We start from the raw sequence: 144,179 nt of genomic DNA on the forward strand, positions 1-144,179 counted from the left end.
GGTAAGTAGCTGAATTGGGATTTTGTCTTGGCTAAAGTTAAGATTAACAATCAGCTGGTTTTAATTTATCCTTACCATTAGAGCGCTTGGTAATCATATATTAGATTGGTGCAAAAGTAATTGCGGTTTTGCATTACTTTTAATGGCAAAAAGCACAATTATTTTTGCACTAACCTAAAAATTGTGGGATTGTTTGCTTTGCTTAGCTGTTTTTTCTTGTTCTTTATTTGTTTGTTTCTGTTTGGGTTGTTGTTTTGGCCTTTTTTTCATTGGGTTTGACCAAGTCTATCCAACTTGATCAAATCTGAAGGAAAGTTCCAAATTATGGGGAACAAGACCTCTGAATTGGCTAAATTCCACAACTGAAAAAAAAAAAAAGCAGGGAGAAAGAAAAACAGTCCAGCAGAAGGGGAAATAAGAGAAAGGTTCTTGATTTCGACTACCCTGAGGGCTTTATTTACATAATAAGACCAGTTTTTGTTAGCCAAGGCAAACTGAAAGAGCAATGGCTGTCCCCCCATGTAGCAGTTCCATAGCTGAGATTCTGCCCCCACTTTTTTTTTCAGCAAGACAGTCTGGGTTTGGTTTCTAAAGCCCTTTCTGGTTTGATATTTGTGTTGCTTTTGAAATATCAGCAATTTATCCTAGTTAAAATATGGTAATGAGATTTAAAAGGTTTTTGTTTTTTTATTAATGGAGTTCAGTGGTTAAAAGTCAGCTTAATTAAAAGCTAATATCCAAGATGATGATGATGATGATGATGATGTGTGTGTGTGTGTGTGTGTGTGTGTGTGTGTGTGTGTGTGTGTATTTAAAAAGGTTGTTATGGGTTTTTTTTTCTCTCCTAGGACCTTGTGTTTTTTGAGAAAAAGTTTTTTTCTCTTCTCAGTAGACTGAATTCTGTTTTCGCTATTTACTTCTGCTGTCTCTACTTTCTTTTGCCACCCTCTGATGCACGAGGGAACTAATATAGTTTCTAATAGCATGGGATTCCTTAAAGAAAACAGACAGCGCCAGACTCCGTTTTGGAGAGAAATCTCTGTTTATCCTTATGGAACACCAAGAGCGTAAAGAAACAAGTTCATCTCAGATCTTAAACTGCTTGTTTTTTTATTGTATTACCTGATTTCTCTCTCTCTTTCTTTTTTTTTTGCTAAAATAGTTATTATAACAGAGGTTTCTCTTGGGTGTTTAAAGTAAGGAAGAGTATAGTTTAGACACTTAGAGAAATGTCTTTGTTTTTTTTTTTTAAAAAAAGTGTGCTGTAAAAGCATCATGTGGTCTAGCCCAATAATAATTCTCTCATTTTGGAGACCCAGGATTCAATGTACGCTCTGCCCAGAGCTCAGAGATCCAGTTAAAAGATAGATACTAAATTTATTTAATAGAACTACCTATCTAAATAAAATTTGTTTCCTTATACAATCCTGATAGATTTCTATAAATTTATGTTTGATTTGGCATTTGTTTTTAATCTCCTAGCACCACCAGACCCTCTCTCTGTACCTTGAGATATAAATTTCAATATCTGATTTTTCACCTAAGAGCTGTTCCTTTGATATGCAAATTTAGGGCTATCTAGCTGACAACTACCTAGGATAATAAAATGGGTCATCAAGAAATTGGAAGTCTAAAATAGGAGGAAAAGGAAGAGGTCTTATGAATCTATAAGGTCTATCTGCGTGTCTAATATATCTGTGTATTTATGTGTCGTATATATAATGTTTCACTACTAAAAATACATAAACAAGCTCTAATTAATTGGCTTAAAGGGAAAAAAAAGCACTTAAATCAAATATTTTTTTTTTTCTTTGAGACAGAGTCTTGCTCTGTTGCCCAGCCTGGAGTGCAATGGCATAATCTCAGCTCACTGCAACCTCTACCTCCTAGGTTCAAGTGATTCTCATGCCTCAGCCTCCCAAGTAGCTGGGATTACAGGCGTGTGCCACCATGGCTAATTTTTGTATTCTTAGTAGAGATGGGGTTTCACCATGTTGGCCAGGCTGGTCTCGAACTCCTGACCTCAAGTGATCTGCCCACCTTGGCCTCCCAAAGTGCTGGGATTACAGATGTGAGCCACTGCACCCAGCCAAAATCAAATTATCAGAAAAAAATACTTTAAGCCAAATGCTTTTTCAAGTGCATGTGACTTAAGTAAATTTTTAATAAATAAGCTGGTTTTGAAAGTATTCATGAAATAGAATTAGAAATGGCTTCAGAATTGTCAACATACATTATTGTTTAGATTTATTGGTAAAGTGGTTTTATATTTTATCTCTGCTACATGTCAAAATTTGGTCTGAGGGTTATAAAGCTATGAATGCAGCCCAAAGGAAAATTATATTTATGTAAAATTTGATAAATAAAGCACTTAATATTGTTCAATTAATGAAAACAGCTAAATCCTGAGTTATTGGCAACAAAACAAAACAAAACAAAACACCAAAAAAACTATTTATCTAACCTTAAGGTTCTTACTTAGGAAAACCTGAAATTCACAGGTAACAAAATGGTTAACAGGGAAATAACTTTAAATAATAACTATTACAGTTTTTATAAGTAATCTGGGTAAACTATTTTAAAAATTAATTAGGTAAATGTAATGAGATAAATGCTTATAAATAAACTTATAAAATTTAAAATCTAAAGTTAAATTAAATAATAGATATTCATTGAATGTCTGGGTCATTTCCAATTTTTTTAAATGATAAGAAAACATTTTTTCTAAAAAAAGAAATGTGTTCTTATTTAAAGGAAAATAATTTTTGTCTAATTTGAAGTTTATTTAAAAGTTGTTTATAAAACAAAGTAATGGTAACCAGTAAATAAAAGCAATGTAACAAAAGTTATAAATATAAAGAGGTATTTTTGGCAAGAAAGGTTAAAAACAAAATAATTTTATATGAGAAAAAATATCATATGGTAAATTTTTGTCCTAGAATAAAATGACTGGTTGTTTAAGAAAGAGATATTCAGGACGATCCAAAAAGTCCAAGCATGTCATGAATATCATGAATGGCCTGTGTAAGTTGTAATAAGGTTTGCAAAAAGAGAATTTATGGAAAAAAAGGGTCTTTATGATCAAGTTGCTGAAAATTAAAGGGAAATTATTTATGATGGACTTTCTAGAGATTGGGCTTTAATATTTAAAGAGCACTTATACACTAAAGAATTGAGTAGAACAATGGAATTTTCTTTTTTTGTTGTTTTTGTTTGTTTGTTTGTTTTTGTTTTTGTTTTTTTGAAATGGAGTTTCGCTCTTGTTGCCTAGGCTGGAGTGCAGTGGCACTATCTTGGCTCACTGCAACCTCCGCCTCCCAGGTTCAAGTGATTCTCCTGCCTCAGCCTCCCAAGTAGCTGGGATTACAGGCATGTGCCACCATGCCTGGTTAATTTTGCATTTTTAGTAGAGACAGGGTTTCACCATATTGGCCAGGCTAGTCTCGAAATCCTGACCTCAGGTGATCCACCCACCTGGGCTTCCCAAAGTGCTAGGATTACAGGCGTGAACCACCACGCCCGGCCTGGGATTTTCTTAAGGTATTAGTTTAGTCTTTTTTTTTTTTTGAAACGGAGTCTCGCTCTGTCGCCCAGGCTGAAGTGCAGTGGCCGGATCTCAGCTCACTGCAAGCTCCGCCTCCTGGGTTTATGCCATTCTCCTGCCTCAGCCTCCCGAGTAGCTGGGACTACAGGCGCCCGCCACCTCGCCCGGCTAGTTTTTTGTATTTTTTAGTAGAGACAGGGTTTCACCGTGTTAGCCAGGATGGTCTCGATCTCCTGACCTCGTGATCCACCCGTCTCGGCCTCCCAAAGTGCTGGGATTACAGGCTTGAGCCACTGCGCCCGGCCTAGTTTAGTCTTAATAAAATTACCAGATATTTTAATTTTTTTGAACCCAAAGTTCAACTTTTTTGTGTCTTGCTATTTTCAGCTTTCTCTCCCTTTTCAAAAGGTCTGAAATAATAACTCTATCCTTCAACTCATTTTCAGCTCCTGTAAGATTTTTTTCCCTTAGGTTCTAACTGTTGAAGTCTGATGCTAAAATTTTTTATCTTAAAGGTCTAAAGGAAATATTTTATTCCAACATAACATTCTGTGCTCTTGGCTTTAAATTGTTCTATGAATACAAAAATTTTCACTTATTACCCAAGAAACACTCCTCCTATGTCTAATTAATCGACGTACCCTTTTCATTAGTTTGACTTGCAGGTTATCTAAATGGACACCCATAGGGAACAACAATTGCACTGCAGAAGGCCTTTTCTTTTGCCTTTTGGTGATTGGTCTAACAAACAAATTTTACATTTTATCGAAATAATTCCTATGTCATTGTTACTAACTTTTGATTTGCTTAGAAAAAACTGAGATTTTTAAAATGGTTTTAAATTAAGGTTATCACATCCATGTAACTTTCTGTATTTTGCTCTTAAAGTCCTTGTGCCATTAAGGTACAAGGCTTTGACTCCTGGGTCTTAAAAGGACACCAAGTCCTGCTAAATCTTAAACACTGACACCAGTTAAAGCCTCATCTTCAGACCTGGTAGAAGATGCCAATCAAAATAAGCTGTGTTTGTGAGGCACTGGGCCAGAAATTAAAACTATTCAACTCCTCAAGGCCCAGGGATTACCATGGAAGAGGATGGTGTAAGAGATTGTAAGGGCCAATTTTGAGAGATAAAATTAGTTCAGTTTCTCTATAAATTAACCATTAATATCAAAGGTACACTGATGCAAGACCAGCACATTGCCCCCTGTGTCAGATTAACAAGTTTTCTTGGAATGTTAACCCACTCCTTAATAAAAGGTTATAAAAGGGTTTATGGAAATTATATTTTACAGTCAAAATGATTGCTACATATATATATATATATTTTTCGAGATAGAGTCTTGCTGTGTTGCCCAGGCTAGAGTGTAGTGGCACGATCCCAGCTCACTGCAACCTCTGCCTCCCAGGTTCAAGCAATTCTACTGCCTCAGCCTCCCGAGTAGCTGGTATTACAGGCACCCACCACTACACCCTAATTTTTGTATTTCAGTGGAGATGGAGTTTTGCTGTGTTCGCCAGGCTGATCTCGAACTCCTCTCCTGTGTGAATTGTATATTCAGTTAAAGGCTGATCAGAGACCCAAAATAATGCAACCTTTTGTGTCTTACCTACCTATGACCTGGAAGCCCCCTCCCCTGCTTCAAGTTGTCCAGCCTTTCTGGACTGAACCAACGTACATCTTACACACATTGATTGATGTCTCACGTCTCCCTAAAATGTATAGAACCAAGCTGTACCCAAACCACCTTGGGCACATGTTGTCAGGCCCTCTTGAGGCTGTGTCATAGGTGTATCCTTAACCTCGGCAAAATAAACTTTCTAAATTGACTGAGACCTGTCTCAGATATTTTGGGTTCACAGAATAATGCAGATAGGGAGCCACTCCCATCTGGTGTGGCTCCCTATGTGCATTTGGGTTCACAGAGTAATGCGAATAAGGAGCCACACCTTATCTTTGGACTGTGTACATGTGAAAATTAAATGAGCCTTCCTTTTGTAATGTTTCGTGTTTTGTGATCAGAACATGATGATCGTGTGTTCAGATTAGTGGCTAACTTGAAACTTCTGGCTGTTGGAGGCTCGGGAGGTATGCAAAGCTCTCCTGATAAGTCAGAGGAGCAGGAAAGCCAGAAAAAAACAGCCTTTGTGGCTTAAGAACCAGTCAACACGTCTTTGCCAAAACTATATCCCCTCAACAGATCTGGTGCATTGCTTAAATGGACATTATTAGAAATTCATTTGTTTGGTTTTAAGATATTGCCATTAGTGAACAAACCATGTAAATCTCTGGAAAGTTAATGTATGCATCAGTTACATAATACACATATTTATTAGATCACTTTCTAGAATTTTATTCCACAAACATTGATTAAACAACTGCTAACAAATACGTACTGTACTTTGTGCTCTGAAGGATACAGGCATGAGTAAACTGTGGTCTCTGCCTTCCAGGAATTTACAGTCTTCAGTCCCCTACGTCCCCTACGTCCCCTACAGAATTTACAGAGGAGGGAGATCAAGCTACTAACTATGACCAAGATAAAACAAAGAAGTGCCATGATACAGGAGCAAAGTGCTGTCTAAGGTGGAGGTGGAAATTGTTGATTTTGAGCGGCGCACTTGGGGGATGCTTAGACCAGTGGTTCTCAAAGTGTGTTCCCCAGTCAGCAGCATCAGCACCACCTGGTAACTCACTTGAGATGCACACTTGTCAGGTATGCCCCAGACTGTGTTTTAATAAGCCCTTGAGGTGATATAGGCCGAATTTGAAAATCACTGCCTCAAAGAAAAGCTGATGTGAGATAGACACCTCAAAAGATAAATCCCTTCCCTTGACTGACTCCTACCTGCATCTTTCCCCACTCACAAGGCCTTGTTTCTTCTCTCTCCTTCCCAATTCTTTCTTCTCTTCTCTTTCCCACCACCAGACATTGAACCACAGCTCACAGATCTGCTCACTCTTGGCCTCTTTTAAGCCTATGTGCTGAGCCAGGAAAAGAAATGCCTCTCAGGGAATGATGCAGGTTTTGTCTTTCTTGTTTTCAAGGGGAATGCTTCCAGATTTTGCCCATTCGATATGGTGTTGGCTATGGGTTTGTCATATATGGCTCATTATTTCGAGGTATGTTCCTTCAATACCTAGTTTATTGAGAGTTTTTAACATGAAGGAATGTTGAATTTTATCAAAGGCTTTTTCTGTACCTATTGAGACAATCATGTAGTTTTTGTCTTTAGATCTATTTGTGTGATGAATTACATCTATTGATTTGAGTATGTTGAACCAACCTTGCAACCCAGGGATGAGGCCTACTTGATTGTGGTGGATTAGCTTTTTTTTTTTTTTTTTTTTTTTGAGACGGAGTCTCGCTCTGTCTCCCAGGCTGGAGTGTAGTGGCCAGATCTCAGCTCACTGCAAGCTCGGCCTCCCGGGTTTACGCCATTCTCCTGCCTCAGCCTCCTGAGTAGCTGGGACTACAGGCGCCCGCCACCTCGCCCGGCTAGTTTTTTGTATTTTTAGTAGAGACGGAGTTTCACTGGATTAGCCAGGATGGTCTCGATCTCCTGACCTCGTGATCCGCCCATCTCGGCCTCCCAAAGTGCTGGGATTACAGGCTTGAGCCACCGCGCCCGGCCGTGGATTAGCTTTTTGATGTGCTGCTGGATTCAGTTTGCCAGTATTTTGTTGAGGCCTTTTTTTTTTTTTTTTTTTTTTGAGACAAAGTCTTGCTCTGTCGCCCAGGCTGGAGTGCAATGGTGCAATCATGGCTCACTGCAGGCTCCATCTCCTGGGTTTAAGTGATTCTCATGCCTCAGTCATCCAAGTAGCTGAGATTACAAGGCATGCGCCACCACACCCGACTGATTTCTGTATTTTTAGTAGAGGGGGGGTTTTGCCATGTTGGCCATGCTGGTCCCAAACTGCTGCTCTCAAGTGATCCGCCCACCTCGGCCTCCCAAAGTGCTGGGATTACAGGCATGAGCCACCACACCCAGCCTGTTGAGGATTTTTGCATCAATGTTCATCAAGGATATTGGCCTGAAGTTTTCTTTTTTTGTTGTATCTCTGCCAGGTTTTGGTATCAGGATGATGCTGGCCTCATATAATGAGTTAGGGAGGAGTCCCTCCTTTTCAATTTTTTGTAATAGTTTCAGTAGAAGGAGTCCCAGCTCTTTTCTTCTTTGCACCTCTGATAGAATTCAGCTGTGAATCCGTCTGGTCCTAGGCTTTTTTTTGCTGGTAGGTTATATCTTTTGTGTGTGTGTGTGTGTGTGTGTGTGTGTGTTTTGATGAGGTGATGTTTTTAGTGACTCCACAACAAACTGGATGTTAGGAAAAAACATTTAAATAGAAATAGAAAAATTACTACATCATGCTCTCATTTTCCTTATTTCCTTATTTTAAATTTTATTCTCTTAGCTTCTTTATATCTACTAAGCAGTCAATAATGAACATCTCTGTCTATATATGAATACTCGTCTACATGTGTCTATATGCATACATTATACATACATGCACACATTTCATATTGGTTTCCAGTATAAACAATATCATCTCTAGAGTACTCAACCTCGGTTGGATAGGGTTTGCTGATTCAAAGGTGGAAATTCTCTCAAGATCAGAGACTAATTGCTTCAGTCATTTCCACTGGATTTAACATCTTTGAAAGTACTATATTCCCTAATAAGTCCCTAGAGAGCCCATTCAGCCACAGCCAAGGTTAACCCACTCAATGGGAGGATTATGTGTGTTTTCAGTTTATGTCAAGTGCTAAAATTATCCTTTATATGGCTAATGATGCTTTAGAAATGAGTATTAACCTCTCCACCCTATACCAAAGAAGAATCTATCATTTTTACAGTTTTATTATTCACTGCTTCTGAATCATATTCTGCCTTGTTGTCACATCTCTGTTCAGAAGCAATAATATCCTCTCTGGAGACCTAATAGGACCAGTTCAAGAAGCTAATCATCTTGATATAAAGGCCTCAAGGGACATGGCCTAGATTATTGTGTTATTTTGTTTGTTTGTTTGTTTTTCTGTTTTTAAAACAGAACAATTCATGTCAATATGGTGACTATCATCATATACCTGGGAACATTTTCAGGGGCTCGTTAGGCTGGGTAAATCTCTCTCAGGCCTTCAAATCTGCATTTCCAGAGAGAGAGAGAGTGAGAGAAAGAGAGAGACAGAGAGAGAACATTAGCTCTAGGAGATGCCCTGCCAAAATAAAAAAAAGGAATTGTGGTCAAATAAGTTTGGGACACAGTGTAGTATAGGTCTCTTTTGGAGATCACAAGGCATATGAGAAATACTGTAGTAACTAAGATGTTTCCAAACCTGTTTGAACTCAGGAGCATTTTTAATGGAGTACTTACATGTGGAATTGACTTGGGGAAATTCTGCTTTGAATGGTGCCGTAGAACTAGTGAACTACACATGCTGACAGAGCCACACCAGCCTTCCATGAGCCTGAATTCAGATTCGTTGTTATGCCCATATTTGTTTATGGACCATCACATGATTTCTACATAGTTGCACTCAATTTACACACTTCTTCCATTTCATGATAATGTCCTTTGCCTTCTTCTTGGTCTATGCTGTGCTTGCTCTGAAAAATAGCCCAACACTCAATAAGAATGTAAATGATTCTTGCCCAGGCTCAGAGCCTCATGGAATCAGCATCATGGCATCCGAGATTGCTGATGCTGTGTAGTACTCAAGAGACAATCAGCATGCTTGCCACCATGAGTGGGCAAAGGAAATATGGAAGGTGCAGAAGGCCTGCCCTTATGCATGACTGCTACAGTGGGACATTTGACAATGTGACCTGCCCTTACTGTATCTGTCCTAGGGTATAGCTGGAGAAGCCAATCTGAACCTTTGTTCATTCATTCACTTGAAAAGTATTTGTTGAAAGGCTTTGTTGTATATCAGGCATGCTGATGAATACTGGGGACAGAGTGATGGACTAAAATTCACCTTCCCTGATCTTTGGAGCCTACAGTCTAATGGAAGACACATATTGCAGCCACACTATTCATTTCTCTATCATTTACCCAACAAAACTTGTGGTAAATGCTAAGAAGATAGTATAAGGGGGGTGTTTGAGTGGGATTTGGAGGTTAGAAGAAAGTTGCTCTCAGTGACATTTAACTCTCCCTATAGAGTGAGCAGGAATTAGCTAAGTGAAGTCTGGAGTCAGAGGTGACTTGGGGCAGTCGTATGTGTGTAGGTGCTGAGACGGGAGTTTGGTGTGTTCTTAGCACGAACCAAAGACAAGTGGTGGGGGTGCTTAGAGTGGAGACTGGAGGCGTGCACAAATGGAAGGTCACAAAGGGATTGTGGGTCTTGTCCAGGAGTTGAGATTGTCAACCTAATTCAGAAGAAGCCACACTTTTGACAAGAATCACTCTAGCTTCTGGAACTGAATTGGAGGGAACAGAGTGGATACCAGGAAGCTAGTGAGCAATGCAGGTATCTTGGACAAGGGATGTTGATGATGGACACTGAGATGGAGGATGGATGGGAGAAGAATTTAGGAGGTCAAATGGAGAGTCCTTGATGAGTGGTTGGATGTCGGGGTGAGAGGGAAGAGTCAACAGCGAGGCTCTGGTTTCTGGCTTGAACAACTGCATTTGGGCTTTTCTCACGAACCCAGACATGGCTCTTAATTTTCTCTGAACTTCTGGGGTCATCATTACTGAGATAGCCAGGGAGCTATCCCTAAAATAGTTTAGGGGTAATCTCAAAGGAGGGAAAGACTGAGTACATAAAACAGGGGAGCCTTTTCTCTCTACTCCTGGAAATATGTTTCTCACACACAAAAAAAAGAAATTTTAAAAAGGCTCAAATAATAAACAACTTCCCAATGGCAATGTTCTATGATCATAAGTAGATTTTTTGTTTGCATTGGTTTTTCTTATTAATATCTGATGAATTTTAAATTCTAGTCTCTACCCTTTGCACACTGGAGGGACATTTATAAAGACCATTTTCCATTTTGAGTCATTGGCACAGGAAGCCCTGAATTATGTCCTTCAGGTTCAAAACACTGCTACATCTTGCCCCGATTGCTGAGTAAGGCCTGGGACTTTATCTATTCCCCCTTTCCCTGAAAGTATTTAAGGGCAGAAATGAAGAGAACACAGTTATGTGACCTTCCCTTGTACTCATTGGAAATAATGGATACTATTATGACTTTAAGTTCAAGGATAATGACAGTAGAAACCTGGCCATATTGCTATAATAGCTTTATTAATAGCCAACAGGAAAATTGCCTTTTTCTTCCAATAGTCGTAAATGACTCTCCCATTCACAAGGGCATTTTCAACTTTCATGGAGTTCTCAGTAATTTCTAAGGAAGAAAAGCCATGGTTGTTGTTATGAGTTGAACTGCATCCCCACAAAATTACATGTTGAAGTCTTAACCCCCAGGACCTCGGAAGCTGACCTCATTTGGAAATTAGGTTGTTGCAGACGTGATTAGTCAAGATGAGGTCATAGTAGGAGTAGGGTGGGTCCTTAATCGAGTATGACTTCTGTTCTTAAGAAGAGGAGAGAGACATAGAGGGAAGATGGCCATGTGACAACAGAGGCAGAGACTGGAGTCCTGCATCTTCAAGGTAAGGAATACTGTGGATTGCTGGCAAACACCAGACGCCAAAAGAGACAAGAAGGATCTTTCTCTGTAGGTTTCAGAGGAAGCGTGGCCCTGCAGACACCTTTATTTCAGACTTTTAACTTCCAGAACTATGAGACAATAAACGTTTGTTTTTTAAGCCATGCAGTTTGTGGCAGCCCAAGGAAACTAGAGTAGTTGTCATATTTGAAAGTAACTTGGAGATCATTTAATCCACTCCATAGATGAAGAATCGTGCTCAGCGAGGTGGAGTGATTTGTCCAGAATCAACCGGATCCTCTCCTTTGACCAGACCAGGCATTCCAGTTCCTGTAGTTTGGGGTTCTTTACAGAAACCAACAATCAGAGGTCAGTGCCAAACAAGATCTGGCAAATCTTGATCAATTCCAAGAAAAAAGCAGAGGGTCTGGGAAAGCTGGTAGAGAAGACTTCAATAGTGTAAGTGCCAGGAGCTTCAGACATGGTGGAGCAAATGCTAGAAAAACCACCCACAAAAAGGGCCAGGAATAGAAATATTGCTGTCAGTATATTCACAGAGTTGTGCAATCATCACTCTAATCAAGTTTAGAACATTTACATGACTTCAATAAGAAACCCCAAACTCCTGAATAGCCATGCCCATCTTCTCCCAATCCCTCAACCCTCTACTACCTCAGGCAACTACTTACCTATTCTCTGTCTCTATGCATTTGCCTATTCTGAACATTTCATATCAGTGGAATCGTACAACATATGGTCTTTTTTGTCTGGCTTCTTTCACTTAGCATGACATTTTCAAGGTTCATCCATGTTGCATCATAGTATCAGTGATTCATTACATTTTATGGCTGAATAATATTCCATTGTATGGATAGATCACATTTTATTTATCCATTGATTAGTTGATGGATCCTGGCCATTTCTGAACCCACCTTAAGACTTAGCACATATTAGTTGTTCAAAAAGTCTTTGTCCACTAAGTATACATTTTGGATCAAAGAAGATAGTTGAGGTAACCCAGGCCTGATGGTTTTATATTCTTACCTAAATCAGTAATAGGAGAGGCTAGAACCTTGAGAAAGGTAAAAGAGATTTGCAACGTTTGCGACCTATTCTTTCTCAACAGAAGGGGTCTGAGGATCTAATTTTAACCAAATCACAGGTTCAGTTGTTCACCCCTTGCAGAGTCCAATTAACAAGGGTGAGATGTGGTATAAAGAAAGTGACTTTTTAAACAAAATTTTATTTTTAGTTTTTGTGGGCACATAGTAGGTTTATATATTTAGGGGATACACGCGATGTTTTCATACATGCAAGGGGTAATCACATCATGGAGAATGGGATATCCATCCCCTCAAACATTTATCCTTTGAGTTACAAACAGTTCAATTACACTATTTTAGTTATTTTTTAAAAGTACAATTACTATTGACTATAGTCACTCTGTTGTGCTATCAAATAGTAGATCTAATTCATTCTTTCTATTTTTTTGTATCCATTAACCATCCCCACCTCCCCTAGCTTCCACTTCCCCTCCCAGCCTCTGGTAACCATCCTTCTACTCTCTATGTCCATGAGTTGAATTGTTTTGATTTTTAGATCCAGCAAATAAATGAGAACATTTGATACTTGTCTTTCTGTGCCTGCCTTATTTCACTTAACATAATGACCTCCAGTTCCATCTATGTTGTTGCAAATGACAGGATATCATTCTTTTTATGGCTGACTAGTACTCCATTTTGTATGTGTACCACATTTTCTCTATCCATTCATCTGTTGATGGACACTTAGGTTGCTCCAAATCTCAGCTATTGTAAACAGTGCTGCAACAAACATGGAAGTGCAGATATCTCTTCAATATAATTACTTCCTTTCTTTTGGATATATACCCAGCAGTGGGATTGCTAGGTCACATGGTAATTTGATTTTTAGTTTTTTGAGGAACCTCCAAACTGTTCTCCATCATGGTTTACTAATTTACATTCCCACCAACAATGTATGGAGATTCTCAATAAAATGACTTTTATTCCAAAAGTTAGCTTAGGGGGAAGTATAGGCTCTTGACTTTAAGGGTACTACTTTGCTTTTGGGGCAGAAAGCAGGGGCTTTTAAAGGGGGAGTTGGCATGAATGGCATGCAGGGAAGGGAGTGAGCAGGTGAGGTCTATGCAACTTGCTTTTGTGTCTTATGTACCAGGTGGTTGAGCTGGTGCCATCTCGGGCAGAACTAAGTTGTAAAGTGACCATTGTCTCAAGATATCCTCCAGGTGGGAGAGAGTTTTGTTGTGGGCATGCTTTAGGTTGTAAATTGACTCCTCTCTTTTGAGGCAGTCCCCTAGTGGGAGAGATTTCTGGCTCTGGAGCTTTTAAGTAAGCACATAGATAAGCTTGCCCTGTAGGGAGTGTATGGTGAAGGGAAGATAAAGGTTATAATTGCATTTTTAAAGAGCTAACTAGGGAGTGGGGAAAAGGGGAAAAGGAGGAAAGAGAAAAGAAGAAAATAATAATTTAAAAAAATAACTCATTCTCTTTCTCTTAGAAAAATAGGGATACTCAGCTATATAATGATAACTAAAGTGTTGATGACTTAATTATCAGCTCCATTAGCACATAGAAATGAAGAATGTATGGATGGTTTCAAGAACTGTGGCAATCCCAGGAGGAGCATGGAGGCTTGGGGGACCTCTGGAAAGTCCTTCGCATACACAGAGGCTGACTGCTATGACAGAGCTGCCACTTTCCAAAGCCCACTCTTCCTTCCCTTCTTTCACTCCATGAAAACATGTTACCCTGAGGCCTGGTCTTGAGAAAAATGCAGAGGAGAAGACCTGTCACCAATGATCCAAGGACTCCCCACAAGTACATTTTGACACAGTGCCAACTGGTGCACATAATAGGTGCTCATTCAATTTTTATTGCTTGAACAGTGCAGAATATCTGAGTATGAATGACCTGCATCAAAAGAATGGAGATATCCTCTGAGTGAGCATCTCCACTTGGCAGGAAAAGGTCCAGGGAGTGTGGAGGAGAATCTATCGGGGTCTGACTCCCAGGTAGCTGATAAAACTCAATCCTCACAGATTCCTCCTCCAAAGAAAGACTCTATCTTTCCTCTAACTAAGGTGCCCTTTGCTGAGGACAGTGGGAAGCATGTGGTTCAACTGGTAGTCCTACAATTGAGGTAGATTTTAATGCAAGGATTATAGGTGTGAGATACCACACCATTCTGATCTTGCTTTTAGATATTTGTCCCTATACCTCAACAACCACAAGCATAAACATCTTTGTATAAACTCATCATGGTCACAAAACAGGATGCAATGTGACAAAATTAAATTGTCCTTGGCAAATTTGCACTGTTTTCCATTTTGTCCATATTAAATAACACTATGACACATTATTTTGGTCAGTTTATTAGAAGCATGTATTAAAAGGTAACTCATGCTGTAAGATTTAACTAAAAAGGTAAGATGGTACCTTGGAGGTTTCTCTTCTTTTCATTCTGAAGGGACTTCCTTTTCTTTCTTTTCTTTTCTTTTTTTTGAGACGGAGTCTCGCTCTGTCGCCCAGGCTGGAGTGTAGTGGTGCAATCTCAGCTCGCTGCAAGCTCTGCCTCCCGGTTCACCCCATTCTCCTGCCTCAGCCTCCCGAGTAGCTGGGACTACAGGCACCCACCACCATGCCCGGCTAAGTTTTTGTATTTTTGGTAGAGATGGGGTTTCACCGTGTTAGCCAGAATTGTCTCGATCTCCTGACCTCATGATCCACCCGCCTCAGCCTCCCAAAGTGCTGGGATTACAGGCGCGAGCCACCACACCCAGCCAAGGGACTTCCTTTTCTTATGCTCGGATAATTCTAGTTATTCTTGGGTAAATTTCATTAGATATCTCAAGATTCATACTGGATAGAGGATGCTATGGACTGATGCAGAGGAACCAAGGGATCAGTAGAAGTGGAAAGGGTTGCCAAAGTTGTTTCATTTGGGGGAATTGCACAAAGGCTACCAACAGCCAGGCATTCTGACTTTATGTCTTCTGAGTAGGGAATCAAGATAGAATTTATGTCTTCTGAGTAGGGAATCAAGATAGAATTTCTCTATTAATAAGTATCTTAATGTAAAAGCTTCATGAAAACTTCTTCCCCTTTGATTTCTACCAAATAGTTTTTTAAAAAGAGTTCTCAAAAAATTCAGTGTATATGGCAATTTCTTTTAATATTAAAGACCAATTTCTCTATCATATATTTATTATACACTCCTCTTATAAAATGAAACATTTTTATTCATTCATTTTAAGATTTACAGCAATGGCAATTAACAATATAGACCAAAAGCTTCGAATTTAGCTGCATACTTTTAAAAAATGGTTAAGAAGTAAAAGATGCTTTAAAAGCTATCCATCTCAGTTCTTAAATGGCATCTAAACCTTAGAAGTCAAATGTTATAGCAAATATTTTTAAAAGCAACTGTAAATAAAACCGAATGCAACCGCAGCATAATATAACCATGTAGCCATAGATATACGATAAATCTAAACAGCAGCTTAATATTAGGACCATTAGTCACAGTGGCAAAAGTTCTTAGATATTGAAAAGAAGGTGTATTAGGTCAACTGCTAAGATGGTTCACAGTGATCCCTGCCTCCTGATATTCACAATCTATGATCAAGATAGCAGGCCATCCCAGGACAGCAGTCAAGGGAAAATAGTTGATGACCAACTGAGGCAATCAGAGCTCACCGTCTTGGTCTTCAGTTGTTTTCCCTGGACTGAGGTGGTCACTCCCATGGAGCTGGCAGGACCTGTGGTTTACTTCTAACAAATAGAATATGGCCGAAGTGATGGGATATCGCTTTTTTGATTCAATTACAAGATTGTTACTTCATCTTGCTAGCAACCTCTCTTTTTTGCTAGCTCTGATGAAGTAAGCTGCCTTGTGGGAGAGGTTCACATGGCTCACATGAGTATAGCCTTTGGCCAATAGCCCAGGAGGAATTGAATCCAGAAAGCAACCACATGAGATGCCTATGTCTCTGGTGAACACCTACATCGCAACCTCTGAGACACCCTGAGCAGAGGACCCAGTTACACTGTGCCTGGACTCCTGACCCTCAAAAACTGTGGGCTAGCAAATGTGTTGTTTTAAACCACTAAGTTTTGGGGTAATTTGGTACATAGCCATATAGACAGAAATGTCATTCCTTTGCATCTTTATTATGGCGCAAAACCATGACTTAATGTCAGTATTGCTTAATGGAATCAACATACATATTGTTATACCGTGAATCATTTTCAGTTAAGACCACATTTCTCAGAGTTTGCCAAAACAAGCCTTCTGCCTTCGGATTGTCAGGCCACTGGAGGATGGAGCTCTTACAGATCCGCTGTCGTAGCCTCAAATACTGAGAATGCTGTAACACAGGCTCCAGCAGGATAAATATAATCACATCCATGTTCTCATCCATTAGCCTCTGCAAAGCCAAGTAAAAAGCTGTTTTAAAGTTCCAGCTTTTTGCATATTTTTTGGTTAAAACAAATACTGTTTTCTTGCTTTGGTTGATGCTCTGCATGAGGTTGTCGATGATGGCCAATCCCGGGTCCCAATCCCTCTCCTCTAGACAAAGGAGAACGTTTTTGTCTTGGCTCTCTTCAAGGTGGTAGCGCAGCTCATTTATCACCCAGTCAGTAACAGAGGCATCTTTGGTGTCATAAGAAATGTAAGCATCATAGAAAGTTTGGGATGTGGAAAGAGACCTGTAGCCTTTTACCTTAGCTAAACACACATTATATATAAACCAAACATCCCAGTAGAACAAATGGTGAGCCAGGGCAGTCAACATAACCATGGTGGTGATAAAGAAGGTGAAGAAAAATAATATCACTGCAGTGACATCTGAAACACAAGTTGTTAGCTCCAGACTCACAATACTCTTCCCTCTTTGATCCCCAGGACTGGCACAAATGACATCTACCAGTCTGGGAATTGTGACGTTCAGATGTTCATCCATCCATCTTCGGAAATCTCCAATGTCACAGGTGCATTCGAAGGGGTTTCCGTGTAGTTCCAAAACATGTAAATTGGTGGTGGTCTTAGTTTCAAGTGCGTATTTGTTGATCGTTTTTAGCAGGTTGGAACTTAAATCGAGGCACGTCAGACTACTGACTTCAGAAAAAAAGCCAGAGGGTAGGTGGGAAATCCTGTTATGACTCAGCAGCAGTGTCTGAAGGGAAGATGTAAAGTCAGATAGGCTATCAGTTAAAAAGAATAGTTTGTTTCCACGTAAGTCAAGCAACTGGAGATGAGGAAACTGCTGGAGTAATGTCCAGTTAAAAAAATTTAACATATTATCATTTATATGTAGTTCAGTGAGACTCGCTGGCAAATTAAGGAATGCTTCATTTGGGATATGCTTGAGCTTATTAAGGGATAAATCCAGCTTTGTCAGATTCGTGAGACCTTTGAAAATGGAGATATATCTGTTATCATCATCATTCCACAAAATGTCAAGGCGATTGCCACTGAAAACTAATTCTACCAGGGACTTGCTTTCCAGATTATACTTATCTGTTAAAGTATAAATGTTGTTGTGGCTCAAGTTTAAAACTTTTAGATTTGTAAAATTTTGAATAAATTCTAGATGATGTGTTACCCCTGCTATTCTGAAATAGTGTGAATTATAGCTGAGATCTAGAACTTCCAAGTCGGACAATTCAGTAAGAGCACTAGCATTATCGAAATCTAGTCTATTGTTTGTCAAATCCAAATATTTGACATGAGGAATGGCTGAAAATTCAGTTCCACTTAACACTTGAGCATTGCTATTTGCAGACAGATTTAAACAGGCAATGTCAGGAAGATTTTCAAATTGGTTTGGCCCAATGAAGAAAATATTGTTGAGGCTTAAATCTAAGGCTTTTCCATAAGCAGCACATTGTGGCTTTATTAAAGGACGGGTGAAATGATAAAAGTTCGAATGTGGGTCAAACTCAAAATCTGTTGAGCGACGTTTCAGGATATGACGTTGAAAAGAGGAACTATTTGCATAACTCTGCCTGGTATCTTTTACCAACGGTGATATTCTGTTTTCTGACAAGTAAATGATTTCCAGGTTGGGGAAATTTTGGAAAAGGTTGAAATCGATTTGCTTAATAAAATTAATACCCAAGTTGATAGTTGATAAGTTTGGAAGCTGCATCAGGGGCTGGAAATCGTCTTTTCTGAGTTCCTGGAACACATAACCTCTTAAATGCAATGCCCGTAGAGACAAAAGTTTAGAGAAGTTTTTGGAAATATTAATATGCTGTGGATAACTCCCCTTTATATAGTTAAAAGACAAGTCAAGTATTTCTAAGCGGGGCAGCATCGTTAAAAATTCCCCAGAGGCGATTTCTCCCACTAAATAGTTGAATTCAAGATCCAGCACCTTCAGATGAGGCATATTTTTAAACCAGGCAGCATTAATCTTCCTGAGGGAAGTGCTAGAGAGGTTTAGGTATTGAAGTTGGGTCAAGTTTTGAAAAGCAAAACGATCTATATTAATTGAAGCACCCCCATCACAAGGCACGCATGGAAATGGGGCATTGAAGCACCTCGGACAATTCCCGCTTAAATCTAGTAATGTTAAATTTATCAAACCCTTGAAATCTTCTTCACCAATGTATTTGATCTGGGTGTTGCTCAGAAAAAGTTTGCGTAGGGAACTTGGCAGTTTGGGTGGCACATGTGAAAGAGAATTGAAAGATAGTGATAGCAACTCCAAATTTGTCAGTGTTTCAAATACCCCATCTTCTATGTTAGTTTTCTCACAAACTTTGTTAAAATAGCAGTTCCAGGCCAAATAGAGATATTTCAAGTTTATAAGTCTTGAAATGCCCTCTTTAGTTATGTTGTATATATTGTTTTGAATTAGACTCAGTTCTGTCAAAGACTCTGGCAAACCAGAGGGTATTTGGGGTAACTGGTTGTCTTCAAGCAGTAACTCCCTTAGGTTTTTTAGGTTGAGGAATGCCCCGTCTGTGATATTCAAGCCATTTGATTGCATGCCAGGATTTCTGTTCTGGCGCTGTACATTGGGGTTGTGGTTTAGATTTATTTTAGTGAGATTTTGCAGCCCTTGAAATGATTCATTCGTTATGTGTGTGATGAAATTATCAGACAAGTCTAGTTCTGTCACATATTTGCCCACCGTTTGGGGAACTTCCCGTAGTCGACGATTGCTGCACTCTGCAATAACACAGTCATTTCGCTTTTTCTCTTCACAAGGATAGCTTCTAGAATAATTTTCTTCAGGGCATAACTCACAGGAAGCAGGTATTAGCAGGAAAAGGCAGGTCAGCATTGACGACTGAAGGAACATGTTTTCCTAAGGAAAATCAAAAGCAGAAGCACAGTATTAGAGTAACGGTATTTGCCAGGTGTTTTGTAAGTAAATTAGCAGTGCTACACCATACTTGTATGAGTTTTGATGTGTGCATTCACTTAACAATTAAATAAATTGCATCAGATTAGGTCGAGAATGATTTTACTTTTTACTATGTTCAGCTTCATGGTGCTAAAAGAAGTTGAAGATGGGCTGGGTGTGGTGGCTCACACCTGTAATCCCAACATTTTGGGAGGCCGAGGTGGAAAGATGATTTGAGCCCAGGAGTTTGAGACCAGACTGGGCAACATAGGGAGACCCTGTCTCTACAAAAATTTTAAAAATTAGCCGGGCATAGTGGTGCATGCCTGTAGTCCCAACTACTCAGGAGGCTGAAGTGGGAGGATGGCTTGAGCCCCTGAGGTTGAGGCTGCAGTGAGTCATGATTGTGCCACTGCACTCCATCCTGGATGACAGAGTGAGACCCTGTCTCAAAAACAACAAAAAAAGGAAGTTGAAGATGAAGCTCTCTGAGATTATGATGATGAGAAGACCTGGGAAGCTTCTGCAGAGGCCATTAATCAAGATACTCCACCACCATAATGTGTCTAAGCTGGACCACAGCTATGGTTTATAGTAAGTCTATAGCTTAGCAAGCTATATATTGATAGCATCAACCTACTGACATGACACTTGATGAAACTTTGGCCAGCCCCCATGGAGAGTTCAGATGCACTTCTAATACGGTATCATCCTAGATTTTCAAGGCAGTCATCTTTACCTTATTTATACAACTGTATCTCTCTTACTGGTATTTCCCACAATTATTCTATACTTCTATGGTGACATATATTATGTTTTCTTCTTGCATGACTGGAAAGTGGGCACCTTATGTTGATAATAATAACAAGCAAAATGTCAGGTATTGTGCTAAGTGCTTCATAAACATTTGATCACCCGCATTAATGCTCACGGGAACACAGTGCAGTAGGTCCTATTATCATTTATATTTTGCAGATGGAAAAACAAACAGACTTAAGTACCTTTCTGAAGGATGGTATGTTGTAGCACGGGGACTTGAGCCAATCTGATTCCAAAATCATAGTTTTAACAACTAAGCCATCATGCTACACAATCTCCTTTTGAAATCCTTGTGCCTGAACAGTGCCTCAAATGTAAACAGCCCTCAAAAAATTGTTTGTGGAATAACTACTACTCATATGTTCCTTATCACACAAACATTAGCATTAATAGCTATTTGCTTGCTAATTTGGAAACTTCTCTAGGGAAGACACATGGTGCTTTATATTTTTATGCACCCTCAGTAACACAGGAGAGTGCCTCACTTTCTGTTACTGTTTCTTAATAAACAGAGGGCTGAATATGTCACTTTTGGTAACCATACAATGCAATAAACAGATTAATGTGATTGGTTTGATTAAGGGTAGTAATTAACAGAACTCTCAAAAATCTTATTTCACTGAACACAGAAACCAGCCTAGATTTTTTGCTAAAGCCCAACTCATGTCTTTATTACGGGTTAAACCAGATAAGTGCCTTTTTTTTTTTTTTTTTTTTTTTTTTTGCGACGGAGTCTCGCTCTGTCACCCAGGCTGGAGTACAGTGGCACGATCTCGGCTCACTGCAACCTCTGTCCCTCCACGTTTAAGCAATTCTCTGCCTCAGCCTCCGGAGTAGCTGGAATTACAGGTGCATGCCACCACACCTGGCTAATTTTTTGTTTTTTGTTTTTTTTTTAGTAGAGATGGGGTTTCACCATCTTGGCCAGGCTGGTCTTGAACTCCTGACCTCGTGATCCACCCACCTCAGCTTCCCAAAGTACTGGGATTACAGGCTTGAGCCACTGCACCCAGCCATAAGTGCCTTTTTAAAAATACTCCTAAAATTTAGGGCCGGTGAGCTAACACCTTTATATGTCACACCTTCATTATGTTATAAAAGATTTTTATGTGGACACTGATTATTCTGAGGGTCAATAATTATTTCCCTTTGTAACAGCCAAGGAAAAGCCAGCTCCTTTTGAGATGGAAATTAAAGTGGAGCAGAACTCCCAGACATGTTCAGTTGCTAGTAGTTATTTTCAAATGCAACACTATTGTGTTGTTGCTGCTTAATGTTTAACTTGCTCTAAAACAAGGCTCTACTATACCTGGTGTGGTAGGCAGAATTTTAAGATGGCCCCCATGAATTTTGTCCTGGGTGTTACTGCTGTGATGACATTATATTATATGGCACATGGGAATTTATCTGGATGGGCTTAATCTAATCATACGAGCGTTTGAAGATGGAACGTTTTTTCTGGTTAGCGGCAGAAGGAAAAGTCAGAGGGGTAAGACGCATGAGAAGAATTGGATGCAGTATTTCTGGCTTGAGGATGCAGGAGCCCCACAACAAGGAATGCTGGCAGCCTGCGGAAGCTGAGAGTGGCTCTCTGCAGGCAGCTAGCAAGGAAATGAGGTTTTCGGGGTGGTGGTGGGGTGGTGAGTCGAACAACAACTGCAAGGAACTGAAATCACCTGACAATCTGGATGAACCTGGAAACAATTTTTTACTCAGAGCCTCCAGATGAGAGCCCAGCTTGGCTTTGTGAGGCTTGGAGTGGAGAACTCAGGCAAACCTGCCCAGATTCTAACTCACAGAAATTTAGGCCAATGAATGGGTATTCTTTGAAGCCTCTACATTTGGGAGCGATTTGTTCTGCAATAATAGAAAACTAATATATCTAGATGCTATGGATTCTAAGATGATTTATGGCTTGAAAACATGGAGCTCCTGCAGAGGCAGCCATGGGTCTCCAGGCTTCACATCTGTACTGGAAGACACAGGCACACCAAAAGGAGGGGCAACGGGGCTCAGACATGCGAGGCACTTTGTGGGAGACACCGCATGCAATGCTGTATTTGCTCAGGCACCTGAGCAGATCTCAGCCTGTGTGATTTCCAAGTCCCAACATTGCTAGATTTCAAAGTCACTTCCGGACTCATCCCTGCCTTGATTAGCTAGTGGGTGACCTGGGGAGTCTATTTGATTACACTCACAATATATGAATTGGCTCCTAGTCTCATGGGTACAACAGATATGACTTAAACACATTACAAGGTTTCCACTGTGATAAAAAAGAAGTGCATGACACTGTAAGAGCCTAACAAGAGGGGACTTTGGCCTAGTCATGGCAACTGGGGAAGATTTCCATAAAGAAGTGAAACCTAGGCCGAGGTGGGCCGATCACCTGAGGTCGGGAGTTCGAGACCAGCCTGGCCAACATGGAGAAACACTGTCTCTACTAAAAATACAAAATTAGCTGGGCGTGGTGGCGCATGCCTGTAATCCCAGCTACTCAGGAGGCTGAGGCAGGAGAATCGCTTGAACCCAGGAGGCAGAGGTTGTGGTGAGCCAAGATCGCACCATTGCACTCCAGCCTGGGCAACAAGAGTGAAACTCCGTCTCAAAAAAAAAAAAAAAAGAAAAAGAAAAAGAAAAAAGGAAAAAAAAGAAGTGAAACCTGAACTGCAATCCTAAGGTTGAGTAGGCATGTGTAAGGCACAACGAAGGTGTCAATGGAATTTTTCAGGAAAAGGGAGCAGCATGTGCAAAGGCCCTGTGTCTATTCCCGTGAGTTTCCCAGGCTGTACCTCCAGAGAAGCCCTGGGACAGGAATCCAGAGAGACGTGGTGTGGGTCTGAGACAAGGCACATCAGCTTTCATGTTTGCCATGGTACGACTGCTTGCCACAGTAGGGCCCAGAGGACTGGAATGGCACAGAGGAAGTGGCTAATGGAGATGTCGTTGAGATTCTCAGTATCTCCATGTCACCAAGTTCAGTGGACATTTTTCAGTCCTCATCTTACTGAGAACATAAGTTTAAGAGACTGAGAGAAAGCCAGGGACTTGTGTAAAAACCAGGGTGGGCCAGGCACAGTGGCTCACGCCTGTAATCCCAGCAGTTTGGAAAGCTGAGGCGGGTGGATCACTGGAGCTCAGGAGTTAAAGACCAGACTGGGTCATGTGGCAAGGTCCCATCTCTACAAAAAATACAAAAACAAATAGTGGGGCATGGTGGTGCATGCTTGTGGTCCCAGCTACTTGGGAGGCTGAGGCTGGAGGATCGCCTGAGCCTGGGAGGTGGAGGCTGCAGTGAGCCATGATCGTGCACTGCACTCTAGCATGGGGGACAGAGACCACCCATCTCCAAAAAAGGAAAAAAAAGACCAGAGTGGGTTTTAAAAATATTAATTAAATTGACAACTAAAAAGTGTATGCATTTATGATGTACAACATGATGTTTTGAAATATGTATACATGTGGAATGGCTCAGTCAAGCTAATTCACATATGCATTATCTCATATATTTATCATTTTTTGGTGGTGAAAACACTTAAAATGGACTCTCTTAGTGATTTTCAAGTGTATAATATGTTGTTATTAACTATAGTCACCATATTGCACAATAGAGCTCTTCAATAGAACTTTTTCCTCCTGCCTAACTGAAATTTTGTGTCCTATGACCAACATCTCTCCAATTCCCCTATCCCCAAGAATGGATTTTGATCTTCATCTGAGAAGTGATGCGAGCCTTTGAAGGTTTTTAAGCAGGATGGCACCATGCTTATATTGATTCTGTAGTGGTCACTGGCAAGAGGGCACAGAACTTCAGTCATGAGATGATGGGAGTTTGAACTAGGGTAGTGGCAATAGAGATAGAAAAAAATGCATTCAAGAGATATTTAGGAGGTACATTTGAGAGACATAGCAATGGATGAATTAAGGGAGGTAGAGGTTGTGAGGGAGAGGGTGACTTCAGAGTGACTTCTAGGTTCCTGGTCTGTGCACCTGGATGGATGAGTGTCATTCACTGAGAAGGAAGATTGTTTGGGGGAGGGCTACTATTAATTAAGTTTAACAGGTTGCTTTTGAGTTGAGTTTGTAATATTCAAGTAGAGATGTCCAGTAGGCAGCTGAGCATGTGGGTCTGAAGCTCAGAGGAGAGTTCTGACAGAGGAATGAATTTGGAAGTCATGACAATTGAAGCCATGGGTGTGAATGAGATCACTCAGGGCAGTGTAAGGCATAAAGGATCTTCCACACTTCAGCTTTAGGAACAATTTTCTCATCTTTTTCCTAGTAATTTTTTATGATTTCATTTTCTTATCCCACTGGAATTGTTTAGGTATGAAATGTGAGGTGTAGACCCACATTATTTTTTTCTAAATGGAGACCCATTTACCCTAACGTTATTAATTGGATGATCTTTTGCTCACTGATTTGATAAGCTTCCTGTATCACATACTAACTCTTCTGCTATTTGGATCTATTTCTAGGCTTTCTGCTCTGTTTCATCAATGTGTTAGTATTTAATACATACTTGGTATAAATATGTAATAGGTATATGCATTAATGAAAAGACAAATAACCCAATAGAAAAATTGAAAAAATATATTAACAGACAGTTCACATAAAAAGGAAACATAAGTTGCTCTTAAAGCATACGAAAAGACACTCAACCTCACTCAAAAATTACACCGTCATACCATTTTTCACTTATTCTGTTATGCAGTTGAGGATATGGGGAAACAAATACTCTTAAATTTTGCTGGTAGGAGTCTAAATTAACACTACTTCTAAGATGTAGGGTAATGTGTAATATCTATCACAATTGGAAACATATACTTGGAGTCAGCAATTTCAATTCTAAAAGTAGATCCTAAAGACACACCCTCATATATGCAAATGTTTATATACAACGATGTTCACTGCAAGGGCTGTTAGCAATAGCAAAAGACTGGAAATAATCTAAATGCCTATGAGTAGTAGTCTGGGTAAATAAATGATGTTATGTTCACACAATGGAATACCATGTGGCAATTAAATGGATAAGGCAGTTCTATATTCATTCATTCATTAAATATTTATTAGGCAGGTATTTTATTTCAAGAACTGTATTTGAGTTGCAGATAAAACAATGAACAAACCAGATTAAAATACTTGCCCATTTTGAAAGATAGAGTATTAGACAGTGGAAAGTACCGTGGAGAAAAATATAACTGGGAAGGGAAATGGTTACGTAGAATGTTTCTCAACGGGGACTTGTCTGATGCTTTTGTCATGATGATACTGAGCCGATGGGTCTAGGGGAGGAAGATCACGGAAGTCCAGGGCCATTCTAGCCATATCATATGAAGGGTGCATGCTATCAACATGACTTTCACTGTTTATGTGTACCTTGATCATCTGACTGAGGTAGTGTTTGTCAGGTCCTTATTACAATTTTTAACTACAGATTAACACAAATTATTTTTTTAAAAAGGTCCAAGGAGAATACGTCAGGGCAAGGCCAGATTCCAGACCATTCCCTTTACGTGCTAAACAAAACATTGTTGTTAGGTAACTCATGTTTAGGTGGACACTTGGGCGGGTCCAGAGGGCAGGATCCATCTTGTGTGGCCTCACTAGCCTGGAGGTAAGGCCTCAACATCCTGTTTCAAATCCAACTCTATTTCATACGGGGCAGAGAGCAATTGAGGGGAAAATCCTCTAGAGGCTGCTAGAGACCAAAAACTGGAGTCTTTTGAGCTCTGCTCTGTTCTTTCTGGATGAAAATAGCCTCCGGGAGTCTAAAGCAGCTTAAAAGCAAATTATGGGCCATGGAAATGGCCAGAAGATTCCAAAAGACATTTTTTAGTTAAGAGCTTGAAGTTTCTAATGCTGTCCTCCCAAAAAAGTACTAAAGTAAGAAACATGAGTTGACAAATTCCAAATAATCTGATTTTGAAAAGTACATCAATGGGAAGGGCAAGAAATGGTGAACAGGTTGCTTGCAGAGAAGTTGGGGAGAACTTCATTGCTCCACCTATATTCTGTGTGGGACTGCACAGAGTTTGAATGGAATACTAATGCTCACCTTACAGGGTGCTCTGCTCAAGTCCATAGGAGTGCTGTGTAACCATACCTGGCATGGGGGAACCCCAGGTCCTAGCAGCCACTGATCTCAGAAGACAGAGCAGAGACCAAAGGCCCAGCAAGAGCTGTACCTTCTGAGCCAAGTTCTTCCTTTCAGCCACACCCATGGCTGTGACTACCAAAAGTTGTGGCTCCAGAAAGATATCAAAGGGCATCTGGTCCCAGATGAAGTGAGAAAGGTACTAAGGAGAAGTCACCCTCATTACAGCAGAACCAATCAATAGAAACAATCCAGCTTGGTAGAAGAGAAATATGCAAATAGAATAGAGAAACAGCAACTCTACAATAACTTAGAGAAATGGCAACTCTGCAAATAAAATAGAGGAAAAAAAAATACCACTATACAAATAGAGAGAAAGAGAGAGACAGAAAGAAAGAAAGAGCGAGAGAGCACAACCAACTTCTGTTGGTTGAACCTAACAGTTGGGTGCTCCCATGAAAGCAATAGTAAAATAATAGAATCCTATAAGATCAAAGAAAGTGTAGGAGAAGACAACAGTTGACAAGAATTGTCTACAAAGTTTAGGAAAATGGAAAGCAGGTGGATGAACAGTAGATGGGGCAGAGAAAAGCAGAGAAGGCTGAAGCCTACAGCCCTGTGCCTTCTGTGCTGAAAGAGAAGTCCACCCTTGATGTCAACAGCTGATGGTATAATGAGGCTCAGGCCAGGCCCCAGGGACCAGTTAAGATAAGGAAGAGGGTGCTTACTAGAAATAAGATAAGTATTAGATTGGGAGCTGATAAAGTGAAGAACCTGGATTGAGCAGAAGTGGAAGAATAGAGAATCAAAAAAGGGGAGTGTTTAGGTTGAATTGTGCCTGTAATAGATAATTTGAAGTTCTAACCCCTGGTACCTGTGAATACAACCTTATTTGAACTTTGCCGATGTCATCAAGGTAAAATGGAATCCTACTGAATTAAGGTGGGCCCTGATCCAATAACTGGTCTCTTTATAAGAAAAGGGGAATTTGGAAATAGACACACGGGAAAGAAGGCCACCCGCATGAGGAGAGAGGTGAAGGCTAGAGAGATGCAGCAGCAAGCCAGAGAACATCATGGGTTGCTGGCTACCACCAGAAGTTGGGAGAGGGGCATGAAACAGATTTTCCCTCTAACCCCTTAAGAAGGAACCAACTCTGCCAACAACACATTGGTTTCTGACTTGTGGTTTCCAGAACTGTGAGAGAATATATTTCTGCTGTTTTGATCCACCAAGTTTGTGGTACTTTGTTTCAGCAGTCCTGGGAAACGAATCAAGTAAGAGCAGAGAACAGGTAAATGACAGTCGTTCTGTGAAACCCTCTGCTGAGACAAGTTCATGCTGCCAGAAAAAAGCCCTTTGCCTGGCATGCCCTTGAGCTTGCTGCAATGAACACCCTGATGATGAGGATGACTGGGTCTTTGTGGTCCAGATCTTTCACTGGGGTTGTCTTGGAGCACCCAGAGAAAAGCAAAACCCACTTCTTTAAAGAAAACATATGAATCATGAAAAAGAAAAAAAGAAAAAAAAGTCTGCCCAACTTCTCCTCTCCCTGCCAAATACAGCTATTGCTACTGAGGAAGCAATTTCACAACAGTTTTTCTGCTTTCTGTACATCATCTGTTCTTTGGTTAGGTCCAAGGAAACAGACAGCACAACAACAACTCTCTCAGTCCTCACCCAAATCTTTCTTCTGAAATTGGATGCTGATGGCCACCAAACACATTTTTAAAAGACCAGCGCAGTTTGAAGAACAGCTCAGAAAGTCTGCCTTCACGGAAAACTCATTCCCTGGGAATTGCAATGAGCAGACAGGCCACACCCAGAATTTGCCTGAAGGGGAGGGCTGCAGCCAGGGCGGAGACCAGATGTATGGGCACAAAGGTAGGGACGCTGCCATGTGAGGCTAGAATAAATCCCACGTAGTGTGCAGTGCAGGTGGTCTGGGAGGGGCCTAAAGCTGCCTTCCTGGAATTAACAGCTTTTTACCTTTTTAGACTCCTTTCCCAGGCTGCAGGAGCTATTTTGCAAAGATGACTCCTTCATTCTCCCTTTCAAAGGCTTCCTTCAAGGTCTCCTGGGATGGGTCCTGCTGATGTTCTCTAACACTGAAGTGTCAAGAGAACCTATTGATTATAACGTGTAATTAATCTCCTCAACTGAATTACTTAGCTGCTTCAGCACAGTGTTTGGATTCAACCAGAGTTGAATTTTTGCCAGATTGGAAATAATTCTAATTTTTAATGGATTCTGATTCATTTGCAGTTAACAATGTTGACCACTGATACATGATGAAAGGAAATTAAGAAATGGTTATGCAGGTAGGATTTGTCACTTTAGATGAAATTTACAATTAATAATAGATACTTTATTTTACCCATGCCAAATTCAATGGATTCACTAACAACTTTGGAAGACAAAAGAAAACATGACCACATTAAGTACACTTATCAGTAATGAGATGGGTCCTGACTTAACATACACAAAAATATGAAAAATCGTGTTATTGGATGCTGGGAAATAGCATAGGGAACATTTGTTTAATCCTCAAAAATAAATAAATAAATAAATGAAGTCCATGAGGCCCCTGCTTTACAGACATGGGACCTGAGGCTCAGAGAGATGAATGTCTTCAAGGTCACTCAGATGGTAGGTGGTAGAGTTGAAAGTGACCCTAGATTTACCTGAGTAGTTAATGAATTAGGAGGGCTGAAGCCAAGGGGCTAGTTGGCCTTGATCTGGTTTCAATGATCAGCAGAGACCTGACAGCCCTATGTGGAACCTCCAAGACTCAAATGCTAGTGGCAGATTTTCCATGTTCCCTTTCTGCACTGAGCAGGCTACCACAGAGAACTTCCAGATTCTCTGTCATTCCTTAGAACCACAGGAAATCTACTGATTTTAGACATACACACCAACTAGCAGCTCTTTGTAACTGTCTGCAAAATCAACACAGCCTGTATCTGCTAATGCCAATCCAGAACCACAGGTTATGCATTTAAATTACTATGTCTTATAGCAGGGTGTCCAATCTTTCGGCTTCTCTGGGCCACACTGGAAGAAGAAGAATTGTCTTGGGCCACACATAAAACACACTAACACTAACAATAGCTGATGGGCTAAAAAACAATCGCATAATATTTTAAGAAAGTTTATGAATTTGTCTTGGGCTGCATTCAAAGCTGTCCTTGGCCATATGCAGCCTGTGGGCTGAGGGTTGGGCAGGCTTGTCCTATGGTCTTGAATAGTCATAAATTGGGGCTACTAATTTAAAAATAACAAATCCTTCAACTCCATTTAATAACCCAGTTGAACTCAGAGATGTTCCATTGGAATGACGTTCCCCTCAATGGATCCTGGAGGTGACACTAAGATGCACTTACAAATGATGTCCAACATTAATGTTCAACAATGTCCATGGTTAGTTTCAAAGACTAAGCTTGGGAAATGACATCCTTCCCTGTGAAACACGCCCTAATATTCTGTAAGTCTGGGGTCTTCCATAAGACTGCTCTCTCTTTCATAAACTCTGAGGTTCTTAGGTTATTATAATGAAAAGATGAGAAGCAGTGACTGAAAGAGGAGAATGAACTCCATCAACTGCCTTCACCCTTATCTAAAGTCTCAGTTTCTCAGAGAAAGCATACTTAGAACTTCTATTTTGCTTTCTAAAATCAAACCAAGGTGGCTAGTAAATACATTTCAGCTTTTACTGGAGCATTTCTAGCCACCTAAAAAAAGGGACTGTGCTTTTTAAGAAAGACCAAACAACTGTTGATGCTCTAAGGCACTGATTCTTAACTTTGGCTGCACAGTAGAGATACTTAGGAATTCTAAAAGCTACAAATGCCAAGCCCCATATCCAGAGATTTTGGTTTCATTGATCTGGGGTTCAGTCTGGGCAGCAGGAGTTTTGAAAGCTCCCCCTCTGATTTGAGTCCATTGCCAAGGCTAACAACCTCTGCCTTTAGGCAGGTCAGCCAGGTCCTTGACCTCCATTGGCCAACAGTGGGAGCAAAGTGGCCATTTTTGCAAGTTTAATTTGATTTTATTATTACTCTATTTACCAGGTTTGTGTTTTTGTTTTTTTGGTTTTGTTGTTGTTTTGAAACAGAGTCTCACTCTGTTGCCCAGGCTGGAGTGCAGTGGCACAATCTTTGCTCACTGCAACCTCCACCTCCTGGGTTCAAGCAATTCTCCTGCCTCAGCCTCCTGAGTCCCTGAGACTACAGGTGCGCACCACCACACATGGCTAATTTTTGTATTTTTTAGTAGAGACAAGGTTTTGCCATGTTGACCGGGCTGGTCTCTACCTAAGTGATCCGCCCACCTCGGTCTCCCAAAGTGCTGGGATTATAGCAGTGAGCCACCGGGCCCTGACTATTTACCACTTTCTTATAATACAATTATACTGGCTATCGCAGTAGCTTACAAATATCAAGTAGAAATTGGATAATTTCAACTGCAATCCCATATGTGTCATTGGCCCAGTTGACCCAATTGCATATGGGCCACCTACAGTCATTTTGTAAAGCATCATAAAATTTTAGTGCAGAATTAATTTACCTTCAAGATCCATAATGAACATTAGGTGGGTATAAAAATTAACTTCAGGCTGGGCACGGTGGCTCATGCCTGTAATCCCAACACTTTGGGAGGCCGAGGCAGGCGGATCACCTGAGGTCAAGAGTTCGAGACCATCCTGGCCTACATGGCGAAACCCGGTCTCTACTAAAAATACAAAAATTAGCTGGACTTGGTGACACACACCTGTAATCCCAGCTACTTGGGAGACTGAGGCATGAGAATCACCTGAACCTGGGAGGTGGAGATTGCAGTGAGCGGAGATCGCGCCACTGCACTCCAGTCTGGGTGACAGAGCGAGACTCCATCTCAGAACAAAACAAAACAAAACATTAACGTCAAAAGACTTAAGTGTACATTAAATTGTCAAAATTAACTCCAAGGACTTTGGGGGAAAATATATGGTAATTTTGGATGAGACTCTTGAAATCAGACTTTTCAATTACTCTTAAACCTCATTGAATTTTCTAGAAAACGTATCATTTAAAAACAAGTATAAAGTTTGTTTTTAGTCTGACAGTTCTTGACAATAACAAAAACGGACCACCTGCTATATCTAGACAGTGTAAAATAATAACTACAGAAATTGTAGCATGTTATTAAGTTGGTGCAAAAGTAATCACGGTTTTTTGCACCAACCTAATTCTTTAAAACTCTGACCAAGAAAAGTAGCAATTAATGTTGAATTGTAAGCCTTCAACAGTAGATTAAGCTCAGGCTTCACTAGGCTTTAGCAATTGACCTATGTATGTGAAGGAAGAGAGTCTGTCCTTTCCTACAGAAATAGCAAAGGAAAAATATTTCCCTCACCTTCTCCTCCAACCTGTTGTTCTGGAAGAGGATATTGTCTCTGGTGGGGCGGGTAGGTAATATTTCCAGTTCAATTTCTAACTTGGAATTTTCTTATTTTCCTGTTCACATTAGTAAGATCATCACTGCATTTGATTTTCAAAATTTACTCTCTAGTTCTTTTATACTAACATATGCACAAATTAAAGATCACAGCAAAAGCCGCTTTACCTGCATTTACAGTTGTTTTGATCTTTAATTTTTATCCTTATTTGCCCATTTATTACTTTCTTGGCTCACACTATTTGCCACCAACCCAGACTTCTGGGTCAGAAATCCCATGTTCTATTGGAAAGCTTTGCTAAAGAAATAGAAGTGGCTTACCGTGTTTCTGTTGTTCTAATTTTTCATTCCGTAACTTGCAGCAGTGCAGGATGGTACCCTCTATGCAGGAGGTGGCCGAGAAGAGAAAATGGCTAACTTCCTGATGTGGGTCTATTTACCATCAGCAGAACCTAGCGCATGTGTTTTACAGAAGTTTACATGAAAAGAAGGGAACTTGTGATTGCTTAGCTGTTGCCAAATCATTAATTGACTGTGCTTTAAAACTTTGAAGCTGAAGTTGCAGGAAAAAGTTGTTTATAAAATGATGTAAATACAACCCAAATCAGACACATACAGTGTATTTTTTTAGTTTTTGTGTATTTGTGTGTACAGGGGAGAAAAAGGGAACATTATTCCATTCACTAAGAAAACTTCAGTGTATTCTTTTTTTAAAAAAGTTACCATAAATTTGTACTGAACTTAGGATTTCTCAAGCTCATCTTCCTTGTATAATTCACAGATGTAGGCGAATAACGTGAACACTGCTTCATCTTTGTTCCACATGTTTCTGAGATAGCACCAGTAGGTGTGGGTCTCCCTCCCACCAGGCTGTGGCCGCAAAGCGAGCATCTTTCTCCTGGGTGCCCCGTGCCTCCCCCAGCACCCGGCGTATAGTATAAGCTAAATGAGTGTTCATTGTATGAACGAGTGAGTCAATGGCTGAGCATTCATGAGGCTGGAAAATTTAATCTTCCCGATTTAGTCTGATAAATGGATTCAATTTTATGCTCGCAGAGCAAGGGCCTCAAAAGGTTTAACCTAGAGCAGAGGTCAGCAAACTGCAGCCTTTGAACCAAATCCGGCCCAGAAGTGAAAATATTTTTAGATGAACATTGGCAATGGATTTGATGATAAAGAACACTAACTTTAAATTCCAACTAAGCAGAATGTTATCACCTCCAAAAATGATTCCATTCTTCTCATTATTAAACCTATGCTACAAAAAAACCTGCCTTCGATTATTATTATTACATTTTGAGTTTCATCAATTAAATAATTGTGGAAATTTTTATTTTACTCTATAAGTACCTACATAATATTCCAAATTTGCTTCTTGGCCTGTAAAGCCTAAGATATTTGTGATATGGCCCTTTACTGAAAAAGTTTGCTGACCCCTGGCCACAAGAATAAAGTTTAGAATGGGATGTGATATGTTTCATCTTGCCTTACACCCCAGGAGTGGGAGAAAACCAAATTGGCAGCAGAGTGGGCAGAGATGACATCCATATATAAATGGACTGTGGAACACCTTGTTATGAAGGAAGGCCTGTCAGCAGTCAAAGAATGGCTTGGGTGGGTATGCCTAGATGGAACTCTAAAGATCACACCCTAAGGGAATTCAAGACCTGGTGCACGGTTTGAGAAGTGATTCCTATGACATCAGAGTGTGCAGCCTGGGCCTTTGTGGGCAAACCAAAAACGTTTGTGATTGTGAACCCAAAGACCTCGGCTGGCCGCATCCCAGTCTTTTGGTTTCCCTCCAAACATTTGCTCGGAAATAAAGTAAAGAAAGTAAGTAAGAATGGACCGAGTGCAGTGGCTCACACCTGTAATTCCAGCACTTTGTGGAGGCCGAGGCAGGAGGATGACTTGTGCTCAGGGGTTTGAGACCAACCTGGGCAACATGGCAAAACCTTGTCTCTAAAAAAATACAAAAATTAGCCAAGCATGGTGGTGTGCACCTGTAGTCCCAGTTACTCAGGTGGCTGAGGGAGGAGGATCGCCTGAGCCTGGGAGGCAGAGATTGCAGTGGGCCATGATAGTGCCACTGCACTCTAGCCTGGGTGACAGAATGAGACTTTGTCTCAAAAAAAAAAAAAAAAAAAAAATTAAAAATGACTTCCAGCGGTTGACTGAGCAAGGATCCTCAGAACTGGAGAGTTTGTCAGCTTTCTAGAAAAGGGGGACTCACATACTCTGGCTTCTAGGCCACCAGTGTCAGCCAATTGTAGACCAGTCAATTGACCTTATAAAGCATGCATATATATATGTGTGTGTGTGTGTGTGTGTATATAAAATGTATATATGACATATTTTTTATGTACATATGCATGTTTATATGTATATATACACACATACAGTCTAGTATCTACGTCAAGCAAACTCATAAAAATGAGTAACTTACTTATACCAAATAAGCCTTCAGTTTTCTCCATACAGCCAGTACCTTAAAAGATGAAAATGAAAATGGAATTGACACCAGGGCAGGAAGGTTACTGAGAAGCAGAAGTTCCATCTGCTTGTAAAGTAGCCAGATGATTGGCTTCTGCCCAAGCCCAGAAACTGGTCCTTGGTGGCCAGGTCTGCTCTCCCCACCTTACACTGTGCGGCTGAAAGCTCCTGGGCATCTCCTAGACCAGTCTTTCCTTGCTCTTCCCCTTGCCATCCATGCTGACACAGATCTTGATTCCAAAATGGAGAAGACCTGTCATGAACCGCTTCTGCCAGGCAAGCCTGCCAGACAACGTGCACTTCCCAGACACACAAATCACCAGCAGATAAGCCTCTCTGAGCCTTAGTTTTCTCGTCTGTCAAATTGGGATAAGAATACTAGTATCTTTTTCAGATGCTGGCTTCGAGGATTAAATTGCTCATATTGTGGAACTCTTAGAAAAGTAGCTGGCACAAAGTCAGTGTTCAACTAGTAGAGCTAGAATTATTATTACTACGCTTGTTGTTACAGACTTCACACATTCCTGGACTGTTGGCAACAGCAGGCCTGAAGAACCACTCTTGGGGCCTTCCCCAGCCCTGGACACAGCCCTTTCCTCTCAAGTCAGTGATGACCAGACAATTCATAAGGCGGCAAATGGCTTTCCCACACTGGGGCCGCTTCGAAGTACCACATATGAAAATAACGTGCAACCCTGGAAAAAGCTCAAGGTCTGGGAAAACACCAAGTGCCTGGAATCAGTTGTTTGTTGTGAAATCGATGCTAAATATATAAAAAGCTAAAGTGAAAGGACTTATGTGGAAGAAACTTTTAAGTCAACGATTTGGATGAAGAAATGCACAAGAGGCTTCCTTTACACAAATCTCATGTGATCCTGGTTTTAAATGGGGGTGCAGAGTTCCTGAGAGGACAGCTACTGTGCGTCCGCGTTTGGGAGCCACACTGTGGCTTCCTTTGGCCCCTTTAAGCGGCTGCCATTCCCTGGCCAGGGAAGACACAGGTGAGATAGGCCACAGGTGCTTCCTGAAACTGTCTGCTCCTGCTTCCGCTTGACCTTAGCTTTGCAAATCCTGAGCGCTTTGTGGGCACCTCTGGGATGCAACTTGTTGGTGTCATGCCCACTTTGCCAGGTCCTGCTGGCGGATATGGGCTGCTTGTCTTCTTTGTCCTCAGGTCCCCATGTCCCTCCTGATGGTGTGTGGCCCAGATGGGATGGAGTCCTCTGCACCAGCACTTACTTAAGGCTCTACCCACCCACCACTCCCATTCTCTCTGCTTGTTACTATAATCCCCATTTTCAGAGGAGGAAACAGGCTCATGAAGGCTCAGTCATTTACCCAAATTCAGCAGCAAAGCTTGGATCTGAACGGAAAGCTCTGTCGTACTTGCCACTTCCTCTGCTGGATGACATTTTGGTGGCTCCGTGTTACATTCTCTACCAGGCTGTACACCTTTTGAGCCCATGGGCTGTTCTATCCATCCAGCCTGGTCTCACACATGGATGTTGGTGAAAATGGATGGGGATGGATGGATGGATGGATGTTGGGAAAATTAAAGGGAAACACAGAGGACGAATGGATAGAATTAAGGGAAGTTTCTTTTGTATATAAATTTTTTCTGATTATAATATTATTACATGGTCCTAAACATCCAAATAAAGGAACGTAGAACACATCAGATGAACGCTCTCCAAATTCCACTCCTCAGAGTTAACCATTATTAATGGTTTGGTATATGTTCTTCAAAATTTTTCCTACGTATATACTGATATATAATGGCATACAGAATTCTTTTTGAAAACTTAGTTCACACGATACATGCTATTCTGCATCTTTTTTTTCCAGCTAGCATTCTGGTTTGGATATGCAGATCTGTCTTGTTCTTTTTTTTTTAAATGGCTATGCTCTATAGATGGTTATGCATGTAGCATTTTAACGAATCCCCTATTGATTGGCATTTATGCTTGTCCTAATGTTTTGAAATAACAAACAATGCTGCAACAAACATCTTTGGAGGGAAGATAATTTTAAAAGGAGTGTGTTCAGGTGAGGAGGAAAAACCAGCAGGATGGAGAAGAGTGGTCACGTGTGCAACGGACAGAGTCAACCTCCTGGAGCCACTTTCCCAAGTAGGGAAAGTGAATGAACCAGGGACAGTAGTGAGTGGGCTTGCAATTTAGGAAGGGAAGGGTCACCTCTCCTTGGAATGAGAACGAATGCAGATAGGCTCTGTGAGGAAAGAATCTGGGTTTTGTGAGATGATGATGAGGTCGGTGACATAAAACATGTTTGATGTAGAGAGGACAGAATTTGAGGACACATCCATTGGTGGACAGATATAGGAGGCAAGGCTGTTTGCTGGGGACAGAGCATCTGGTAGAGGGATCAATACCAAATGCTGAAAATATGTGGGAAGGTTTTGGGGACACTTGATTCAAATATATGAGGGCTGTTTGAAAAGCACAAGAACAACCTGCTAGATTTGAGGCCCAAGGCTTGGCGTGGAGAAGATTTGAGAAGGGCCATTCCTGTTATATAGGCTACTTCTCCACGGGATCGTCATTTGATTCCTCACAGTCTCAGGACCCCTCTGCCCTTCCCCCCCAATATGTTTTATTTCCTCTTTTTTTCTAGTTCTCTTTTGCAAGTCTTCGTATCACCAGAATCAGTGCTTTTAGCATTCGAGAAAGGCATTTTCGTTTCTTCCTTTCTGCACCTGCACCTTTTTTCAGGGACTTCAGAAACGCCTTCACGAGTCAGCAATGACTTGAAGATCCGGCCAATGGCTAAGATGTTAATAACCATGCTGCCACAAGATGGCGCCCACCACCCAATATCTCGGACTTCCTGATCAAACAGGTAGGTACTAATTTTTGTGTGGCAACGTACAGTATAAAATTGTATTATTTTATTTTATTTTGTCATTTTATTTTATTTTATTTTATATTTTAAACAGGGTGTTGCTCTTTCACCCGGGCTGGAGTGCAGTGGTGCAGTCACGACTCACTGCAGCCTCAAACTTCTTAGCTCAAGTGACCTTCCTGCCTCAGCTTCCCAAATAGCTGAGACTACTGGCACACGCCACCATGCCCAGCTAAGTTTTTATTTTTTGTAGAGACGGGGTCTTGCTATGTTGCCCAGGCTGATCTCAAACTCCTGGGCTCAAGCGATTCTCCTGCCTCAGCCTCCCAAAGTGCTGGGATTAAGTTTATGAAATGTGCATATGTCTAAAAGGTTTGCTTCAGGTTTTTTGTTTGTTTTTTGGTTTTTTTTTTTTTGAGACAGAGTGTGCAGTGGCGCAATCTCGGCTCACCGCAAGCTCCGCCTCCCGGGTTTACGCCATTCTTCTGCCCCAGCCTCCCGAGTAGCTGGGGACTACAGGCGCCTGCCACCGTGGCCGGCTAATTTTCTTTTTTTTTTTTTTTTTGTATTTTTAGTAGAGACGGGTTTCACCGTGCTCTAGATTTCCTGACCTCGTGATCCGCCCGCCTTGGCCCCCTCAAAGTGCTGGGATTACAGGCGTGTGCCACGGCGCCCGGCAGGCTTTTGAGCATCTTCAGTTAAGGAAATCCAAGTTTCTAAATAAAAACAACTTTGATGCATAGTTTGCCCTATAGGCACCAAAGTGCTTAAGATGTAAGAAAAGGAAACACCATGAAACGATCTTTTGCTCGTCCCATTTTGGGACAGAGGATTTTAACTATGTTCTATGCTAGGGAGGGATCAATTTTATAATTGATGAATCGTATAAAATCAAGCTCAGGATTCCCAATGTATCTTCTAAATCTACTTACTGAGTTAAATTTTGAAAACAAAACAAATACAATTATGCAAGAAATATACCCAGGTGAAAAATGTTCAAATAGTTAAACATATGTCTGATGTATCTGCTGTGACTTAGTCCACCCACTGAAATGTGCAGAGATGTTTGTTTTTTATGACTCCATGCTGTGTCTGTCTCTGAGCTTTCATCCTGCCTGACTCTCCAGAAGATCAACTCAGACCCTCAGAGGAGTGGGGAGTGTGAACCCCGAAAATTTGAGACAGGTCTCAGTTAACTTAGAAAGTTTAATTTGACAAAGTTAAGGATGCGTGCTTGTGACACAGCTCAAGAAGTTCTGACAACTTGTGCCCAGGGTGATTGGGGCACAGCGTGGTTTTACACATTTTTGGGAGACATGAGACATCAGTCAATATATGTAAGAAGTACATTGGTTCTTCCAGAAAGGGGGGGGACGACTCGAAGCAGGGAGGGGGCTTCCAGGTCACAGGTAGGTGAAAAACAAACGGTTGCATTCTTTGAGTTTCTGATTAGCCTTTCCAAAGGAGGCAATCAGAATATGCATCTATCTCAGTGAGCAGAGGGATGACTTTGAATAGAATGAGAGCTAGGTTTGGCCTGAGCAGTTTCCAGCTTGACTTTTTAGCTTAGTGATGTTGGGGGCCCAAGATATTTTCCTTTCACAGGAATCCTTGACTCCCAGCATTGGGTACAGCTTCTGAGTCTGATGTAGTGGCAAACCAGAGTGGGGTGTGTGGAAGCGGAGTACACAATTGATTTTTTAAATTCAATTCCTTCATCCCAACTCTGTGGAAGATTGATCATTTCTCACATAGAGTTGGCAGGGTCCCACTTTTCTCAGGTCTGACAGACCTCCCCTGATCTATTAATATTACCTTCCTCCCCTTCCCTTTTCACGTCTTCAGAAGGGGCAGAGAAGCAGCCCTGTTCCTTCCCTTCCTGGACACCTGGTTGATGCCTTAGAGTTGCTTTGTTCCATGGGCTCTTCTGTGATCCCCTAAGGCCTTTAGGCCTTCCTGTAGAAGACAAAAGCCAACTAGCTTGCTTCCCCTGCACATGCCCCCCTGAGGCAATGCGTACAGAGTTTAGGATCAGCTTGAATGGGGATGAAGGAAAAGAGAAGAGATGGCATTCCCAGTGTCATCTCAGTGCTTAAGGTTATAAATATAAATTGTGTCTAGAGCAGGGTTTTGCAAAAGTTCATCTTTAGGTCATCTACATCAGGATCATCTGGGTGGGTTTTTATTTAATACATAGATCTCAGGACTTTGCCTTCAGATCTGTTAATCCAGGGGCTCTAGCATAAGGCCCAGGCACCCATATGTGACTCTATTAGTCAGTCAAGTTTGACAACCGCTCAGTAGAGCAAGACCAGCATCACTTGGGCCCAGCTTGTAAGAGATGCAAAATCTCGGGTTCCAGCTCCATACCTACTGAATCAGAAGCTCAGAAGTAGGGCCCAGCAATCTGGTTTAACAAGCCCCTCAGGTGATTTTGATGCCTGCTAATGCTTGAGGATCTGTTGCAATCAAGCAATGATTCTGAAGCAATGGTTCTTAACTTTGCCAGTATGTTGGAATCGCCCTCCAGCTTTAAAATCCCAAAGCTCAGTCTGTAGCCCAAACCAATTAAATCACAATCTTTATGGTAGAACCCAGACATAGTCTTTTTTTAAAGCCGCCCAGGTAATTGGAAGGTGCAGGCAAAGTTAAGGGCCACTGTAACAGGTGGAGGAGTTGATACCTAAATGACTAGGACTGGCCAGGTGTAGAGGCTCACACCTGTAATCCTAACACTTTGGGAAGCCAAGATGAAAAAGGATTGCTTGAGCCCAGGAGTTTGAGGCCAGCCTGGACCTTGTCTCTACGAAAAAAGTAAAACAACTAGCCAAGTGTAGGGGCACACGGCTGTAGTTCCAGCTACTCAAGAGGCTGAGGTGGAGGATTGCTTGTCCTCAGGAGGCAAAGGCTGCAGTGAGCCGAGACCTCACAACTGCAGTCCAACCTAGGCGACAGAGTGAGACACCGTCTTCAAAAAATAAATAAATAAATCACTGAGACTGTCTCAGAATAAATATATACTCACTGCTGGGATAACGTGGTGTTATCCTCACCCTGAAAATCTCTGTGGTTGTAAACCTTGTCATTGATGGGACAGGGTCATCTTCTGCCTGAGTGCCTGATTTAGCAGGTCTGAGGTGGAGCCTGAGAGTCTGCATGTCTAATGAACTCCCAGGGGATGTCCATGTTGCTGGTCCAGGGACCATGGTTTGAGTAGCAAGACCCTGCCCAAGGTGTCCATTTGTCCCATTGCCACAAGAGCGTTCAACTGCATCTTTCCAGCTCAGCTCTATTATTTGAGCTCCGTAGACTATGGACACCTACTGACTCAGCATCTCTATCCACTTGGTGATTCGAAGGCTCCCAAATGCCATATGACTAAGACACACTCTTTGTCTCCTGCCCCCAAATATGGTCATCTTTCAGTGTTGCCTGGTTCAATTAACTCATTTTTCACATCTCACCTTGGGTGGCCTTCCTCAGGGCAGCCTGCCCCTCCTGCTCCCTGGTTTCACTCCCTTTTCCAAGTCATCACATGAGAATTATACACTCTTATAGAAACCTCTTCCTTTCCTTCATCACACTTGAATCTCCTTCAGCGCAATAATCTGATTAATGGATTTCTGAATAAGCTCCAGGAGAACAGGGACTATTTCTATTTTGGCTCACCAGTATCTTCTCACCCTAAGCATCATGCCAGGCCCATGGTGGGCACACCATAAATATTTATTGACTGACTGAATGAATGGATGGATGGATGGATGGACGGATGGATGAATGCAATCAACAGTTTCTGAATATTACATCTATGTGATGCAGAATACAAATTTCATAGCTATATTCTATACCATTTCAGAAATGCCTAGGGGAAATTGTAGAACCCAATCAATAATAATGAGTCTTGGAAATTCTTTTTTTTTTTTTTTTTTTGAGATGAAGTCTTGCTCTGTCGCCCAGGCTGGAGTGCAGTGGCACAATCTCGGCTCACTGCAACCTCCATCTCCCGGGTTCAAGTGATTCTCGTGCCTCAGCCTCCCGAGTAGCTGGGACTACAGGCATGAGCCACCATGTCTGGCTAATGTTTTGTATTTTTGGGGGGGGGGTTTCACCATATTGGCCAGGCTGGCCTCGAACTCATGACCTTAGGTGATCCACCTGCCTCAGCCTCCCAAAGTGCTGGGATTACAGGCGTGAGCCACCGCACCCAGCCAAGTCTTGGAAATTTTATCTTTAGCCCCATGAAGGTAGGGACTTTGTCTATCTTCTGTACAGTAGATTCATAATGAGGGGAAACCTGTAAGCTTTGGTCTCTGTCCTGCAGGAAAGAGTCTTTTTCATGTCATGAGTCCAAGCACAGCACCATGTTTTACAGACTTGGCATCTCAGTGTAGACAACCTGGTTGAGAATTTATTCATTTATTGTTGCTTCAGGATGGTACTTTAGAGGAACTTTTCTCTTCTCCCTACATTTCGAAATCAACCCCTGAAATACGGAAGGGTGGGGACTTGTCCCTCTTCCTCTTTACTCCTTGCTATGCTTCTCACGAGAGACAGAGTGACTTGTGGGATTGGTGACAGTGGGGAAACTGTCCCTGCTGCTGCTGCCTCAAGTCTCCTGGCTCTTGTTCTGTCAGGACAGCCTGCCTATAGGCGGAGTGCACCCTCTCTTTGTTTCTGCTGCCCTAAGGTGAGCTCTCTGTGACAGGAATCCTTTGTTCTGGATTGATGGCTTGCGTTTCTCCTTTGCTACCTGTGATTGAGTGGAGGCACTGGAGAGTTGCAAGATTGCAAGTCCAAGCTATGGCCTATGGAATTCATGCACCTGCTCACTCTCAGCCACACTGTCTGCAAGTGTGAATTGCTCAGCTGGAGAGGGTGTGAGTAACTAGCTACCTCAAGCCTCAACAATTCTGAACACTTAGGTTTATAACTAATCTATACAAAACATGGCTATGAGCTTATCAGTAATTCTAACACACACACACACAAATATATACACGCTTGCATGTATATGCATGCATATACACACAAACATATATGGACAGGTATATATGTGGGTATACAGAATATATATGTGGATGTGTACGTGCGTATATATATCTCAGCAAGTAAGCACCCCAATGTCTTTGACTTAACTAACAGGCGTGAAACACCCAAGCATCAAGCATTCCAAGTGGAATTCTAAATTCCCAGGTGAATTTCACAAAGGTTAGACTTGGCACAACTTTGGAGACCAGTGCCGCTTATAGGCAGGTAAGCCCTGCCGGGCCCATTCTCAGAAGAAACCACTTCATACCTTTGTGTACAAACTCTGCTATTGTCTCCTTCAACATGGCTTTTAAAATGAAGTTTTATGAAAACATCTGGAAGAATTTAAACTCACATGTGACCATGGAGAACACCAGTTATACCCAGAGTCGGGGGAAATCAGGAGTAGGGGGTGGGTAGGAAGAGGAAGAACTCAATGCTGATGCTTGCAAGTACATTCGCAGGGTTTTATGTAAGTTAACATTTGGCGCTACTTCATACTTGTGGAGCTTCTTGTGGGATCACAGGAAAAAGCAGAATTGGGGAAATCTGGGAACTTGGATCAACTAAAAGGGACTTTCCTCGGATAAGCTACAAGCAGGAAGTGGTCAGCGTTCTTATGGTAGAGAGAAGGTTATGGAAAATGAAAACTTGTATTTAAAAAAGCCTACAGAGATGACCTCTGGGAATCTGGGACATTTCTGGAAACTTTGATGAATTTAAATCTAGAGAAAACAGGAGTTTTGATTGAGAATATGTAACAAATGGAAGAGCAATAACTTGAGTGTCACCCTTTAAATTAAAAAATTGTTAAATAATGTATGAATGTAGTACATGAAATGTTGAACATAAACTTTATGTACAGGATAAGTGATAAGTAGCAACAAATTTCACAGATACTGTATACTAAAAGAAAAATGTTAAAGATTTTCACTGTATTAGCCTCTTGAGATTATGTAATTGATTAGCCGGGCGCGGTGGCTCACGCCTGTAATCCCAGCACTTTGGGAGGCTGAGGCAGGCGGATCACCTGAGGTCGGGAGTTCGAGAACAGCCTGGCCAATGTGGCAAAACCCCATCTCTACTAAAAATACAAAAATTAGCCAGGTGTGGTGGTGCATGCCTGTAGTCCCAGCTACTGGGGAGGCTGAGGCAGGAGAATCTCTTGGACTCGGAGGTGGAGGTTGTAGTGAGCTGAGATTGTGCCATTGCACTCAAAAAAAAAAAAAAAAAAAAAAAAGAGAGAGAGAGAGAGAGATTATATGATTGATTAGATATCCAAAGTAATAAAAAGAATTTAAAAAGTTATTGTTTATGGAGTGTTTGATAGATGTCAGACCCTGTGCTGAGTACTTTCTATGGCTTATCTTAGGTTTACAATTAATCTATGCAAAACATGGCCATCAGTAATTCAGTAATTCTAATGATCAGTAATTCTAATACACACAAATGTATACATGCTTGCATATATATATGGACAGCTATATATGTGTGTATACAGAATATATAGGTAGGTATGTACGTGTATATATATCTTAGCAAGTAAGCACTCCATCATCTTTGACTTAATTAATGGGCATGAAACACCCAACCATCATGCCCGTTCAGCAACTGTCTTCATGAACTGACAGTCAAGTAGGCAAATAGGATGAAAATGACCTAAACCCTCAAACTGTCAAGTTACTGCAGGCTTCAAAATGCCGTTTATAGGGTGGGGGGTGGTGACAGAAGGGAATGGTTAGCGTTTGGATTGCTTGGAAATATGAGAGAGAGAGAATGTTCAGCTAGAATGTGCAAGAAAGATACTGATACTCAAATACAGTTTTAAAATGGGGGCCACAGTCTATAAAAAATGGAAATGTAGCAAAAAGAGGATCGGTCACCCAGTTAACTCAAGGCTATACATCTACATGTGCACCGGCAAAAGGAAATTCATGACTGGCCCCATTTTGAGACTTAAAGCAAAAGCAATGGAAATAAATGACAGAAACAAATATTCACTAGTCTGTGGCCTTCAACTTATTTTTCATTTTCATTTTTATTTTTTATTTTTGGCCTTCAACTTATTTTTAAACTGCCCTCACATCAGTAAACATTTAACACACAGTCCTACATATTTCTATATTAATACACTGGGTATATGATAAAAATAGCCACAGACATACTTTTAAAAACATGACTATATCTGTTGTTACATTTTCTTCCTACATCCCCCTTTGGAAGCCCATGTAAGGGTCTCAGAAGCAGAATATCAGCATCCAGGAGGGATTTCCTACCCCACTAGGTGGCGCTTGGCACCATATAAGTAAAACCACAGCGTCTATCTGTAAGATGTTAGGGAAATTACGGTAAAGACATCCTTTTACCCACAAATGTAATCAGCAACTCTATCAGGACTTACGGGACTTCAATTCCTTTAACCACTTGCTCCTGTCTATCTAATTCTGCCCTAGTGTTCTTGTTCAAATTGTCTTCACCTTTGGGCCCTAAACAGAACTGCCAGTCCTATATAGTTAAATTACATCTGTCCAAAAACAGTGCCCAGTGGGAAGCAATTTGAGTTTAAGTGCAGCTCCACTCCCGGGAAGTAGGCTGAGAGCACCAAAGTTTATACACAAAAGGAGGGAAACTGAGCACAGCTGGGGGCTCTGGGCTTTCCTTGCTAAAGTGATCCCTGTAATAACAGTCCCTGGTGTCCCAAAGGAAGATGTGGTGCTTCCCAAACTGCTCTGCAAGCCAGTTGCTTCAAAAGTATTGCAGGGATGCGGACTTCTGGGTCCCAGAGATTGAGCAGTTGACTTTACCTCTCTGATCTTACCTTTATCTCTGAGTTAACCCATCATCTTTAAGACGGAGCTGCTAATACTAGCCTCACAGAGGTGATGTGAACATTCAAGGGAATAAATGAAGCATTTAATTTGCATTTTCTGCTTAATAGATGTGACCTCCCTTCCTCCTTCCCTTCCACCCCTTACTCAATGACATTGTCGGGATACCAGTGACTTCATCTTGAACCCTTCTTCCTAAGATCCTCCTCACTCCCTCCTTGCCTGTCATTCCCTTTGTGGGCCTGCCCTCATGAGTAGGAGCCAAAGTTGTGATTACTTTAAAATGCATCTTCTCCATTCAGAACATGCTTCTTGTGTTCTGTTTTCTTCGGTGGCCTGTTCTGGAGAGTTGATCATCTCACAGATTAATCCATCACGATGTGTTAATGGACAGGAGTGATGTGTTAAAGGGCAGGAATAATGTGTTAAAACAACCCTTGAAAGTTTGTAAATTAACTGGGAATTTTAGTTATGATGCCTCAATCCAAAGGCAAAGAAATCAATCATGAGAAATGTAGGCCCAGAAGAGAGATGGGAGTTATAAACTGTTTTATTTAATGCATGTCACCTGTTACTAAGTTCTGTTTGGTGGGCCTCCATCTGGACCTGGTGCAGGGATGTTACCACCATCCCGGGGTGATAGCAGGACAACAACCTAGTTCTGGCTCCCAAAACAGCCCAAACAATCTTCTCAGCAGTGTGGTCCACCTGGACAATGGGCCTCAGATATGGGTTCATGGATATGTTACTACAAACTTCTTTTGCTCAAGTCAACTCATGCAATTCACTGTTATGAAATCCCCTGGAATCTATGCCTCACGGTGTTGTCTTGGCCAGTGAGAAGTAAAACAGCCATGTGTCATACAAGAGCAATATGGCTTCCTAGTTAGCCGTCTCTGTCTAGTCTTAGCCTCAGTAGTTGCCACTGGCCAGAAGAATATTGAGAGCCATTTTCTGTCTGTGGGAGCCGCTGTCTGGCTCATCTTTGCTCTAGGGATGTCTGAAAACTGTCATGAGGTCCCCAGGACTTCCCATTTCCTTCTGGATTTTACCAGACTATTTTTAGTGAGTGTTCAGTGTGAGACACTGTAACGAGAACCCTCTCAGTCATTTTAAGTCTGAGCTTTTCCAAAACGTTTAATTAATATAAATCCCCAAGAGGGGGCAGTGATAAACATATGAAGACATGCAACCACTGACGTCATGACAAACATGTTAGAAATGAATTACAACCTGAGATTAGGGGAATCTTAAAGACTGAATTAGTGCTTGAAAGTTGAGATAAGTAGAAAGAGTGAATTTGAATGTGGCAGAGAGTCCAGCCAGTGTCACCTAGGGAAGATTCCACGGAGCCAATTTTAGAAGATCATGCTCACTGAAGCAGGTGGGGGACATGTGTGTGAGAGAGACATAGGTTTCCAACCAAAAGTGCACACAAAACCACACCTTCCAAACAGAAGCATCCACCTGCAACAACGGCTGTCTTCTTTTCATTCTTGTACATTGCTTGACACTTGCCGTGGGTGTCTAGAGCCAAAAAGGAAACTGAGAGGGAGGGGGAGGCAAAAGAAGAAAGGAGGGAAAGAAGAAGAAGAAAAAGAAAAACCTGAAACAGTGTGAAACTGCCCTATTGTGATTTCATTCTCACTGGCGTGGGTGGCCCCTATGTTACCAGGGCCCTTTCCACACCATCTTATGAGTCTGGGACTTATTTTCTTTTTAACCCTCCTTCTTCATAGCGTTGGTTGGCAGGTGGGTTGTTCTCTTGTTTGCCTTCAGTATATTGTTAACTTGGTGAAATGGATTAATCTTTGTCTTGGTGTTGTCTGAAGCACATCTCTGTTTGAGTCCCCTCAATCACGTTCTTTGATCGTTTCCCTCCCACATAGCTATTGGACTTTGGAGGGTACAAATCATTCCCAGTGTTTCTTAGGGTCAAGGGCTTCACCTTCCAGTAGATGCCAGGAGCAGCATGTGCTATAACTAACTGCTTCTAGAGCACAGCGACCCGAAGCTCCAAGGAGGGATGTGCTCCCACTATCTGTGACTAAGCCTTTCCCATGAATAGTGTTCCTGCTTACTGAGCATGTGCAGCAGAGGTGGAGGAACAATTCCAACCTCAACTCCACCCCCATGTTAAAATTGGGCCATAAATAACTAGCAGGATGTACAACCTGGTCCTCTTGTTCACCCGAGTTAGGATGAGAAGCAGGAAGTAAATAAAAAGCATATCTTATGGGAGGTGGAAAGGCATTATAAATAAGAAGAGTGTGTGTCCTTGCTATCCCCATCACAGCTTCCTTGGAGATGGGCACAAGTTACCCACACTCTCAGGTCGCCACATCCCCTTGCATACTCTATATTCCTTGGTCACATGTAAGAGATGATCTGGACCTAAAAGAGTGTCCAGACAGATGGAGCTGGAAGTAGACCTGCAAATGGGGCCGAGAGATCCTGACTCAGGGTCGGGGCTACAATCAGACTCATCCTCTCTCTCCTCTACAAACTGCAGATACATGTTTTGCCTTTTTCTCATCCATAACATTTGCCCTGCCAAGTGCCTCTCTTGGCTTGGATTCTAAAAATACCAAGTCTTGCTAAGGTGTAGTATCTATCTGAAGAGAAAGGACACTCCCTGGCCAAGTCAAGGTTGAAAGGGGCTTGAACCAACACTTGATGGTGGAAGCAGAATTCATGGAAAATCTGAGAGTCCCTTCTGGGGTGGAGCCAACCAGAGGCCAGTCAGCAGAGAAGCCCCACATTCAGAGCTTTGTGGGGACCATCTATGAACAGCTCCAGTCCTACAAAGCTGCACTGAGGGCCTCAGAAAGTTAAAAGTATGACATGTCAAGATTACCAAAGAATTCCGATAAAAACCATCTGTTAGTGTGCTGTTATTTTCCTATAACAAACCACCGTACTTAACCTCATGTCAAAATACTCTGTGGTTTCTGAGTTGCATTATTTTCATTTTCCCTTCCTCTTGATCCATTTCAGAAAGTGTTTAAGTTGTCTTCAAGTGATTTTATGTATTTATGTGTTTCAATAGAAGACAATTTATAATGGCGAAAAGCTGATTTTTTAATGCCATTATCCTTGTTCTCACGGAAGAACAGAAACTATGAAACACAATAAAGCTTACAGAAGTTGTGAAACAGTTGACTCCAGCAATTCAATTACCTCTCTATTTATTCCAGAGATTAATTTGGGAATTTGTGACCCTTACTGATTAAATGTCCTTAGGAAATAATTCATTTAGTGTGTACTCACAGGTAAAGTAAAGCCTTTGGCACTACCACATATGAGGAAAATATGTCTTCAATCAAAGGCATGAACACATGCACGCTGTTTTCCAAATGGCACAAACACCATTGTAGATCACTTCTTCCATGAAATAAAGCAAATTGGTCAGGTTTCAATCTTTGAACTCATGAATTTATACCCAGTTGAAAGTACATGTGTCTTAAGAATGTCTTGGTTCTTTCTGTTGTTTTCTGTTGTTTTTGAATCTGATAGTTGAAGTTCAAAACTGAAGCTTTCTCAATGTGAAGGTCTATAAACTTTGGTTTCTTCTCCCATCCCCCAGCAAAAACTGAAAGGAATCCATATAATTGGCATTCAAATAATTGTCATCTCTGATAAAAGTATAGATAAATACACACTCTCGGAGTCCTCCTTTAGGGCTTACCGTCAAAACCATCTAACATTGCTGTATCAAGCGTGCAGGTATTTACAAATATATGGCATTAGTTAACAAAACAGTTTGAAAGATATTGGATGAGGAAATTTTACTTTGGATACAGTACTTTGCAGTGCAGATAAAAACATTTAAGCAGGTAAATTATCAAAGGTAGAGAATATCACTTTGTATAAAGGCAGATCATTTAAATATTTTTCCATTTGTAGGTGGACCATATCCGTTTATGGTAAGGATGTGTCTTTCTTTCTCACTGTTTCCCTATGGAAGCCAGGAGCAGGCCCAAGGGAAAAGAACAGGAAGCACTGAAGCAGCAACCACCTGTGTGGTGCCCACACTCGATCTGCACAGAACGGGGCCCTGGATGACACAGAAGCAATTTGTTAAGAAGTTGACTGGGTTTTGTTTGTTTGTTTGTTTTTTGAGACAGAGTCTAGCTCTGTCGCCCAGGCTGGAGTGCAGTGGCACAATGTTGGCTCACTGCCACCTCCGCCTCCCAGGTTCAAGCAATTCTCCTGCCTCAGCCTCCCAAGTAGCTGGGATTATAGGCACCTGCCACCACGCGCAGCTAATTTTTGTATTTTTAGCAGAGACAGGGTTTCACCGTGTTGGCCAGACTGGTCTTGAACTCCTGATCTCGTGATCCACCCGCCTCGGCCTCCCAAAGTGCTGGGATTACAAGCATGAGCCACCGTGCCCAGCCAGTTGACTGGGTTTTTATTTCACTAAACTAACTCTAGTACATTTTGGTCTCATATAGACAGAGCTTGAGCTTTTTTTAAACCCTATTTCTGTATATACCAGTACTTTTTAAGGGTAGAAATGCAGTTCTTCTCAATGTCATGATTGTGTGTATATTTAATCATCACAATTACAGGAGCATCAGAGCCCTGTGTTTTTTACTTGGCACTCCTTTCCCAACAGTATTTTATACAAGAGCTGAGGGGAGAGACTCAAGTGCAAATAGAGACACAGAGACATAGGAAAGAAGACTCAATGCATTATATAAATTCCATCTTTCCAACTCCTGTGACAGATGTTGGTGACTCCCCCGAAATATGGGCAATCTCATTTCTTGAAGAATTTCAAAACACGCTTTTGGTGTGACATACATGAAAACAATTTAAACCACCAGGCATCTCCTTGGTAAGCTAGGCAGTCGTGTTTTGCAAAGAAGGGCTAGACCGTTTCCTTGAACACCTGACTATAGGCCACGTGATTGTCTGTGGCTAGGGCGTTCTTTAGACACTGCCAGAAGTATGGGTGAGCCTGCGGGTTTGTTGGCCACTCAAGGACAGAACTCCCACAGAGTCTTTTCCGGAGCTGGAGGAACTTGGACTTCTGAAAGGGCTTCTCAAGAAATATCAAGATAATCACATCAACTTTTTCATCCATGAGCCTCTGATGGGACAAGTAAAATGCTATCTTAAAATTTTCAGTCTTTGCATACTTGTCTGTCATCACAAACACTGTCTTTTTGCTAAGCTGTATGCTCTGGGAAAGGTTTTCCAGAACTGGCTGCCCTGGTAACCAGTCCCTTTCCTCGAGACATAAATTAAAATGTTTCTCTCTTGGGTCTTCCAGTTTGGCCACCAGCTCAGCCAAAACCCACTCTGTCACAGCTGGGTCTTTAGTGTCATACACAATGAAAGCATCATAGCAACAGTCTGGTGATATTAGACGCTGATACCCCTTTATCTTGGCCTTACAGAAATGGTAAATATACCACACATCCCAGAAATAGAGGTGACTTGCTGTCATCATCACCATGAGAAAGAGAGATACAGATATGGAAAGTGAGAACAGAATCAGGTTAGTCAGATCTAACTCACAGGTATACAGATCCAGGGAGATCACACTCTGGCCCTTGTGCGCTCCTGGCCCCACGCAAGTCACGTCTGTGGCCAGGTAAGGAATAGTCACCTCCGTATGGTTAACCCACCAGACAAACCACACAGCATCACAGGTGCACAAAAACCGATTATGATGCAAAAGCAACATCTTCAGATTGTTGAGGACATTTTCTGGGAAGCTGGTCTTTTGGATCATCTGGATTTTATTTGAGCTGAGATCCAGATATCGCAACTGGAAGGCATCTTGTAGAAAATACTTCGTCAGACTCCTGATTTGATTATTCTTAAGAATCAGATTCTTGAGGCTTCTGGAACAGTTGGATAATCTCTCAGGGACAGTCGTCAGTTGGTTGTGGCTGAGGTCCAAAGTTTCCAGGTTCTTTAGATAACGGAGTTTTTCCCAAATGAAAGATTTGAGCCCATTTTTGGCCAAAGAGAGATTCTTTAGATTTGGAGGCATACCATCAAAAACTCCAGAAGGCAAGAAACTTAGGGAATTTTTAGAGATGTCTAATTCCTCTAATTTTAGCAGATTCTTGAATAATTGTAAGTATCTGTTATCACCATCTCTCCATAAAACATCTAAGTGATTTCCTCTGAATTCCAGAGTTCTAAGAGACTCACTCTCCATGGTCCTGCTGGTGGAGGAAGAGATGTCATTGTCGTTCATCATCAGTTTCTGCAGAACCTTTAGGTTCTTGGTAAAGTTTAGCATATGAGTAATTCCTTCTGATTGAAAATAATGGCTATTACTGCTTATATCCAGAACTTCCAATTTGCGAAGCTCTTCAAATGCTGTTGAATGGAGTAAATCAAGCCGGTTGTTGGAGAAGTCCAAATATCTCAGCTCTGCTAAAGGTTGGAATTCACTGCCATTAAGAGTTTGGCTAATGAGATTTCCTGACAAATTCAGGCATTTGAGGAAAGAAAGATGCTGAAAATCAGAGGACTTGATAAAAAATATACTATTTTTACTTAGATCCAAGGTCTGCCCATACTTGTAGCAGCTTTCATTAACAGACGTGAAAGAAGCCTCTTTGTTTTTGAACCTGCAACTCCTTGCATACTTATCATATCTGAAATAATATAATTGTTCCAGGACCTGGGGTTCATAACTTTCTACAGAAGTTCTGGCATTTGAGCAGAAGCCAACTTCACTTGAATCTCCTGAAGGTGATATTTTATTCACTGAAAGATCTATGACTTTCAATCTTTTAAATTGTTTAAACATGCTGAGGTTAGCAATTTTTATAAAGTTAGTACCAAGATCAAGAACTTCAAGATTTTGAAGATTATGTAATGGAGAGAGGTTAAAGCTTTTCAGCTCTTTGAAGACATATCCTCTGATCCGCAGAATTTTCAGGCTTTTCAGTGAAGAAAATGCTTGTGATAGATTCATAGATGCACGATAGACCTGAAGTTCAAAATTGAAAGACAGATCCAATTGGATGAGGTTGGGGAGAAAATGCAGAAATTTGGCATCCCCAATTTCTTTGGCCAAGAAGTTTTGGGACAGATCTAGTTCCTGGAGATTGTTGATGTTCTTAAACCATCTTGGGGGCACATGCTGAAGAGAGTTACTGTGTAGACGTAAAACTTTTAATTCTGTCAGCGCATCAAAAGCATTTACAGGGATCTGTAGGGGAGAATTATTTTTACATGGCGTACAAGGAAATGGGGCATTATAACAACGAGGGCAATTTCCACTTAGGTCAAGAATTTGTAATTGGTTGAGGTTATTAAAATCATCTTCTTGGATTTCTGCAATCATGTTGTTGTAGAGATATAGTTCTGTTAAAGTAGATGGCAAAACAGTAGGGACGGTTGTGACATTGTTATCTTTCAGGGAGAGCACTTTTAACTTTGTCAAGTTTAGGAAGGCATCTTTTTCTATTGAATATGAAACATAACAAGGATTTCGATAATAACAGTTTTGGCCCAGGTAGAGTATTTCTATGTTGGCCAGTTCTGTTAGATTCTCTTTTCTGATGGAAAAGATGTTGTTGGCCTCAAGGCTGAGAAGCTGTAAGCTGGGTGGAAGGCCCTGCGGTATCTCTAGAAGCTGGTTTCCATCCAGGTAAAGGGATTTTAAATAAGTGAGTCCACTAAAGCTTCTGGGTTTAATCTGCAGCCTCCTGGGGCACATGTTGCTTTTTGACCCCAATCGAATAGGTACACAGTTGCATCTGAAATCGATCTCTACCAGATGGACCAGTCTGTGAAAGGACGCTGGGGAGATGTCTGGTATGTGGTTAATGGTGAGGGTGAGGTTCGTAGTGTTGGTGGGAATACCTCCAGGAATTTCTGTCAAATGCTTGTCTGTGCAGTCCACGATCACATGGTTCTTTGAAACATCCAGAGTGACATCACAGGGCAGAGTTTTAGGAAACCATCTAGCCCCAAGGAGTTTGGAAATTAGGATTATGTTAAAAAGGATAAGAATTTGTCTCTTCAGTGTCCACACTGGAAACATCTGAAAGTGTAAGAAAGAACAAATCATTGCTCTAAAACATACGAAGAATCAGAATTAAAATTTCCCATTTGCTGCCTCTCTTTTGCAACATTTTAAAAACAAATAATTCAGGCCTTGTTTCCAACTGTCTAAACAGTAGCCCCAACCCCATGACTGTATTTGTCAATTACTGAGATTTGCAATTATTTAGTTACATAGTTAGCTTTTAGCATCTTAGCTTTTTAGCAAAATAGCTTTCAAGATGGTAGAAGCAGCATTTTCCTATTCGTTGTTACATGGAACACTAAAATGACAGAGCCATCGATTCACTGCCCAAGTCTGAAATTTGGAAGGTGAAGAAATGTTAGAATATGGATACACCCAGGAAAAATAACACATGAAGACTTCAGTGCAATTGATGTTGACCCGCTAAACCTGCCCGGGTACACATTACTTGAGTCTTTCAAAATATTTGAGTCTCAGAATATTCTAAGATTCCCATTTTACAAATGAAGACATCACTCAGCAATATTAACTGATTGGCCCAAGGTTACCCAACTAGTAAGTGGCATTTGATTATAAAACATAGATTCATGCCATTCTGGCACTGACATTCTATAATCTGGCTCTCATCTTGGATTGTTTTTGGAAATAATCTTGCAAATTATCCCCTCCAAGGGGATTTTAGGATGAGCATTTTCCCTACACATTGAGTTTACATTACATAAATTTGGAGAGGAGACAGTAATAGAGTCAGGGCACTGACTGGGTGATGCATAATCAGAGGAACCATATAATTGATCCATTAGTATACTTACAAGAGTGAAGTGGAGCTGTTAATAATTACACCAAGACTATAGGCATAAACCAAGTCTGTCAGGCAAACTGCGACATATGGGAACCTACCCATAAAGGTGGTTCTTGTGCATCCAGGTTTAGCATGACAGACACTGGGACCCTAGGGAGAAAGGCCCTAAAAGGGAATATGGGAAGTGCAGAAGAACTTTAATAATCACCTTATTACCTTCAACTGACTCTGCCTTACAGAATACTTTAACCGTGGACTTGCTCTCAAGTTTCAGGATTTCTAGCAACGTCTACTCCAGAACACTGGTTTTAGTTTAGTACTTACACATGGAGTGGTCCAGCCTGTGTCTCTACCATAGGGATCTAGCTCAGTTAATGCTTTTATCTTCCCAAGTGACTGAATCAACCAATCATGTTGATATCTAAGAAACCAAATGCCTACTTCCACCAGATGTGGTGGCTCATGCCTCTAATACCAACGCTTTGGGAGGACAAAGCAGGTGGATCGCTTGAAGCCAGAGTTCAAGACTAGCCTGGGCAACAAAGCGTGAGACCCTCTCTCTACAGAAAAAAAAAAAAAAAAATTAGCTGGGCATGGTGGCACACACCTGTAGTTCAGCTACTCAGGAGGCTGAGTTGGGAGGACCTCTTAAGCCCAAGAGTTTGAGGTTGCAGTGAGCCGTGATCACACCACTGTACCCCAGCCAGGGTGACAGAGCAAGACTCTGTCTCAAAAGAAAAACAAAAAAAGCCTACTTCCCTTAATTCCTCTAATTGGAGGTAAATAAGCAACTTTTTTCCTCCAATGCAAGATGGCTCAGAAGGGCTTTTTCATGTCTAAAGTTTGTTGGAGTTAGATGTACAAAATTGTCTCTTCTTCTTCTCACCACCCTATCTTTTCCTCCCCATCATTAAAACCATTGAGAGTCCAGTTGACCTTCTTCATTGTTCTTAACATCCTCCTTGGTGTGTGGTTTTAGCTGACATAATATCAACTGAGATCCCTCTACCCTTGGTCTACTCCAAAGCCTCCTCTCTCACTTTCCCAGTCCACCCTATCTATCAAGCTTCCCAAACCTTAATCAATCAGTTTCTTGCTCTGAACTCCTTGAAATTGTTTCCCAGGCTCAAGTGATCCTCCCACCTCAGCCTCCCAAAGTGCTGAAATTACAGTCATGAGGCACTGCACCCGAACTTCTTATTTTATTTTATTTTTTACAGTATGAGCTGAAGCTTTTTATCATGGCATCCAAAGTCTTCCATAATTTGTCCCCTGTCTACTTGTCTGGCTTACCTGATTGAACTCCTCTACTAGCCTCACTAGTCGATACACCCAAGTTCCCTGACTTGCAAGTCCCTCTGTTTGAAGTCCTCTTCCTTACCATTTTCACCCACCAGAATTCTAATTATCCTTTAAGGCTATGTTTCTCAAAAGGAGCACTCAGATACCTCAGAATATATGGCAATATGCCAGTGGGTACAGGAAGCCCTTAAATAAATATGGTACATCTTTCTAGAGCACCAGTCTTTCTCAGAGATTTAGGAAAAATGTTCACTACTCAGGGAGGAGGGGTTGAGTCAAGATAGGGGGATGGCTATCGTCCCTCATAATAGGATTTTATAGTCCCTGATAATAATATTTGTATAGTTATAGGATCCCAGGCCCTGGACCCAACCCCTGCTATGCTTTTGTCCAAAGACATAATGGGTTCATAGATCCCACTATTAGGAGGCAATTGGTAATGCTGCCCAGAGTGATACTGTAAAGCAGAGAGGGGAGTTGTACTTCAGAGGGGGCCAACATGGATAAGTGACAATCATAAACCAGGTCCCTCTTCCCATCCCATTCTCATGTACCTAAATGAGACCCTGGGAAGAAGTGGGAGGATCGCTGAGTTGAGTTGAAAACATGAAGTGATTGAGACAACAGTCCTCATACCACATTTCCCAGGATGTGCCTAGTTTGAGTGTTTTCGTGATCAGGGAAAATGGAGGCTGTAAAATGAAGGAAGTTTAGTTGTAGAAAAATAAAGTCACCTTCACCAGTGGTGTGATGATAACTGTTTAACAATCAGCTTTCCCTGATTTGTTGTCTTGATTTGTAGCATTTGTCAGTTTCTATAGTGGTAAATATTCCCTCCATGGCCAATTTCAAGTAGGGTCCAGCACACCACTGGCCTTAACACACCTGAGATAATGACTGTGAAAATTTTAGTCTCTACACACTGACATATTATAAATTAGAATGCAAATTAATCAGAAAACCTTCCCCCCCACCACCACTTATTTCTAAACTTTTTTCTCGCACCTGTCCACTTTTCTCTTTGACTATTACCACCTCCCAACTCCAATTAGTCATTAGGTCTCATCTGGACCACTGTGCTAGACTCCAAATTGTTCTCTCTGCTCCCCCTTCTCCTCTACAATTCATTCATCAAACAGCATCAGAGTGTTCTTTATAAACCTGAATCAGATCTACTACAATGTCTTCCTATTACACTTTAAATGAAATCCAAAGTCTTTACCACTGCTTATATCAAGGGTGTTCTGACTTCAGCCTACCTCTCTGACCTTGAGTCATCCTTCCCCTCCTTTACCACATATCAGCCATCTGGTCTGTTTTCTGTTCTGCATTCAAGCCAGCCTTGTAACCACCACAGTCTTGGCACTTGCTGTTTCCTCTTCCTGAAATCATCTTTCTCCTCCTTTTCCCACAGCCCGGTCATTACCACCCCTTAGTTGCCTATTCAAGTGACACATCCTCAGAGAGGCTTTCCCTGACCAACTTATCTAAATACCTTCCCATGTAAGAATAGTGATAATAATAGTAATAGTAGTTAACTTAGGTAGCACTTACCATATGCCAGGCATCATTTTAAGTGTTTTCCATATATTAATTCATTTAATCCTCACAGTAATGGATACCACAGGTCTTCAATCCCTTATCCAAAAACTTTGGTGCTACATGTGTTTTGGAATTCAGAATTTTTCAAATTTTAGAAGGTAATATGCTACATGTACCCTAGATTATGTAATACCTATTGAGTCCTGGGGCAGCATTCCATAATGAAACACACAAAATTTCCACAGTGACACATAAGATTGTCCACTCTAAGTGGAATTATTTAAAAAAAAAACTCAGTTATTTATTCTTTGTTAAAAAGAATAAAGAAAAAATTCAGTTCAGGTCAAGATCTACCCTCAAATGCATTCAGATCATATTATGTTTGCAATCAACTGAGTTAGGACAAAGCTTTTGGTTTAGAGTTTTGGAATTATAGACTATTATCATTATTATTATTATTATTATTATTATTATTAGAGACTGAGTTTCACTCTTATTGCCCAGGCTGGAGTGCAATGGCATGATCATGGTTCATTGCAACCTCCACCTCCCGAGTTCAAGCGATTCTCCTGTCTCAGCCTCCCAAGTAGCTGGGATTGCAGGTACGTGCCACCACGTCTGGCTAATTTTTGTATTTTTAGTAGAGACGGGGTTTCACCATGTTGGTTAGGCTGGTCTGGAACACCTGACCTCAAGTGAACCACCCACCTCGGCCTCCCAAAGTGCTGGGATTACAGGCATGAGCCACCGCACCTAGCCTAGACCTCTATTATTATCTCCATTTTACAGATGAGTCAACTGAGGCACAGAGAGGTATATGCACCCTGTAATTGACTACCCTGTTTGATTTCAGTCATAGCCCTTACCACAGTCAGAAATTATCTTGATGATTTATGTTGCTTATTCGTATGATGTATATTCTGTACAAGAATGTAAGCTGCAAGAGGGTAGAGCCTTTTGTGGTCTCATGTAAAACAATGCCTGGCACTTAATTAGGACTTTGTTATGTTTGTTAGATACATGAATGAAAGAATGAATGCCTGCATAAATGAATCGTGAAGTAAAGAAAAATGAAAAAAAAATTCTCCTTGGAGTAGTTTCCTTCAGTCTATACCTCCAGACCAAGCACAGGTCAGATTTCTGTCTCTTCTATCTGCCCAGGGATTTCTTGGGGGAAAAGGTTTAAGAAGCTCTGTTTTTATAATGTCTCATTCAAAAACACTTTCTTCAAAAAACCTTCTGGGATCAAACCAGACAGAAGTAATCACTCCCTCCTCTCACCCCTACTGCACTTATTACATGTGAGGTTGTGAAAAGCACTCTGGATGGAGGGTTGGAAGAACTGGGTTCTAGTCCTCTCTTGGTAGTTCATTACCCATATGCCCCTCTGAGGCAGGTTCTGTGCCCAGTAGAAGATTCCCTGCAAAAGAATGATGGACACAGAAACAACAATATGGGACACACTAAGGACCTAGCCAGTGGATCTGGACCAGACAGTGCCCCAACAATTCCTTAGCTAGTAATTGTTCCAACTATCTTGTGAAAAAAGTTTATAATACATGTTAGAATTCTACTGACTCCTATTCATTCTTTCATTTGACAGATACATATTGGATACCTACTAGGAACAGGAGATGCAAAGTCTCTGCCCTTAAGGAGCTCAAAATCCTGTGGAAGGGAGAAAAAAAAATACACGTCTAAAATACAATGCAGAAAGACCATTAGTTCCTTCCAGACAAGATGCTGCCACTTGTATATGTGTAGCTGAACTGTATGTTGTTCTTATTCCAGGTGATAGTTATTGATATTTTTTGGTCCTTAATTTTGGTTTTGAGCCTGAATTTTGATACTCTCAATTCTTTTTTCTCTCCATAGAGTCCAAAGATTGCTACACATATCTCAACATGTTTTCTGCCTTTCTCTCATCTCATAATGACAGAACCTCCATTTGTAGTTGGGCATATATCACTCTGAAAAATAATTATATCTCCCAGACACACTTGCAGGTAAGTGTGGCTATATGACTAAGTGACACCCAATGAAATTTGGGTGGAAGTGAGGTGTACAATTTCTGGGACATGTCCTTAAATGGTGGGGCTGTTCCCCTTTCTCCTGTCTACTTCGACCTGGCTTCTTGTAATATGGATGTTGTAGCCAGCCATCTTGGGCAATGCACATGAGAAAAATGAGCTAGGGATGGTACAGCAACCAGGTAGATGACCCAGAGCATCCAGATCCTTCCTTATATGACCTCAGAGAGCAGAGCAGAAATAATGGCTTGGAACTGCTGACTGCCAAGAGTTTATGAGAAATAAAAATATTGTTATGCTAAGCCAATGTCAATTGGATTTTCTGTTGCACAAATGCAAACCTAACTTTAACCAGTATAGAATTTGGAAATAAGTTACTGTCCATGAGTGAACCTAAAATATGGGATGTGGATGTCATCAGGCTATTAGCAAGACTCAGATATCAGAGGCTGGAAAGCTGGGTGGCCCATGTTATGCCATCGCAAGGTATCTGATAAAACTGTCACCTATGCTATCTTGGAGGGCAGAACACATGCCAACTGTGACTTTACTCTTAGGGGAAATGATTTGGCAATATTCATAATGATGATGTGTGTTGGTGGCTTCTTACTGTTTTTAGCAGTCTTACAAAAGAAATGAAATAGGACTGAAGTTAGCCAGTCCGCAAGCACGGCTAGAAGGAAATACAGTTTTGCCCTGGCTGCAACTCTACACTTTAAGTTGAGTAAGATATCCTGAATTTTAAGGCTTTGCAGGGTGGAAAAAGCCAACTTCTACTGTAGTTTACCCCAAAATAAAGCAGATTTAATGGATACAGACAAAGTAGCAACTTAGATGAATTAAGTGTGTGCCCATGGGCATTTTCTAAGCACTTCCCATTAAGCATTTTCTAGTAGACAGTGAAAGCCAGTCCAGGGCAAAAAATTTGATTGAAGAGTGTGGCCTTCCCCTTGACTCATGCAGCCTCAGGGTAGTTGATTCAATTGAGAGAGGGGAGCACTGACAAAGCATAGAGTCTTTAGACTTCAGACTGTCTAGAACTACTCTAATGTCATAGTCACATGTGGATCCTTAAATTTAAATTAATTAAAATTCAATCTCTTAGTCACATAACTATATTTCAAAGGCTCAAAAAGCCACATTAGGCTAGTGGCTGCTGTATTCAAGGGTACAGATAGAGAACATTTTCATCATTGCAAGAAGTTTTATTAGATAGCATTGGTCCAGACCAATAAGTCAGCAAACTTATTCTGTAAAGGGCCAGATGGTAAATATTTTAGGCAAAATTGAGGATATTATATAGGTACTTAAATAACCATTTAGAATGTAACTAATTAGAATAGTAAAACCTGTTCTTAGCTCACAGGTCATTAAACAACAACAACAACAACAACAACAACAACAGGTAGTGGAACAGATTTAGCCCATGGGTCATACTTGGCAGACCCCTGGTCTAGACCAAACCTTAGGCTGTGATAAACTTGTGCATGGAATTAATTCTAAGCAAATTCATTCCAAGTCTATATTATTTAATGCTTATCCCAATTCTAAGAGATATGCTCATTTACAATGAGGAAAGTGAAATGAATGCTGAGGTGAGACCTAGGTGATCGAGACAGAGCTGGCACTCTTAGCCACTCTGCTATTCTACTTCTTGAGATGTCAACTCAGTCATTGTCCCTATAGATGGAGAACACTTTGAGGTCCAGAAGCCTTGTTTGTCTTTACATATACTCCATCATTAGGATGCCCGCCACATAGTGAGTGCAAGCTAAATATTTGCTGAGTAAACCAAGGCTTTGAACTTTCTTAAAATCCCATAGAAGACTCACATTATACTAGTATAAATAGTAAGGCTTTTTCCCTGAAGATCAGATTTTCACTAGGTGACAAGGAGAGACCAGGAGGGTTTGGGGCCTCTGAAGGAAGGATTGAAGTGGGGAGCATCCCACAGAAGAAACGAGGATGGTATCATTGGAAGGGCACGGAAAGTGGAGCTGCAGATGGACTCTTTCATAATCCTTTTTCTCAGACGCTCTGTCCCTTTGAACCTGAAACCCCAGTGAAAGCACAGAGCTCATTTGTCTCTCGTAGGAAGAGACACAGTCAGGATGGGGCTGCCCTTGTCCTATGCTCAATAGTTGAGCCCAAGCTCACTGACCCTTGGAATGCTTTATGCCAAACAAAACATCTTTTGGCTCTCCACACCGGCTGCACAGGAAATCTGGAACTCGGAGATACCAGCAAGTTTGCATTCCAAGATCCATGCCAGAAGGAAGATTAACTGCAATGAGAAAGTTGGGCTCTGATCAAGCAGGTGAGGGAAAAAAATGAACTCACTATTTATTAGAGTAGTAAAACCCATTCTTAGCTCACAGGTTGAAAAAAAAAAACAGGTGATGGGACAGATTTAGCCCACAGGTCATAGCTGGCAAACCTCTGGTCTAGACCAACCCTTAGGCTGTGTTAAACTTGTGAACGGAGTTAATTCTAAACAAATGAACAAAGCATTTCTAGATTTATTTAAAGAGAAAGTATACCTAAAAGATCATCTAGAGAAGATGACTTAAAAGTGTGAAATATTCCTTTATTCCAATGGAAATTTCCTTCAGTGTAGAAATTTCTCCTTTCAAGCCATTGGAAAGGACCTGCTTCAGACTTAAGCTGGAACCTTAGCTTCAACTATCGTTATTTTGAGATTTAAGGGTTCAGCAACAAGCCAAGTCTGTTTTTCCATCTGATACAAGTAATCTATCTTATTTTATTTTGCTTTGGGGTTTTTTTTTTCTTTGTAATGATTGCCTAAAGACACACATCTTTTAGTAATTTGATTTGTAAAATAGCATAGTGTACCATGATATAGGCCTGACTTTGGTAATGAATCATAGCTAATTACACATGCAAATACACTGGGTAAATTTGGATGCTCAATTAGCAAACTAATTATTATAAAAATGGGAATGGGTGATTTTATACACACAGGTGTTTCTATTTTCTCAATATATCATCTCTTTAGTTAAAATGGAAAATATAGAATTTATATTGAACAGCCATCAGACCATGATTTGTGTGTTTTTTAAAATAATGGCTGCCTTTTATTACTTATGGTGTGCCAGGTTCTAAGGCAGACTTGTTTATATTACATCATTGATCCCTCATACTGAAGTTGAAAGGCCATACAAATATTCTCATTTTATTGATGTGGAAGCAGAGATCAGACAGGCAATTTCAAACCAAGATTCAGACTCATTGTTGACCAATTCTATTCAAGTTGCCTCACACAGTTACAGCAAATGCACTTGGTATAATGTGTGTCTGCATTTTGATTAATTTCCTTTTCAGTTCAAGGATTCTTGGTACTCTAATGCTTCTATTTTGTGCCACTTAGGGGTTTTGGGAGATAGATAAATTGGTTTGTTTTTATAAGAAAAATTTGCAAGTATTAAAAAATGGTGGCTGGGCACACTGGCTCACACGTGAAATCCCAGCACTTTGGGAGGCCAAGGCAGGAGGATCACCTGAGGTCAGGAGTTTGAGACCAGCATGGCCAACATTGTGAAACCCCATTTCTACTAAAAATACAAAATTAGCCGGGCATGGTGGCGTGCACCTGTAATCCCAGCTACCCGGGAGGCTGACGCAGGAGAATTGCTTGAACTCGGGAGGCAGAGGTTGCAGTGAGCTGAGATCACACCACTGCACTCCAGCCTGGGTGACAGAGCAAGACTCTGTCTCCCCCGCCCAAAAAAGGCATATTTATGTTTTGAGTGGGACCAACTTGAGGGAGAAAAAAGAAAGATATTTTTAAGATTTTTCTTAATGAATTGCATCCAATGTCCATTGTATTAGTTTGTTCTCATGCTACTAATAAAGACATATCTGAGTTTGGGTAATGGACTCACAGTTCCACATGACTGAGGAGGCCTCACAATCATGGTGGAAGGTAAAGGAGGAGCAAAGGTACGTCTTACATGGCGTCAGGCAAGAGAGCGTGGGCAGGGGAACTGCCCTTTATTAAACCATCAGATCTCATGAGATTTATCCACTATCATGAGAACAGCATGGGAAAAACCTGCCCCCATGATTCAATTACCTCCCACCAGGTCCCTCCCATGACATGTGGGGATTATGGGAGCTACAATTCAAGGTGAGATTTGGGTGGGGACACAGCCAAACCATATTATCCAGCAATGTTACGTTAGGGCAGTTTGTAAATTTAGAAATTTAAAGGCACATTGAGCTTTACCTCCATAATGAATTATATGCTCACACAGTCATTCAACAAACATTATTGAGAATCTACTCTGTGCAAGGTACTGTGCTAGATAAAGTAGGGAAATCATGATGAGTCAAACACCATTGCTGCTCAATTAGGAACCAAATACATCTGCTGCTCTATCATCAGAAGTTGTGTGTATCTCTTGAGCACAGAACTCTCTCTCTGCTGTCAGGGAAATCTATGGTGAGAAAAAACAATATATTGTGGGGCAAGGGCTAAATCAAGCCTAAAGGTGACACTGCTTTCCCACTCTTCAAACAAAAGTTTGAATAAACAACTCTTCAAGGTGGCAAAACCTATCCACCTGGATGCACTATTTTGATGGCAAGACTGAAGACCATATTCAAGATTGAATTTTACTGATTTTAGATCTGTATTAGATTCCTACCATAATGTTTACAGTTGTAGAGATCTGATTACTAACAGGAAAAAAATTTATCAAGCTGTTTTTAACTTCACGCTTTCCAAATAGCATTTTTATCTTCAAAACTTTGTAAACTTGCAAGAGATGTCTGGTTGCAATCAGAGGAGTGAGAAGGACATGTGTATAACTGGGAACTATTAGATAGCAAAAATGAGGAAGTGAAGGTAAGCGGTTTGTGTCTTGCGACAAGTTAGAAGACTGGGATTAGTCTGATTTCTCCTCGTGTTTATTTATTTTCGGGGTTAGTACCATATGAACTGAAAGTCAGATTTGTTTTCAGTCTCTCTGTCTGCTACAGGGCTACCAACTGAATTATCCTGAACCTTGACTTTCTCATCTACAAACACTGGAATTTAGCTAACTGACCTTAATGGTCCTTTTCTATTGTGCTTATTCTATGGCTCTAATGGTTGGTGTAGAGCCCCCTGAAACTTATCTGCCAGGGTCTGTCCTCAGCTGGGAGTCTTCATAACCCCCGGAACCTCAGGCTGCTACTGTTTCAAAATGGTCCATGCAAAACTTCAAACCACCATAAACCTTCTAAGAATTCCACAGAGGGAGGAAAAAAACAACTAGTACATGTTTTGTTTTTCTTTAAAGTAAGCATTATATGTCTTATTTATTTATTTATTTATTTATTTATTTATTTATTTTGGACAGAGTCTCACTCTGTTGCCCAGACTGGAGTACACTGGCCGGATCTTGGATCACTGCAATCTCTGCCTACCTGGTTCAAGTGATTCTCCTGCCTCAGCCTTCTGAATATCTGGGATTACAGACACCCGCCACCACTCCCAGCTAATTTTTGTATTTTTAGCAGAGACAGGGTTTCACCATGTTGGCCAGGCTGGTCTCGAACTCCTGACTTCAGGTGGTCTGCTTGCCTCGGCCTCCCAAAGTGCTGGGATTACAGGCGAGAGCCACTATGCCTGGCCTTATATGTCTTTATATAAAACTATTGTATTAGTTTGATTCAGCTCTCTGAAATAGTAAGAATGGGAAGAATTACATGACAATCCATTGATTTGAGAGAATGGTTAAAAATGGGAAGTTACCAATAGTAAAATATCAAATGTCCCTTAAAAAGAATGTGGTAGAGCTGTGGGTATTGACATAAAAAGCTATGCATGATCTACTATTAAGTTACAAAAACTAAAGGGGATTTTAAAAGCAGCATTGAAATAACATATAGCATATAATGCCTTTATTATAAATATATATGCATATATTTGTATTTGGAGAGAAAAGTAGGAAAGAATACACAAGAAACCTTTAACAGCAATTTCTTCTGGGCAGTGGTATGAAGGGACCTTCCCTGGGGACACAGGGACTTCTATTTTTATGTTATACCCTTCTCTACTCTTTGACTTTTTAACATAAAGAATATATTTTTTAATTAAAACTTTTAAAATCAAATTACAGAGGAAATAAAACCTCATCATAACAATGTAGAAGGAAATTGTGAAAAAGGAAAAATTCAACAAGTACTTATTGATGTCTGCAACATGCCAGGTACTCTTCTAGGTGTTTGGGACATCAGCAGACAAAATAGAAAATATTTCCACTCATCTGTAGCTTATGTTCTCTAAATAATAAGCACAACAATATATAACTGTCAGAAGTGATATTGCATGTCAAGTGATAAGTGTTACTGAAAAAGAAAACAGGGCAGAGTGAAAAGGATCAGGAATGTGGAGTAGGAATGTGATGATAAATAGGGCGGCTTGGATAGGCATCATTAAGAAGTTGATATCTAAACAAAGACCTCAAGGAAAGGAGAAAGTCATCCATATAGACATCTAGGGGAAATGCATTCCAGACAGATGAATTAGCCTAGAGCAAAGGCCCCAAGGTGAAAACATGCTGGAATATTCACAAAAATGGCAACGAGGCCAATATTGCTGAAGCTGGGGGAGTAGGAGAACAATAGGAGATGAAGTCAGAGAGGGAGTGTCCCCAAGCATGTTGGGCTTTCTCTACCATTCCATGGAAGGTGGTCTCTGCTCTGGGTAGAATGCAGATGCATTGCAAATTTTTGAGCTGATAGTCAGTTGGTCTGACTTACATTTGAGAAGGATGCTGCTGGCTGCTATGTTGAGAATAGACAGTGAGGGGCAAGGGTGAAAGCAGGGAGACTAGTCGAGAGGCTATTACAGTCATTCAAGCAGAAGTCCCAGGTGGCAGTGCTGGAGGGGCAAGAACCGGCCGAACACCAGATATGTTTTGAAGGAGTAGCTAAATAAAATATGACTTCAAAGTTCTTGGAAGAATGTAAAGAGAGGGATTAGAGACAGCAAACATTTCTAGGAGGTTTCCTGTCAAGAGGACCAAAGACATGGTGGGTAGTTCACAGGCAATACAGATTTCACCTTGCGCGTACTGGCACACACACACACACTCTCTCTCTCTCTCTGTTTCTCCCTCTCTCCCTTCCTCTCCCCCACTTGCTTTGGAGTCCTGAGTCATCACCCTTGTAAGACGCCTGGCTATACAACAACCACCATATCAGGGAGACCACATGGAGACAGAGACACCTGAGGAGCTGCAGCTGCTCCGGCACCTAGCTGTTGCGTCTCCCAGCCCAGGCATCAGATCTGGAGAGTGAGTCTTCAGGTGACTCCAGTCGCAGTCACCGCCTGACTGCCACCTCAAGAGAGACCCTGTGGGAGAGCTGCCTAGTGAGTCCAGTCAACTCCTGGACCCATGACAGAAAGCAGTATATGATTGTTGTTGTTTGAAACCATTGCATTTTGAGGTGATCTCTTATGCAGTGATAGGTAACTGGAGCAGGAGTCAGGCAGGACATATGGGAGCAGATGGTCTAGGTAGGTACATAACGGGGAGAAAGAGTAGAAAATAGAGAGTCCCCCAAGAGGGTTGGAGAGTTTTCTGGATGGAGAAGTAGAGTATGATTGCAATAAGGAATTCCCCCACCCACCACACCCCAGCAAAAGAAACCCTCACCTTTCTGTATGAATCGGCATACATGCCCCTAACAGTCTATTATATATTCTTTGCATAGCTGTTATCTGGCTACAATGGATTATTTTCAGCAGAATTCTTGGCAAAAGGAAATTTATCTTCATATGAGACTATTTGAAGCCTGGGGAACACTTGCATTTTTATAGTAAGTTAAGAAGGATTTGCTGCTCTCCTGACTTCACTCTTTTACCCAACTAACCAACCAGTCAGAAAGGTCCCTGGGCACCCCCTGGGCTACAACATGCCAGCCCTGAGAGGACCACAGCCCCATACACTCAGCTGTTCCTCCAAGCAACTTTCAAGATCACAGGGCAGGAAAAAGCCAAGTTGCCTGAGTTTAAAAGGAAATGTTGGGATCTGCATTTCTAAGAGAAAGAGTTGCTTGAGCCAAAATGTGTGAGCGAGGGGCTTTCTGTGATGGCTGGGAGCCTGCAGCCGGGGTCTGGGAGAAACCAGAGGGGATGGCTGCCTGGCTGAAGAAAACTGAGAAAGGGCATGGAAGAAGTAAGCAGTGGGGGGGCGATTGCTGGAAACCCTTGCCCTCAAATTCATTGACTTTTTGCCATGTTTATATCACACTGAACTGTTTGGTAACTAGAGATGTGTTGTGTATGTCTCCCTAGAGAATAACCAAGCACTGTGAATAAGAGAAGCTGCTGAAACGCTATTCATTTTATAGACAGAGCCTCTGCTAGGAATTTCCCAAATAGATTTATTAACAAATATCCCCTATTTGTGAATTTTGAAATATTGTTAATTTTAGTTTAATCTCTGTAAAGTACAAATGCCATGAATATCAGTTTCATTATGTCACCAAAACATTTAAGTACTAAGATGTAAACCACTTGCTTTTTTTAAAAAAAGGAGAGAATTATCATTTGCTTCCTATCATTTTAGCCCAACAGACTTAGTTTTCAAATTAAAAGAATAAAAGGATATAAAGTTGTCTTACATAAATTAGGAACTCAACAGCTATTATGCATCACAACAGTCACCAAAGACCATAGGACCCTCCAACTTATTTGACCTTATACCTTATCCTCTTGTTTTCTGTAAGCCACAGACTGACATACTTTTTCTGTAAAGGGCCAGTTAGCAAATGGTTTAAGCTTTGCAGGCCATCGGGGTCTCTGTCACACTACTCAACTCCTTGAATAGTTTCCCATCGTAGTGCAAAAGCACTTATCAACAATACGTAAACAAATATTCAAACAATAAAGCTATTTGTAAACACTGAAACTTGAATTGAATATAACTTTTACATGTCACAAAATAGTAACTTTGCTTTGATATTTTTCAGTCTTTTAAAAACAATTTAAAAAACAAAACAATCTTAGCTCATGAGCTGTACAGCAGGTAGGATATAGCCCATGGGCTATAGTTTGCCAACCCCAGCCCTAAACTTTGGTGAGTTTCGGGGATATACATTATTTATTCTTGGAGTGCAAAGGTACTGACTGGTTAATCTGTAATTATGATTTTTAATTTTAGTACAGCATTCCAAATTTTTAAATAATCAGATTGTATTAATTTAATAAATAGATTACTTAATAACTGTTTTTTTAGCCATAAAGAAATTTCCTATAGGTTAAGAGCAGAATAATGTTTTTACTTTTAAATTTGCTGAACTACTATTGACATTTTGGGAGATGTTCCCTTCTGATAGTAATTTCCCATCCCTGCATCTATTTCATATGGTGAGAAGCATTGTAGTAATATCCAAGGCTTTGTCAATACAAAAATTTGGTTTTAAATCCTTGTTCTGTCATGTAAGAGCTCTCTGACTTTCATAAATCACTTGGCCTCATGAACCTCTGATTTGCTAACTGTAAAATGGTTATAAAGTAGGGATGTTGAGTGAAATTAGAATATGCAACACATGTGTTTATGTAAACCATCATCACAGATTATCCAACATTTAGTAAGCATCTAGTATTTGTCTAGCAGGTAAGTAAAAACATCAGGAATACATGGCACTTATCAATTTGTAGTTTGCTTTTTTCATTTAACATTATACCATGAGTGCTTTCTTAGGTCATTCAGTATTATTTTAAAAAACATGATTTGATGATTACATAATATTCCATTTAATGAGTGTACTACAATTAATTCACCCCTTCCCAACATGGGACATGAGATTTTTTTTTTTTTTTTTTTTTGCCTGGTTGCACAGACTATCTTCGTAAATAGTTTCCCATGTACATGATCACTTCTTTTTTTTTTTTTTTAATTATTTTATTGTTTGTTTGTTTTAAGTTCTGGGGTACATGTGCAGGATGTGCTGGTTTGTTACATAGGTAAACGTGTGTCATGGTGGTTTGCTGCACAGATCAACCCATCACCTAGGTATTAAGCCCAGCATGCATTAGCTTTTTTCCCTAATGCTCTCTCCTGCCCCACCCTCCCCCAACAGGCCTCAGTGAGTGTTACTCCCCTCCCTGTGTCCATGTATTCTCATTGTTTGGCTACCACTTATAAGTGAGAACATGCAATGTTTGGTTTTCTGTTTCTGTGTTAGTTTGCTGAGGATAATGGTTTCCAGCTTCATCAATGTCCCTGCAAAGGACAGGATCTCATTCCTTTTTATGGCTGCTTAGTATTCCATGGTGTATGTGTACCACATTTTCTTTATCCAGTCTCATGGTCGCTTCTTTAAGAAGAGTTCCTAAAAGTGTAATCTTTAGATCAAAGGATCTGACATATGACTCAATACAGTTGAATATTTTTCCTGTGCTTTTTTGCCTTTTGAATTTCTTATATTGAAAATTATTTTCATGTCTTTTCTTAGAAGAGATATACTATTTCCCCTTTGTACTTGAGTAGGAAGCCATCATATCCAGCCTCACCTTTATTGTGTGTGTGCTGGGCTTGGTCTAGGAAGAACAGAAGAGTCTTCAGCACAGCTTTCAGAGCCACCCAAGCTCCTTAACCTCTCAAAGCCCCAGTTTCTTTATTTCTACCTCATAGGGCTACTTTGAGACCAAAATAGAATCATGTGTATCTAGCCCTCAGCATGATACTTGAGTGATCAAGAAATGTGGGCTCTCTGTATTACTATCATTCCCATTATGCCACCCCTCAAGGGGCAAAGACAGATGTGGGCATAGGTTTGCATTAAAATAGACATCTGGGTTTCTAGGAAATGAAACCATAAGCAGTTGTTTCCTTTGTAACAGTAGCCCCATGGTTAATGCTTCATTAGAACTTTGACACAAAATGAGCCTAGGAGCCAACATTCAGATCTACAATGTGTCTGATTTAAGTGACAAAATAATTTCAGAAAAAGGCCATTGACATCTTTTTCCGAGTAAGTTTTGGCATACCTAATAACTCACACTTGCATCATACCACTTGCAAATGACTTGAAAAATAGTCTATTATTTGAGCCTCACAGTGGCCCTGGAAGGCAACTGGGGAGGGATTCTAATGCCTATTTTTAGTCAGAGAAATTGAGTTTCAGAGGACTTTGATGACAGGCACAAGACCCCTCAACTAGTGACTGGAAGAGTCAGCGCTGACAGACTCTCCTTAATTCAACTTAATCAGGCTCCACTACACCCCTAAGCTTCAGCCTTTGGGCTTCATGTCCATCTTTGCATTGCCCAGTTTAAGCAGAAATCCTGCTAAGTCATTTTATTGATAATCCACTCCTCTTGGTATGTGATCACCCTCAATATCTGATCAAATTCCTCATCCCCCACCATCCCCAGGTGAGGTCTGATCACCCTGGCCTGTCTTCAGCAAGAATCCTGTCAGGTCGGTTTAGCCAGAATCCCTTTTACCCTTGATGTTTCCTCTTAGTAATTTTCCATCCATTGACCCACACTCTACTCCTTGGCCAGAAATCTTTACTGGTCTTTGGCTGTATACAGAATTGAGCCCCTTTCTATACTGAGGTCTCTTTCCACCGATTGCAATAGTCCTGAGAGTATCTTTATCTACTGTCCAAATTTAGTTTTCTTTGACAGCACTCAAGCCCGGGGATTTCCCGTATTTTATTGCTATGAGCCTGCCTACACACTTTCATCCACACAGTCATTCAGACAACACCATATGCTGGAAAAAGCACAAAGTAACTTCAGTAATTCAGTGATTTGTTATGGCTTTAAAGGCAAAAATGTAAGCTGAAGAAATGAGATCCATAGAAACCATGCCCCCAATTCAAACATCTGCTGCTCCTCCCCACAGCACATATTTAATTCTTGTAGGAAGTTGGACAGAGCAAGCATTGATTAATCTGAAATTGTGAAATGCCCCCTTCATTAATGCCAATTATGAAATATCAGGAAGCACTTTCCCCCAGCAAATAACCTAAGTACAGATTCTTCAACATTGCTCTTGCCAGCTGGTTTCAGTTGTTTCCACAAAGATTACAGATAACACTTTTTAAGGTTCTCTGAGCTGTTCTTACCATTTTTAGTCTTCTTCCAGAATGGAATGTAGAGGTCTGGTTGAAGAGAGCAGAGCATGAGAGGTGCCAAGATCAGCTTGAGATGGACCCAATAGCATCAACTAAGAGAAAGAGAAGATATCAAACTTTACATTTCAAAGACAGCAAAATACTGTAGCTTAAAGACATGCTGCGATCATTGCTTTAAAATGCACTTGAAACATCTATTTACAGTATTTACTTCCTCGAAGTTAGGTAGACTGGAGACATATTCCAGAAAACCATTTCTAACGTTACTGAAAGTCTAACTTTATCTTTGAAGAATTGACATTTTAGACTACCACATTTTTTATTTATATTCTAAAAAAAATTTTGTGCATATGATTTCAGTTCCCTCTCCTCTCCTCCCCACTTCCTTATAACAGCACATACATCTACCTACTTAAATTATCTATATGTGTTCCAATGTTTAAAATACCTTTCTTGATGGTATGGAGTGATCCTAATCTCGAGTCTTCTGAGATGAAGTGATGGGTGGCAGGAAGTGTAGAGTCACAAAGACTCCAGGCAGCCAGCCCTGGAGTTTCCAACTACAAAGATCAGGTCGGGGGGCGGGGAGAGGAGAGATTATTTAAGCCACCCCAGATATGGGCTTTGCAAAAGCACCGGGTTCCTCTTATTTCTACCACCACTACTGGGGCAATGTCTTGTCTAAATCCAAACAACCCTATAGACCAAACTTCTTTCATTTTTATAGCAGGGTTTCTCGCCCTCAGCACTATTTACATTTTTGACCAGATAATTCTCTGTTGCACCGTAGGATGTTTGGTAGCATCCTTGCTCTATACCCACTAGATGCCAATAGCACTGCCCCCTTCCAGTTGTGAGAATCACAGATGTCTCTAGACATTGCAAACTATCCCCTAAGGGGCAAAAACACCTCAGATTGAGAACCACTGTTCTATAGATATATTGCAGACATATCTAAATTTACCTTATCCTGTCTTAGACCCAGCTGGAGAGGATGCTGGTTTTTAAGCACTGGCAAAGCTACCAGTTGGTTCATTCATTTTCCTTTAAAAAAGTTCAGCTGCATTCGCTTCTCACAGTGTGGGCCCCAAGAGAATTGTTCCCTTCTTAACTGATTATTGGACATTTTGTAGGTAGAGCCAAAATACGGTAGTTATGTTTAAAGTCCTTTAATCTACATAGTCCACATGGAGAGAATTTGGATGATGTAGAGTGTGGCATGGGGACATCTGAGGATAATGATCAGGGTTAACATATACTGGGCTGAAAAGTCAATGGTGCGATAGAGCAGCTCGAAAACCAGATACAGTAATAAATGACATTTATTGAGGGTTTGTTATGAGCCAGACACTGTTATGACTTTATATGTATTATCTCATTAAATACTAAAACTATATAAAATAGAGATCTTATTACCCATTTTTTACAAATACTGGAATTCATAACAGAAGAAATATTGGATTTGCCTCAAGTCACATAGCAAGTTATACCCACGCAGGCAGTAAAAACCAAATGTCTCCTTATTAAACCACTCTGCTATGCAAATGATCTGTAAAAATCAATAGTTTTCTCATACATAAATAATTACTGATCCAAATTGGTAATAGAAGAAGAGATTCCATTCAAATCAGTGAAATCTGAAATGCTTTGGAAGAAAACTGATGGGAAATGCACAAGAACTAAGGTGGTGGGGGGAGGATGGGGACTATAATGCTTCACCTGGCAGATGCAAGCTTTCTCTTTGCCCCACCAGACCCACTGTCCCAGCCTTTTATCCTGTTCTGTGTCCCTGGAGGCTGAGCTATATGTGCTTCATCAGTAGCCCCTTGCTCACTGACTTCTGGTTGGGTTTGGCCAATGGGAGGCGGTGGTTGGAAACTGAAGGGCAGGAGGAGGGAGAGCAGAGCTGCCTCCCTCTGGCTCCCTCCGCCTGGCCCTGTGTTGGCTGCAATCCTCTAATGAAGCTCTTGTTCGGTGATGCTCTCCTCCCTGAATTCCAGTAATTGTTCCTTCTCCTTCAGCTTGAGGTCGGAAAGACTCCCCTCTGAAGTGCTGCATCATCCGTTCTTACTTCCTTAAATCCTGTCCAAATATATAAATAGTCACTTTGCTGAACTCATCAATTTCTCACTTTAACACACCGTCTGTTTCCTGGCAGGACCCTGCCCAGACACAAAGACATAAATAAATGAAGACAAATAATTGTTGTTGGGGCTACAGGCCACAACATTGTAAAAATAGAAATGTTGCTTAAATTGATTTGCAAATGATGTGTGATCCCAATCAAATACCAATAGGATTTCATGCGATACTTGCCAGACTGATTCTAAACCGGGGTGCATTTTGGAAATCAGCTGGGCCTTTTTGTTTATCACAAAGATTGGGGTTACATTATCAACAAATATCATCTCCTTTCATATAACAAAGGGCACATTACCAAATATTTGTTATAAAAGTGAGGTGTTGGGTCTGACTGGGGTAAGACCACATGTGAGGATAGCCAGATAATTTCTGAATGAAAATAAAAGGGGAGGATTTCTCTTCCATATCTGTAAATGCATTATAATGCTGTATTGCCTCCAATGGCATAATACCAGTGCATCAATGAAACAGAGAAGAGAGCAGAAATAAGTAAAAGCACATATGGGTGTTTATAAAGTCACATCAATGGCAAAATGGATTATTGGGCAACTGGCTTGGAGTTTTAAAAAAATCAAGCTATTGTCCAACCTCATTTGTCTATTTATTTATTTATTTATTTATTGAGACGCAGTCTCACTCTGTCACCCAGGCTGGAGTGCAGTGGCGCAGTCTCTGCTCACTGCAACTTCCGCCTGCCAGGTTCAAGCGATTCTCCTGCCTCAGCCTCCTGAGTAGCTGGGATTACAGGCACCTGCCACCAAGCCCAGCTAATTTTTTTGTGTTTTCAGTAGAGACGGGATTTCACTACATTGGCCAGGCTGGTTTTGAACTCCTGACCTCGTGATCCACCCATCTCAGCCTCCCAAAGTGCTGGAATTACAGGCATGAGCCACCGCGCTGGCCAAACCTCATTTCTTGTATCAAAATAAATTTCGTGTAGTTCAAAAATTTAAATGTAAGACATTGAACTTAAAAGTATTGAAAGAAACTATAGGTCAATATTTTCTCTAATCTTGAAGTAGAAAAGTAGTGCTAAGTATGACGATAACAGCAAACAAGCAAGGAACCAACAGCAACAACCCCAGAGTCTTAAAGAAAACGTTGAAAATTTGACTACATAAAAATATACCATTTATCTTTAAAGTGAGGGATGAGGCTGTATGATCAATAAAGACACATCCAGGTTTTATATGGTAAGATCCCAAGAGATTATGATATTATGAATTTAGCATATATAGTTTGCTTTCTTGCATGGTTATTTATGGTTGTTTGTTTGTTTGTTTGGGGATGGAGTCTCGCTCTGTCCCCAGGCTGGAGTGTAGTGGTGTAATCTCAGCTCATTGCAGCCTCCACCTCCCGGGTTCAAGCAATTCTCATGCCTCAGCCTCCTGAGTAACTGGGACTACAGGTGCACACCACCACACTTAACTGAGTTTTGTATTTTTAGTAGAGATGGGGTTTCACCATGTTGGCTAGGCTGTTCTCGAACTCCTGACCCCAGGTTATCCACCCACCTAGGCCTCCCAAAGTGCTGGGATTACAGACACAAGCCCCACCACACCCGGCCTGATTATTTATGTTTCCTTCATGTCTCCTAGTTCCCCCAATGATATCACAGACTCCTTGAGTTAAGAATGTGTTGTCCTCAGCATCCATTCTAGGTACTTAAGAGATCACTCTTTATGATGATGAAAATGAAAGTGATCATGAAAATAAGAACAATTCAATTAATTAGGCCAATTTTCAGAGGTAGATCATTAGGCAGATTAATTGATTGAAGCGACCAGTCATCTAATTATAGTCACTAGCTGGTTGAATTTACTAGGAGTTTAATCAAGTACAACTTGTCTAGTAGTCAAGCATCAATAAAGCCTATGTTTTCTTATTCAAAAGATACCAAGTTCTTCTTAACTCAGTATGGTGGATTCAATAGCTGAGTGGTAATTGGTTTTCTAATAACTGATATTATATCATTCTACTTGAATTCATTTACATTAATATACTAGTTTTTAAAAGAAAATCTTTTTTCTTCCCAACTTTTTTACTTAAAAAAATTTCAGATATATCGAAAAGTTGAAAGAATTGCACAATGCAGCCTGTATAGCTGCCTGAATTCAACAATTGTTGATAGTGAGCTACATTGGTTTTACTTTTTTGTATGTGTATATAATGTATTTATTTCCTTAATCATTAAAATGTTGCAGACAACATGACATTTTAACCTAAACACTTAAGCCTGTATCTCCTGAGATAAAGATGACACCTAAGAGGATTAATAATTTGTAATATTGGCCAATCTGGCAAGGTGGCTGAGTAGGAACAGCTCCGGTCTCTGGTTCCCAGTGAGACCAACAGAGAAAGCAGGTGATTTCTGCATTTCCAACTGAGGTACCAAGTTCATCTCATTGGGACTGGTTAGGCAGTGGGTACAGCCCACGGAGGGTGAGCAGAAGCAAGGTGGAGCATCACCTCACCTGGAAAGTACAAGGAGCCAAGAGATCTCCCTCCCCTAGCCAAGGGAAGCCATGAGGGACTGCGCGACCCAGCCTGGCTACTACGTTTTCCCCATGGTTTTTGCAATCGCAGATCAGGAGATTCCCTCATGTGCCTACACCACCAGGGCCCTGGGTTTCAAGCACAAAACTGGGTGGCTGTTCGGGCAGACACCGAGCTAGCTGCAGGAGTTACTTTTTGTACCCGAGTGGCACCTGGAACTCCAGCAAGACAGAACCTTTCACTCCCCTGGAAGCCAGGGAGCCAAGCAGTTTGGCTCAGTGGGTCCCACTCCTACAGAGCCCAGCAGGCAAAGAGCCACTGGCTTGAAATTCTCACTGCCCACACAGCACTCTGAAGTGAACCTGGGACAATCGAGCTTGGTTGGGGGAGGGGCATCTGCCATTACTGAGGCTTTGATAGGCGGTTTTCCCCTGACAGTGCTAAGGAGGACGGGAGGTGCAGACTGGTCAGAATTCACCACAGCACAGCAAAGCGGCTGTGGTCAGACTGCTTCTCTAGATTCCTCCTCACTGGGCAGAACATCTCTGAAAGAAAGGCAGCAGCCCCAGTCAGGGGCTTACAGATAAAATTCCCATCTCCCTGGGACAGGGCACCTGGGGGAAAAGGCAACTGTGGGTGCAGCTTCAGCAGACTTAAACTTTCCTGCCTGCCTGCTCTGAAAAGAGAGCTGATCCTGACATGGAGGATTCTCCCCCAGCACAGCACTTGAGCTCTGCTAAGGGACAGACTGCCTCCTCAAGTGGGTCTCTGACTCCCGTGACTCCTGATTGGGAGAGATCTCCCAACAGAGGTCAACAGACACCTCATACAGGAGAGCCTCCAGTTGGCATCAGGCCAGTGCCCCTCTGGGACAAAGCTTCCAGAGGAAGGAGCAGGCATCAATCTTTGCTGTTCTGCAGCCTCCACTGGTGATACCCAGGCAAACAGGGTCTGGAGTAGACCTCCAGCAAACTGCAGCAGACCTGCAGAAGAGGGACCTATTAGAAGAAAAACTAACAGAAAGCAGTAACATCAACATCAACATAAAGTACCCCCACACAAAAACCCCATCCAAAGGTCATCAGTCACAAAAATCAAAGGTAGATAAATCCACAAAGATGAGAAAAAAACAAGTGCAAAAATGCTGAAATTCCAAAAACCAGAATGCTTTTTCTCCTCCAAATGATCACAACTCCTCTCCAGCAAGGACACAAAACTGGACGGAGAATGAGTTTGACAAATTGACAGAAGTAGGTTTCAAAAGGTGGGTGATAACAAACTCCTCTGAGCTAAAGGAGCATGTTCTAACCCAATGGAAAGAAGCTAAGAAACTTGATAAAAGGTTACAGGAACTGCTGACTAGAATAACCAGTTTAGAGAGGAACATAAATGACCTGATGGAGCTGAAAAACACAGCACGAGAATGTCGTGAAGCATACACAAGTATCAATAGCTAAATCAATCAAGAAGAGGAAAGGATATCAGAGATTGAAGATCAACTTACAAATATAAGGCATGGAGACAAGATTGTAGAAAAAAGGATGAAAAAGAAGGATCAAAGCCTCCAAGAAATACGGGACGATGTGAAAAGACCAAATCTACGATTGATTGGTGTAGCTGAAAGTGACAGGGATAATGGAAACAAGTTGGAAAACACTCTTCAGGATATTATCCAGCAGAACTTCCCCAACCTAGCAAGACAGGCCAACTTTCAAATTAAGGAAAAACAGAGAACATCACTAAGATACTCCTCGAGAAGAGCAACCCCAAGACACATGATCATCATATTCTCCAAGGTTGAAAAGAAAGAAAAAATGTTAAGGGCAGCCAGAGAGAAAGGTCAGGTTACCTACAAAGGGAAGCCCATCAGACTAACAGTGGATCTCTCTGCAGAAACCCTACAAGCCAGAAGAGAGTGGGGGCCAATATTCAACATTCATAAAGAAAAGAATTTCCAACCCAGAATTTCATATCCAGCCAAACTAAGCTTCATAAGCAAAAGAGAAATAAAATCCTTTCCAGAAAAGCAAATGCTGAGGTGTTTTGCCACCACCAGACCTGCCTTACAAGAGCTCCTGAAGGAAGCACTAAATATGGTAAGGAAAAACCAGTACCAGCCACTGCAAAACACACCAAAATATGAAGACCAATGACACTATGAAGAAACTGAATCAACTAACGTGCAAAATAACTAGTTAGCATCATGATGACAGGATCAGATTCACACATAATATTAACCTTAAATGTAAATGGGCTAAATGCCCCAATTAAAAGACATGGACAGGCAAATTGAATAGAGTCAAGACCCATCAGTATGCTGTATTCAGGAGACCCATCTCATGTGCAAAAACACACATAGGCTCAAAAGAAAGGGATGGAGGAATATTTACCAAGTATGGAAAGAAAAAAAAGGGGGTTGCAATCCTAGCCTCTGATAAAACAGACTTTAAACCAACAAAGATCAAAAAAGACAAAGAAGGGCATTACATAATGGTAAAGGGATCAATACAACAAGAAGAGCTAACTGCCCTAAACATATATGCACCCAATACAGGAGCACACATATTCATAAAATAAGTTCTTAGAGACCTACGAAGAGACTTAGACTCCCCACACAATAACAGTGAGAGACTTTAACATCCCACTGTCAATATTAGACAGATCAACAAGAAAGAAAATTAACAAGGATATTCAGGACTTGAATTCAGCTCTGGACCAAGCAAACCTAATAGACCTCTACAGAACTCTCCACCCCAAATCAACAGAATATGCATTCTTCTCAGGAACACATTGCAGTTATTCTAAAATTGACCACATAATTGGACATAAAACACTCCTCAGCAAATGCAAAAGAATGGAAATCATAACAAACAGTCTCTCAGACCACAGTGCAATCAAATTAGAACTCAGGATTAAGGAACTCACTAAACACCACACAACTACATGGAAACTGAACAACCTGCTCCTGAATGACTACTGGGTAAATAAAGAAATTAAGGCAGAAATAAATAAGTTCTTTGAAAGCAAGGAGAACAAAGATACAACGTACCAGAATCCCTGGGACACAGTTAAAGCAGTATTAAGAGGGAAATTTATAGCACTAAATTCCCATATCAGAAAGCTAAAAAGTTCTGATATCAACACCCTAACATCACAGTTAAAAGAACTAGAGAAGCAAGAGCAAACAAATTCAAAAACTAGCAGAAGACAAGAAATAAGATCAGAGCAGAACTGAAGGAGATAGAGACACAAAAACCCTTCAAAAAATCAGTGAATCCAGGAGCTGGATTTTTGAAAAGATTAACAAAATAGGCCACTACTTAGACTAATAAAGAAGAAAAGAGAGAAGAATCTAATAGACACAATAAAAAATGATAAAAGGGATATCACCACTGATCCCTCAGAAATACAAACTACCATCAGAGACTACAATCAACACCTCTAAGAAATAAACTGGAAAATCTAGAAAAAATGGAAAAATGCATGGACAGACAAACTCTCCCAAGACAAACCAGGAAGAAGTTGAATCCTTGAATAGACGAATAACAAGTTCTGAAATTGAGGCAGTAATTAATAGCCTACCAACCAAAAAAAGCACAGGACCAGATGGATTCGCAGCCGAATTCTACCACAGGCACAAAGAGGAGCTGGTACCATTCCTTCTGAAACTATTCCAAATAATAGAAAAAGAGGGACTCCTCCCTAACCCATTTTATGAGGCCACCATCGTCCTGATACCAAAACCTGGCAGAGACACAACAAAAAAAGAAAATTTCAGGCCAATATCCCCGATGAACATCGATGCAAAAATCCTCAATAAAATACTGGCAAACTGAATCCAGCAGCACATCAAAAAGCTTATCCACCACGATCAAGTCAGCTTCATCCTTGGGCTGCAAGGCTGGTTCAACAAATGCAAATCAATAAACGTAATTCATCACCTAAACAAAACCAATGACAAAAACTACATGATTATCTCAATACATGCAGAAAAGGCCTTCAATAAAATTCAACATCCCTTCATGCTAAAAACTCTCAATAAACTAGGTAATGATGGAACATGTCTCAAAATAATAAGAGCTATTTATGACAAACCCATAGCCAATATCATATTGAATGGGCAAAAGCTGGAAGCATTCCCTTTGAAAACCGGAACAAGACAAGGATGCCCTCTCTCACCACTCCTATTCAACATAGTATTGGAAGTTCTGGCCAGGGCAATCAGGCAAGAGGAAGAAATAGAGGGTATTCAAATAGGAAGAGAGGAAGTCAAATTGTTTGCAGATGACATGACTGTATATTTAGAAAACCCTATCATCTCAACCCAAAAACTCCTTAAGCTGATAAGCAACTTCAGCAAAGTCTCAGGATACAAAATCAATGTGCAAAAATCACAAGCATTCCTATACACCAATAACAGACAAACAGAAAGCCAAATCATGAGTGAACTCCCATTCACAATTGCTTCAAAGAGAATAAAATACCTAGGAATCCAACTTACAAGGGATGTGAAGGACCTCTTCAAGGAGAACTACAAACCACTGCTCAAGGAAATGAGAGAGGACACAAACAAATGGAAAAACATTCCATGCTCATGGATAGGAAGAATCAATGTCATGAAAATGGCCATACTGTCAAAAGCAATTTATAGATTCAGTGCTATCCCCATCAAGCTATCATTAACTTTCCTCTCAGAATTAGTAAAAAACTACTTTAAATTTCATATGGAACCAAAAATGAGCCCGTATAGCCAAGTCAATCCTAAACAAAAAGAACAAAGCTGGAGGCACCACACTACCCGACTTCAAACAATACTACCAGGCTGCAGTAACCAAAACAGCATGATACTGGTACCAAAACAGAGATATAGACCAAGGGAACAGAACAGAAGCCTCAGAAATAACATCACACATCTACAACCATCTGATCTTTAACAAACCTGACAAAAACAAGCAATGGGGAAAGGATTCCCTATTTAATAAGTGGTGCTGGGAAAACTGGCTAGCCATATGCAGAAGACTGAAACTGGACCCCTTCCTTACACCTTATATAAAAATTAACTGAAGATAGATTAAAAACTTAAATATAAAACCTAAAACCATAAAAACCCTAGAAGAAAACTTAAGCAATACCATTCCGGACACAGGCGTGGGCAAAGACTTCATGACTAAAACACCAAAGCAATGGCAACAAAGGCCAAAATTGACAAACGGGATCTAATTAAACTAAAGAGCTCCTGCACAACAAAAGAAACTATCATCAGAGTGAACAGGAAACCTATAGAATAGGAGAAAATTCTTGCAATCTATCCATCTGACAAAGGTCTAATATCCAGAATCTACAAGGAACTTAAACAAATTTACAAGAAAAAAACTAACAACCCCATCAAAAAGTGAGTGAAAGATATGAACAGGCACTTCTCAAAAGAAGACATTTATGCAACCAAGAAACATATGAAAAAAAAGCTCATCGTCACTGGTCATTAGAGAAATGCAAATCAAAACCACAACGAGATACCATTTCACGCCATTTAGAATGGCAAACATTAAAAAGTCAGGAAACAACAGATGCTGGAAAGGATGTGGAGAAATAGGAAAGCTTTTACACTATTGGTGGACGTGTAAATTAGTTCAACCATTGAGGAAAACAGCGTGGCAATTCCTCAAGGATCTAGAACCGAAATACCATTTGATCCAGCAATCCCATTACTGGACATATACCCAAAGGATTATAAATCATTCTACTATAGAGACACATGCACACGTATGTTTATTGCAGCACTATTCACAATAGCAAAGACTTGGAACCAACCCAAATGCCCATCAATAATAGACTGGATAAAGAAAACGTGGCACATATACACCATGGAATACTATGCAGCCATAAAAAAGAATGAGTTCATGTCCTTTGCAGGGACTTGGATTAAGCTGGAAACCATCATTCTCAGCAAACTAACACAGGAACAGAAAACCAAACACTGCATGTTCTCACTCATAAGTAGGAGTTTAACAATCGGAACACATGGACACAGGGAGGGGAAAAGCACACACTGGGGCCTATCAGGGGGTGGAGGGCAAGGGGAGGGAGAGCATCAGGACAAATACCTAATTCATGTGGAGCTTAAAATCTAGATTTCTGGTTGACGAGTGCAGCAAATCACCATGGCACATGTATACCTATGTAACAAACCTGCACATTCTGCACATGTACCCCAGAACTTAAAGTAGAATTAAAAAACTAATAATTTGTAATATCTCATATAGTTCTGTATTCACATTTTTTCAATTTGTCCCCAAAATATCTTTTACAGCTTTATTTTCTTTCTGATTCAAGAACTACTCAGTGTTTACATAGTGAGTTCGGTTGTGTCTCTGTAATTTCTCTACAATCTTTGCATATATAATAACTTCTTAAAAATGTATATCACCGCCAAAGATAACTTTAAGTTTTGTCACAAAAGTGTTACCATGACTGGCAGACCTGTATTTCTAGTTATATGCTGGATTGTTTTATATGTTCAAACAGGAACATTTTCTTCTAGGACAAAGCCTTAAGATTTTGAAACACTACTGTGTTAAAGCTGAACAACAGAAAAACACACCAAACCTGACACTGTTGTTTAAGATCTATGAGAATTTTCTGTCTCCTCAAAAGAGAATGAGGCAGTGACGTTTGTTATATTCTTTGTTTCTTTTGCTTTTCTTTTCTTTCCCCTCGAGACATTTTGAATGGGGCTGTTAGTTGGCAAATATAAGACAATAGCTTTTTAACTTTTTCTTCAATTTTGCTGGAAAATACATAGTCATATGGTAAGAACTTCTATGTAGTAAATGGAAAAATAGAGACAGAGAAAACAAGGAAGAAAGGGAGAGAGCGAAGGAAAGAAAGAGAAAGAAAGAGAGTTGGGGGGAGGGAGGGAGAGAAGGCAGGCAGGCAGGAAGGAAGAAAAGGAAAGAATGAAGGACAGGAGAAAAGAAAGAAGGAAGGAAAGAAAAGCAGATTGAATGGAGCTTTTGGTTAGGCAAATATTAAACAAAGGCCTTTTTTATTTTTTATTTCATTTTAATACATATTTGTGTGGTACAGAATTCTTATACAGAGATGGAGTGTGTGTGGAAGGGGGGGGGAGAGAGAGAGAGAGAGAGAGAGAGAGAGAGAGAGAAAGGGACTGTGTAGCGTGTCGGAGGTCCCCAAGACTCTCCCGCCCCAGGCTTGGTGATCCACTAGGAGTCGCAGGACTCAGTAGAGTATGGTCACAGCTATGATTTATTGCAGTGAAAAGACACAAACCAAAAGCAGCAAAGGACAATGGTGCATGACGCGATGCCCAGAAGAAACCAGGCCCAACCTTCCAAGCATCCCCTCCCACTTTAGTCACACGAATGTACTTGATTCCTTCCGCAACAAATTGAGAAAACACATGCCAACTGCTCTCTACCAGGGAGGCTCGTTAGAGATTCAGTGCCCATGGTGTTTACTGGGGGCTGGTCATGTAGGCACACTCTGCCCAGCACGTACCAAAATTCCAGCCTCCCAATAGGAAAGCAGGTGTGCAGCAAAAACCATATTGTTTGTACAAATGGTGTAAGAGCAGTGAGCCACTCTTCTCAGTTCTGGGAATGGTGGGAACCACCCTGAAATTCAAGTTCCCAGACATGAGCCAAGGGCCAACCTTACAAGCAGGGCTTTCTAAGGAGAGCAGTCTCAGGCCTGCCATGTGTGTTGGTTTTTTGTTTTTGAGATCGAGTTTCGTTCTTGTTGCCCAGGCTGGAGTGCAATGGCGCGATCTTGGCTCATTGTAACCTCTGCTTCCGGGGTTCAAGCGATTCTCCTGCCTCAGCCTCCCGAGTAGCTGGGATTACAAGTGTCCACCACCACTCCTGGCTAATTTTTTGTATTTTTAGTAGAGACAGGGTTTCACAATGTTGTCCAGGCTGGTCTCGAACTCCTGACCTCAGGAGATCCACCCGCCTTGGCCTCTCAAAGTGCTGGGATTACAGGCATGAGCCATGGCACCCGGCCACCATGTTAACTCTTTTCTGTACAGATAAATGTGTCTATACATACATCCATGCATATACATACATACATAAATACATAGATACAGAGTAAAAACTTTTCTGCTCTTCTTATAGACCATCCACCCAATCCCACACTCATCCCCACAAGAAACCATTCTTATTGGTTCCTTGCTTACCTTTCCAGAGTTTCTTTAGGCATACTAGCAAGTAAAAACATATTCTTCTGGCCCTGCCTTTGTCATAATTTGTTAGCATATACTCTCTTCCTCTCTCCTTTTTTTTTTTTTTTTTCATTTGCATTTCCTTCTGTACCTTTATCTCAGGGGCATCTGTATTTTTTCTTCTCATAGCTGGAAAACATCCCATTTTCTGGATGTTTCACAATTTACTTAACCATTTTCCTAACGGACATTTGGGTTGTTTCTGATCTTTGGTATGGCAAGCACTAGTGCAATAAATACCCTTGGGCCTCCGAAAGACCTTCTTCTGAAGAGTTAGCTGTGGCTCCAGTGAACTACCCCAGTCTGAGTGATGACGTAGAAGATCCTACCTTATTGATCTAGTCCCCCATCTGTAAGTTAGCTCAAGAGAGATCACTGGATGGAGAGGATACAGTTCTCTTTATCTTGTGAGGATGGCCTCTCACTGGCTGGGGCACCTCATACTTTGTTTTCTAGGTCTCGTTGTATTTCTTCTTTCCTTTTAGGTGGAAATGAGGAGGAGTGGGAACAGCCCTTGGTGGGTAGGTAAGGTTTAGTGTAGGGTTGCCAAATTTAGCAAATCGGGACATGCTTCTACTAAAAAATTATTTTTTATCTGAAATTCAAATTTAATTGGGTGTCCTGTATTTTATCTGGCCACCCAGTTTAGTGCCATATTTTATTCTATTTTATTTATTTATTTTTAGAAACAGGGTCTCACTATGTTTTCCACATTGGCCTTGATCTCCTGGTCTCAAGCAATCCTCCCACTTCAGCCTCCCAATATTTTTAGATTATAGGCATGAGCCACCATACCCAGCAGTACCATATTTTAATCTAGAGATTTAAACATTGAAGGACTCCTGGGGTGAATGCTCTGAAATGAAAAGGAAGATCAGACTTGATCAGCATCCAGAGTGGCGATTAAACAAAGATATGGTCATGGACAGAAGCCCTAGGTTTGAGTCCCAGCTCTGCCAATTGACTCAGGCATAGACATCAAAGTGGTTCAATAGAAACTTGGCATTGGCCAGGCATGGTGGCTCATGCCTGTAATCCCAGCACTTTGGGAGGTCAAGGCGGGTGGATCACCTAAGGTCAGGAGTTTGAGACCATCCTGGCTAACACGGTGAAACCCCATCTCTACTAAAAATACAAAAATTAGCTGGGCATGGTGGCAGGCACCTGTAATCACAGCTACTCGGGAGGCTGAGGCAGGAGAATTACTTGAACAAGGGAGGCGGAGGTTGCAGTGAGCCGAGATTGTGCCATTGCACTCCAGCCTGGGGACAAGAGTGAGACTTCAGCTCAAAGAAAAAAAAAAAAAAGAAACTTGGCAACATAGCAGGATGGCAAGATGGCTGCCTCTGCTTTTGCTGGTGCGATGAGAGCAGCTTCAGGAATCTATGGCTCCTGAATATTTTTGCATCTCCAGCCCACCAAAACTGTGCCAGGAATGCCTCTCTTATTTCTGCATTGTCTACTGGACGTTTTAGTCATATTCAGACACCATTCATTTCCTCCACTCCCAGGCTTATCACATCTGTCAGAAACTTGACATGTGGGCATACTTCAGTGATCCCCAACAGAGTGGCCCCCTTGCTTCCAAGTGTCCTGAAGCTGCCGGTCAGAACTGTAATATACATCAGTACACAAAAAGACAAGAGAAAGACTGTGAAAACTGTCATCTATAGGTTTCTTCAACTTCATTCTGGCCTTTGGGTGAGGAGAAAAGCTGGTTATAAGAAAAAATTCTGGAAAAAGATCCCTGCAAGAAAAAAGTGATTGAGGGAATTTGTGTTCTGCAATAAATCCCAGAGTAAACTCTTAGATAAAATGACAACGTCCTTCTGGAAGAGGTGAAACTGGTATGCTGAGGATCCTTATCAGAACTATCATTATGAAACAAACCTGAAAGTATAGATCAGAAGTTTCACTTGTTTCTCAGTTATTGAATATGTATCTTTGTGTACATGACATCTTTGCAAACATAGGTAAATATAAAACTGATGTAAATTGTACCAGTTACTATGTAAACATCCAATGCCAACATGAAACTTATAAAAGTTTTTGAACTTAAAAAAACAAACAAACTTGGCATCATACATCTTCTCCCAAAACTGGAAAAACACCTCTTTACTGATAGGAACTTAAATAAATCCCTTAAACAAGTTGCCCAAGTCTAGTTAATGCTGTGTTGCCAGCATGTGGAAGTACAAAGTCTCACGTTTCTTTATGCAAGTTGCTTGGTTTGGATGAGCGTGTGAGTGAGAGGTAGGTATGAATCCCACTTCCTTACAGTTCATGCTAGTTTTTTCCACTCTCAGATGTTGTAAGTCAGGGTCTGCTTGATGCAAAGGAGGGAGGACTTTCATGACAAATATCGTGGTATTTGTATAACAAGTCTAAAAGTTTTAACCCCTTCAGTTAGATACAACCATGGACATTTTTCAAGTAATAATATTTTTATTAGAAATTTGCAGATACCTTGAGCCTGTTCTTTGTAATGACATGGAAAAAGAACACAGCCTACATATCCCTTTGTATATAGGATAATTTTAGCATTGTAAAGCCCCGGTGTCATAATTAACCTTGTCTTTTGTTTCTCATTCCCCTTTTAAACTAAAGTATGAAGCACTTCACTGCTTAGTTCTTCTGTAAGTTTCATTTTACTATGAAATGAAAGTGTTCTGAAGATATCCTTGACAGGATATGCAAACGAATGTAACAAAAACCTTCCTTTGTGTTGAAGGCTGGTCCTCAGTACATACTGGATTTTTCCAGATGAGTCCAAAAGGTCAGATGCCTTGAAAAAAGGCCCCCGATGCAAATAATCAAGTAGTTGACCTGGTAAAAAAGAGGAAAGACTATTCCTGCATGCATTGGTCTTTGAGTGGTTCCACCTGCTGTCTTGTAAACTCAGAAGCAGTTTTCCTGAGGTGGGTGTTACTGACAATCTAGCTCACCATCTGAGACCCATAAGTAGATTCATGAGTGGTGAGGTATAGTGAAGACCTTCACTTGTTTGGGATTCAACATACATGGCCAGCCAATGAAAATGTTAACTCACACCTGCATATGCCTTCATCTTGTTATGGAACTCGAGGCGCCATCATTCATAATGCTTGAAAATAAAACACCTGCAAGGCAGCTATTGTTAAAACCTAACTTGCCCACAAGAAAGCTGATGCTCAACGAAGTCAAATCTCTAGTAATAAAACCGGGTTACTATTCATATCGTGACTCTACTGCCCAAGTTCTTTCCGTAAGTCATCTAAACAGCCAGGACCTCAGCAATCTGACTAGATAAAAACAAAAAATTCTTCTTGAGTTTATGATCCTAAGGGTTTCTTTTTCATATTTAAAGCAGGTATTCCTATTAGATGCTGTCACATTTTGCTTATCTCTTGCTGTGTAACAAACCATCCCAAAACGTACCTGCTTAAAACAGCAACCATTTTACTTGTTCATGATTCTGTGGTTGACTGGGGCTCTGCTGGGCTGTTCTTTGGTTGGTTTCAGTTGGGGTCTCCTGTGAGGTTGCAATCAGATGGCTTTGTTCACATGTCTAGTTCCCCAGTGGGGAAGGTTGAGAGGGCGTGGTCTTTTCCTCTTTTCTTCCCCATGTGGCTAGCTTGGGTTTCTTTTCACAGTGGTTTGATCCTGAGAGTAAGCATTTCAAGAGAGATAAGCTCCAATGTGCCAGCACTTATCAAGTGTTTGCTTACATCATTCTTGCTAATGTCCTATTTATTGGCCGAGCCCGAAGTTCATATGGAAGGATACTCCACAGGAGTGTGAATACCGGGAGTTATGGTTCATCGGGAACCACCAAAGTAGCAATCCACCACTTGTAGTATATACAACAGAAATGTTAAAAATTTCATATTCAAGCCAAGATCTGTTGTTTCAGATTTTTTTGAAGAATATTGGATTTAAAATATATTACTTTAGAATACTATGCAGCCTCCAAAAGTCACATATTAGAATATTACATGACATGGAAAAAGGTACTATGCTAAGAGTAAACCAAAAAAAGTTTTAAAACAAGTATTTGTTTGTATGTATACTCCACTTTTAGCCATTGTTATTGCTGATTATTTTCATTACTTGTCTTTGCATTTATCACAATTTTGTCAGTGCATATATACTATTTTTAATCAGTAATAAAGTATTTTTGCTATTGAAGAAAAAATCTGAAAATAGTATTGCAATAATAGGTGATAGGTTAACGAGGTTTGAGTATGTTTATACAATATTATTTATATTGCTATATTGCTTTATAGATCCTGGAAAGTAAAATATTTGTAGTCAATAAAATAAAGTTCTTACAGAAATGCAAATAAAACAATACCCCAGTACTGTTAAATTATCAGATTGGAAAAAAGGAAAAAGATGATCAATTCAGTGTTTGCCAGGATTTAGGGACTTTGGGTGAGAGTGCAAATGGACACAACCTTTCTGGCAAGCAATTGAAATCGATCAGGATTTTAAATGGGCATTACTTTGTAGGAATTCTTACTAAAGAGGAAAACGTTTTAAATTCTCCAAACTGTAGCTACTAACTTGTACTGATTTGTAGAATTAATGGTGGTGCTTTGTTCCTTTATATACTTTCTGCCATTCTTCATACCATCTACACATAGTTGCCCAAAGCTGATACACATAAATGTTGAGAACAGGCGGCAGAACTTGAAAGCTTCATGGTCCATGACCTTACACTGGAGCTTCTCAGTCTCAGCTGCACATTGGAATGGGATCATTACAAAGTTCCTGACTACTGTATTGACACCAAAGGTTCTGATTTAACTACTCTTGGGTGTTGCCTGAGTATTTGGAATTTTCAAGGATGCCCATGTGATTCCAATTGATAACCAACTTTGAGACCAACAGGCGTAGTCCAAACTCTCTTGACTAACTAACCTGAAATTCTGACTGGTTAACCTGCATTCTCCTTACCTTCTGTTGAAAAAAAAAAAGTTGGTCGATTTCTTATTAATGTCTCAAGTTGATAGGCTATCAGTACATATGTCTTATTGCTCTCAACAGTTGAGTTGTTTTCCTAGAGCCGGTTGTGTCTGTTTCTAAACTTTTTATTCTCTATTTGTTTTGTTTGTTTGTTTGAGACAAGGTCTCACTCTGTCACCCAGGCTGAAGTGCAGTGGTGTGATCATGGCTCACTGCAGCCTTGATCTTCCAGGCTCAAGCAATCCTCCAATCTCAGCCTCCCGAGGAGCTAAGACCACAGGCATGCACCACCATGCCCAGCTAATTTTTAAATTTTTTGTAGAGACAGGGTCTCGCCACGTTGCCTAGGCAGGTCTTGAACTCTTAGACTCAAGCGATCCTCCTGCCTCTGACTCCCAAACTGCTGGAATTACAGGTGTGAGTCACTGCACTTGGCCCTAAAACATTACTTTTTAAAGGCAATTCTCATATTACTGAAATCATTGGAAATTGCTTAGATATTGGGTGTTTGTTGAATCCCTTATTACAAATGACTTAAGTACTTTTAATTTCAATGTTTTTTGATAATAACTGCATTTTTGCCAATGGAATATGAATAATATAGGAACATTACCTTATGCTTTGTGCTGCTAGAAGACCAGCATTGTCTTTGTCTTTCCATAAAACCAAAGCGTTAGTAACAACTGAAATATCCCAAGCAACCACAACAGTGCCCGGCAATTATAGTTGTTGGTTAAGTGAGTACAAATATCAGAAACTTTTGTTCTAGGTACATTCAAACCTTGAGGTAAGTCAGAAGCTTGTATTCTCTGCCAATGTCCACCAAGTTGGCATAACTTTTCAGCTGATTTACAAGATTTGCCATGAAATATAATTAAATTCGAGTATAACTTACCAGAACCAGAGCCATTTTTATCAGAGAAGGAAGTGATCTTTCCTTACGCAACAGACAGGGACCATTACATTAGCACCTAGCGTGGACTTACCTATTAGGGTGGTTTTCAATTTTCTCCTAAGGTTTTTGGTGATGCAGATGCTGCTAGTCCAGGGCCTCACTTTGAGAACCACTGCCTTATAGATCACCATTATTTAAAAAATCTCCAGTATACAGTGTTGTTATTTTGGTTCTCATGTTAGCATAATGACCTGAAAAAGGACTAGGCAAATGCAGTGAGTGAAATGAAGACCTTGTTTTTGGAGAAAGGCAAAGGACAACCAAATCAGTGGAAGCAAGTATTCAGGTTCTGATAGAAGTTACCATACCGTATTTTTGGCTTTTCCTCACTGCCCTGAGGTTTAATGATAAGCTTCTTCACTGTTATGCACTAGTGATTAGAATCATTGAAGTTGCCTGGGTTAATGCAAACATCTCTGCTTAAAGAACAGAAAAGCTCCATTTTCTTTTTGTTGTTGTTGTTGATTTGTTTGTTTGTTTTGAGGCAGGGTCTCTCTCTCTGTCTCTCACCCAGGCTAGAGTGCAGTGGCTCGATCTCAGCACACTGCAATCTCTACCTCTCCGGTTCAAGTGATTCTCCTTCCTCAGCCTCCCGAGTAGCTGGAATTACAGGTGTTTGCCACTGTGCCCAGCTAATTTTTGTATTTTTAGTAGAGACAGCGTTTTACCATGTTGACCAGGCTGGTCTCGAACTCCTGACCTCAAGTGATCTACCCACCTCAACTTCCCAAAGTGCCGGGATTACAGTCGGGAGCCACCATGCCTGGCTGAAAAGCCCCATTTTCTAACCCCAGCTTTTCCTCTAGGGAACTGTGTAACCTTACTAAGCCGGTTACTTAGTCTCTTTGAGCCTTAGTTTCCTCATCTATAAAATAAGATGGGAATCATTCAGTCATGAATGTTCCATCTAACTCCAAAATCTTATCAATTCCATGACCTTTGACAGATGTAATGGGCTCTGATTTGACCACAGATGACTTTTGCCGTTTTGGCCCATAAGAGTTAAATTACCAGGTGACTGGGAAGATGGCCAAATAGGAACAGCTCTGGTCTGCAGCTCCCAGAAAGATCAACACAGAAGGCGGGGGATTTCTGCATTTCCAACTGAGGTACCCGTCTCATTTCATTGGGACTGGTTAGACAGTAGATGCAGCCCACGGAGGGTGAGCAGAAGCAGGGTGGGGTGTCATCTCACCTGGGAAGTGCAAGGGGTCGGAGAACCCCCTCTCCTAGCCAAGGGAAGCCGTGAGGGACTGTGCCATGAGGAACAGTGCATTCCAGCCCAGGTACTATGCTTTTCCCACAGTCTTTGCAACCCACAGACCAGGAGATTCTCTCGTCGGGTGCCTACATGACCAGGGCCCTGGGTTTCAAGCACAAAACTGGTCGGCCATTTGGGCAGACACCGAGCTAACTGCAGTTTTTTTTTTTTTTCATACCCCAGTGGCACCTGGAACACCAGCCAGACGGAACCATTCACTCCCCTGGAAAGGGGGCTGAAGCCAGGGAGTCAAGTGGTCTAGCTCAGTAGATCCCAACCCCACAGAGCCCAGCAAGCTAAGATCCACTGGCTTGAAATTCTTGCTGCCAGCACAGCAGTCTGAAGTCAACCTGGGATGCTCAGGCTTGGTAGGGGGAGAGGTGTCTGTCATTACTGAGGCTCGAGTAGGTGGTTTTCCCCTCACAGTGTAAACAAACCTGCCGGGAGGTTTGAACTGGGCAGAGCCCACTGCAGCTTGGCAAAGCCACTGTAGCCAGAATGCCTCTCCAGATTCCTCCTCTGTGGGAAGGGCACATCTAAAAGAAAAGCAGCAGCCCCAGTCAGGAGCTTACTGATCAAACTTCCATCTCCCTGGGATAGAGCACCTGGGGGAAGCGGTGGCTGTGGGCACAGCTTCAGCAGACTTTAATGTTCCTGCCTGCCAACTCTGAAGAGAGCAGTGTATCTCCCAGCACAGTGCTTGAGCTTTGCTAAGGGACAGACTGCCAACTCAACTGGGTCCCTGACCCTCGTGCCTCCTGACTAGGAGACACCTCCCAGCAGGGGTCAACAGACACCTCATACAGGAGAGCTCCAACTGGCATCTAGTGGGTGCCCCTCTGGGATGAAGCTTCCAGAGGAAGGAAAAGGCAGTAATCTTTGCTATTCTGCAGCCTTCGCTGGTAATACCCAGGCAAACAGGGTCTAGAGTCACCTCCAGCAAACTCCAGCAACCTGCTCCTCAATGACTAGTGGATAAATAACAAAATTAAGGCAGAAATAAATAAGTTATTTGAAACCAATGAGAACAAAGACAGCATACCAGAATCTCTGGGATACAGCTAAACTAGTGTTTAGAGGGAAAGTTATAGCACTAAATGTCTTTGTTCTCAAAAGAAAGCAGGGAAATACCTGAAATCGACACCCTAACATCACAATTAAAAGAACTAGAGAAGCAAGAGCAAACAAATTCAAAAGCTAGCAGAAGACAAGAAATAACTAAAAACAGAGCCGAACTAAAGAAGATAGAGGCACAAAAAACCCTTCAAAAAATCGGTGAATCCAGGAGGTGGTTTTTTGAAAAGATTAACAAAATAGATAGACCAACAAAAAATAACAGACTAACAAAGAAGAAAAGAGAGAAGAATCAAATAGACACAATACAAAATGATAAAGGGGATATTACCACTGATCCCACAGAAATACAAAGTACTATCAGAGAATACTAAAAACAGCTCTGCGCAAATAAACTAGAAAATCTACAAGAAATGGATAAATTCCTGGACACATACACCCTCCCAAGACTAAACCAGGAAAAAGTCAAATCCTTGAGTAGATCAATAACAAGTTCTGAAATTGAGGCAGTAATTAATAGCCTACCAACCAAAAAAAGCACAGGACCAGACGTATTCACAGCTTAATTCTACCAGAGGTACAAAGAGGAGCTGGTACCATTCCTTCTGAAAGTATTCCAAACAATAAAAAAAGAGGAACTTCTTCCGAACTCATTTTATGAGACCAGTATCGTCCTGATACCAAAACCTGGCAGAAACACAACAAAGAAAGAAAATTTGGGGCCAATATCCCTGATGAACATCAATGAGAAAATCCTTAATAAAATATTGGCAAACCAAATCCAGCAGCACATCAAAAAGCTTATCCACCACAATCAAGTCAGCTTCATCTCTGGGCTGCAAGGCTGGCTCAACAAATGCAAATCAATAAACGTAATCCATCACATAAACAGAACCAATGACAAATACCACATGATTATCTAAAAACTCTCAATAAACTAGGTACTGATGGAACGTATCTCAAAATAATAAGAGCTATTTATGACAAACCCATAGCCAATATCATACTGAATGGGCAAAAGCTGGAAGCAGTCCCTTTGAAAACCGGCATAAGACAAGGATGCCCTCTCTCACCACTCCTGTTCAACATAGTATTGGAAGTTCTGGCCGGGGCAATCAGGCAAGAGAAAGAAATACAGGGTATTCAAATAGGAAGAGAGGAAGTCAAATTGTCTGTTTGCAGATGACGTGATTGTATATTTAGAAAACCCCATTGTCTCAGTCCACAATCTCCTTAAGCTGATAAGCAACTTCAGCAAAATCTCAGGATACAAAATCAATGTGCAAAAATCACAAGCATTCCTATACACCAATAATAGACAAACAGAGAGCCAAATCATGAGTGAACTCCCATTCACAATTGCTACAAAGAGAATAAAATACCTAGGAATCCAACTTACAAGGGATGTGAAGGACCTCTTCAAGGAGAACTATGAACCACTGCTCAAGGAAATAGGACACAAACAAATGGAAAAAGATTCCATGCTCATGCATGGGAAAAAATGATATCCTGAAAATCGTCATATTTCCCAAAGTAATTTATAGATTCAATACATCCCCATCAAGCTACCATTTACTTTCTTCTCAGAATTAGAAAAAAACTACTTAAATTTCATATGGAACCAAAAAATATACCATATAGCCAAGTAAATCCTAAGCAAAAAGAACAAAGCTGGAGGCATCACGCTACCTGACTTCAAACTATATTACAAGGCTACAGTAACCAAAACAGCATGGTACTGGTACCAAAACAGATATATAGACCAATGGAACAGAACAGAGGTCTCAGAAATAATGCCACACATCTACAACCATCCGATCTTTGACGAACCTGACAAAAACAAGCAATGCAGAAAGGATTCTCTATGTAATAAATGGTGTTGGGAAAACTGGCTAGCTGCATGCAGAAAACTGAAGCTGGAACCCTTCCTTACAACTTACACAAAAATGAACTCGAGATGGATTAAAGACTTAACTGTAAGACCTAAAACCACAAAAATCTTAGAAGAAAACCTAGGCAATACCATTCAGTGCCAAGACCAGCTTGGTTGGGGAGACCCTAACCCAGCGGCGCTAGAGGAATTAAAGACACACACACAGAAATACAGAGGTGTGAAGTGGGGAATCAGGGGTCTCACAGCCTTCAGAGCTTAGAGCCCCAAACAGAGATTTACCCACATATTTACTAATAGCAAACCAGTCATTAGCATTGTTTCTATAGATATTAAATTAACTAAAAGTATCCCTTATGGGAAACGAAGAGATGGGCCAAATTAATTGCAGCAAGAACACACCCTTAAGACACAGATCGCTCATGCTTTTGTTTGTGGCTTAAAAATGCCTTTAAGCGGTTTTCTGCCCTGAGCAGGCCAGATGTTCCTTGCCCTCATTCCCATAAACCCGCAACCTTCCAGCTTGGGCATTAGGGCCATTATGGACATGTTACAGTGCTGCAGAGATTTTATTTATGGCAGGTTTGGGGGCCAGTATATGGCCAGATTTTGGGGGGCTTGCTCCCAACAATTCAGGACACAGGCATGGGCAAAGACTTCATGACCACATCACCAAAAGCAATGGCAACAAAAGCCAAAATTGACAAATACCATTCGGGACATAGGCATGGGCAAAGACTTCATGACTAAAACACCAAAAGCAATGGCAACAAAAGCCAAAATTGACAAATGATCTAATTAAACTAAAGAGATTCTGCACAACAAAAGAAACTATCATCAGAGTGAAAAGGCAACCTACAGAATGGGAGAAAATTTTTGCAATCTATCCGTCTGACAAAGGGCTATTATCCAGAATCTACAACAAACTTAAACAAATTTACAAGAAAAAAAAAAACCCATCAAAAAGTGGGCGAAGTATATGAACAGAGACTTCTCAAAAGAAGATATTTATGCGGCCAACAAACATGTGAAAAAAAGCCTATCATCACTGGACATTAGAGAAATGCAAATCAAAACCACAATGAGGTACCATTTCACACCAGTTAGAATGGCAATCATTAAAAAATCAGGAAACAACCGATGCTGGAGAGGATGTGGAGAAATAGGAATGCTTTTACACTGTTGGTGGGAGTGTAAATTAGTTCAACCATTGAGGAAGACAGCGTGGCAATTCCTCAAGGATCTAGAACCAGAAATACCATTTGATCCAGCAATCCCATTACTGGGTTTATACCCAAAGGATTATAAATCAGTCTACTATACATACACATGCACACATATGTTTATTGCAGCACTATTCACAATAGCAAAGACTTGGAACCAACCCAAATGACCATCAATGATAGACTGGATAAAGAAAATGTGGCATATATATACCATAGAATACTATGCAGCCATAAAAAAGGATGAGTTCATGTCCTTTGCAGGGACATGGATGAAGCTGGAAACCATCATTCTCAGCAAATTAACACAGGAACAGAAAGCCAAACACCACATGTTCTCACTCATAAGTGGGAGCTGAACAATGAGAACACATGGACACAGGGAGGGGAACATCACACACTGGGGCCTGTCGGGGTGTGAGGGGCTAGGGGAGGGATAGCATTAGGAGAAATACCTAATGTAGGTGACAGGGTGATGGGTGCAGCAAACCACCATGGCAGGTGTATACCTATGTAACAAACTTGCATGTTCTGCACATGTGTCCCAGAACTTAAAGTATATATATATATATGAGTTAAATGTTAAATTACCTTGGATATATTGATTCCTCTTCATTCTGGCCTCTCACAGCAGGATGAAAAATAACTGAAGGGCCAGGTAACCCAAAAACCTGAATGGCTCATCAAAAGATCTGCTCTCTTGACTGGGCGAGGTGGCTCACATCCGTAATCCCAGCACTTTGGGAGGCCAAGACAGCAGATTATCTGTGGTCAGGAGTTCAACACCAACCTGGACAATATGGTGAAACCCCATCTCTACAAAAGTACAAAAAAAAAATTAGCTGGGCATGGTGGTGGGCACCTGTAATCCCAGCTACTCTGGAGGCTGAGACAGGAGAATCACTTGAACCCGGGAAACAGAGGTTGCAGTGAGCCAGATTGTGCTACTGCACTCCTGCCTGGGTGACAAGAGTGAGACTGCATCTCAAAAAAAAAAAAAAAAAAAAAAAGGTGCTCTCTTGAGGTCACTGTTAAAATTAGGCTAAACTTCAATCATCTCCTTCAAGGTTACTGTTAGTATATTAATTTCTTCCTTTTTTTTTTTTTTTTTTTTTAATTGGAGACAGGGTCTTACTCTGTCATCCAGGCTGGAGCACGGTGGCGCGATCTTGGCTCACTGCAACATCCACCTCCTGGGCTCAAGCGATGCTACCCCCAAACCCCCCAAGTAGCTGGGACCAGAGGCCTGCGCCACCATGCCTGGCTAATTTTTGTATTTTTTGTAGAGACAGGGTTTCACCATGTTAGTCAGGCTGGTCTCAAACTCCCGAGTTCAAGCAATCCTCCTGCCTCGGCCCCCCAAAGTGCTGGGATTACAGGTATGAGCCTTCATACCAGGCCTAGTATATTAATCTCTTGATTTAAAAAAACCAAAATCCTTGTGACTTATTCTAAGGCTGAATTGTTCTTAGAGGAACTTGAGGGAATAATTTAGTGACGGATTCAAAATCTTGTGCCCAGGTCATGGCAGATGTAGAAATCAGTGCTTGTAGCCCTGCATCAAAAGGATAATGTGGCTGGGTGCCATGCCTCACACTTGTAATCCCAAGTGCTTTGGGAGACTAAGGCAGGAGGATCACTTGAGGCCAGGAGTTCAAGACCAACCTAGTCAACATAGCGAGACTCTGTCTTTACAAAAATATTTAAAAATTAGCCAAGCATGGTGCCGCACACACCACTGCACTCAAGCCTGGGCAACAGAGCGAGACCTTGTCTCTGGAAAAAAAAAAAAAGAAAAAAAGAAATGAAACAAAACAAATGACAACAAAAAAAACAAAAAACAAAAAAGCAAGGATAATGGGATTATTTTGGTGTAAACCTCATTTTGTACCAAAACGCTAGCATTGAATTTTTAAAAGTGAGGTATGATTGCCGTTGTCTTATCCACTTTGTGCTAAAATGCTTTTTTAGTTGTGATTGGGCCAGGGGCCAGGATGAATCTCCTCTGTAACTCTGACCTGAGTCTTCAGGAAAGAAGATAGAGGAAGAAAGTCTTGGTTAAAATAAATCAGGTTGTCAAGCAGGGGTGATTCTGCCCCCAAGGAACATTGGCAAGGTCTGGACACATCTTTTGGTTGTCACAAATGTGGGATGGGGGCTGCTATTGGCATTTAGTGGGTGGAGGTCAGAGATGTTGCTCACCATCCTACGATGCACAGGACAGCTCCCCCAGGAAAGAATGAGCCAGCCCCAAATGGCAAGAGGGCTGAGGCTGAACAACCTTGAAACATGCTGGGAGGTGAAAGCAGGGAATCTCTCCCTGGGGAGTGTCTGGCCCCTGGGAAAGGCTGGTGCTTGGGCTAGTTTGTCCAACCTCCCTCCCATCTCTCCACCCCCAACACCCTCCTCCAGTTCTTCACATCTCTCTTACCTTCCCCCTCCCCTGTCCCCATTCTGAAATGCCTCCATCAAGGACTTCGGGAAGTTTATTGTGGATAAAATTGGCTCTCGGGAAAATACAAGAGAAACATGAGAAACTAATAAATGTAGGAAAAAATCCTCAACAGTAGAAGTATACCAGAATTGGCTTTGCAGACAATGGAGTATCTAGCAGGAAGTTTTTAATCTGGAAGAGATGGGGTCACATACTTTTTAAACAAGTGCACCTTTGTTCTTTTTGCATTTTAATGCTGAATATAGCTGTCTTTGTAGGCTTAAAATATAAATGATTCCGATTTCCAATTTTTTTAAATACCAAAAGAGTAGGAACACACCAACACAAATACTAAAAGAACAAAGCCTGATATACCAGAAAATCTGGGGAGGGGGAAAAAGTGTTGGAATCACTGCTGAGAACTGAACCCAGCAGGCCACATTCCTAGCCTTTTCCTGGTCACCCCACTGTTTCACACACTCCAAATAAATTATCCTGCCTACAGCATGGTGCCATCATACTTCTGTGTTGTTGACATCAAATGATTGTGCATAAAGCTACCTGTGTCACCTGGCGTGGTGGCTCATGCCTGTAATCCCAGCACTTTGGGAGGCTGAGGCATGTGGATCACCTGAGGTTGGGAGTTCCAGACCAGCCTGACCAACATGGAGAAACCCCATCTCTACTAAAAATACAAAATTAGCCTGGCGTGGTGGCACATGCCTGTAATCCCAGCTACTCGGGAGGTTGAGGCAGGAGACTTGCTTGAACCCGGGAGGCAGAGGTTGCCGTGAGCCAAGATTGTGCCGTTGCACTCCAGCCTGGGCAACAAGAGCAAAACTCCGTCTCAAAAAAAAACAAAAAAAACAAACAAAAAAACGACCTGTGTCAACTCTGAAGGCTAGATTCACGTAAGCCTTATTCATGTCTTTTATTTATCTAGTACTTATATGACAGCCACATCCTAACACTATGGTATACTAATAGAGGCTTCATAAGGAACTGTTGAGTGAATGAATGAATGAATGAATGAAAGAAACAAGATCAACTCCTTCATTTTGTCTGTGGAAGGACTAAAAATATGAATTTTCCGTTTGACATATGTCTAAGCCAAGATGTTCACATGAGTCAAAATACAGAGAAGCAAGTGGTATTTCTCCAATGTATTAAAATTCCTAATTTATGTACATGTAATGAAACTTCTCCAAAATGCAAGGGTTGAAAGTGTGTTTATGGCTGCACCAGTGCACATCAGTGGAGGATTATTGACTGTTCCAAAATCACTCTTGTGCCAACTGGTTTTCCCCAGAGTGCTTTTTTTTTTTTTTTTTTTTTTTTTTGAGACCGAGTCTTGCTCTGTCACCCAGGCTGGAGTGCAGTGGCCGGATCTCAGCTCACTGCAAGCTCCGCCTCCCGGGTTTACGCCGTTCTCCTGCCTCAGCCTCCCGAGTAGCTGGGACTACAGGCGCCCACCACCTCGCCCGGCTAGTTTTTTTGTATTTTTTAGTAGAGACGGGGTTTCACCGTGTTAGCCGGGATCGTCTCTCGATCTCCTGGCCTCGTGATCCGCCCGTCTCGGCCTCCCAAAGTGCTGGGATTACAGGCTTGAGCCACCGCGCCCGGCCAACCCAGAGTGCTTTTTAATTCAAGGACTTTTTCTATGAATTTTGTATTGTTAAAAAAAAAAGTTATTCATCACATTCATTGAAGACACTAAGGAAGACTTCATTCAAGGGGGTCTTTGTGATAGGTTTAGGGACCACGGACTGCAATGGGGTCTTACAGTGGGGGAGAGAGATTAATCTCAGCTCTGACTCCTACAAGGACAAGTGGAGATTTGTAAGCAACGAACAGGGTTGGGGGCAGTGGATGGAAAATCACTAAGGAAACATCAGGGGTAGGAGGGATTCTTGCTAGATCAACTCAAACAGAATTCTTGCTAAAGGCAAGCCTGGGTGATAAGATATTGACGGTGGTCAGATACAAAGGGCAGGAGTTTGTTTGATAAACTGACTTCACAGGATTCTTGCTCAAACTAAATTCCACAATGACAGAGAGGGAAGCCCAAGATAGGCCTGGTCAAGGAGAGGATTCAGAGGAGCCTGACTATTGTAGGACAAAGAATGAGCCTTGGTCAGTGTTCAAGAAAGAATTGCCCTTTGAATGCTATGAATGCATTCAGGTGCAGAAATTAATGCAAGGTCAGACCACCATTGCTGTGGAGAGGGATCTCTGCCTATCTTTCTTTTGATTCTTGAGAAGATTGTTCCATAGCCTTGGTCCTAAATACAGAGTTTTCTGAGGCTTAAAGGAATTTAGGGTTGCACCAGACATGGTGGTGCACACCTGTAGTTCCAGCTATTTGGAGGCTGAGGCAGGAGGATTGCTTGATGCTATGAGTTCAAAACCAGCCTGAGCAATATAGTGAGACCCTCTGTCTCAAAAAAAAAAAAAAAGGAAAGAGAGAGAAAGAGAGAGAGAGAGAGGAAGGAAGGAAGGAAAGAAAAGAAGGGAAGAAAGGAAGAAAAAGAAAAGAAATTTAGGGTCGCTCCTTGGTTCCTTTGGTGAGTAAAGGTCAATGGCACATACTGAGCTCATCCTATGGTAAATGTACATTAAAATATGCCCAGAAATAATCATTAGGATGACTTTAAAGAGTGACGTGTTCAGTTTTAGTTCTTAAAATGTGTCCATAATTCATGGTCAGTCTTAGTTTCCATGCAAGAAAATACTAGATTTAGCACTCCTTATATAGGGAAAATCAGAGAATCATAGGTCCTCAGACACAGATGGCCATGCCCTCACAAATGTTAAGAATCTCTTAATGTGCGGAAGGACAACGTACATCAGGTACCCTTCAGAGCACTCTGCCTTCTGTCTGGACTGTTCCCTGGGGTCTCTGAAGACCACTTAAGGTGTTAAAGGTAGCTGTGCCAAAAGACTGGTAATCAAGCCAGACTTGAAGGTATTTTCTAAAGGTGCCCCTGCTTTTTCTCTCTGATTTTGTGACTACAGCTCTTGAGCTTCTATGGTTAATTGAACAGATTTTAAAAGACCTGTAATGCCACAGGTCCCCTGTACATTGTTGGGCTCATCATATAGCCTGCTTTTTTGTTTTTGCAACCAGCACAAGATCAAAGCCATGCTCGTTGGATTCCTTACCACGGTGGTGCTGGGGATGCAGAACTATCCACCTTAGAAGAGGGAACAGGAGACCAAATGTCCTGGTTTGCCCAGGACTGAGGGGTTTCCTAAGATATAGGTCTTTCAGGGCTAAATTGAGAAAAGTCCCAGGCAAACCAAAACAAGTTGGTTACCCGATGGAGAGCAACCATCTGTGCCTTCAGTTAGCACTATTCCAACTACATCTAGAATAAATGGCATCGCCTATTAAAACTGCTGGGGACTTCTGCAACCATCTTTCCTCTAATTTTTGCAGAAAGATGCTCATACTCAGAGTGGCGTACACATTTTTCCCAAGGTCACCCAGCTTGCTAGCAGCATATCAGGAACCAGAATCTAGATCGCCACACTCCCAATTTAGGGCATTTTCTACTGCAGTATGTTTTTCACTTTCTTATTCTCTTTTTTTATCACTCTCTTAAAATGTAAAATTCATTTAGCCGGCTTTTCTTTTGGCCACAGAACTCATCTGTTAGGATACTGAAGACTGTTCTTCCCATTTATATTGGGCACCACTTTTGGTTGTATTTATGATGGGATGGATGGTGAATGAGGGCTACAACGAAATCAGGTTGTTGTAAATGACCTCAATTGATTACTATCTCTACAATCACATGGCATTCATTCCTATCTATTGTTGCTACTGCCCACTGGAAGTATTGCTGTTGTTTTTAAGAGATGGGGTTTCTCTATGTTGCCCAGGCCAGTCTCAAATTCCTGGGCTCAAGCAATTCTACTGCCTCAGCCTTCTGTGTAGCTGGGATTACAAGAATGCGCCACAGCATCCAGCTGAAAGTTGTTGTTATTGTTGTTTGAGACAGTCTCGCTCTGTTGCCCAGACTGGAGTGCAGTGGCACAATCATGGCTCACCGCAACCTCTGCCTCCCGAGTTGAAGTGATTCTCGTGCCTTAGCCTCCCAAGTGGCTGGGATTACAGGCATGCGCCATTATGCCTGGCTAATTTTGGGATTTTTAGTAGACTGGGGTTTCACTATGTTGGCCAGGCTGGTCTCAAACTCCTGACCTCAGGTGATGCACCTGCCTTGGCCTCCCAAAATGCTGAGATTCCAAAAGCATTGTTTTTATTTATAGAGTCCCAACCACTTCAGTAGTAGGAGGAGTGGGAGAGGCTCCTTTTTCAGTCCAGGGACGCCCATAATGGTTTGATGTTACCAAACACACAGGTAAGTGGCATCATGGATTTGGTAAACTAACAACAATGTGAGCGCATCAATCTCTGCTTCTGTATGAATCCCGAATTTAGGATTTTCAACCGTCACTACTCTAACTTCTATTTCTGAAGGTTTGAAATCAATTGATAAAACAGTAGACAGGCATGTAATTGCAGTTTCCACTGTCTGTTCAAATGTCCAATCAAATTTCTTTTTCACTTTTTTTTTTCAAGGAAGCTGGTTAACTCAGTTTGTTTAACTCCTGCTGCAGTGGCTTTAAATCACAGCCGTAACCTGGAGGATCACACTTTCACACCTGAGGGCCTTGTTCTTCATCTATACCAGTGAAAATCATACAACAACCAGGAGACCTCACTGTAGCATTCTGAGTAGTATCAGCAATTCTTCTACACAGAATGTCCACAGGAATCTCAGCCATACTTGTATTTCCAGTTACCTGCCCCATAGCGTGCCCTCTGTACCTGGGATCTGCTGTTAGCTGTCATTCCGGTCATCACAGTGACAGCCAGTGTTTTCAGTTAGAGTAAGTGAGTCACTGTGCTGGAATCCGATAATTTGTCAGGTATTTCTTCTGTATGATAATTACAGCAGTCGTTTCCTCTGGCAGTTACTGATATAAGGCCACCCTGGTTAACAGCTTTAAAAGCATATGCATATTCTACTTGGTAGTGCTGGCCCTGGGGCAAAAAAAATTTTAATGTGGTGGGCAAAACCAGCGCTGCCACGGGACATGCTGGTAGAACCACTACTTGAAGCATAATCAAGTTTTTTTGTTTTTAACATGCAACTATTTGTCACCTAAATGCTACCCTTCACTGAGGCAGTCACATGCCAAGACAATGTAGCCCTTCTAAAATGGCAGGAGGGCATTCTGTTCCCTTCTAGGCTTAACACCTAGAAAACGCATGAAAATCTTGCCTCTTCATACCTTACATTCTTTCTAGGGGTAGTTTAGGAGACGCTCTCTAAAAACTGAAGTTAATGTACAAACCGAGCAATTCTAAACACTTCACACTCATTTATTATCCCCATCTCACATGTAAGGACGCTGAGGCATAGGGGTTAAGTAACCAACCCAAGGTCCTTGTTGCTGTTGGTTTTAAAACTCTGGTAAGTGGTGAAGTCTGTGTTCCTGGGCATTATGCTTTCAGAATAGGAAATAGAGCTCAAAGACTGCAATAAAGGAAACCACCCAGGATGTGATCTTGGAAAGCAGGGTCAGAAAAAAGGTGGAGGGATGTGTTCCTGGGGCACAGGGAGATAAATCAGGAAGATAAATATTGGTAGTGAGAAGGAGGAACCTTGTTGATTTCACGCAATTTAGATACAGGATAGCTGAGTATGTTTCAGCCTCTAACTCCCTTCTTCCCTGGGACATCCTTGCTGAAACACATCATGTACCAAACACCCTCTGCTGTCCTGCGTCAGTCCACATTGGAACACACCATAGGGCTCTGGAAAATTCTGACATGAACCATCTAATGGTGATCACTGAGCCCTTCCTGGTCTCCCCAGCGTGATTCCAACCTCTGCATGCCTTAGTACTCCATCTTTCCCTTTACCACTTCCCTGTCCCCTGTAGTTCAGCCAGCGGATTAGACAGGACTTGCCATAGGAAATGAAACATCTCTGAAGAGGTGTGACATCATTATTAAGTGCAATTGTAAAGCTGATGAAGTGTCTTTGGCTTTCACTTCTCCTTCACTTCCTTCCTCCTTTCTAATACATTCTATCTTGTTCTCTCATACACACTGTGATCACCCATTTTCTCAGATGGACCTAGCTGTAATTCTTCATATTTCACTGTGACTTTAAGACAACATGTTGCCATTCTTAGTGTTACACATACTTTACAGCTGAGCCTCACCAGGAGCACGTAATTATGACTTTACTTTGCACTCACGAGAATAGTTTGAAGTACCACTGAACAGGCTGTTCTATGGAGACAGGAATCCTTCTCGGTGCTTCTGAAATCAATGAATAAGAACAAGTTTTATGCAGCCTACATTTAAGCTTGGTTTGCTCCAATAGATGGATATTGAACATCACTACTCTGACGTGTGAACACACTGTACCATCTTTAATTTTATAGGAAACATGTGGAATTAACAACTTGGACACCTTATGTGGCACAGCTGTTATGCTTTGGGGGAAAGGAGATTGCTAGTAAGTTCTTCAGGAAGAAACACCTTCAAAATGGAAAACAGCTGACATCAATTAACTTCTGGCTCTTCTGTAATTTTGTATGCTGGACTATAATCGTAAAGTAGCAAACATTTTCAGGTACTGCATCACATCACTCCATCAAAAAATATTACTCCACAATGATAATACAAACTATGAAAGCAGTCAGAATGATTTTATTGAAGTTTTTTAGTACAATGTTAGAGGATCTTAAAATCTTATATTTTAAACCAATACAAGCACTGCAAATGATATATTCCTGAATCTAGTTGATGTAGTATCTAAAAAGAAAAGTGATCATATGAATATCTATAAGTTGACTAACGTAATTTAAGATGGAGGCTAAACAACTTTGATATATTCATATTTCTCTGGCTCCTGTTTTTGGCCAGGTAAGTGCCAAGTCCACCCCCATTCAGTAGAATTGGACAGGACCAATGTATTTGGTGGTCTCACTTAAGTTTCCACGCCAGGAGCTGCAAGAAATGTACAACTTCTGGGATTAAGTTGCTCCCAAGACAGTCTTCATCACCTTTGTGAACTGGAAAAACCAAATAGTCAAGGTCTGAATTTCCATTGTGTGTGGCTAAGTCCAGTCTCATTGGTTCATAAAAGTATTCTGAAGGACATTAAAATACAAAGGTGGGGCTAAATAATGATAGAAACCATCAGTTCTGAATTCAGAGAATGACAATGCAGGTTCCTATATCCTTTTTAAAAATCTGAGATCATTATTTTAAAACTAGCTCTATACATTCTTAGGCTTTAAATTTAATGTTAGCTGAAATGATTACCTTTAAAGGTCAATTGGCTTTAGGCCTTGGCGATTGCTCAATATAATTTTGGAATTTTAGGATGCAGCATTTCAGGTAAGTGACAGTTATGTTTTAGAAGAGGTAATTTAAAAAATGATCCAGAACTACACTGTTCTGATATGTCTGATGTATACCCCCCAAAATGTGTCAGTGTCCATATTAAGCTAAATAAAATTTGGTCCAAATTAAGCACAATAACCAAGATGGTTTATATGAAACTGAGTTATCAAAAAAAAAAAAATTCAAAATCCATGGTATGATAATTATAAATTTTCCAAGGTTCACTCCAAAGTAAAAGGCTAATTAATTCTATACAGGGTTTTACCCAAATGTCCATAGGCATTATCATATATATTTACACAGAAGGTTTTAATCTGAAGTCACCTTTGGCAACCTCGAAATATATAAACTATGACTTCCACAATGAAATTATATACTTGAAAGTTGTCGCCTCAAAGTATTGAAAGAACAAAGGAAGAGATCACCTGTACCCGTTAAAAGTCAAAATGGCAAAAATGTTTCTCATTTAAGACAGTTCACTTAAAGACCAAATAACCACCACCATTTCCCCAAAAACTGGAAAGAAATGATCTTGCGCTTTAGAAGGGGAAACAATAAATCTTAGCATATACAAAGATCGGATGCTTTTGCCAGTGATTAACCTATCATTGCTGAGTACCTACAGCTAAACATCCAGAAAACAAAAACAAGTCAGAAGTCAGAGTAGGCTTGCTGGGCACTTCCCATTCTGGATTTATAGCGGGACATGGCTGAACAGGTAGGACACGGATTCCCCATTGTGTGTCCTTCGGATTGCTTCGGCCAAGATCATGGAAATGTCAATGACCTAAATGCCAACGAGAAAAACAAAGGGAGAAGGGAAGCAGGACATCTTAGTTAGAGTTCTTTAAAAACTGAACAGCTGGAAAGCTGAGAAACAATTTCTGTAGCATACGTGATGTGTTGCTATCGAAACCTCCCACACTTTTGAGAGGACAGACAGCTTTGGGGTATGTCTTCAAATTACAACCCATTGAACCAGACCCGTATGGGATCCTGGAAGGGAGATTTTCAGTGCAGAGACAGAAGGCTTTTCAGGGATACTGTTAACCAGAGACACCCTTTTCCAGGGGCATTTGTTATTTTAAATTAACTTTAATCGTCATCTGGAAGGTTTTTCTTTCTGTTTCTGAAAAGGCGCTGACTGCGTCATTTAAAAGCACAACTGTGATCTTCTAACTCAGGGATTAGCAAACTATAGAGGACCAAATAGTTAACATTTTTGGCTTTGGAAGCCAGAGGGTCTCTGTCACAAATATTCAACTTCCCCATTGTAGTGTGAAAGCAGCCACGGGCAATACATATATGAATGGGCATGGTTGTGCTCTGATAAAAATTTGCAGAAACAGATGACAGGCTGGATTTCACTTGTGAGCCATAGTGTGCCAACTCCCATCCTAAACTACTACTAATCAGGCATGAAAATATATGACATCGCTATTCTGACCATTTTCAGACTTACTGCTTTGTGTCAAGCAAACTGCTTTTCTCTCTGAGGAATCAGAAATCATGAAGCAGATCACTGTGATGCACTTTCACGCTCTGCTGATGGGAGATGAGGCTTTGGAGCAATGAAATGACTTGCCATGGCCGGGCTCAGTGGCTCAAGCCTGTAATCCCAGCACTTTGGGAGGCCGAGATGGGCGGATCACGAGGTCAGGAGATCGAGACCATCCTGGCTAACACGGTGAAACCCCATCTCTACTAAAAAATACAAAAAACTAGCCAGGCGAGGTGGTGGGCGCCTGTAGTCCCAGCTACTCGGGAGGCTGAGGCAGGAGAATGGCGTAAACCCTGGAGGCGGAGCTTGCAGTGAGCTGAGATTCAGCCACTGCACTCCAGCCTGGGCGACAGAGTGAGACTCCGTCTCAAAAAAAAAAAAAAAAAAAAAAAAATGACTTGCCAAGGTTCACAGAGACATAGAGGCAAAATGGAGCTCAAACCCTTTGACTTATTTCAGGCCAATTGCTATCTATATGATTATCAGCTCTCTGTTGGCCCATGGGCATCCAATCAGCAGGGAAAGGAAGGAGCAAAGCTCTGAAGATCCTCCGCTCAGCCTGCTGCTCCCACCCCCATTTTTTTTATTGTGTGAATGTCTATCTATCTATCTATCTATCTATCTATCTATCTATCTATCTATCTCACTAAGATCAAGTATAGTGTCTGTTCTTATCAGTTTAAAATTTACATATATAACATCAAATTTGCCATTTAAGTATATAATTTATTGGCATTAATTACATTCCTAATGTGTGTAACTATCACCATTATTTATTTCCAAACTGTTTTTATCGTCCCAAACAAAAACTATATAGTCATTAAACAATAGATAACTCCCCACCGCCCCCCTTATCCCCAGACCCTGGTAGCCACCATTCTACTTTGTCTCTATGTATTTTCCAATCTCAGGTACCTCCTAGAAGCAGAAACACAATATTCCTCCTTTTGCATCCGGCTTTTTTCACTTAGCATGATGTTTTCAAGGTTCATCCATGCTGTAGCATGCGTCAGGATTTCTTTCCCTTTAAAGGCTGAATAATATTCCATCGTAGCGATAGACCACACTTTGGCCGTCTGTTTGTCTGTTGATGGCCATTGGGTGGTTCTACCTTTTGGTTATTGTGAATAGTGCTGCTATGAACATGTCTGTACAAGTTTCTGTTTGAATATGTTTCCAAATTTGGGGGGCATATATCTAGGGGTAGAATTATTGGGTCATATGATAATTCTAAGTTTAGCTTTAGCACAGCCCGTTTCTGACCGTTTTTCTATTGTGATTTTATTCACTCTCTATTTCTAAATAGCGAACGTTGACCTCTGTTGGTCCCGGCCTTTTTCAGGGATCTAATATGATTTATATCCTGCCATCATGAGAAGCTGCTGCCTCTGCCAAGCATGTGCCTTAGCAAGGAGCCACACACACAGAAGACATGATGCTATTTTTAGGGATCTAAAGTAGGTGCCTGGCTGCTTGGCTGCCTGCGGCGTAGACACTACCTGAATCTTGGTGCAGTGTTTCATTTTGTCCTCTTGCGGAATTGTGTTTGTGACGACAACAGCCTCAAAGGCGGCATTATTTATTCTGGAAATAGCTGGTCCAGAGAAGATCCCATGGGTAAGGATAGCATACACTTTGGTGGCTCCAGCTGACAGCAGCCTGTAGAACAGCAGAAGATAAAAATTAAGGGTATGCAAATATTCTTGGCATACTCTCCCCTAGTATGAATGGTAAAAGCAAAGAGTGTGCTCCGTAAAAGAAAAATGCAACACATTTTACTCACATTTATTAACCTAAGATAGGATCATTCAAGCATGAGCAAAACACTTTGTATTCCATTAAATCGGGGACTATCAACCTTGGCACTTGAGCCAGGATAATTCTTTGTCATGGGGGCTGTCCTATGCATTATGGGAAAATTCAACAGCACCCCTGGCCTCTACCCACTAACAACACCCTACCCCTCAGCCGTGACAACAAAAAGTGTCTCTAGACATTGCCATATGTCTCCGAGGGGGCAAAATCACTCCTGCTTGAGAGCCACCCGTTTAAACCAATATAGCCAAAACGTCATTGTTTTGATGTGTAATCAATATAAAAACATATATGTAAATGAGATATTTATATTCATTGATTCATATTAAGTCTCCAAACCTAGTGGCCTTTTTACACTCTCAGCACATCTCATCAGACTGGCCATATTCCAAGAGCTCCACAGCCATGTGTGGCTGGGGGTTTCCATAGTGGACAGCAGGTCTACAAATCCTTCAGACACCCATGTGGCCGAGAAGGCTGGCACGAAAGCCAAATGGAAGGAAGCAAGGGACTGAAGAAGCCCGAAAAACCATCTTTCTTTTTGTGCTCAGGGCAAAGGGAAGCACCTTCTTTGACCCTTTTTCAAGTACACTACAAGGTCACCCTGGAAAACGAAAAGGCCCATGCTTTCTTTTCTACCTGAGAAAGAGGTATAAAGATGAAAGGGCCTAGAATCTCCTTTGGTCTAAAACTCCACTGCCAAGACCAGCAATAATCAGGAGAATAGAGCCCAGTTTCTAAAAGCTGATGTGCTTCCCTTTCCTAGTGAGAAGTCCTAACGCTTTCCCCACCGCCCTGCGTACTTGTCCGCAGCATGGCAGATGGTGCCGCATGTGTCAGCCATGTCATCCACGAGGATGGCCACGCGGTCCTTCACGTCACCCACCAGGACCATCCGGTCCACTTCATTCGCCTTCTTCCTCTCTTTGTGGATCAAAGCAAATTCCACATTCAACCTGTCTGCAATTGACGTGACCCTGGCAAAGGCACAAATGAACATGTTCATACAGAGTCAACTAGAGCTCTCTTCTTTAAAGTAGTATTTTAGGAACGTAGCAGGCAACTACACTCGAGACGATGCAAGAATCAGGCCTCTCTTGATCAGCCCAGGCATGGTCTGGGGCAGGCACTTACCAATCCACAGGGAGAAATGTGCTAACGGCAGACCTTGCAATTGGGGTGGCTGGGAATGACTGTCCGGGCACCCTGGCCACTGGATCAAACTACTGGATAAGAATTTGATATTCAATTTGTTAGTATTTGTGGGTAGCATTTTAACCATGACAGGCACAACTTAAAGCAAGTTATTTAGGAACTATTTGCCCAGTTTGTGGCACAGATAGTGGGGACGAAAGTCCTGGTTAATGCAGCCATCTAATATGTAAGCTAGTCAGGATGGGCTTCATTGCATTCAAGGTTTAAGGAGACTCTAAACTGTGAGTCCAGCTCCTCTGCTCATCTAAGGCAAATGCTCAGACATCAGTGGTGCCAGGCATGGCATTGTGCCTGTAGGCCCAGCTACTCAGGAATCTCAGGTGGAAGGATGGCTTGAGCCTGAGTTCAAATCCAGCCTGGACAACATAGCAAGATCCCATCTCTTTAAAAAAAAAATCACTGGTTCAGGAGGAGTTGAGCTGCCAACAGGAAGAGAAAGTGGGCAGGCCTCGCTTGTTGGTGAGCCTGAGGCATTTCAGATTTTCCTGTGAAGAGTGGACTTAAATGGTAAAACTGATTTTAAGACAATGCCACAGGCATAATGTAACATTAAGATTTTTCCTATTCCAGTTTTTAAAATAACAGTCATTATGCAATTTAGCTGAAAAAATGCTCTGGGGACCAATACACACATAGCCCAACTTAAGACGCAGTACATGGAGGATAAAACCTCTATACACTAGTTTTAAAGTCCTAGTCCTACTCATTGTGTCATCCTCAGATGGCGACCAGGAATGGAGCTCCTGGCGTGCTCTGATGAAGGACAGAAGGGGCAGTCTCTGGGGCTGAGAGGGCAGTGGGAGGGAGGGGAGGTGCTCCAGGCTCCCCTCCCCATTTCTGAGGACTTTCACAACACAACCAGTGTTTCTTTTCTTTCTTCTTCTTCTTCTTTTTTTTTTTTTTTGAGATGGAGTTTCACTCTTGTTGCCCAGGCTGGAGTGCAATGGCACAATCTCAGGTCACCGCAACCTCTGCCTCCTGGGTTCAAGCAATTCTCCTGCCTCAGCCTCCCGAGTAGCTGGGATTGCAGGCATACACCACCACACCCGGCTAATTTTGTATTTTTAGTAGAGATGGGGTTTCTCCACGTTGGTCAGGCTGGTCTTGAACTCCCGACCTCAGGTGATCCGCCCACCTCAGCTTCCCAAAGTGCTGGGATTACAGGTGTGAGCCACTGCACCCAGCCAGTGTTTCTTTTCAACTGTGGTAAAATATACATAACACGGAATTTATCCTTGGAACCATTTTAAAGTGTATTAATTCAATGGCATCAAGCACATTCACAATATTGCACAACTATTACCTCTATCTAGTTTCAGAACATTTCATGACACCAAAAGGAAACCCCACATCCCTTAAGCAGGCACTCCCTATCCTCCCCTCCCCCCAGGCCCTGCCAAGCAGGAATCTATTTTTTGTCTCTATGGATTTACCTATTCTGAGCTTTTTGTATAAATGGAATCATAAAATACGTGCACTTTTGTGTCTGGCCTCTTTCAATTAGCATAAACTGTTCACAGTTCACCCACATTGCTGCATAGATCAGTACTTTATCCCTCTTTAAGTCTGAATAACATTCCACTGGGTGGATACAGCGCATTGTGTTCATCCATTCATCTGTTGGTGGCCACTCAGGTTGGTTCCACCTTTTGGCTATACTGAATACTGCCGCTATGAACACTGCTGTATAAATATCTGTTTGAGTCCCTGTCTTCAAGTCTTTGGGGAATATACCTCAGAGTGGAATTGCTGGGTCATATGGTAACTCTGTATAACTTATTCGGCTAATATTTCCTCTTTTTTTTTTTTTTTCTTTTTTAGAGTCAGAGTCTCACTCAGTCGCCCATGCTGGAGTGCAGTGGCGCGATCTCGGCTCACTGCAAGTTCCGCCTTCCGGGTTTACGCCATTCTCCTGCCTCAGCCTCCCAAGTAGCTGGGACTATGGGCGCCCGCTGCCACGCCCGGCTAATTTTTTGCATTTTTAGTAGAGACGGGGTTTCACCGTGTTAGCCAGGATGGTCTCGATCTCCTGACCTCGTGATCCGCCCATCTCGGCCTCCCAAAGTGCTGGGATTACAGGCGTGAGCCACTGCACCTGGCCTTCCTTTTTTTTTTAAATGAGAAATATCTTTCATTTCGTCTAAAGAGGTGAAAATAAGATGTTTTTATATTTCTCACTCAAAAGATTTTTAAACTCTTAAAAATGCAATATCCTCTTTTCAAAGCACATGCCATCTTAAAAAAAATCTTAGCAATGTACATTTGCACTCAAAGAAAAACATGCAGCACCACTGTCTTCTGACAAAATTCTGCATAAAAAAACCCTATGCAACTTTTTGCAAATATGTTCCTTCTTTATCATTCAGGGACTTCAAACCACAAATATTCAGTGCAATATTTATTGTTTCTTATTTCTGTAGGAAACACAGGACCAATGATGTCTTCTGACAACTGTTTCCTGATGATCCTCAGATCCTATAAACCCAACAAATAAATTCCCAAACAATCTTAACAAAACTATAGAAGACCAAGAAAGCTTAAAAGAGACAAAGAATAAAGACGAGTCACCTAGAAAGGATGGCCAAGTCCTCAACTTCCCCAATGGAAGCCAGAAGTTATGGAGTCATATCTTCAATGTGATATGAGAAAATAGCTGTCAGGCTAGGACTCTACACTCAGCAAAACTGCCTTTCCAGAAGGAGGGCAAAATAAAGATAGTTCCAGCCAAACTATACAACCTGAGAATTTATTTCTAACATATAACCACCTAAAGAATGCAACTTAAGCAAAAGGAAAATGACCACAGATACATTGAGATGTGGTGGGGGGCAGGGGCGGAGAAAGGTGAGCAAAGATATTGATCAATCTGTGGACAAATCTAAACAAACGTTGATTGTACAAAACCAAAATAATAATAATGTCTACTTTGTGAAGAAGGAAAAACTAAAGCATATAATAGCTAAGCATGGTGGCTCACACCTATAATCCCAGCACTTTGGGAGGCTGAGGCAGGCAGATCGCTTGAGCCCAGGAGTTGGAGACCAGTCTGGGCAACATAGTAAAACCCCGCCTCTACAAAAAATACAAAAATTAGCCAGGCATGGTGGCATGTGCCTTTAGTTCCAGTTGTTTGGGAGGCTAAGGTGGGAGGATTACTTGAGCCTGGGAGATTGGGGCTGCAGCGAGCTGTGATGGCGCCACTGCACTCCAGCCTGGGTGACAGAGCAAGACTCTGTCTCCAAAACAAAAAAAGCACATAGTAAGGTGGTGGTCATAAATCCAAATATGTCAATTATCATAAAAGAAAAGGGACCAAACTTTCCAGTTAAACACAGAGACTGTGAGATAAGAGAATAAGACATCAACGTCCTTGAAGCAAAGGGAAGCATTACTACGTTGAGGTCCATGCTTCTCCTACCCTTAAAACACTCATCCTACCCTTAAAACACTCATCCTTCAGGATGCAACCCAAACCATAGTAGCCCTAGCAGATACCCTTTGTTTGTAAACTTGTCTAGCTGTCAACAGTTTCCTTACTTAAATATTTAATTTAAAAAAATTAATTTAAAGGCTAACAAAAATTTTGCTCCATAATCACCTTAAAACACATACAGTTCAGCCGGGCACGGTTGCTCACGGCTGTAATCCCAGCACTTTGGGAGGCCGAGGTGGGCAGATCATCCGAGGTTAGGAGTTTAAGATGAGCCTGGCCAACATGGTGAAACTTCATCTCTACAAAAATACAAAAAGTAGCCAGGCATGATGGTGGGTGCCTGTAACCCCAGCTACTCGGGAGGCTGAGGCGGGAGAATCGCTTGATCCCCGGAGGTGGAGGATGCAGTGAGCCAAGATCGCGCCACTGCACTCCAGCTTGGGCGACTGAGCGAGACTCCATCTCAAAAAACAAACAAACAAAAAAGCACGCACAGTTCTACTATCTACATGCCAATGTCATAAAAGTCACTTAAACTTCAGGTAAGGAAAGCTACTTTCTGGGAACATGAGACAGGTTTTCCCAAGACACATGAACACCTTGCACAAAATGTCCACATATATTACCGCCTGCTTATTTGGTAAAGACTAGGCAGATTTGGGCATGACAGGACACCAATCCACAGCCCAGCACTGGGAAGCACTGCCCTTTGTGGCAGAAGTTCTATACCGGAGAAGTTGAAGCAGAACCTGTTTTCATCCCTCTGCCAGGTGATGCCTGTTCTCATGAGCCTGCTTAGAAGCAAACAGCAGGGTAGGCATGGAAGTCGGACTGGGAAGGAAGGTGAGCTCTGTGGTTCTTGGCAGTGGGGGACACAGACATCTTACTTGAGTGGGGAGGCCTAGCCACTTAAAGGTATCCAATGGTAATGTCAGAAGAAGAAGATAAGGGAAAATACATACCCCTGCAAATAGCTTCCTGGGTTGTTAGAACACTATGATTTCCTGAAAAAGCTATAGATAACTCTTCTTTTCCTTGTATATCTTGGAGACCTAATACATACTCCTAACAAATGATGTTGACACAACGTACCACACTGAAATCTTAGGCAGAAAAAGGCAGAATGAAAATTATATTCATACAGTTTTGGATTTCTTCTGGGCACATATTTACAATCTTTTCTCTGTGGGTGCGTGGGCCATATCAGCTCCCCCAGGAGAGACAGATACATAGTACACCAAATTATTCATAGTGGTACTACTGGTCGAGATATAAAGTCGTTAAGATTTTCTTCTTTCTACTTTCCAAATTTCCTATAGAGCATCTCCAAAAATTATATAATCAGAAAAAAAAGTTAAACCTGAGTTATCCAGTTTTACCCTCTTCCCATACCACTTTTAGGTTGACACTTGCTATCTCAGCAGTGGTAGGTAGGTTTCTTAGGTTTAATTTGTTTTCCATGGGTAACCCAACCAAGCTACAAAGCCTACCCAAGAGTGACCTCCTGTGGCAACATTCAGTTTTATCTGTAACGAGTCAACCTTCAAAGCTTTTTCTAAAGCAACAAACTCCAATTGGTCAGACAGAAATGTACAGTATTTTCCTTTGCTAAATGTGACTTTTTGCAACAAGAAAAGAAGCCACAGATAATGTCAACCGCATGTGTCATGTATTACCTGCAAGGCTGTTCTGAGGAGACTGTCAGTTGGGGGCTAGAACATGAGGATGACAATGATGTGTTGTGGAAACACTTGGAAAAGAGAAAGGAGGTGACAAAAAATCTGAAACGTATGTCCCTAAAAAGCTTGATTTTCCTGACAGAGGGAGCAGGGGTGGTTGAGTGCAGATTGCTTGAAAGGAGGTCTGAACAAAACAAAACAGCATCTGAACCCCAGCTATTTACTCTGTTTACTTTATTCTGCATTTTTTAAAAGTAGGAGTTGGCAAATAGCTATCTATTTGAAATGGGGAAGTCTGTATATGATGAAAGATGCCATTTCAAATCAACAGAGGTGGATTATTTAATAAATAGTTTTGGAAAAACTAGACAGTAGGGTGGGGGGGGGGCTGGATTCTTATTTCATTCTTTATTCCAAAATAAATTTCAGATGGAAGTAAACTTGGGACATTAAAAAAGAAAAAAATATACAAAATCATGGGAGAAGACAAATTTTAAGAGAAGGATGACTCCTACATAAACTCAGAAGCCATAATGCGAAGAAAAAATAAACATGACTACATAAGAAGGTTTTTAAAGTCCTGCAGAGAATAAAAGTACAAAAAAGGAGAAGAAATGAAAAAACTTGGAGAAATATTTGCAACACACATGAGAAACAGCTGTGATCTCTTGTCTATGCAGAACTATAGACAATCCACAAGAAAGGTCCCAGCCAAGAGAACAATAGGCAAAAGATCTGAATAGAGACCCCTTTCATGGCAAATCAACATGCCCTGGTAAGGGCACTACCCTCACCCACAGCAACCTGAGCTCACAGGAAGAGGAGGCCATAGATCACCTACCTGATCTGGAAGTAAACTGCCTGATAACCCACTGTGTGAGCAAGGTTGTGTAGAAAGTCACCGGTATCCATTCCTGATGGAACGTCGACTGGTATATCTCTTGGAAAAGACCATATTTTGGCACTGCCCATCAAACCTAAAATGGCTCATGCCTTTTGACTCGGCAATTCCACTTCTAGGAATGTATCCTACTTGCACATGTGTACAACATGTCAAAGCAACGATATTGCTTCAGAACTGCATTTAAGAGTGCAAACAACGGCACCTACAAATGGGTAAGAGGGGGCCTGACTCATAGGAGCTGTGGTACAAGCACACAAGGGAATATTGCACAGCTGTACAACACAGCTATGGAATCATTGTTAAGATACAGCAAGTGAGTTTTTTAGAAAAGCACAATGAAGAACTGTGTACATCACATTGCCATTTGTGTGAAATAAATAGGCAGATATATGCTTAAATAACACAATTCTGACACTGGAAATAACAGTGGCATTTAAAGAACGGGGATGGGACTGTACTGTCTGAATTTCTGCTAAGAGCATGTATTATATTCTTACACTATGTATATAAAAACAAGGTTGGGGGAGGAAAGAAAGATGGTCAAACAAATTTGTGGAATCTACTATTGTTTGGGCTGAGTAGCTGCCAAAATAATATTTTCTGGTTTACAAAGATATCTGCCAGACAGAAAGGCCATGTCCTATACTACCAATTGATATACAAAGCCTCCAAAAGATAACCCCAGAAAGATAGAAAGTAGATTCCTGGCTGCCAGGAATAAGGTTGGGGGAAGTAAATGAAGAGTGACTGCTAATGGGTATAGGGTTTCTTTTTGGGGTGATAAAAATGTTCTGGAATTAGACAGTGACTGTTGCACAGATCTTTGAATATGCAAAACACTGCTGAACTGGACACTTTAAATGGGTAAATTGTACATATTTAGAGTTTTTTGTTTTTTTCTTTTTCTTTTTTGAAATGAACTCTCGCCCTGTCACCCAGGCTGGAGTGCAGTGGCATGATCTCAGCTCACTGCAACCTCCACCTCCCAGGTTCAAGTGATTCTCCTGCCTCAGCCTCCTGAATAGCTGGAATTACAGGCGTGCACCACCAAACCCAGCTAATTTTTGCATTTTCAGCAGAGACGGGGTTTCACCCTGTTGGCCAGGATGGTCTTGAACTCCTGACCTCAAGTGATCCACCTGCCTTGGCCTCCCAAAGTGCTGGGGTTACAGGTGTGAGTCACCACGTCCGGCCAATTGTACGTATTTGAATTACACTGTAACAAAGCTGTTATTATAACCCAGTTACACCTGAGGCTAGCTCCTGTACCCCTTTGGCTGGCTTCTTTGCCTCTAACCTTCCATCAGGCCAGTGCATTTGCCTCATTGAACGCAGATTCCATGTGACTTGCAGAACTTTCCAAGTCAACTGCAAGTAGATACGACTCCAAAATGTTGCTCACAATCTTTTGCAGAGGACACTCAGCGTAATTCAACCTTGATTCTTGGCCAAGGGCAATTTTGTGAACATTACACACCGTACAGTAATAGGCTAAGTGACACAGCGCTGCTCTCCACCCCATGACTGCCCATCTAGGGTCTTTGCAAGTTAACTTTCTGCTCCCGTTTCTTATATATTTGTGTCTCCTCCCTGGCCACAGCCACTTCCTGCTGCTGACAGAGGCTGATCTCCAGCTGTATGGTCTGTTCCTTCTCTTCTGTGCTGGGAACCCAAGCAGCCGTTGGAAGGCAGCTTTGAGCAGAATGAACAAGGCTCTTCTAAGAATCAGGGCCTGTGTTTCCCTGCAAGAGTGTTAAGACAACTTTCTGGGCTACTTCTAAGCTTTTGCGTTTGATCCTAGGTCCTCAGCTGGGTTGCAGGCAGATGAGGGTGCCGAATGAGGGACAGGCTTTTGATGTCAGACATGCCGAAGGCTGATCACTTGTCACTTTCATCACACCTCTATTAGTGCACATTTAGAGCTTCCTTGCTTCCTCACTGGACTGGGGGGTGGGTAGAAGTCTCTCCTACCTCTCCCTTATAGAGGTCTCTACCTACACAATAAAACTCCCCTCCCAGCCTTTTTTCTTTCCAGACAGCATCTGCAAAGCTCTACAAGGTCATTGGGTCACCAAGCCTCAGTTTGCAGCATTCTCTTATTGTGCTCATCCTTGATTGTGAACACCCTGTACCCTGATTGCTTGTTAACACCTGGAGTATCTCTGCCAAGCCCTTGAGATGTGCTACTCAGTACCACGTTCTCACACCACTAGGTGCGTCATCACTGCCATACTCTTACTACCAGGTTGTTAACTCTCCTTCACCTCAGTTTCCTTTTAAACTTACTTATTTGATAGTCCAGTAATTGTTCTCTTATCCCCAAGTATTGGCTGCCTGCTGCCCTGTTGTCTGCACGTGCTGGGTGTGCGTGGACTGTGTTCTCTTGGTTTTCTAACTTTGGATCAAGCATCGGGTCAGGTTGAGCAGGGAGCACTCACCGAGCAGCTAGGATTGTGAAATTCTCCCTCTGCAGGGGCTCTGCAGCCTGGAGCACATTTCCGTGTGTATTCCACTCCACATCTGAATGTGGCACAGGCTCACAGGCTCGTGGTTTGACTTCTCATAGGTGACTATTTCCTCCCCTAATCCAAAGGCCGAGGTAAAGACGGGCTTTCCCCTGGCTTTTGGCTAGAAATCTGGCTTTCAGCCCTCTTCTCTTCTTCTTCTTCTTTTTTTTTTTTTTTTTTTTTTTTTTAGAGTCAGGGTCTCACTCTGTTACCCAGGCTGGAGTGCAGTGGTGTGATCATAGCTCACTGCAGCCTGGAGCACCTGGGCTCGAGTGATTCTCCCGCCTCGGCCTTCCAAGGTGCTAGGATTACCAGCATACATCACCGTGCCTGGCTTTAGCTCCCTTCTTTATGGGGGTTTCCACGTGAGCATTAAAACCCAAGCCACCAGACTCTTCCTGGATCTGATGCCCATCCCCCAAGCCACCTGGCCATGGCTTTCAGCCTCTGCTTTATTTCTTGGTCTCAGATATTTCCCTTTCTTGGTATTCTATGTACAGAGATTTCTTTTAAAAAAATTTGTTCTATTTTGGCTACCATTTCCAAGTGCTGTTAATTAAAAGACTTATTTTCCAATTAGGCTCATTACTTTTATAATCAGAAAACAATAACTTAAAAAAACCTCAAACACATCTACCCTTTGCTGAAAACAAAGAAACCAACATATACCTATTGTGTATGTGTGTCTCTGTGTATATTTTCTTCTTTCCTGAATGATGAAATATTAACAAAGATGATGGGTTTCTGCTCTGAAAGTGAAGCCTGTGGTCTACCTACTTGCTCATTAGCAAAATAAAGTTTTAAGTAATTTACAGCATGCTTCCTTATCTAATACATGGCAAAAGGAAAAACCAATCAGCAGATGGAGAAATCTGCAAGGTGTAGCCTGCATGATACCTTTTGGCTCCCCCTGCGTCAGGTGAAACAATGATACAGTTCTTCCACTCGGCAATGTTTTCCCGAATCCACTGCAGGACTGCGGGCTCCGCATACAAATTATCCACAGGAATATCAAAGAATCCCTAAAGGGAGAAGTGAGTGTCATGTTGCAGGGTTTTGTTTTGTTTTGTTTTTTCCTTTTTTTTTTAAAAACAATAATTGCTTTCATTAAATAACATTTGCATTTTTTGTTCAAAAGAAGCTTTTGTAACAGACGCCCTTTTGTTAATTTTAAACAGAATTAAATCAAAAGACGGATATGTTATAGGGGCATATTTCAGTCCAATCTGTCTTTTGGGACATATTCTATTGTCTTATGATGGCCTATATTCTGAGGAATAGAATGGCTATGCAGGACAGTGAGGGAAAAGGTTTGTTGTCTCTTAGGTATTTATTATAAATCAAATACTTCACGTTCATTATATAACACAAAGTGGCACAGTATAATTTGGCCTGTTTTAGAGACAAAGAACATAAGTTATGAAGAAGTTAAAAAATGTATATTATGATATTATGACTCCGCCATTCTAATTATTTTCCATAAGCTGAGATGGAACTACATAGAGTTTACTACCAAAAAGCCATCCCCACTCCTCCAAAAGTGATTGGGGGGCAAGGTGCTGATAGAGACTGGAAGTATTAATATCAAATTATATTTCCAAGTTTAGTAAAGACAAAAATCCAAGAGAGTAGCCATATATAAACTCAAACACAAGTAATGTTACCTCTTCTAAGATTATTTAATTTAACAGACTTGATTTAACCATTTGCAAAAGGAAAACACGGATACCTGTATCTGAGAGGCATGCAGGTCCATGGTGATGATGTGATCCGCCCCGGCCACCGACAGCATATTGGCCACAAGTTTTGCAGAAATTGGGGCACGACTCTAAAAATAAGAACATTAATTTTATAACAGGAAAAGATGGATACTGTTAGATTCCTCCCATTAGGACGTACATGAGAAAGATAAATCATAGATGCAATCAACGAAGCATCAAAAAGAAAATTATACATGTTGTAACAGCAAAAGATATATTCGTTCCATCTTATTCAGCAAACATTTACTATTTACATATACCACTGCAAAACTAAGTGCTTGACGCTGGGTACAGAGAACAAGTATAAAAGAAGCAAACAGTTCAACACATGTACATGTAATGTCACAATATGTATAACTGAAATCATGATAAGTGTGTAGAAATAAAAGGTACCGAGAGAGTGAGATGATAGTAGTAGGAAGGACATAAAGTTTAAACAAGATCATTATTAGCGGTCCCTCTGAGGAAATCGTTTCTAAGGCAAGTTTAGCAAAGGTTAGGAGAATAGTGTTCTAGAAGGACCGAGTGGCACATGTGAGATCACTGAGGCCAAGAGACCCTCACACAGCCAGAGGCTAAAGAAGTCCAGCTATTAAAGAGGAATTCATGTGCCAACAGTTGGATGCTAACACTATTACAATGGAAAAAAACAAGGTCAAAGAATGAATACTGTAAGGGGATTGATAATAGTTACTATTTAATTTCATACTTAGTGTCATTTACTGACATTACATTCTTTGTAAAATTACCTAACTTCTCTATAGCTTTGGTTTCCACATCACAAATTATGGACAATACAACTGCCCACATCGAAGAAATTCAAGCGATTATACAGACACATGATTAGACCTAGGTGGCGTTCAGCATTTTGTTGTAAACAACAGTATTTCTATAAATCAGCCACAAAAAAGAAAAGCTTAAAAAAAGATTTCATTCAAATGATCTTTGTTACACACACACACACACAATACATTCATGTAAAAACACATGCAGGAAGGAATTACATAAAAAATGTTAACAGATTATTTGTGTTTTCCCGAATATAGCACTTTTTAAAAAGAAATATATATTTTATCATTAAAAATAGGTATATATGGGGTACGGTGGCTCACGCCTATAATCCCAGCACTTTGGGAGGCCGAGGCAGGTGGGTCACAAGGTCAGAAGATCCAGACCATCCTGGCCAACACGGTGAAACCCCGTCTCCACTAAAAACACAAAAAATTAGCCAGGTGTGGTGACGCATGCCTGTAGTCCCAGCTACTTGGGAGGCTGAGGCAGGAGAATCACTTGAACCTGGGAGGCAGAGGTTGCAGTGACCGAGATTGCGCCACTGCACTCCAGGCTGGGTGACAAAGTGAGACTCCGTCTCAAAAAAAAAAAAAAGTATATAAGTATGTTCAAAACACAAAGAAAAGAATAAGAGGAAAACACTCTAAAAAGTTAACAGATGTTTCTAGAATGTGAGATTATAGGAAAATATATTTTTCTTGTTTTTTATTTTTTCAATCTTCTCCACTAATTAGAGATCATAACTCACGTTTTCATCATTTAACTCCCCTGTACTACATTCCACGTTGCCTTTGGGATAAAATCGAATTTTCTCAGCTTTATTCTCTCAAGTTCTCCGGCTAGTCTGGCTGCAGCCTCCTAGGAACAGCTCCTTTCCTACACCTCTGCTTCAGGAAGCCTCCCTGAAGTCAGCCTTGGGATTGCTCTTCCTCCTCTAGAAAACACTTGAAGTCTGGCCATTATATCCACATGCCTGCCTTGTCCCTATTCCACTGCCTCTGCCGAGCCAATGTGTTTGATCCTCCAGGTCTGGTTCAAATCTCCCAATTTTAAGGCAGAACTCCAGGAATCATCTCTCCTTTCTAAGGGGGCACAGAATTGGTAAGCATTTGGCCCTACCATTTGGGACTGCCTTGTGATACCTGCTGAAAGATAGATGTTCCGATATATTATATGTACAAATGTCATAGTTCACAATTAGAATACATCCCTCAAGGGCAAACAATTGGTTTTGGAGATTTTCACATCATCCGCAGAACACAGTTCCACACTCTGCATTTGATAGTTCTTCAATAAATATTTACTAACAGATTAACACTAAATGTCCAAGGCTTACTCATTAGCCTCACTAATTATGAGAATTATTTAGTGTAACAAAGTTCCAGGACAATAAAAAAAGCAAATCAGTTGCTACAACTGCTTTGTAACAGAGCCTGATTTGCAACGCTAATCAATTTTGTGCTTTTCCTACAATTGTCGAATCAGTTACTACGGGTTGAATGGTCCCCTGTAAAATTCAGGTGTTGCCAATGTGATAGGATTAAGAGGTGGGGCCTTTAAAAGGTGATTCGGCCCTGAGGGCTGCTCCCTTGAGAGCGGGATTAAGGTCCTTCTAAGGGAGGCTTCAGGCAGCATTTTGCAAACTTGCCCTTCCGTCTTCTGTCATGTAAGGACACAGCATTCTTCCCTCTGGAGGATGCAGCCCGTAACAGACACCAAATGCCGGTGCTTGGTCTTGGTCTTCCAGTCTCCAGGACTATGAGAAAATACATTTTTGTCCTTTTTCCCCCCCTCCCACGACACACGTTCGAAGAATATTTCTTTCTTTTTTTTTTTTTTTGAGACGGAGTTTCACTCTTCTCGCCCAGGCTGGAGTGCAATGGCATGATCTCAGCTCACTGCAACCTCCACCTCCCAGGTTCAAGCAATTCTCCTGCCTCAGCCTCCCGAGTGGCTGGGATTACAGGCATGCGCCACCACGCCCGGCTAATTTTGTACTTTTAGTACAGATGGGGTTTCTCCACATTGGTCAGGCTGGTCTCCAACTCCCGACCTCAGGTGATCCGCCCGCCTCGGCCTCCCAAAGTGCTGAGATTACAGGCGTGAGCCACCACGCCCGGCACCAAAGAATATTTCTGTTCTTTATAAATTACCCAGTGTGTGGTATTTTGTTACAGCAGCACAGACTAAGGCGCCAGCAAAAAGAATCCTCCCTTCTCATCTCTCCTCAGTGGCATCCAGTGTTTCTTAACTTCTGGGATCCAAACCACAGGGTAATTTCTAAATTCACACTTTCTGATTTTCTTCTTCACACCTTGTTTACAAGTTTGGTTTTTGTTCTGTGTCTCAGAGTTCGGCTCATACCCAACTGAATCTTGCAGGAAAAATGATTTACTAGTTAACTGACTTGCTAGCCTATACAAAGAAAAGTACAGCATTGAAACAAAGGTAGAGTCAAGGTACAGTAGCCAAAAGTAAAACACTCAGCTCCCCTAGTGAAAAATGCATAAAAGTCAAATGTTTTGCAAGTCAGCCCAATCGTGACAGAGTCCCAGGCTATTCCAGATGTTATTCAATGCATCAAATATCGCCTTTCGAAAAGTGTAAATTTGACGGGCTTTTAAAAAAATTACAAGACTGTAGAAATTCACATCAGGAAAAACTGTTCTCAATTTCTCTGGTACAAAAAAGGAAACAAAAGAAAATTTTATTGAAAAGAGAACATGATCTTGAAAATGATTTTGAAAAAAGAAATCCCCAAACTACAAGTCCTTTACCCGCCTCAGAAGTCATTATTCCCAGCCTTGCCCACAATCTACTATTTTTTTTTTCCTTTTGAGATGGAGTCTTGCTCTGTCACCCAGGCTGGAGTGCAGTGGTGAGATCTCAGCTCACTGCACTACAACCTCTGCCTCCTGGGTTCAAGCAATTCTCCTGCCCCAGCCTCCTGAGTAGCTGGGATTACAGGTACATGCCACCATGCCTGGCTAATTTTTGCATTTTTAGTAGAAATGGGGTTTCACCATGTTGACCAGGCTGTTCTCGAACTCCTGACCTCAGGTGATCTGCCCACCTCGGCCTCCCAAAGTGCTCGGATTACAGGTGTGAGCCACCATGCCCAGCCCAACCTCCTGTTTTTACCAGGGAAGGGAACCAGCAGTTATTGAGTGTGTTCTATAGCAGGGACCGGCAAATTAGAATCCATGGGCCAAACTTAGCCCACAGCCTGTTTTTGCATAACCAGTGAGTTAAGAATGGTTTTTACGTCTTTAAATGGTTGAAAAACAATCAAAAGCAGAACAATATTTTGTGACATCTGAAGATTATATGAGGTTCAGATTTCAGTGCACATAAAGTTTTACTGGAACACAGCCATACCCATTCATGTACACATTGACTAACGGCTGCTTTCACACTAAAATGGCAGAGTGGAGCTGCTGCAATAGACCCAGTGGCCCACTGACATTGACATCCAAAATGGCATCCAAAATGACATTCAGCTCTTTTCAGAAAAAGCCTGCCCACTCATGTATTATGTTATGGTAGGTACTTCATAAATAGTAGCTAGTGCTGTACTTAATTTACAGATAAGGAAACTAAAGATACAGACAGTTTAAGTAACTTTTACAAAGGACAAACTGAGTAAATAATGGTGCTGGAATTCAAATCTGAGCCTACTTGATTCTCAGTGCCAGAGCTCAGACCACTTGGCACCATGTCTTTTACAATTAATATTACATCATCATCATTTTTCTATGTTAATATTATATTGTATGGATGTGTTCTAATTTATGAAACCATTCCTTCGCCATCAGAATCTGTCCCTGGTGTCTTGTACATACAAAGAAAACCCCAAATAAAATGTTACGTATGTGCAGGGCTTGCTTAAAAAGCAGCAACAAGGTTTACAGAAAAAAACAAAACCAGCTTTGAATCTGGTTAAGAGCTTCTAGATTTTTTTTTCTGGGCTTCTTTGCAAGGAATTCCAAGTAGAGCAATTACACAGAATTTCATTGTCATTAGACGTCATAGGTAATACAGTCCTAAGGGAAGGAAAAAGCACAACAGAAAGTCTCGGAGGGCTGCCCCGAGCTCCTCCTGTGGCTGCGCAGGAGAATTTTCTTTCTGGGATGAGAGATCAAGTGTAGCCACAGCTTCTCATCACAATCTAACACCACATGGCTTTATGCCTTCCTAAATGAAGCAAAAAGGTAGAAGTGCATTTCCCCTACCCCTCACCCCCACCCCAATCATGCTTGGTCTCCTCATCATTAACCTGTACCGGTAAACAGTAGCACTTGTCTAAGAGATTCTAAGAGATGAAGTATGCTAACAGGCTGCGGCCATCTCTCTTAGGTGCTTACTAAATACCTGTTCCCCTCACCGAAGTACAGTTTCTCAGTACAAAGCCAAGCCATGTGATCCAAGGTAAGGAAGGAATAGTTGGGAAAAGTATTATCAGTCATTTAAAAAATGCAAAGGTGGGCCAGGCGCGGTGGCTCACACCTGTAATACCAGCACTTTGGGAGGCCGAGGTGTGCAGATCATTTGAAGTCAGGAGTTTGAGACCAGCCTGGCCAACATAGCGAAACCCCATTTCTACTAAAAATACTAAAATTAGCCAGGTGTGGTGGCGCATGCCTATAATCCTAGTTACTTGGGAGGCTGAGGCAGGAGAATTGCTTGAACCCTGGAGGCAGAGGTTGCAGTGAGCCAAGACTGTGCCACTGTACTCCAGCATGAGTGACAGAGCGAGATTCCATTTCAAAAAAATAAAGCAAAGGCATACCTCAAATAATAGATAAAATTAAGAATTAAGAATTCCTCTTTCAGAAGTTTGGGGAGAGAACAAAATTGTCTCCTCACTACAATATGAGTCACACTGACTACACAGACACGTAAGAAATAATGGTGTCAGGACAGCTTATGTGTCTTGGCCACCTCCAAGGTCAGTCCAGAGGCTATAGAGAGGGTGGCCCTATGTCACTTGCCCAGGACAGTCTAGGCAGACACCTGTTTCCCAGCACAGTTATCCATAGAGCTCCCTTTCAATCTTGAAAGCATCCTGGCCTAGATGATAAATGATATGTACTAGCTCAAAGCCCAAAGTGTCCTTAAACTATTTGTCTCTTAACACATCAGTGACTTCCTTTAAGACCTCCTGGAGTGAGCTGAATGGTGGCCCCAAAAATATCAGAGCCCAATCCCTGGAACCTGTAAATGTTACCTTTATTTGGAAAGAGGGTTTTTGCAGATGTGATGACATTGAGGATCCTGAGATGGCGAGATTATCCTGGATTATTCAGGTGAGCCCTAGATGCTACCTCATGTATCCTTTAAAGAGAGATGCCAGGTGTGGTGGTCATGCTTTTAATCCTAACACTTTGGAAGGTCAAGGCAGGAGGATCTCTTGAGCCCAGGAATTCGAGACCAGCCTGGGCAACATAGTGAGACACGCCTTTACAAAAAGCAAAAAATATTAGCCAGGTGTGGTGGTGTGCACCTGTAGTCCCAGCTACTTGGGAGGCTGCGGTGGGAGGATCACTTGAGCCCAGAAGTTTGAGGCTGCAGTGAGCTAAGATTGTGCCACCGCACTTCAGCCTGGGTGACGAAGTGAGACTCTGTCTCTAAAAAGAAAATTGAAAATGAGAGAGTGAGCGAGAGATCTGATGGAGACAAAAGACGAGGCCATGCGCAGATTCCAGCAGAGATTAGAGTGATGTGGCCTCAAGGCTGGCAGTCACCAGGAGCTGAAAGAGGCAAGGAAGGAGGAGCCTCCCCTGAAGCCTCCAAAAGGAATATTCCTCTGCCAACACCTTGATGTTGGACTTCTGGCCTCTAGCACTTAAGAGAACATATTTCTGTTGTTTTAAGTCACCCAGTTTGTGGTAATTTGTTATAACAGTGCTAGGAAACTAATACACCCCACTGTGATTACTTCTTTCCTAGCTGTGTTCTCTAACGAGAAACCACACGACTTCCTAAGCCACTACACACACTGTCTCTCAAATGTTACCAGTGGCCCTGCTTATGTGTGGTTGATGATGAAAGCCCTCTCTTCCATCAGCAGTTAAGCTCGGAAAGTCATGGAATTGTCTGACTGGGATAAAAAATTAAAAGCAGCTACAATGTTATTACCAAGAAACACACTTACAGCAAAGTGATTAAAGAAAGGGTAGAAGAAAGAAAATAAACATGTTTTCACAACGGGGCAAAATGGAAAACACATTTAACTGTCTAACATCGGGAAAACTGCTACTAGCTAGTTAGACAACACAGTTCCACAAAACGGTTAAAGCCGGCTAGGTGCGGGACCTCATGCCTGTAATCCCAGCACTTTGGGAGGCTGAGGTGGGCAGATCACTTGAGGCCAGGAGTTCGAGACCAGCCTGGCCCACATGGTGAAACCCGTCTCTACTAAAAATACAAAAAATTAGCCAGGCATCATGGTGCATGCTTCCCAGCTACTTGAGAGGCGGAGGCAGGAGAATCCTTAAACCTGGGAGGCAGAAGTTGCAGTGAGCCAAGACGGCGCCACTGCACTCCAGCCTGGGCAACAAGAGCGAAACTCCATCTCAAACAAAACAAAAAAACAACAGTTATAGCCACTGCAGTTCCAGAAATCCATAGGACTCTTCTTGTTAGCGGTGGCTGGGAGCACTACGCGCAACTAGGGGATGGAGGCTGGACTGCATCACACCTCCTACAATAGAAGGAGTGGTGAAAAAACAGTGCTAGTTTTTCCAACTCAAATAAGAAAACATTTTGAAAATACAACTTTGTAAAAAGAGGTCACCACAAATCAGATATGTGCTAACAAAATTGTAGAGCTTCCAATATTTTATCACTTAAAGAGGAACATGGGGTTACAAATCACCTAACAGTGGAGGAGGGCATGTATAATGATAAAAGGAGTAATTTTCTAAAGAAGTTACAATATATTCAATATCTTAGGGCCAAATACAAAATATGAAATCTATTGAGAGTGAAAGAGCTTGATTAAAAATACAGCTACAGGCTGGGTGGTGGCTCACGCCTGTAATCCCAGCACTTTGGGAGGCCAAGGCGGGCAGATCACTTGAGGTCAGGAGTTCAAGATTAGCCTGGCCAGCATGGTGAAACCCTGTCTCTACCAAAAATACAAAAATTAGTCAGGCGTGGTGGTGCACACCTGTAGTCCCAGCTACTCAGGAGGCTGAGGCAGGAGGATCGCTTGAGCCTGGGAGGCGGAGGTTGCAGTGAGCTGAGATTGTGCTACTGCACTTCAGCCTGGGCAACAGAGTGAGATTCCGTCTCAAAAACAAACAAACAAACAAACAACAAAAAACCAGCTACAATGTGAGAATTTACTAAACCACAAGGAAGGAAGAAATAATGGCAGAAGAAATAATGGCAGAAAACTAGCTCTTCTATGACATGGACAAGGAGAAAGATGCTAAACAATCCTGTGGAAACATACAGATGGGAAGAATAGCTAGGACAACAGATTATACCAATGGGACAAAATTAGAAAATTGAAACTTAACAGCTAAAAATACACATAAAACTCTAGAATCAAGTTTTAAATAAAAGGAGCTATATGAATAGCTAGTGGGAGGATACAGCTTCATAGCAGTGCATGTGACCTAAGGTTTTGGCTGCCCAAGGTCAAGTTTAGATCATAAACACACACACACACACACACACACACACAAAATCTATCAGTGGTCTAATACAGTGGTTGGCAAACTGTGGCCTATAGGCCAAATCCAGCTAGCCACCAGCCACCAGTCACTTGTTTTGGTACTGCTTGTGAGTTAATAATGGCTTTCACATGTTTAAATGGTTGAAAAAAATTCAAAATAATATTTCAAGGCACGTGAAAATAATATGAAATTCACATTTCAGTGTCCATAAATAAAGTTTTATTGGAACACAACCATACCCATTCATTTACATATTGTCTATTGCTCTTTTTGAAGTACAACCAGAGTTGAGTAGTTGCAACAGAGACCATATAGCCATTTACAGATAAAAGATGTGGACCCTTCTAATTAGATTTTAGGTGAGAAATTAACTCATTGGCCATCTTCAAGACAGGGAATGGAAACCATGACTTGAGGAGGCTGGGATTAAAATTCAGGGGGACTTTGGTATATGAATTCAAATTTATAAAGGGATTTTTTTCAAATATGAGGGGATCTTGTGTGCTACTTCAGAAATCTGTGTTGTTTCAGGAGTGAATTATGGAGATAAAAAGCAGCATATTGGGGAAAACTTCTCTTGCACTGAGTTACCAAATCAGAGAACAGCCGTGTGTCTTGCAAACTGGCAGGATTCTCTGAGCCCAGCTGAACATCTATCTATCCATAAATTATGGAACGTACAACAGCTGGGAATTGACCACTGTAGTAGGTCAAACAATATCCCCCTAAAACTCATGTCCACCCGCAACTTCAGCATGTGCCCTCATTTTGGAAATAGGGTCTCTGCAAATATAACCAATGTAAAGATGAAGTTGAGTTCATTCTGGATTAGGTTAGGCCTGAAATCCAATGACAGTGTCCTTATAAGAAACAGAGAAGAGACACAGGGAAGAGGTCAGGTGAAGAGAGAGGCAGAGACCAGAGTGATGTAGCCACAGCCAAGGAATGCAAGGAGACACCAGAAGTTAGAAGAAGTGAGGAAGCATCCTCCCTTACAGACTTCAGAGGGAGCGTGCCCCTGTCCATTCCTTGATTTCACACTTCTGGGCCTCTGAAACTGTGAGGGAAAAATGTCTGCTCTTTTAAGCCATGCAGTTTGTGTAATTTCTTATGACAGCCCTAGAAAACTAATACAATCTCCTTCAAAGTTCTTCTCAACCTCCGATTTCTCTGTTGCTCTCAAAGGCAAAGGCCAATCAAATTTTCTTCAATTTTTTTCTAAAGACTCACAGAGCCTCCTCTGACGCTAATGTTGTGGAAAACATAATTCAATGATACTATTTCTACTCTTTTTAAAAGGTTAAGAAGAGATCATGGGTTTTTTTTTTTAATTAAACTTTTTATTTTGGGGGAATTGTAGATTGACATGCAGTTGTATAAAACAACGCAGAGATCCTGTGAACCTTTTACCCAGTTCCCTGTGGTAACCTCTTGTAAAACTATAACACAGTATCACAGCCAGGACCCTGAAATTGATACAATCCAGTGATCTGATTCAGATATGCTCCAGTTTGACTTGTACTCTTATGCATGTGTGTGTGTGTATTTAGTTCTATCCACCACCACAAAGACATACAACAATTTCATTATAACAAGGACAATAATGGTATTTTAATACCTGCAAAAATATGCATTACCTGTTTATTTGAATATTAACGTCAGGGTAGGTTCAAAGCCAAACCTTCAACAAACGAAATGAGGAAGCATATTTACTTGATCATCAAAGGAAAAAGCCAACATTTTCCAGATAATTCTAATCAAATGGATAAATGAGGAAAAACAACATTGACAGTGGCCCAGAGCAGGTTTCTAGGGCAGGACACACCTCTCCTACCTTGTCCTTTTTATCTTGTCGGGCATATGGGAAACACGGGATCACAGCAGTCACCCTGGATGATGACGCGATCTTGCAGGCATTGATCATGATAAGGAGCTCCATCAGGTTGTCGTTAATTTCCCCGCAGCCACTCTGGATGATGTAGACATCTTCCCCTCTCACACTTTCACCAATCTCCACGCTAGGAAAAGAAAACTGCCATCGGTTAATATTGAAGCATATTTGCATCTTGGGCATCCCTGAGACCACCCCCAGGTTTGGTGATCACCAGGATGACTCATAGGACTCAGCCTAATAGTTGCACTCATGGCTGTGATTTATTGCAGGGAAAGGACACAGAGCAAACTCAGCAAAGGGAAAAGGTGCATGGGGTGAAGATGGGGGAAAGAGGGTGCAAGCTTCCAAGACTCCTCCCCAAGGGGAGTCAGAGGTAGAGCTTAATGCCCCAGTAGTGAGCTGTGACAACACGTGTGAAGGGCTCTCCACCAGGGAAGCTGCTTAGAGACTCAAGTCCCAGGGTTTGTATTGTGGGCTGGTCATATAAGCACCCTCTGCCTAGCACATACCAAAATGTCAGACTCACAGGCATTCAGCATGAACCACATTGTTTATCAATTGTTTAAGAGTTTATGCACTGAGCCATTCTTACTGGGAAACGGTGGGTACCCTTGCAAAATCTAAGCTCCCAGAGGCCAGCCAAGGGCCAACCTTGCAAACAGGCCTAAGTCTCAGGCCTGCTATGTTAACTCTTTTCTGCAAAATACTATATTTAGTTTTAGTTTTTTATTAAAGTTATACAGTCATATTGCTTAAAAAATTCAAACCATTCTGTAAGACTTATAACAGAGAAAGTGCCCAGAGGCCACCAATTTCAACTCTTGATAGGGTTTTTAGATATTTTCCTTCAAGTCTAGCTAATATGTGTGTATTGCTATGTCTTGATTTTTCATTTTAGGCAAAGTGTATTGACTTCTCACTATGGAAGATGAGGATTGAACTCTATTTCCATTCAGTTCCATCACTTGCAATGCAAACTTCCCATCTCGCCATCGTCCCAATATAGATCAATATACACATTAAAGATTGACTCTACGTTTTTAACTGCACAAATGCTGCTCAGAGCTCTGCCATGCAATAAACTTAAACGAATGTTTATATTTTCTTTTCATGCACATCTTTTCTTTCTATTTTCCCTGGAGGTCATTCTCTTACCTTTTTATCTGCTAAGTTTTCTGAATCCTGAATCCAGATTCCACCCTAAACCCTTCACTAACAATCAAAATCTCCCAAGGTCAGAGGCCTCAAGTCCCATCTGCATTTCATCATCTTGCAGGCATCCCTCCCAGGGGTGGCAGGCCTGGGTTATCTCTCTGCCTGTGCACAGCTGCCATCCGGGGATCCCCTGCCCCCTCTCCTGCACTCCATTTGCCATTTTCTGTATCCTCTTTCTTGGTATACTTCCTTGTTTTGCTGGCTGGCATCCTCACATAGCTTCTGGAGAAAGAGTAAATAGCAGCTAAGTTTTTGAAAATTGCATGTCTGGAAGTTTCTGTATTTCCAGGTACAGAATTCTGGATGTCCAACATGAGAGGGAGAGCCAGCTCATCCCTGGTATATTCCTTTGATGGGAAGAAACAGAAAATAGTGCTGTGTGCTCAGGCACGTCCTTCGCAGAGCTCTGCATCCAAACCAAGACGATGGTCAGCTCTGCTATGTTTTGAAAGGGGAAATTTCTTTCAATGATTGATATTATTTGGAACGACTTGAGCATAGCATGAATTTCGTGTCTTCTTATGCACAACCTCTTATCCCGAGACTGCAGAAAACTGCACTGCACCCAGCTGAATGAAGCCACTTAGAAATACACAAACATACCCATGTACACACCTCAAGGACAACGAGCCACACTCATTCACATTTGGTGTCACAACTTTTCACATCATTTCAGAGAACCCTAAACCTCAGGCATTTTTCAATGGAAAATCCCATCTCTGTCGTAGTATTTATGTAATTTTTTTTTTCTCACTTTGTTGCCCAGGCTGGAGTGCAGTGGTGACATCTCAGCTCACTGTAACCTCTGCCTCCCGGATTTAAGTGATTCTTCTACCTCAGCCTCCCGAGTAGCTGGGATTACAGGTACACACCACCACACCTGGCTAATTTTTGTATTTTTAGTAGAGACAGGTTTTGCCATGTTGGCCAGACTGGTTTCGAACTCCTGACCTCAAGTAATCCGCCCACCTCAGCCTCCCAAAGTGCTGGGATTACAGATGTGAGCCAATGCACCCAACCAATATTTTTTGAACATGTAATACATGTCAGTGTTTTATCATTTTGATAGGATCCCTAATCCGAAATTCTGAAATCTGAAACTTTGAGTGTCGACATCATGCTCAAAGGAAATGGTCATTGGAGCATTTTGTATTTTGGATTTTTGGAGATTTGGAATGCCCAACCAGTGAGTACAATAGAAATATTCCAAAATGCAAAAAATAAAAAATAAAAATTTAAAAATCTGAAATACTTGTTGTCCCAGGCATTTCTGATAAGGGATACTCAACCTGTATAACATTCCTATGATTTTTTAATGGGTCACTGAGGAAGTTTTTAAACGTTATGTCCCTAACCCCATTTTTCTCATAAGCCCTGTGGTTTTGGATTGCCTGATTTTGCATAGCGTGGTAATTTTTAGGAATACATATGTCACGTTACAGCAGAATTGTCTGTAAATGTATTCATCCCAAAATGAAATATTTTAAAATTACAAATAAGGAGCATGAATAATTATCCTTTTCCCTTCTCCTGCTATCAGATACTCAATACAATTGTTTTCTTAAAAGAGTCAAATAAGGTCGGGTGCAGTGGTTCACACCTGTAATCCCAGCACTTTGAGAGGCTGAGGTGGGCGGATTACCTGAGGTCTGGAGTTCTAGACCAGCCTGACTAACATGGAGAAACCCCATCTCTACTAAAAAATACAAAATTAGCCAGTGTGGTGGTGCATGCCTGTAATCCCACCTACTCAGGAGGCTGAGGCAGGAGAATCACTTGAACTCAGGAGGCGGAGGTTGCAGTGAGCCGGGATGGCACCATTGCACTCCAGCCTGGGCAACAAAAGTGAAACTCCGTCTGGAAAAAAAAAAAAAAAAAGAGCCAATTATACCTAATGAAAATTTAAAAACAGGCTGGGCATGGTGGCTCATGCCCATAGTCTCAGCTACTTGAGAGACTGAGGCCAGGGGATTGTTTGAGCCCAGCCTGGGCAATGTAAGCAAGACCCCGTCTCTAAAAAAAATTTTAAAGGAAAATAAAAATAAAGTTTTTCAAGTTGACATGTTGTGAAAATTGTTTTGATAACATTCACACATCTTCTTGCATGCCTTCTACTATGGACGAAAATATGCCAACTTCACAGGATGAGAGGGACAGAAAGAGTTCTATGTGCTTCCTCCTATTTCAAGATCTAAGGAGCTAAATCTAACTGCTTTGTGAACATTACATAAACTATGAGATGAACTTAATTTGGAAATTGCTGTGGTTTAAATGTGTTCCCTAAAGTTCATGTATTGAAAGCTTAATCCCCAGTATAGGAATATTGACAGGTGAGACCTTTAAGAGGTGATCAGGTCATGAGGGCTCTGTCCTCACAAATGGATTAACGTCATCATTGCTATAGTGTGCTCACTATCTTGAGAATGGGTTTATTATATTAGCAAGTTTGGCCCTCTTGCTGTCTCTCAAATGTGCTCTCTTGCCCTTCCACCCTTCTGCCATGGGATGATACAGCAAGAATGCCCTTGCCAGATGCCAGCCCCTCAATATTGGACTTCCCAGCCTCCAGACCTATGAGAAATAAATTTCTTTTGTTTATAAATTAGCCAGTCTCCGGTATTCTGTTATAGCAGCACAAAATGAACTACAGCAGAAATCAAGTACAGTATTATATAGCTGAGAGGTCGACAAAACACAGCACACAGGCCGTTTTTCTATGGCCTGTGAGTTAAGAATGGCGTGGTGGGCAGAATAATGGCCCCCTAAAGATGTCTACATCCTAATCCTTTGAATATGTGAGTTTATATGGCAAAGGGGAAATAAGTTTGCAGATGGCATTCAGGTTGCTCACCAGCTGACCTTAACATGGGGAAATTATCCTGGATTATTTAAATTGGCCCATTGTAATCACAGGGCCCTTAAAAATGCAAGAGGGAAACAGCAGAAGCAGGGTCAGAGCAACATTTTGTTGCTGAAATTGAAGGTGGAAGAGGCCAATAGTGAAGGAATGTGGGCTGCCTCTACAAACTGGAAAAGGCACGGGAACAGATTCTCCCCTAGAGCTTCAGAAGAGAATGCAGCCCTGCTAACCTGTGACAGACATTACTGAGGCAAGGGGATTTACAGAACTGTAAGACACAGCAGCAACAGAGACTACGCGTGCTAGCACTGCCTAAAATATTTACGATTTGGCCCTTTACAGAAAAACTTTGCCAACTCCTGGTCTTATGACGTTTATCCCACAAGATTAGATTCTTTGGCCTGTTTTTCCTCAGGAACCTCAATTCTCATATGACTAGCAGTCCAGGGGAGGACAGAGAATATCATCACCATGGCAACTTTTCCCCTACAGCTAGTCCTGCTTCTACTCAAAAAGATGATCATGACTACCTTTATTCTAGGTCTTTAAAAAATTGTGGCCAGAAGGCAGCATCCATTTGCCGTTCCGCCAGAGGATCTTTATTGACCCCCAAATAAAAAGGCTGAAAAGCATCACTGACTCAACAATAAACTGGCATGGTAACTAAAAGATAGCCACAGACTCTTAACACTTTTCCCATCAAGGAGCAGGGTCTAGTCTCCCGCCCTTGAATCTGGGAGGGCTCTGTACTTGCCCAACAGCTTATGACAGAAATTATGATACACCAACTTTCAAGCCCAGTCCTTAATGGACTGGTGGCTTCAATGTCCTGTCTTTTGGAACATGTGCTCTTAGAACCCAGCTTCCATGCTATAAGGAAGCTCAAGCAGCCCCATGGAGAGGTCTACAGGAAGAGGAGCTGAGGTTCCTAACCAAGCTCCTGGGCAAAAGCTAGTAACAACTTTTGCTACCAGTTTTTACCAGTCATGTGAGCCATCTTCAAGAACCCTCCAGCCCCAGTTAGCCACCTCAGCTGTGACCATATGGGACAAAAACAAGTTTTCTTCACTGAGCCCTTCCCAAATTGCAGATTTGTAAGCCAAATCAACAATTACTGTTTTAAGCCATTAAGCTCTTTATTTATTACATGGTAACCGATAACCTCGTATAACTTTGTATAACCTTGTCTCACAGTATAGCTTAAGATTCTGCCAGCAGGTTAACTGACCAGGGTAAAATGTTACAACAGAGACATCTAGACACCTGCTGTCCTAAGATGTCACCATGGAATTTCCATGGTCTATAGTGAAGCTGGAGCGGATCTCTCCCTGCATATCTGAAATGATTTAGGGATGAGAAGGTAAAATTAGAAGGCTCTATGTTCAGTTAAGTAGCATATAAAAAATGTAAAATGGGAGGATTGATGGCCAGGAGACAGCAAACCAGATTTCTGATTCTAGCTCAGTGACAGATTCAAGAAGGGGCCCTTACATGAACTGAATGAATTTTGTCTTCCTTTTGCCCTTCAGTTTCTCCTCTCTACAATCACACAGTTAAAAGCTGGATTCCTAGCACAGTACCCAGTCCAGAGAGGGCTGTTTATAAAAATTAAGCTCTGTACTTGTACAGTTCATGGAAAAGAGAAAAATCAGGCAGTGAACCTTTTATATTCTATATATTAAAAACATAAAATGTAGCTATATAGGCAATTCCCAAACTTCATGCTGAGTGGTTTTTGAGGCCCCACAATTTCTAATTATCAAGTGATGGTTATAAAACACCAAAAACGAAATAAAAGTGAGTCTGCTTTATATTTGAACCAAATGTATAAACAATCATACCTCAATGTCTGAGTGAGTTTTGCCCAACGGCACATGCGGTATTTTTAGGAGAAACTCAACACTGACTTAGCAGTGAACTGATCTAGATTAACCATGCTCCTTAGCAAAAGATCATGCAGCACTGACTACATGGAAGGGCAACATACTTGCTTTCAAAATTTACTTCACCACGAAATTTCTCCTTTACTCATATGACAACACCTTCTGAACAAAAACTATTCTTCTCATGTTCCTAAAGCGACTGAAAGTTGAACAAGACTGGCAAAATATTGCAACACTCAAACCTAGCTCTATCCTTCTCCAGAGCCCTAGACCATCCTCTCAGACTTCTGCATTAAACACTGCAGAGCGGAATTCTTTAGCCAAAGTCCACCTGCCACTCATTCACAATGTTTCTTCACTTATATTATCATCGGAGCCATAACTGGAATTTGCCACCTGGAGGAAGTCACATAAGATTCACATATCCTAAAAAGCCGACTTGCCAAAAAATAGTACCTTTCCCATCAGTATTAACATAACTCCTCATTAAGAAATTTTTGCCTGACCCCAAGTCATCAAGATTTTCTCCTAGAAATTTTATAGTTCTAGATTTTACACTTAGGTCTATGATCCACTTCAAAGTTAATTTTTACAAATGGTGAAAAGTATGGATGGAATTTCATATTTTTTGGGCATATGGGTGTCCAACTGTTCCGGCACCATTTCTAGAAAATGCTGGTTAAATTGGATCTTTGCCAAAGATAGAAAAATTATCAGTAACTGTGGACAGTTAACGGTACTAGATATTAGAGGAAGAAGGGGGAAAAATGAGACCAATTTGAAATGAGTCAAGGAGCTGTGTGGACTCAGGCAGGTGGACAAAGGAGCCCCCCAGGTCAGCTTCCGAGGATGGCCACCACCTGACCCACAGGCAGAGGCGACCACTTCTCCTGGGCTTGAGAAATGGGTGTAAGTTACAGTCGAATCACGGCATTGTTGCTGTACACAGCAGAGTCCCAGAACAAGAAGGAAGCTGAAAGTCCATCATCTTTGAAGCAGCAAGAGTAGTGGGAGCAGAGGGGAGCCCAGCACGTGCGCTCTGGGGTTCTCACAGTCTTTCAAACCTTGGCACAACTCCACGCTCTGGATAACGCAGTGGTCTGCGCCCTGGCTGCTCAGGAGAGTCAACTGGGAAGCTGTAAAATCGCTGATCCTCCGCCCGTTGGATCAAACCCTTGGGGGCAGGTGGGGGAAGCAGCGTTCAGACCGTCCCCAGGTAAACCCACTGTGCAACCGGAGTTGGGGACGGGAGAAACCTTTAGTCGCACGCACTGGTCTGAGGTTCAGCTTTGCAGGGACGCGGAAACTGGGACCAGCCAACCCTGGACGTCCCTCCACCGCGCGCTGACCCGATGCGGTTCCCGCCCGCTTCGCCCACTCTCTCCCCGACGGTCTGTGACCGCCCAGACGTCTCCCTTCCGGGATGGGGACGCCAGGCCCGGCAGCGCCGCTGGGAGGCCGGGAGCGGCTTGGGACCGCCGAGTCGCCGCGGTCCCAGGACCGAAGGCCCTGCCGCCGGGGGTACAGCCGGGGCGCGCACCGGGACGCGCGGCGCCCGGCCTCGGCTTCTTCGCAGGCGATGGCGCGGGGGCGCGGAGGCCGCATTGCCACCGTCCCGCCCCGGAAGGGGGAGCGCGGCGGCCGCGGAGGTGGCCCGGGCAGGCGCCGGCCCCCAACCCGGCCCCGCAGCCGCGTGCCCAGCGCTCTCCCTAGCCCGGCCGCCGGCGTGGCCCCCACCTGGTCTCTTGGTTGCTGAACTTCTTGGTGACCACCTTGCCCAGCTCCAGGCCCAGACGGTCGGCCACGCGCTGGGACAGGTCCTGATGCGAGCTGCCGCTGAACAGCACGATGTTGGGCATGGTGGGGCGCGGGACTCCGAGGGGCGCGCGGCGGCGGAGGAGGTGGCGGAGGCGACAGCGACAGCGACGCGGGGGGCTGCTGCTGCGGGAGCGGGAAAGCGCGGCGGCTAGATGTAGGGAAGGGGAGGAGCGGAGGGGGAGGAGCCAGAGGAGGAGCTGGAGGGGGCCGAGAGGGAGGAAGAGCGGCAGTGGAGGGGGAGCTGGAAAGTGCCAGGGGGCGGGGGCACAGCCCTGGCAGCAGTTTTGGACGCCCTGGGTGGTCCTGAAGCCCGAAGGTGTCCTTGCTCCGCGAGAGAGCTCCGAGCCTCATTCTTGACCTTCCAGACCTGCCTCGCGGGTAGAGCCAATGAACCGCGGTTAGCTGGGCTCAGAGGGAGAGTTCGGGACGGGGCGGGGGGCTGGGGGGATCCCTAGAGGTGCTTCGCAGCCCGGAGCGACTTCCCACCCCGGAACATCGCAAATCCAGTGTGGGCGACTGGTGTTCAACTATGGCAAGGGTCTGCAAACTACAGTCTATGGGCCAGATCGCGAGAGCTCCCTGTGTTTGTACCAGAGAGCTAAGCATCGTTTTCATACATGAACATTTGCACTTTATGTGATGATAGCAGACACCGCCTTTGAACTCCAATGAAGAGAAATATCCCCCCGACAAAAGAATTCCTTTTCTCTTATTAATAGATGTGGGTTGCAAATAATTGTACTCAAATATTATTGTATGTTGGATTATATCAATAAAAACATTGTGACAATTTTTTTTCTCTTGTTATGTAAGTTCCTACGTAATATCTTCCCTTTTGTTGCTTGGTCTGCAAAACGTAAATATTGGCCATGTGGTCCTTCATAGTTCAAACTTGATGACCCCTGAACTACAGTTGCCCCCGCGCCATGTGTCCTTAAAAAAATCCAGCCACTATGTGAGTCCTCATCACAGGCTGAGGGGAAGTGTTGCTCTTGATGGCTCACTGGATCAGACCAAGTCCCTCAGATTCACCATTTTTCGGTAGATGTGATGGTCCTTGGGCCACTTCACAACCTTCCGCCTGTCGGATGCTCAAGGGCCCGATCCCAGGAACACAGATCTCCCTAGACAGTCCAGCTCAGTCCCTCCACATCCCTGGAGTCAGGGCCTCCTTCCCCTCTTTCCTGCTAGAAACCAGCGAAAAGGTTTTCTCAAGATGCCAAATGCAGTACCAGAGCCAACTTCAGGGCGCAAACCAAGTGTAAGAGAAAGGAAACCAGTCCCTGTCTATAGAGGGCTGGTTGGTGATGCTGGTCACAGTTTCACACTCCTCAACAAAGGCTGATTCAACCGGGTAGATAAATGGCTTGGTTTTACTAATGTTTGCCAAGAACTGGCTCTCCATCAACAGCAAAGCCCACTTGCAATTGGGTTGTAGCCTACACTAATCAGACTTCATAATGGGATTTGGGAGATTGCTGGGGTGATTCGTATCATTGGGATTTTTCATCTGGGTCCTTGTACTTTGCAAGGAAATTACTTTGCATATCGAGTGTTTCTTGTAAACTTTTGTATCTGCCAACCTATCAAAAAGTTATCTAAACTAACAATTTTAGCAACATTTCTGGCCCTTTTTCATTCCGTCTAGAGATGTGTATGTGCCCTATTATATGAGAAAACAAACAAAAACCCCTATCTGCAATGGTTTATTATCTATATATTTCACAGTTAATTACCATAGCAATGAGATTTATACTTGACCACTATGTTTAAAATTTTTATTGAGTGAGTCTGCTAATGTAGTTATATTTAAACTCTTCTAATAAAATTTACTATCAGCAAATTACTATAATTTTTATATACTTAAAATTTCTCTCATAGATAAAATTGACTAATAATGGATTCCTCTAAATATATACATGCTCTTCTCAAAGGGAAAGTGGCATCCTCTTAGCATGATGGGGCTGTGGTTCTTTGGTAACACAGAACCAAAGCTGATGGACTATAAAACAGTAAAAGTTAAAGCCCCTGGCCTTTGGGTGGGTAAATGGCTGCAGATTTGGAAGCTTGGATTGAATTGTGACAAACCATGGCCTTGACAGCACCAAGGAGAAACAATATCTCAGTTGGGGCATCTAATACAATGATTGTTGGTTCAATAGTTTGATGAGTTACTCTGCTTAAATGCTGAATGTAAACAAGGTGAAATGTGCCATTGGGGTTGATGAGAATACTAATGGGAATCATTGAAAAATCATCATGAGTCACAGACTGTTCAGAAAGCTGTCACTTGTAAATGAGTAGCTACAGATGATTTTATTTAAGTGTGAACACTTTCTCTCCCAAGTGCCTTTATACTTGGTCAATAGGAGCCAGGTTGTGGGAAACGTTGGTCTAGAGCAGGTTTCTGAACCTCAGCACAACTGATATTCAGGCTGGGTAATTCTTTGTTGTGGGACTGTCCTGTGCATTGCAGGATGTTTAGCAACCTCCCTCGCCTCTACCCACTAGATGCCAGTAGCACCTATCCACCACTGTGACAACCAAAAGTGTCCCCAGACATTGCCAAATGTCCTACAAGGGGCAAACTCACCACAGGTTGAGAATCACTAGTCTGAATGAACCCCTGGCACTTCTCTCCTCCATGTGGGCCTTTCCTCGTGGTTGCTTGGGCTTCCTTACAGCATGGCTGCAAGGTTCCAAGGAGTGTTCTAAGAAGGTAAGTCTCAATGAGCAAGTGCTTATCAAGCCTCTGCTTTTATCTTGCTTGCTAATGTCTCATTGACCAAAGCAAGTTACATGGCCAAGACCAGCCGTCAACGTGGTATGGGACAACAAAAGGACAAGAGTACTGTCCACCAACTGTCTACCACAGTGCACTTCTTGAACAACATTTGAAGTTGGGGAGCCTCTGGAAAAGAGGAACACTTGTTCAAAGACCCAAGACTTAGAAGAGAAAAAGAACATATACTCTCTGCATATGTGATCCAGGTCTCAGACTGTTTATAAAATATACATTATCTTAAGATGAAATGTTAGTTTAAAAAATAAAAATGATGAGATATTTTCCATTGTTGATTTCTATCTTCATTGACTCATGGATAGAGATTAATGGTAAAACAATGATTTGAATTTATGAACAGTTTCACGTCTTCTATTTCCTACATCATCTGGCCAAGTTCTTTGTATGTAGTAAGAAGTCTAAGTATTTGCTGAGTGAATTTATCCCTGACTATTTTAGGGCTAAGAAATGGAAGAAATGGCCCAAAGAAACATGGCTAGTTGAAAGCAGCAAAGAAATTAGAATGTGGATCTTCTAGCCCAGTCCTTTTCTCTCTAGAATGGTACTGTCCAAAAGAAATGTAATGATTGTTTCCTATATGATGCTATGAAAAAATTTTAAACTTTTTTTAAAGAAATATAATGCAAGCCACATATGTAATTTATATTTTAGTAGCTGTATTTTAAAAGAATATAAAAAACAATTGAAGGTAATTTTAATAATACCTTTAACCCAATATCCAAAATATTATCATTCCAACATGTAATCAACATAAAACATATTAATGAGCTATTTTGCATTTTTTGTATCAAGTCTTCAAAATCCAATATAGATTTTACACTTAGAGCACATCTTAATTTGGACTTGCCATATCTGAAGTGCTCATCAGTCACATGTGGCTGATAGTTGCTGTATTAGAACAAGAAGTTCTAGAACACTAGTTCCTGAGAGCAATGCCAAGACACTCTGACATAACCTTTCTCTTGTATGTTTTTATTAGGGGTGTGGCAAATAATTTATAACTTATTATGAAACACTAACATTTACAAACAATTTATTTTAAAAATAAGTCAAAATAGATTCAACTTTAATTCTGTATTAATAACATTTTCACTCATAATCAAGTATTTTTTCTAATTTTTATTTCTAAAACTTTACCTTTTACTTCTATTGTTTAAAGAAAAATTCAAAAACAGAGATGAAAATATAATGAACACCCATGTACCCACCACCTAGATTTTGTAGCTGTCAAAAATTTCCCATGTTTGCTTTATCTATTTTTATCTAAAGTATTTTAAAGTAAATTACAGATGTTATATATTCACATCTAAATTATTTAGCCTGCATATATCTGTAAAAAGATAAAGACATATCACCATATGCAAACATTAATTTAAAATTGATCAAAGACCTAAATGCAAGAGCTAAAACTATAAAACTCTTTTTCTTTTTCTTTCTTTTTTTTTCTTTTTTTTCTTTTTTTTAGCAGAATCTCACTCGATTGCCCAGGCTGGAGTGCAGTGGTGTGATCACGGCTCACTGCAGTCTCGACCTCCTGGGCTCAAGTGATCCTCTTGCCTCAGCCTCCCGAGTAGCTGGGACTACAGGTGCACTCCATCATACCAAGCTAATTTTTGTATTTTTTGTAGAAATGGGATCTTTATAAAAAATACAAAAATGTTGCCCAGGCTGGTCTCAAACTCTCATGCTCAAGTAATCCACCCTCCTTGGCCTCCCAAAGTGCTGGGATTATAGGCGTGAGCCACCGCACCCAGCCTAAAACTATGGAATCCTTAAAAGAAAACATAGGTATGAATTTTCATGACTTTGGATTAGGCAAATATTTCTTTAATATGACATCAAAAGCACAAGCACCACCAACAAAAATATATAAACTGGACATCAAAATGAAAAACTTATGCTTCAAAGGATACCATCAAGAAAGTGAAAGAAGTCCAGGCATGGTGGCTCACGCCTGTAATCCCAGCACTTTGGGAAGCTGAGGTGGGCAGATCACGAGATCAGGAGTTCGAGACCAGCCTGACCAACATGGTGAAACCCCGTCTCTATTAAAAATACAAAAGAAATTAGCCGGGCGTGGTAGCACGCACCTGTAATCCCAGCTACTCAGGAGGCTGAAGCAGGGGAATCACTTGAACCCAGGAGGCGGAGGTTGCAATGAGCCGAGATTGCACCACTGCACTCCAGCCTGGGCGACAGAGCAACACTCCTTCTCAAACAAAACAAAACAAAACAAAAAAAAAAAAGAAAGAAAGAAAGAAAGAAAGAAAGAAAGAAAGAAAGAAAGAAAGAGAAAAACAACCCAAAGAATGGGAGAAAATGTTTGCAAATCATGTATCTGATGAGGGTCTTGTATCTAGGATATATAAAAAATGACCACAACTCAATAATAAAAAGACAACCAAATTTTAAAATGATCAAAGGAGACTGCACCTGAATGTTTATAGCAGCTTTATTCATAATTGTTAAAACTTCAGAGCAACCAAGATGTCCTTCAGTAGGTGAATAGACAAACTGTGACACATCCAGACAATGGAAAGCTATTCAGCACTATAAATAAATGAGCTATTATGTCGTAAGAAGACATGGAGGAAACCTAAATGCATATTACTAAGTGAAATAAACCAATCTGAAAAAGCTACAGACTGTAGTATTCCACCTGTATGACATTCTGGTAAAAGCAAAACTGCAGAGATGGTGAAAAGATCAGTGGTTGTCATTGGCAAGAGGGGAAGGACGGATGAATTGGTGGGGCACAGAGAATTTTTAGGGCAGTTAAACTACTCTATGATACTACTATGGTGGATGCATGTCATTACATATCTGTTGAAACTCATAGAGTGTACAATATCAAGAGTGGACCTTGATGTAAATTATGGACTTTAGATGATAATGACGTGTCAATGTACGTACATTGATTTTAGTTAGTAGGAGAGGCTGTGTGTGTGTGTGGGCCGAGAATATATGGGAGGTCTCTGTACTTTTCACTTAATTTACTGTGAACCTAAAACTGCTCTAAAAATTTAATCTCTTAAAAAATGAAAAATATGTGGGCAAAAGATCCGGTAGACATTTCTCCAAAAAAGATATCCAGATGGCTAATAGACACTTGAAAAGAGGCCAGCGCCATGGCTCACGCCTGTAAATCCCAACACTTTGGGAGGCCAAGGTGAGTGGATCACCCGAGGTCAGTAGTTTGAGACAAGCCTGGTCAACATGGAGAAACCCTGTCTCTACTAAAAATACAAAAATTAGCCGGGTGTGGTGGCAGGCATCTGTAATCTCAGCTACTTGGGAGGCTGAGGCAGGACAATTGCTTGAACCCATGAGGCGGAGTTTGCAGTGAGCCAGGATTGTGCCACTGCACTCCAGCCTAGAAGACAGAGTGAGACTCTGCC

At 41.5% G+C, this 144,179-nt stretch overlaps 3 protein-coding genes, 1 long non-coding RNA gene and 2 pseudogenes across 6 annotated transcripts; 2 read left to right on the top strand and 4 right to left on the bottom strand.

Annotated features, from left to right (window-relative positions):
• Window positions 1-15,009: 15,009 nt before the first annotated feature.
• LOC105478127 (toll like receptor 8) lies at window positions 15,010-32,348 on the bottom strand. 2 transcript variants are annotated; one of them, XM_071088307.1, is made up of 3 exons: window positions 32,239-32,348; window positions 19,350-19,526; window positions 15,012-17,384 (listed from the first exon to the last, which is right to left on the bottom strand). In XM_071088307.1, exons 2-3 carry the CDS (start codon window positions 19,518-19,520, stop codon window positions 16,404-16,406), a joined length of 1,152 nt encoding a protein of 383 aa, XP_070944408.1. In that variant the 5' UTR covers window positions 19,521-19,526; window positions 32,239-32,348; the 3' UTR covers window positions 15,012-16,403. The 2 variants fall into 2 exon arrangements, with proteins under 2 accessions (XP_011733441.2, XP_070944408.1); XM_011735139.2 differs by having other exon boundaries at window positions 15,010-19,526.
• On the top strand, window positions 30,593-36,088 carry LOC139360585 (uncharacterized). The gene is made up of 3 exons (XR_011618069.1): window positions 30,593-30,713; window positions 32,699-32,760; window positions 34,922-36,088. It is a non-coding gene; the product is annotated as an uncharacterized lncRNA (long non-coding RNA).
• A 12,211-nt stretch (window positions 36,089-48,299) lies between these two features.
• On the bottom strand, window positions 48,300-71,550 carry LOC105478130 (toll like receptor 7). Its single transcript, XM_011735142.2, has 3 exons — window positions 71,366-71,550; window positions 70,909-71,009; window positions 48,300-53,151 (listed from the first exon to the last, which is right to left on the bottom strand). The coding sequence occupies exons 2-3, from the start codon at window positions 70,909-70,911 to the stop codon at window positions 50,005-50,007; spliced, it is 3,150 nt and encodes a 1,049-aa protein (XP_011733444.1). The 5' UTR covers window positions 70,912-71,009; window positions 71,366-71,550; the 3' UTR covers window positions 48,300-50,004.
• A 13,583-nt stretch (window positions 71,551-85,133) lies between these two features.
• Window positions 85,134-85,639, top strand: LOC105478126 (large ribosomal subunit protein bL35m pseudogene; annotated as a pseudogene).
• Window positions 85,640-100,455: 14,816 nt separating this feature from the next.
• On the bottom strand, window positions 100,456-104,213 carry LOC105478125 (proteasome subunit alpha type-6 pseudogene; annotated as a pseudogene).
• Window positions 104,214-104,298: 85 nt separating this feature from the next.
• Window positions 104,299-138,129, bottom strand: LOC105478124 (phosphoribosyl pyrophosphate synthetase 2). 2 transcript variants are annotated; one of them, XM_011735137.3, is made up of 7 exons: window positions 137,898-138,129; window positions 130,134-130,326; window positions 119,801-119,899; window positions 118,969-119,093; window positions 109,137-109,310; window positions 108,018-108,177; window positions 104,299-105,804 (listed from the first exon to the last, which is right to left on the bottom strand). In XM_011735137.3, exons 1-7 carry the CDS (start codon window positions 138,017-138,019, stop codon window positions 105,712-105,714), a joined length of 966 nt encoding a protein of 321 aa, XP_011733439.1. In that variant the 5' UTR covers window positions 138,020-138,129; the 3' UTR covers window positions 104,299-105,711. The 2 variants fall into 2 exon arrangements, with proteins under 2 accessions (XP_011733439.1, XP_011733440.1); XM_011735138.3 differs by having other exon boundaries at window positions 130,143-130,326; window positions 137,898-138,127.
• Window positions 138,130-144,179: the final 6,050 nt, after the last annotated feature.

Source organism: Macaca nemestrina, chromosome X (genome assembly GCF_043159975.1).
Source record: "Macaca nemestrina isolate mMacNem1 chromosome X, mMacNem.hap1, whole genome shotgun sequence".
In the NCBI taxonomy this organism is placed as follows: Eukaryota; Metazoa; Chordata; class Mammalia; order Primates; family Cercopithecidae; genus Macaca; species Macaca nemestrina.

Coding starts and splice junctions, on each gene's coding strand:
- LOC105478127 (XM_011735139.2), bottom strand. CDS start 19,520: ATGTTCCTTCAGTCGTCAATGCTGACCTGCCTTTTCCTGCTAATACCT.
- LOC105478124 (XM_011735137.3), bottom strand. CDS start 138,019: ATGCCCAACATCGTGCTGTTCAGCGGCAGCTCGCATCAGGACCTGTCC. Junction 108,178..109,136: donor ATCTGCCATGCTGCGGACAA/GTACGCAGGGCG, acceptor GCTGTTCTACAG/GCTGCTGTCAGCTGGAGCCA. Junction 105,805..108,017: donor AACACTGCACCAAGATTCAG/GTAGTGTCTACG, acceptor GTTGGCATTTAG/GTCATTGACATTTCCATGAT.